The sequence below is a fragment of the Dendrobates tinctorius genome, unplaced genomic scaffold (assembly GCF_039654945.1).
Source record: "Dendrobates tinctorius isolate UK_male_01 unplaced genomic scaffold, ASM3965494v1 ptg000136l, whole genome shotgun sequence".
In the NCBI taxonomy this organism is placed as follows: domain Eukaryota; kingdom Metazoa; phylum Chordata; class Amphibia; order Anura; family Dendrobatidae; genus Dendrobates; species Dendrobates tinctorius.
The window spans coordinates 1,495,329-1,639,507 of NW_027361804.1; positions in this window are offsets into that span (position 1 = coordinate 1,495,329).

A 144,179-nucleotide genomic window follows, 5' to 3' on the forward strand; every position below is an offset into this window, starting at 1 on the left:
TCTTCCATCTCTGGTGATACTCGTCCTGATGATGGAGATACAATGTTACATCCAGATCTTCCATCTCTGGTGATACTCGTCCTGATGGTGGAGATACAATGTTACATCCAGATCTTCCATCTCTGGTGATACTCGTCCTGATGGTGGAGATACAATGTTACATCTGGATCCTCCATCTCTGGTGATAATCGTCCTGATGGTGGAGATACAATGTTACATCCAGATCTTCCATCTCTGGTGATACTCGTCCTGATGATGGAGATACAATGTTACATCCGTATCCTCCATCTCTGGTGATAATTGTCCTGATGGTGGAGATACAATGTTACATCTGGATCCTCCATCTCTGGTGATAATTGTCCTGATGATGGAGATACAATGTTACATCTGGATCTTCCTTCTCTGGTGATAATCGCCCTGATGGTGGAGATACAATGTTACATCTGGATCCTCCATCTCTGGTGATACTCGCCCTGATGGTGGAGATACAATGTTACATCTGGATCCTCCATCTCTGGTGATACTCGTCCTGATGGTGGAGATACAATGTTACATCCGGATCTTCCATCTCTGGTGATAATCGCCCTGATGATGGAGATACAATGTTACATCCGGATCTTCCATCTCTGGTGATAATCGCCCTGATGGTGGAGATACAATGTTACATCCAGATCTTCCATCTCTGGTGATAATCGTCCTGATGATGGAGATACAATGTTACATCCAGATCTTCCATCTCTGGTGATAATCGTCCTGATGATGGAGATACAATGTTACATCCGGATCTTCCATCTCTGGTGATAATCGTCCTGATGGTGGAGATACAATGTTACATCCGGATCCTCCATCTCTGGTGATACTCGTCCTGATGATGGAGATACAATGTTACATCCGGATCTTCCATCTCTGGTGATAATCGTCCTGATGGTGGAGATACAATGTTACATCTGGATCTTCCATCTCTGGTGATAATCGTCCTGATGATGGAGATACAATGTTACATCTGGATCTTCCATCTCTGGTGATACTCGTCCTAATGATGGAGATACAATGTTACATCTGGATCTTCCATCTCTGGTGATAATCGTCCTGATGATGGAGATACAATGTTACATCCGGATCTTCCATCTCTGGTGATAATCGTCCTGATGATGGAGATACAATGTTACATCCGGATCTTCCATCTCTGGTGATAATCGTCCTGATGATGGAGATACAATGTTACATCCGGATCCTCCATCTCTGGTGATACTCGTCCTGATGATGGAGATACAATGTTACATCCGGATCTTCCATCTCTGGTGATAATCGTCCTGATGGTGGAGATACAATGTTACATCTGGATCTTCCATCTCTGGTGATAATCGTCCTGATGATGGAGATACAATGTTACATCTGGATCTTCCATCTCTGGTGATACTCGTCCTAATGATGGAGATACAATGTTACATCTGGATCTTCCATCTCTGGTGATAATCGTCCTGATGATGGAGATACAATGTTACATCTGGATCTTCCATCTCTGGTGATACTCGTCCTGATGATGGAGATACAATGTTACATCTGGATCTTCCATCTCTGGTGATAATCGTCCTGATGGTGGAGATACAATGTTACATCCGTATCTTCCATCTCTGGTGATAATCGTCCTGATGGTGGAGATACAATGTTACATCCGGATCTTCCATCTCTGGTGATAATCGTCCTGATGATGGAGATACAATGTTACATCCGGATCTTCCATCTCTGGTGATAATCGTCCTGATGGTGGAGATACAATGTTACATCCGGATCTTCCATCTCTGGTGATAATCGTCCTGATGATGGAGATACAATGTTACATCCGGATCTTCCATCTCTGGTGATAATCGTCCTGATGGTGGAGATACAATGTTACATCCGGATCTTCCATCTCTGGTGATAATCGTCCTGATGATGGAGATGCAATGTTACATCCGGATCTTCCATCTCTGGTGATAATCGTCCTGATGGTGGAGATACAATGTTACATCCGGATCTTCCATCTCTGGTGATAATCGTCCTGATGGTGGAGATACAATGTTACATCCGTATCTTCCATCTCTGGTGATAATCGCCCTGATGATGGAGATACAATGTTACATCCAGATCTTCCATCTCTGGTGATAATAGTCCTGATGGTGGAGATACAATGTTACATCCGGATCTTCCATCTCTGGTGATAATCGCCCTGATGATGGAGATACAATGTTACATCCGGATCTTCCATCTCTGGTGATAATCGTCCTGATGATGGAGATACAATGTTACATCCGGATCTTCCATCTCTGGTGATAATCGCCCTGATGATGGAGATACAATGTTACATCCGGATCTTCCATCTCTGGTGATAATAGTCCTGATGGTGGAGATACAATGTTACATCCGGATCTTCCATCTCTGGTGATAATAGTCCTGATGGTGGAGATACAATGTTACATCCGGATCTTCCATCTCTGGTGATAATCGCCCTGATGATGGAGATACAATGTTACATCTGGATCTTCCATCTCTGGTGATAATCGTCCTGATGGTGGAGATACAATGTTACATCCGGATCTTCCATCTCTGGTGATAATCGTCCTGATGATGGAGATACAATGTTACATCCGGATCTTCCATCTCTGGTGATAATCGCCCTGATGATGGAGATACAATGTTACATCCAGATCTTCCATCTTTGGTGATAATCGTCCTGATGGTGGAGATATAATGTTACATCCGGATCTTCCATCTCTGGTGATAATCGTCCTGATGATGGAGATACAATGTTACATCCGGATCTTCCATCTCTGGTGATACTCGTCCTGATGGTGGAGATACAATGTTACATCCGGATCCTCCATCTCTGGTGATAATTGTCCTGATGATGGAGATACAATGTTACATCTGGATCTTCCATCTCTGGTGATAATCGTCCTGATGATGGAGATACAATGTTACATCTGGATCTTCCATCTCTGGTGATAATCGCCCTGATGATGGAGATACAATGTTACATCTGGATCTTCCATCTCTGGTGATAATCGTCCTGATGGTGGAGATACAATGTTACATCCAGATCTTCCATCTCTGGTGATAATCGTACTGATGATGGAGATACAATGTTACATCTGGATCTTCCATCTCTGGTGATAATCGTCCTGATGGTGGAGATACAATGTTACATCCAGATCTTCCATCTCTGGTGATAATCGTCCTGATGATGGAGATACAATGTTACATCCGGATCTTCCATCTCTGGTGATAATCGTCCTGATGGTGGAGATACAATGTTACATCCGGATCTTCCATCTCTGGTGATAATCGTCCTGATGGTGGAGATACAATGTTACATCCAGATCTTCCATCTCTGGTGATAATCGTCCTGATGATGGAGATACAATGTTACATCTGGATCTTCCATCTCTGGTGATAATCGCCCTGATGATGGAGATACAATGTTACATCTGGATCTTCCATCTCTGGTGATAATCGTCCTGATGGTGGAGATACAATGTTACATCCAGATCTTCCATCTCTGGTGATAATCGTCCTGATGATGGAGATACAATGTTACATCTGGATCTTCCATCTCTGGTGATAATCGCCCTGATGATGGAGATACAATGTTACATCCAGATCTTCCATCTCTGGTGATAATCGTCCTGATGGTGGAGATACAATGTTACATCCAGATCTTCCATCTCTGGTGATAATCGTCCTGATGGTGGAGATACAATGTTACATCTGGATCTTCCATCTCTGGTGATAATAGTCCTGATGATGGAGATACAATGTTACATCTGGATCTTCCATCTCTGGTGATAATCGCCCTGATGATGGAGATACAATGTTACATCTGGATCTTCCATCTCTGGTGATAATCGTCCTGATGGTGGAGATACAATGTTACATCCAGATCTTCCATCTCTGGTGATAATCGTCCTGATGATGGAGATACAATGTTACATCCGGATCTTCCATCTCTGGTGATAATCGTCCTGATGGTGGAGATACAATGTTACATCCGGATCTTCCATCTCTGGTGATAATCGTCCTGATGGTGGAGATACAATGTTACATCCAGATCTTCCATCTCTGGTGATAATCGTCCTGATGATGGAGATACAATGTTACATCCGGATCCTCCATCTCTGGTGATAATCGTCCTGATGATGGAGATACAATGTTACATCCGGATCCTCCATCTCTGGTGATAATCGTCCTGATGGTGGAGATTCAATTTTACATCCGGATCTTCCATCTCTGGTGATAATCGTCCTGATGATGGAGATACAATGTTACATCCGGATCGTCCATCTCTGGTGATAATAGTCCTGATGATGGAGATACAATGTTACATCCGGATCGTTCATCTCTGGTGATAATCGTCCTGATGATGGAGATACAATGTTACATCCGGATCGTCCATCTCTGGTGATAATAGTCCTGATGATGGAGATACAATGTTACATCCGGATCTTCCATCTCTGGTGATAATCGTCCTGATGATGGAGATACAATGTTACATCCGGATCTTCCATCTCTGGTGATAATTGTCCTGATGATGGAGATACAATGTTACATCTGGATCCTCCATCTCTGGTGATAATCGTCCTGATGATGGAGATACAATGTTACATCCGGATCTTCCATCTCTGGTGATAATCGTCCTGATGGTGGAGATACAATGTTACATCTAGATCTTCCATCTCTGGTGATAATCGTCCTGATGGTGGAGATACAATGTTACATCCGGATCCTCCATCTCTGGTGATACTCGTCCTGATGATGGAGATACAATGTTACATCCGGATCTTCCATCTCTGGTGATAATCGCCCTGATGATGGAGATACAATGCTACATCCGGATCTTCCATCTTTGGTGATAATCGTCCTGATGGTGGAGATACAATGTTACATCCGGATCTTCCATCTCTGGTGATACTCGTCCTGATGGTGGAGATACAATGTTACATCCGGATCTTCCATCTCTGGTGATAATCGCCCTGATGATGGAGATACAATTTTACATCTGGATCTTCCATCTCTGGTGATAATCGTCCTGATGACGGAGATACAATGTTACATCCGGATCTTCCATCTCTGGTGATAATCGTCCTGATGGTGGAGATACAATGTTACATCCGGATCTTCCTTCTCTGGTGATAATCGCCCTGATGGTGGAGATACAATGTTACATCCAGATCTTCCTTCTCCGGTGATAATCGCCCTGATGGTGGAGATACAATGTTACATCCGGATCTTCCATCTCTGGTGATAATCGCCCTGATGGTGGAGATACAATGTTACATCCAGATCTTCCATCTCTGGTGATAATCGCCCTGATGGTGGAGATACAATGTTACATCCGGATCTTCCTTCTCCGGTGATAATCGCCCTGATGGTGGAGATACAATGTTACATCCAGATCTTCCATCTCTGGTGATAATCGTCCTGATGGTGGAGATACAATGTTACATCCGGATCTTCCATCTCTGGTGATAATCGTCCTGATGATGGAGATACAATGTTACATCCGGATCCTCCATCTCTGGTGATAATCGTCCTGATGATGGAGATACAATGTTACATCCAGATCTTCCATCTCTGGTGATAATCGTCCTGATGATGGAGATACAATGTTACATCCGGATCTTCCATCTCTGGTGATAATCATCCTGATGATGGAGATGCAATGTTACATCCGGATCTTCCATCTCTGGTGATAATCGTCTTGATGGTGGAGATACAATGTTACATCCGGATCTTCCATCTCTGGTGATAATCATCCTGATGATGGAGATGCAATGTTACATCCGGATCTTCCATCTCTGGTGATAATCGTCTTGATGGTGGAGATACAATGTTACATCCGGATCTTCCATCTCTGGTGATAATCGTCCTGATGATGGAGATACAATGTTACATCTGGATCCTCCATCTCTGGTGATAATCGTCCTGATGATGGAGATGCAATGTTACATCCGGATCTTCCATCTCTGGTGATAATCGTCCTGATGGTGGAGATACAATGTTACATCCGGATCTTCCATCTCTGGTGATAATCATCCTGATGATGGAGATGCAATGTTACATCCGGATCTTCCATCTCTGGTGATACTCGTCCTGATGGTGGAGATACAATGTTACATCCGGATCTTCCATCTCTGGTGATAATAGTCCTGATGATGGAGATACAATGTTACATCTGGATCCTCCATCTCTGGTGATAATTGTCCTGATGATGGAGATACAATGTTACATCCGGATCTTCCATCTCTGGTGATAATCGTCCTGATGATGGAGATACAATGTTACATCTGGATCCTCCATCTCTGGTGATAATCGTCCTGATGATGGAGATACAATGTTACATCCGGATCTTCCATCTCTGGTGATAATCGTCCTGATGGTGGAGATACAATGTTACATCCGGATCCTCCATCTCTGGTGATAATTGTCCTGATGATGGAGATACAATGTTACATCCGGATCTTCCATCTCTGGTGATAATCGTCCTGATGATGGAGATACAATGTTACATCTGGATCCTCCATCTCTGGTGATAATCGTCCTGATGATGGAGATACAATGTTACATCCGGATCTTCCATCTCTGGTGATAATCGTCCTGATGGTGGAGATACAATGTTACATCCGGATCCTCCATCTCTGGTGATAATTGTCCTGATGATGGAGATACAATGTTACATCCGGATCTTCCATCTCTGGTGATAATCGTCCTGATGGTGGAGATACAATGTTACATCTGGATCCTCCATCTCTGGTGATAATCGTCCTGATGGTGGAGATACAATGTTACATCTGGATCTTCCTTCTCCGGTGATAATCGCCCTGATGGTGGAGATACAATGTTACATCCGGATCTTCCATCTCTGGTGATAATAGTCCTGATGGTGGAGATACAATGTTACATCCAGATCTTCCATCTCTGGTGATAATCGTCCTGATGATGGAGATACAATGTTACATCCAGATCTTCCATCTCTGGTGATAATAGTCCTGATGGTGGAGATACAATGTTACATCCGGATCCTCCATCTCTGGTGATAATAGTCCTGATGATGGAGATACAATGTTACATCTGGATCTTCCATCTCTGGTGATAATCGTCCTGATGGTGAAGATACAATGTTACATCTGGATCTTCCATCTCTGGTGATAATCGTCCTGATGATGGAGATACAATGTTACATCTGGATCTTCCATCTCTGGTGATAATCGTCCTGATGATGGAGATACAATGTTACATCTGGATCTTCCATCTCTGGTGATAATCGTCCTGATGATGGAGATACAATGTTACATCTGGATCTTCCATCTCTGGTGATAATCGTCCTGATGGTGAAGATACAATGTTACATCTGGATCTTCCATCTCTGGTGATAATCGTCCTGATGGTGGAGATACAATGTTACATCCAGATCTTCCATCTCTGGTGATAATCGTCCTGATGATGGAGATGCAATGTTACATCTGGATCCTACATCTCTGGTGATAATCGTCCTGATGGTGGAGATACAATGTTACATCTGGATCTTCCTTCTCCGGTGATAATCGCCCTGATGGTGGAGATACAATGTTACATCCGGATCTTCCATCTCTGGTGATAATCGTCCTGTTGGTGGAGATACAATGTTACATCCGGATCTTCCATCTCTGGTGATAATCTTCCTGATGATGGAGATACAATGTTACATCCGGATCTTCCATCTCTGGTGATAATCGTCCTGATGGTGGAGATACAATGTTACATCCGGATCTTCCATCTCTGGTGATAATCGTCCTGATGGTGGAGAAACAATGTTACATCCGGATCTTCCTTCTCTGGTGATAATCGTCCTGATGGTGGAGAAACAATGTTACATCCGGATCTTCCATCTCTGGTGATAATCGTCCTGATGGTGGAGATACAATGTTACATCCGGATCTTCCATCTCTGGTGATAATCGTCCTGATGGTGGAGAAACAATGTTACATCCGGATCTTCCTTCTCTGGTGATAATCGTCCTGATGGTGGAGATACAATGTTACATCCGGATCTTCCATCTCTGGTGATAATCGTCCTGATGGTGGAGATACAATGTTACATCCGGATCTTCCATCTCTGGTGATACTCGTCCTGATGGTGGAGAAACAATGTTACGTCCGGATCTTCCTTCTCTCGTGATAATCGTCCTGATGTTGGAGATACAATGTTAGATCTGGATCTTCCATCTCTGGTGATAATCGCCCTGATGATGGAGATACAATGTTACATCCGGATCCTCCATCTCTGGTGATAATCGTCCTGATGATGGAGATACAATGTTATATCCGGATCTTCCATCTCTGGTGATAATCGTCCTGATGGTGGAGATACCATGTTACATCTGGATCTTCCATCTCTGGTGATAATCGTCCTGATGATGGAGATACAATGTTACATCCGGATCCTCCATCTCTGGTGATAATCGTCCTGATGATGGAGATACAATGTTACATCTGGATCTTCCATCTCTGGTGATAATCGTCCTGATGATGGAGATACAATGTTACATCTGGATCTTCCATCTCTGGTGATAATCGTCCTGATGATGGAGATACAATGTTACATCTGGATCTTCCATCTCTGGTGATAATCGTCCTGATGGTGGAGATACCATGTTACATCTGGATCTTCCATCTCTGGTGATAATCGTCCTGATGATGGAGATACAATGTTACATCTGGATCTTCCATCTCTGGTGATAATCGTCCTGATGATGGAGATACAATGTTACATCCGGATCCTCCATCTCTGGTGATAATCGTCCTGATGGTGGAGATACCATGTTACATCTGGATCTTCCATCTCTGGTGATAATCGTCCTGATGATGGAGATACAATGTTACATCTGGATCTTCCATCTCTGGTGATAATCGTCCTGATGATGGAGATACAATGTTACATCTGGATCTTCCATCTCCGGTGATAATCGTCCTGATGATGGAGATACAATGTTACATCCGGATCCTCCATCTCTGGTGATAATCGTCCTGATGGTGGAGATACCATGTTACATCTGGATCTTCCATCTCTGGTGATAATCGTCCTGATGATGGAGATACAATGTTACATCCGGATCCTCCATCTCTGGTGATAATCGTCCTGATGATGGAGATACAATGTTACATCTGGATCTTCCATCTCTGGTGATAATCGTCCTGATGATGGAGATACAATGTTACATCTGGATCTTCCATCTCTGGTGATAATCGTCCTGATGATGGAGATACAATGTTACATCTGGATCTTCCATCTCCGGTGATAATCGTCCTGATGGTGGAGATACCATGTTACATCTGGATCTTCCATCTCTGGTGATAATCGTCCTGATGATGGAGATACAATGTTACATCTGGATCTTCCATCTCTGGTGATAATCGTCCTGATGATGGAGATACAATGTTACATCCGGATCCTCCATCTCTGGTGATAATCGTCCTGATGGTGGAGATACCATGTTTCATCTGGATCTTCCATCTCTGGTGATAATCGTCCTGATGATGGAGATACAATGTTACATCTGGATCTTCCATCTCTGGTGATAATCGTCCTGATGATGGAGATACAATGTTACATCTGGATCTTCCATCTCCGGTGATAATCGTCCTGATGATGGAGATACAATGTTACATCCGGATCTTCCATCTCTGGTGATAATCGTCCTGATGGTGGAGATACCATGTTACATCTGGATCTTCCATCTCTGGTGATAATCGTCCTGATGATGGAGATACAATGTTACATCCGGATCTTCCATCTCTGGTGATAATCGTCCTGATGGTGGAGATACAATGTTACATCCGGATCTTCCATCTCTGGTGATAATCGTCCTGATGATGGAGATACAATGTTACATCCGGATCTTCCATCTCTGGTGATACTCGCCCTGATGGTGGAGATACAATGTTACATCCGGATCCTCCATCTCTGGTGATAATCGTCCTGATGATGGAGATACAATGTTACATCCGGATCTTCCATCTCTGGTGATAATCGTCCTGATGGTGGAGATACAATGTTACATCCGGATCTTCCATCTCTGGTGATAATCGCCCTGATGATGGAGATACAATGTTACATCTGGATCCTCCATCTCTGGTGATAATCGTCCTGATGGTGGAGATACAATGTTACATCCGGATCTTCCATCTCTGGTGATAATCGTCCTGATGATGGAGATACAATGTTACATCCGGATCCTCCATCTCTGGTGATAATCGCCCTGATGATGGAGATACAATGTTACATCCGGATCTTCCATCTCTGGTGATAATCGTCCTGATGGTGGAGATACAATGTTACATCCGCATCTTCCTTCTCTGGTGATAATCGTCCTGATGGTGGAGATACAATGTTACATCCGGATCTTCCATCTCTGGTGATAATCGTCCTGATGATGGAGATACAATGTTACATCCGGATCCTCCATCTCTGGTGATAATCGTCCTGATGGTGGAGATACAATGTTACATCCGGATCTTCCATCTCTGGTGATAATCGTCCTGATGATGGAGATACAATGTTACATCCGGATCCTCCATCTCTGGTGATAATCGTCCTGATGATGGAGATACAATGTTACGTCCGGATCTTCCATCTCTGGTGATAATCGTCCTGATGGTGGAGATACAATGTTACATCCGGATCTTCCATCTCTGGTGATAATCGTCCTGATGGTGGAGATACAATGATACATCCGGATCTTCCATCTCTGGTGATAATCGTCCTGATGGTGGAGATACAATGTTACATCCGGATCTTCCATCTCTGGTGATAATCGTCCTGATGGTGGAGATACAATGTTACATCCGGATCTTCCATCTCTGGTGATACTCGTCCTGATGGTGGAGATACAATGTTACATCCGGATCTTCCATCTCTGGTGATAATCGTCCTGATGGTGGAGATACAATGTTACATCCGGATCTTCCATCTCTGGTGATAATCGTCCTGATGGTGGAGATACAATGATACATCCGGATCTTCCATCTCTTGTGATAATCGTCCTGATGATGGAGATGCAATGTTACATCCGGATCTTCCATCTCTGGTGATAATCGTCCTGATGGTGGAGATACAATATTACATCCGGATCTTCCATCTCTGGTGATAATCGTCCTGATGATGGAGATACAATGTTACATCCGGATCTTCCATCTCTGGTGATAATCGCCCTGATGATGGAGATACAATGTTACATCCGGATCTTCCATCTCTGGTGATAATCGTCCTGATGATGGAGATACAATGTTACATCCGGATCTTCCATCTCTGGTGATAATCGTCCTGATGGTGGAGATACAATGTTACATCCGGATCTTCCATCTCTGGTGATAATCGCCCTGATGATGGAGATACAATGTTACATCCGGATCTTCCATCTCTGGTGATAATCGTCCTGATGGTGGAGATACAATATTACATCCGGATCTTCCATCTCTGGTGATAATCGTCCTGATGATGGAGATACAATGTTACATCCGGATCTTCCATCTCTGGTGATAATCGCCCTGATGATGGAGATACAATGTTACATCCGGATCTTCCATCTCTGGTGATAATCGTCCTGATGATGGAGATACAATGTTACATCCGGATCTTCCATCTCTGGTGATAATCGTCCTGATGGTGGAGATACAATGTTACATCCGGATCTTCCATCTCTGGTGATAATCGCCCTGATGATGGAGATACAATGTTACATCCGGATCTTCCATCTCTGGTGATAATCGCCCTGATGATGGAGATACAATGTTACATCCGGATCTTCCATCTCTGGTGATAATCGCCCTGATGGTGGAGATACAATGTTACATCCAGATCTTCCATCTTTGGTGATAATCGTCCTGATGGTGGAGATACAATGTTACATCCGGATCTTCCATCTCTGGTGATAATCGTCCTGATGATGGAGATACAATGTTACATCCAGATCTTCCATCTCTGGTGATAATCGTCCTGATGATGGAGATACAATGTTACGTCCGGATCTTCCATCTCTGGTGATAATCGCCCTGATGATGGAGATACAATGTTGCATCCGGATCTTCCATCTCTGGTGATAATCGTCCTGATGATGGAGATACAATGTTACATCCGGATCTTCCATCTCTGGTGATACTCGTCCTGATGGTGGAGATACAATGTTACATCCGGATCCTCCATCTCTGGTGATAATTGTCCTGATGATGGAGATACAATGTTACATCTGGATCCTCTATCTCTGGTGATAATCGTCCTGATGATGGAGATACAATGTTACATCCGGATCTTCCATCTCTGGTGATAATCGTCCTGATGATGGAGATACAATGTTACATCCAGATCTTCCATCTCTGGTGATAATTGTCCTGATGATGGAGATACAATGTTACATCCGGATCTTCCATCTCTGGTGATAATCGCCCTGATGATGGAGATACAATGTTGCATCCGGATCTTCCATCTCTGGTGATAATCGTCCTGATGATGGAGATACAATGTTACATCTGGATCTTCCATCTCTGGTGATAATCGCCCTGATGATGGAGATACAATGTTACATCCGGATCTTCCATCTCTGGTGATAATCGTCCTGATGGTGGAGATACAATGTTATATCCAGATCTTCCATCTCTGGTGATAATCGTCCTGATGATGGAGATACAATGTTACATCCGGATCTTCCATCTCTGGTGATAATCGTCCTGATGGTGGAGATACAATGTTACATCTGGATCCTCCATCTCTGGTGATAATCGTCCTGATGGTGGAGATACAATGTTACATCCGGATCTTCCATCTCTGGTGATAATCGTCCTGATGATGGAGATACAATGTTACATCCAGATCTTCCATCTCTGGTGATAATCGTCCTGATGATGGAGATACAATGTTACATCTGGATCTTCCATCTCTGGTGATAATCGTCCTGATGGTGGAGATACAATGTTACATCCGGATCTTCCATCTCTGGTGATAATCGTCCTGATGATGGAGATACAATGTTACATCTGGATCTTCCATCTCTGGTGATACTCGTCCTGATGGTGGAGATACAATGTTACATCCGGATCTTCCATCTCTGGTGATAATCGTCCTGATGATGGAGATACAATGTTACATCTGGATTTTACATCTTTGAAAACACTTTTAAGTATTTTTTTCTCACTTTTTTCCCATTTCCTTGAAAGTTTTGTATCTCTTTCCTCCGTTGCTCTGACTTGGGGAATACTTATGAAGAAGTTTTCCACTTTCCCTGCGGCAGAATCGTGGATTTGAGCAACCGGGAGGATTTCAATTTATTACGGCGGAACGTTCATCTTCCATTAGTGGAAGTGTAATAGACTGGGAGGAATGGGTCAGCGGCCTTCCATTTAATGATATATCTGGAGCCAATATACATTTTCGCGGCGGTATTCCTGCACACAGAATAAATGGCTGATCTTTGCACAATAACAGCTGATTTCTATTTATCAAGCTATAAAGGTCGCGCTTTTCGATGGCGGGGCCACCCCGCACTATTGATAATTTTATGCATAAACAAATGGCAAATTTCTGCTACATAAATATGCATTAGCAATTATCCCATCCCCAGGCGTCACTTGATGCATGCAAATGTTCTCCCCCCGGGGGACGCAGCCTTTTGTTGCAAACCCTGAGAATTCATACAAAACGGGAACAATGAAATTATAAAAAAAAATTGTCCAATCTATGAGAACGAGGCAAATATGAAACTAATGACGACAAGTTGAAGTGCCGGCCAGTGCAGTGACATGTAGAGTATGGGGGACCACCAAGGATACAGAGGTCCCCCCTGGAGAGATGGCCTCATATCCGGCCCAACAACCTCTGCGCATGGCAAAGAGGCTGCAAAATACTGGGGGGCAACTCAACAGTGACTCCTGCAGGTCACCCCCAGTACTGCACATGAGAGAAAGCTACAAAACTTCCCATGGATTGTTCTAAGACCAAGAGTTCTAGAAAGACGATTGTGATTTACAGAAGACATTCCCTTTTCTAGCATGTGTTCTCTGTGGTGGTGCTGCTGTGGCGGCTCTGAAATGAGTCTATTTCTTCCTGGTTTGAGGAGAACGACAGAGCGTGTGTGTCCTCCAGCATTTATCTCCTTTGGTGGTGGTGACTGAGCATGTGTGTCCTCCAGCACAAGGCTCATTAGGTGGAGGGGACTGAGCATGCATATCCTCCAGATCTTGGCTTATTAGGTGGAGTGGACTGAGCATGTGAATCCGGCAGCACTCAGCTCATTATGTGGAGGTGGCTGAGCGTGTGTGTCTTCCAGCACTCGGCTCATTAGGTGGAGGTAACTGAGCGTGTGTGTCCTCCGGTACTCGGCTCATTAGGTGGAGGGGACTGAGCATGCATATCCTCCAGATCTTGGCTTATTAGGTGGAGTGGACAGAGCGTGTGAATCCGGCAGCACTCAGCTCATTAGGTGGAGGTGGCTGAGCGTGTGTGTCTTCCAGCACTCGGCTCATTAGGTGGAGGTAACTGAGCGTGTGTGTCCTCCGGTACTCGGCTCACTAGGTGGAGGTGACTGAGCGTGCGTCCTCCAGATCTTGACTTATAAGGGGGGTGACTGAGCATGTTTATCTGCCAGCAGTAGGCTCATTAGGTGGAGGTGTGGCGCCCCTGAGGCTCAGTCGGCACAGAGGTACTGCGCCTTCTCCTAAGGTGTAGTGCCCCACCATCCAGGTAAGGTGGGAACTCCCTGCCACACTCCACCACCTGCATCCCACACACAGGATAGTTCAGTAGGTCCACCTAGCAGCTTCAGGCTGGGGGTAGCAGAGCACCCTTCGTGGAACCCTGCTTCGTAACACCAGATGTGCTGGGAGGTGGGTGGAGTTAGTGTAAAAGAGGGGGAAAGTGAAGAATTGTAGGTCAGTCTGACAGAAGGTCTGTCTGGGGTGAGTCCCAGAGAAGTTCAGTTCTGAAGTTAGTTTTGAGTTCAGTTTGAGTTTAGTTTAGAAAGAGTGCTGCAGCTGCACACAACAGCAACCGATTCGCGAGCCAGGACTCTGAGAGGAGTCCCCGATAGAGGCTACAGCTGTCTGTCATACAAGTAAGGTTCTTGGAACATCTGACAGGAGGAATTCCAGAGAACTATGGAACTGGAGCTCTTCACATTAAAAGGTGCAATAGAGGAGTCGTTCAGGAAAGGCACATGTTGGTGGACTGTTGGAGAGGAGAACCCTGACTTGCCCGGGAGGTTGATTGAGTCTCTACCCCGGAGGACATGGCATGGAGGCGGGCACCAGTGGGTACCACGAACTGTGAGTAAAGCTTTGAAACTGCAAGCCCTGGTGTCCTCCATTCATTTGCCGCTAACACCTTCAGCACCGCTACACCTGGGTACCAGCCTCCATACCATTCTGCGCCTCTCCTCATCCATTGCACCTACACTGCCCTGGGACTACAGCTCCACCTGTGGGGAGCTATACCATCTTTGCTGCACAACACTATGAGTCCCAGCGGGTCTGCATGCAGCGTTGGCTTACCATCTCCCTTGCCAAACACCACGGGTGGCGTCACGAACTATTCAAATAAACTTTAACACCATTAACATCACCGCCATTGATATTGGGCGCCCAGGCCACGGACCGGGTCACTGCTGCTGTGACACATTCCCCCTGACACCAGCCCGGTACCAGGTACCCTGCTGCCCTGGGTGTGAGGGTGACCCAATTTTGGCGTCACGAGCAGGATGACGAGACCCGATGCCATCGGGTTCTGTGCACCTGAAATTTGTGAGACTTTGTGCTTTTGAAAATGTGCAGAAGACCTGATTTAATAGACTGTAAAATGGACATTAGAAATGGCTGCTGGCATGGAGAAGAAGGGCGTGAAGAGATGGGAGGTCCTAGGAAAAGACCGCAAAGAGTATTGGGCCTTCCCTGCCTGAATTACGATGTGACAGCGACATGGCCCACCCCCCAAGGGGTTCGTATACTGGCTTGGTATGGAGGTGCTGGAAGAAGACGCCGCCCCTGGAAGGAGGGGCAGAAGAAGCCAGTGGCGGGAAAGGGGCCGAGGCAGGAAGAAGAACGCGAGAATGCCATTTTGGAGAGTGAGGGAAGGAGGCCTGCAGAGCGCGGGAAAACGGATCTCCCTGTCTGCATTGTGATTGCTATAAGTGTGTGCTAGAAGTGTGAAGATTAATTTAAGAATTAAAACCAGAAGGATGAATACAGACTGTGCCCTGCTACCTGCCACCATCGCACTCTAACAAGCATCTCTATTCTTCCGACAGGTATGTCCATCGACCCAGCTCTCCTGCTCTCCTGCTGTCTGTCTATGAAGGACACACAGTGCGTCACCCAGCTTTGCACATAGACTTGCCTCTGCACCTAGCATTCACATGGTATGTCCATCCACCCAGCTCTCCTGCTCTCCTGCTGTCTGTCTATGAAGGACACACAGTGCGTCACCCAGCTTTGCACATAGACTTGCCTCTGCACCTAGCATTCACATGGTATGTCCATCCACCCAGCTCTCCTGCTCTCCTGCTGTCTGTCTATGAAGGACACACAGTACGTCACCCAGCTTTGCACATAGACTTGCCTCTGCACCTAGCATTCACATGGTATGCCTTTCAGCTAACCCCAGCTTACCCCAGTGTTATTTATGACCTTGTTTACTCTGGCTTGATCATATACATCTGGTCCACTCTTAATTGTCTGGCCAAGATGAGCAGAGACCACTCCTCTCTGCTTCACACCTGACTGCACTTAGTTGTACATATATTGCAGAGCACAAGTCTGCATAGACTTCAGTCTGCATTGTGATTGCTATAAGTGTGTGCTAGAAGTGTGAAGATTAATTTAAGAATTAAAACCAGAGTTGAACCAGAAGGGAACTGAAGGTAACTGGACACAGTCACTGGAAACAATGTTTCTGTTTGTTTTCACTTTCACCCCAATAATCCTTCACTTTCTGCTAATTCCCCTAATCCCTACTCCTAGTAAGGAACTGTTCATCTCTTCTTCAATCCTCCCCATCCACCTCACCTCCGCCTCAAAACTGTTCCTTAACATACAATCCTCTGTCTCCAAACACAGACAGCCCCCTCATGCCCTCTCCTGCTCCCACCTGCTAACACTTTCTCTGCTCCTTCTCACTGCTGGTGATATCTCTCCAAATCCTGGTCCTCCTCACCACATTCCCACAGTCATTTCTACCTCCCATCCACACTCTATCACAACCTTCCGTAACCTCTCCAACCTTATACCCATTCACCCAGCCCCCGCTTCCCCAGTCCCACTAACAGGAGCTCTGTGGAACGCTCGCTCTGTCTGCAACAAGCTTTCCTACATCCATGATCTTTTTGTTACTACCAAACTCTCCTTCCTCGCCATCACCGAAACCTGGCTCACCCCTTCTGACACAGCCTCTCCTGCTGCACTTTCGTATGGCGGCTTCCACCTTTCTCACACCCCCCGCCCCAGCAGCAAACATGGTGGAGGAGTTGGTTTTCTCCTGTCAGATACCTGCTCCTTCACCCCAATCCCACTGCCACCCTCTGTTACCCTCCCTTCCTTTGAGGTGCACTCTGTGCGCATCTACTCCCCCTCCAACCTCCAACTGGCTGTCATCTACCGCCCCCCAGGGCCAGCCACCACCTTCTTTGACCACTTCACCACCTGGTTACTTCATTTCCTTTCCGCGGACATCCCTACTATCATCATGGGCAACTTCAACATCCCCATTGACACTTCCCTCTCAGCTGCCACTAAACTTCTATCTCTCACTTCCTCCTTCGGCCTCACTCAATGGTCTTCTACAGCCACCCACAAAGATGGCCACACACTGGACCTCATCTTCACCCGCCTCTGCTCCCTATCTAACCTCTCTAACTCACCTCTTCCTCTCTCTGACCACAACCTGCTCACATTCTCTTCCCTCTTCACTCCATGTCTACAATCCCCACCCCACAAACTTTCACACCCTCGCAGGAATCTTAAACACCTTGACCTACACTCATTCTCCGAATCCCTCCTCCCTCTTACAGATATAAGTTCCTTACACAATGCGGATGACGCTGCCGCTCTATATAACACCACAATAGCTGTAGCTTTGGAATCCGCTGCCCCACTTACACATACCAAAACTCGCAAAATCAACAGACAGCCCTGGCACACCAGCCTGACCAAAGAGCTGAGGCGAGCTTCCAGGGCTGCTGAGCGCAGATGGAAAAGATCCCACTCCAACGAGCATTTCATCGCATTCAAACAGTCCCTCACTACTTTGAAGACCACACTCGCCACAGCTAAACAAACCTACTTCTCATCTCTCATATCCTCCCTGTCTCACAACCCTAAACAGTTATTCAACACCTTCAATTCTCTCCTCCGCCCCCCAGCACCTCCTCCCTCCCCACTCATCTCAGCTGAAGACTTTGCCTCATTTTTCAAGCAGAAAATTGATAACATCAGGGACAGTTTTGGTCAACAACCCCCAGAGCCCTTCCTCCCGACTTCCCAGCCCTCCACCTTCAAAACCAACTTCTCCACCATTACAGAAGATCGACTCTCCACTCTACTCTCAAGATCACATCTCACCACCTGTGCACTCGACCCGATCCCATCCCACTTCATCCCAAACCTCACCACAGTCTTCATCCCAACCCTAACCCATCTCTTCAACCTATCACTAACAACTGGTGTTTTCCCCTCAAGCTTTAAACATGCCTCCATCACACCTATCCTCAAAAAGCCCTCTCTCGACCCATCCTCTGTATCTAGCTATAGCGCCCTATATCACTTCTCCCATACGCCTCCAAGCTACTGGAACAACACGTCTACCTTGAACTGTCCTCCCATCTCTCTTCTTGCTCCCTCTTCGACCGCTTACAATCTGGCTTCCGGTCACACCACTCCACTGAAACTGCCCTTACTAAGGTCACCAATGACCTCTTAACTGCCAAGAGCAAGCGACACTACTCTGTCCTCCTCCTCCTGGACCTGTCGGCTGCCTTTGACACAGTGGACCATTCCCTATTATTACAGACCCTCTCATCCCTCGGCATCACAGACTTGGCCCTCTCCTGGATCTCATCATACCTAACAGACCGGACATTCAGCGTCTCCCACTCACACACCACCTCCTCACCTCGCCCCCTATCTGTCGGAGTCCCACAAGGTTCAGTCCTAGGGCCCCTGCTGTTCTCTATTTACACCTTTGGCCTGGGACAGCTCATAGAATCTCATGGCTTTCAGTATCATCTTTATGCTGATGACACACAGATCTACATCTCTGGACCAGATATCACCTCCCTACTAACCAGAATCCCTCAATGTCTGTCCACTATTTCATCCTTCTTCTCCACTAGATATCTGAAACTCAACATGGACAAAACAGAATTCATCATCTTTCCCCCATCTCACGTGACCCCCCCTACGAACCTATCAATTACAGTAAATGACTGCCCACTCTCCCCAGTCCCACAAGCTCGCTGCCTCGGAGTAATCCTTGATGCTGATCTCTCCTTCAAACCACATATCCAAACCCTTTCCACTTCCTGCCGACTTCAACTCAAAAATATTTCACGCATCCGTTCATTCCTCACCCAAGAATCTGCAAAAACCCTAGTCCAAGCCCTCATCATCTCTCGCCTTGACTATTGCAACCTCATGCTCTGCGGCCTCCCCTCAAACACTCTCGCACCCCTCCAATCTATTCTAAACTCTGCTGCCCGACTAATCCACCTGTCCCCCCGCTATTCCCCAGCTTCTCCCCTCTGTCAATCCCTTCACTGGCTCCCAATTGCCCAGAGACTCCATTACAAAACCCTAACCATGACATACAAAGCCATCCACAACTTGTCTCCTCCATACATCTGTGACCTCGTCTCCCGGTACTTTCCTGCACGCAACCTCCGATCCTCACAAGATCTCCTTCTCTACTCCCCTCTTATCTCCTCTTCCCACAATCGCATACAAGATTTCTCTCGCGCATCACCCCTACTCTGGAACTCTCTACCACAACATATCAGACTCTCACCTACCATCGAAACCTTCAAAAAGAGCCTGAAGACCCACCTCTTCCGACAAGCCTATAACCTGCAGTAACCACCGATCGACCAAACCGCTGCACGACCAGCTCTACCCTCGCCTACTGTATTATCACCCATCCCTTGAAGATTGTGAGCCCTCGCGGGCAGGGTCCTCTCTCCTCCTGTACCAGTTATGACTTGTATTGTTTAAGATTATTGTACTTGTTTTTATGTATACCCCCCTCACATGTAAAGCGCCATGGAATAAATGGCGCTATAACAATAAATAATAATAATAATAATAATAATCTCCCTGGCGCCATGGCTGACGGCTCCAACCCGATCTCCGGAATGAACCGCAAGCAATTAGAAGATGAAATCACCGAATTGACCACCCGTCTGCAGCTGAGGAAGGAAGCCTTAGAGAGGCTGAGATGGCAGCGCGCCCCGGCGGGGCCTACACCAGCGGTACCCTCTCCATCGGTACCCACCGCTACCGCACCAGACTGTCCCCGGGCAGCGCTGATCTATACTTCTACCCTAACCGTACGGCTGAGTGCCGCCTGCCCAAAGGAGTTACCGGAGGACCCGGGAGTGGAATCGGAGCTCCCGCCCGAACCTGACGCGGCTGCGCAGGTCCCCGCAGAGACCCCTGCAGATCCGGAGCCACCATCCGCTCCATCACCACCTGCACCGGAGCAGAGGCCGCACCGCCAGGAGGCCCCAGGTATTTCGGATGTCCCTCCACCTGGGGTGTACCGCAGTTGCAGCGGCTGGGCAGGTCGTCCTGGATCTGGTCTGGGACCGGGATGCTAGTGCCGTGGGTGAGAGCAGGTCCCGGGAAGTGCGGGAGGAAGAAGAGAACTGGGCAGGGTGCCGGGCCACCATCCGACAGCTGGCAGCGGAATACCGGGAGAGAGAGCAGAGAAAGAAGGCTGTGTTGGGCCCGTATCTGGCCCGGAAGGAGAGGGCCCGTGCTGGCCATTACGGACCCCGGGATGCACTTGGCTGGGGGCAGGTTCTGAACGTGAACCAAGAGAAGGGGTTTGGGTTCATTGCAGACCCCAAAAGAACCAGCGACCTGTTCTTTAACCGGCGGGACGTGGAGCCCCAGCTGAGGAGGGGACCACAAGTAGAAAATTTACAGTAAATCTCATTGCCCAGGAGGGTTTGTTTGCACCAGTTGTGCTTTGTTGTTTTGCTATCATGTTTTGTTTTTTCTGGTAGCACTTTTGTTGCCTAGTTTTTTCAATGGCAGCATTTTCACAATTTGAACTAGCGATCATGAACTTGGAGTGATCCAAAAACTCTTACTTGTAAATAGTTGCACCTCTTTTGGTGCCCTCTCTTGGTTTTGCATTTGGAGACTCTTTGGGAAGATGATGTTTTTGCATGGACACTTTTTGAAGATGATGTCTACCTCAAAGGACACTGCAAGAGATCTCGGCTGGGAGCGGTGTCCAGCACCTTACAAGAATAACTGTTGAATGTTTTACTGTGAAGTATTTGATAATGTGTTTTATGAGTATTAGTAACTGAGAAATGGCTTTTATAGAAGAATAAGTAATGTCTGATATAGAGATGAGTGATATGAATAAAGAATTGAAAGTAGACAGGTGACGGACAAGGTACTTGCGGTCAGTGTCTTGCATCTAGAAGAGACAGTGAAAGTAGAAAAATAAATGTGTACTAGAGAAGGAAAATGAGAGAAAATGTGTTACAGAGAATAGCACTTTGAATTGAGAATTGCACTTAGAATTAAAAATTTTAGATAGAATTTAAGATAGAATTGTTTGTAACGTTCAAGATGAGTACCTCCTATAGTAGGAAGATTAGCATAAGTAAAGTTTGTTATGCATTATAACATTTTTGTATGTGTCTTTGCTGTCTACTTTGTTGTCTGGCAGCCCGCGGACATGCTGTGTTTAATGGGGGGGTATGTGGCGCCCCTGAGGCTCAGTCGCCACAGAGGTACTGCACCTTCTCCTGAGGTGTAGTGCCCCACCAACTAGGTAAGTTGGGAACTCCTTTCCACACTCCAACACCTGCATCCCACACACAGGATAGTTCAGTAGGTCCGCCTAGCAGCTTCAGGCTGGGGGTAGCAGAGCACCCTTCATGGAACCCTGCTTCGTAACACAAGATGTGCTGGGAGGTGGGTGGAGTTAGTATAAAAGAGGGGGAAAGTGAAGAATTGTAGGTCAGTCTGACAGAAGGTCAGTCTGGGGTGAGTCCCAGAGAAGTTCAGTTCTGAAGTTAGTTTTGAGTTCAGTTTGAGTTTAGTTTAGAAAGAGTGCTGCAGCTGCCTCAGTGATCTGAGCCAGCTGGCACGGGAAAGAGAAGAGAAGGAGAAAGACGTAGAACTGCAACCTAAGCTTCCATAAGAGAGAGAAGAACAGCGCGTAACGAAGGAGTAGGAGAACAGAGAGGAGTTGTGGGTTGGAAGAGGAACCCTGCCTATAGGTTCTCAGCGCAAGGTCGGGGCCTGGTCCCCAAGGTTGTATGGACACTTATGGTTCTGCAGCAGACACCGGTGGAGTAGTTGGCTGTAAATGCACTACTCCCATCCAAGACTTGGGACACAACAGCAACCGATTCGCGAGCCAGGACTCTGAGAAGAGTCCCCGATAGAGGCTACAGCTGTCTGTCATACAAGTGAGGTTCTAGGAACATCTGACAGGAGGAATTCCAGAGAACTACGGTACTGGAGTTCTTCACACTAAAAGGCGCAATAGAGGAGTCGCTCAGGAAAGGCACATGTTGGTGGACTGTTGGAGAGGAGAACCCTGACTTGCCCGGGAGGTTGATTGAGTCTCTACCCCGGAGGACATGGCATGGAGGCAGGCACCAGTGGGTACCACGAACTGTGAGTAAAGCTTTGAAACTGCAAGCCCTGGTGTCCTCCATTCATTTGCCGCTAACACCTTCAGCACCGCTACACCTGGGTTCCAGCCTCCATACCATTCTGCGCCTCTCCTCATCCATTGCACCTACACTGCCCTGGGACTACAGCTCCACCTGTGGGGAGCTTTACCATCTTTGCTGCACCACACCATCAGTCCCAGCGGGTCTGCATGCAGCGTTGGCTTACCATCTCCCTTGCCAAACACCACGGGTGGCGTCACGAACTATTCAAATAAACTTTAACACCATTAACATCACCGCCATTGACAATCGGCACCCAGGGCCATGGACCGGGTCACTGCTGCTGTGACACATTCCCCCTGACACCAGCCCGGTACCGGGTACCCCACTGCCCTGGGTGTGAGGGCGACCCAGAGGTGACTGAGCATGTGTGTCATCCAGCACTTCTCTCATTGGGTGGAGGTAACTGAGCATGTGTATCTACCAGCACTCCGCTCAGAAGGTGGAGGTGACTGAGCATGTGTGTTCTCCAGCAATCGGCTCATTAGGTGGAGGTGACTGAGCATGTGTGTCCTCCAGCACTTGGCTCATTGGGTGGAGGTGACTGAGCATGTGTATCTTCCAGCACTCTGCTCAGTAGGTGTAGGTGACTGAGCATGTGTGTTCTCCTGCAATCGGCTCATTAGGTGGAGGTGGGAAGCTGAGCTCACATTCCCTAGTAACACCCAGGCCTGATTACTGCCACACCTGGTCTCAATCAAGAAATCAGTTAAATAGGAATTGCATGACAAAGTGAAGTAGACCAAAAGATCCTCAAAAGTTAGATACCATACTGCGATCCAAAGAAATTCTCAAACTAATGAGAAACAAAGTAATTGAGATCTATCAGTCTGGAAAAGGTTATAAAGCCATTTCTAAAGCCTTGGGACTCCAGCCAATCACAGTGAGAGCCATTATCCACAAATGGCGAAAACATGGGACATTGGTAAACCTTCCCAGGAGCGGCCGGCCGACCAAAATTACCCCAAGAGTGCAGAAACAATGTCACGATACGTGACTGGCCCTGCGTGACGCGACTCGATGACCGATCGGTCACCAAACAACAAGACAAACAAGGGGACACTATTCCAACTGTGGGCCCTATACGGCTTCTTTCAAACCGTCGCTGAGCAGGATACCTTGTCCCTCACTTACCCTGCACCTATCCCTCACTAGGGAATTGGTAAGTGTGGATACTGGTCCCACTGCTGCACTAATAAAACACCAAGGGGAGATACAACAGACATGGTAAGACAAACAACACTTAGCTTTCTCTGCTGCCAATGCACCGTGCAGCAGAGTAAGGCTCCTGAACTCAGCTTTCAGTAGAATCACCACTGCTCCAGAAAGCTCCTCTCTTCAGCAGAACCACCACTGCTCCTGATAAGCTGAACCACCACTGCACCAGGTAGCTCCAGTCTTCACCACGGTTGGTATCCAAAAAGGACCTGTCATAACCAACAGTCAGCTGATGCACCAGGTGACCTTATATAGGAAGGTGGGAGTGGTCACCACCAGCAGACTAACTAAACATATAGTAACACCAGCGGCCATGGGGAAGGGGGAGGGGACTGACATTAACCCCCGATGGCCAGAAAGGAAAAAAAGTTTATATTTGAGAAGCCCAAATGGGCACAGATCCAAAAATGGATTGTGACAAACGACTTATCCAGGAGGTCACAAAAGGCCCCACAACAACATCAAAAGAACTGCAGGCCACACTTTCCTCAGTTAAGGTCGGTGTTCATGACTCAACCACAAGAAAGAGACTGGGCAAAAATGGCTGACATGGCAGAGCTACAAGATGAAAACCATTGCTGAGCAATAAAAGCATAAAGGCTCTTCTCAGTTTTGCTGGAAAACATCTTGAAGATCCCCAAGACTTTTGGGAGAATACTCTGTGGACTGACGAGACAAAAGTACAACATTTTGGAAGGTGTCTGTCCCATTACATCTGGCGTAGAAGTAACAGCATTTCAGGAAGGGAGCATCATACCAACAGTAAAATAGGGTGGTGGTAGTGTGATGATCTGCAGATGTTTTGCTGCTTCAGGATCTGGAAGACTTGCTGTGGTAAATGAAACCATGAATTTTGCTGTCTACCAAAAAATCCTGAAGGAGAATGTCCGGCTGTCTGGTCGTCATGACCTCAAGCTGAAGTGCACTTGCGTTATGCAGCAGGACAGTGATCCAAAACACACCAGCAAGTCCACCTCTGAATGGCTTAAGAATAAGATGGAGCAGGGTGTAGATTGTGCTGGGGATGGAGCAGGGTGTAGATTGCACTGGAGACAGATGGAGCAGGGTGTAGATTGTGCTGGGGATGGAGCAGGGTGTAGATTGCGCTGGAGACAGATGGAGCAGGGTGTAGATTGTGCTGGGGATGGAGCAGGGTGTAGATTGTGCTGGGGACGGACAGAGCAGGGTGTAGATTGTGCTGGGGATGGAGCAGGGTGTAGATTGTACTGGGGATGGAGCAGGGTGTAGATTGTGCTGGGGACGGAGCAGGGTGTAGATTGTGCTGGGGACGGAGCAGGGTGTAGATTGTGCTGGGGATGGAGCAGGGTGTAGATTGTGCTGGGGACGGAGCAGGTTGTAGATTGTGCTGGGGACGGAGCAGGGTGTAGATTGTGCTGGAGACAGATGGAGCAGGGTGTAGATTGTGCTGGGGATGGAGCAGGGTGTAGATTGTGCTGGGGACGGACAGAGCAGGGTGTAGATTGTGCTGGGGATGGAGCAGGGTGTAGATTGTGCTGGGGATGGAGCAGGGTGTAGATTGTACTAGGGATGGAGCAGGGTGTAGATTGTGCTGGGGACGGAGCAGGGTGTAGAATGTGCTGGGGATGGAGCAGGGTGTAGATTGTGCTGGGGACGGAGCAGGGTGTAGAATGTGCTGGGGATGGAGCAGGGTGTAGATTGTACTGGGGATGGAGCAGGGTGTAGATTGTGCTGGGGATGGAGCAGGGTGTAGATTGTGCTGGGGACGGAGCAGGGTGTAGATTGTGCTGGGGACGGAGCAGGGTGTAGATTGTGCTGGGGACGGAGCAGGGTGTAGATTGTGCTGGGGATGGAGCAGGGTGCAGTTTGTGCTGGGGATGGAGCAGGGTGCAGTTTGTGCTGGGGATGGAGCAGGGTGTAGATTGTGCTGGGGATGGAGCAGGGTGTAGATTGTGCTGGGGATGGAGCAGGGTGTAGATTGTGCTGGGGACGGAGCAGGGTGTAGATTGTGCTGGGGATGGAGCAGGGTGTAGATTGCGCTGGAGACAGATGGAGCAGGGTGTAGATTGTGCTGGGGATGGAGCAGGGTGTAGATTGTGCTGGGGATGGACAGAGCAGGGTGTAGATTGTGCTGGGGATGGAGCAGGGTGTAGATTGTACTGGGGATGGAGCAGGGTGTAGATTGTGCTGGGGACGGATGGAGCAGGGTGTAGATTGTGCTGGGGACGGACAGAGCAGGGTGTAGATTGTGCTGGGGATGGAGCAGGGTGTAGATTGTGCTGGGGACGGAGCAGGGTGTAGATTGTGCTGGGGACGGAGCAGGGTGTAGATTGTGCTGGGGACGGAGCAGGGTGTAGATTGTGCTGGGGATGGAGCAGGGTGCAGTTTGTGCTGGGGATGGAGCAGGGTGTAGATTGTGCTGGGGATGGAGCAGGGTGTAGATTGTGCTGGGGATGGAGCAGGTGTAGATTGTGCTGGGGACGGAGCAGGGTGTAGATTGTGCTGGGGATGGAGCAGGGTGTAGATTGCGCTGGAGACAGATGGAGCAGGGTGTAGATTGTGCTGGGGATGGAGCAGGGTGTAGATTGTGCTGGGGACAGACAGAGCAGGGTGTAGATTGTGCTGGGGATGGAGCAGGGTGTAGATTGTACTGGGGATGGAGCAGGGTGTAGATTGTGCTGGGGACGGAGCAGGGTGTAGATTGTGCTGGGGATGGAGCAGGGTGTAGATTGTGCTGGGGACGGAGCAGGGTGTATATTGTGCTGGGGACGGAGCAGGGTGTAGATTGTGCTGGAGACAGATGGAGCAGGGTGTAGATTGTGCTGGGGATGGAGCAGGGTGTAGATTGTGCTGGGGACGGACAGAGCAGGGTGTAGATTGTGCTCGGGATGGAGCAGGGTGTAGATTGTACTGGTGATGGAGCAGGGTGTAGATTGTGCTGGGGATGGAGCAGGGTGTAGATTGTGCTGGGGACGGAGCAGGGTGTAGATTGTGCTGGGGATGGAGCAGGGTGTAGATTGTGCTGGGGACGGGCAGAGCAGGGTGTAGATTGTGCTGGGGATGGAGCAGGGTGTAGATTGTGCTGGGGACGGACGGAGCAGGGTGTAGATTGTGCTGGGGATGGAGCAGGGTGTAGATTGTGCTGGGGACGGAGCAGGGTGTAGATTGTGCTGGGGACGGAGCAGGGTGTAGATTGTGCTGGGGACGGACAGAGCAGGGTGTAGATTGTGCTCGGGATGGAGCAGGGTGTAGATTGTACTGGGGATGGAGCAGGGTGTAGATTGTGCTGGGGACGGAGCAGGGTGCAGTTTGTGCTGGGGATGGAGCAGGGTGTAGATTGTGCTGGGGATGGAGCAGGGTGTAGATTGTGCTGGGGATGGAGCAGGGTGTAGATTGTGCTGGGGATGGAGCAGGGTGTAGATTGTGCTGGGGACGGAGCAGGGTGTAGATTGTGCTGGGGATGGAGCAGGGTGTAGATTGTGCTGGGAACGGATGGAGCAGGGTGTAGATTGTGCTGGGGACGGATGGAGCAGGGTGTAGATTGTGCTGGGGACGGATGGAGCAGGGTGTAGATTGTGCTGGGGACGGATTGAGCAGGGTGTAGATTGTGCTGGGGACGGATTGAGCAGGGTGTAGATTGTGCTGGGGACGGATGGATCAGGGTGTAGATTGTGCTGGGGACGGATGGAGCAGGGTGTAGATTGTGCTGGGGACAGATGGAGCAGGGTGTAGATTGTGCTGGGGATGGAGCAGGGTGTAGATTTTGCTGGACGCTGCGGGTACCACTTGTTGCAGACTGAATTGAGCCCATGAAGTGCCAGGATTGACTACAGCCCTGTTCCTCATCCTGGTGAGGGGCCTTCGGTGTGACAAGTGGCTGTAAATAGGGTGTAAATGACTGGGTTTCTGAACTCTGGGGGTTTGTGATCCTGGAAGTGGTCACACACAGGTGGCGTCACGAACTATCACATAAACTATATCACGAACCACCATTGATTTGGGCGCCCAGGGCCACGGACCGGGTCACCGCTGCTGTGACAGATCCCACCGACACCGGCCCGGTACCGAGTACCCCACGAGCAGCATGACGAGACCCGATGCCATCGGGTTCTGTGCACCTGAAATTTGTGAGACTTTGAACTTTTGAAAATGTGCAGAAGACCCAATTTAATAGACTGTAAAATGGACATTAGAAATGGCCGCTGGGGCGGAGAAGAAGGGCGTGAAGAGATGGGAGGTCCTAGGAAAAGACCGCGAAGAGTATTAGGCCTTCCCTTCCTGAATTACTATGTGACCGATGCATGGCCCACCCCCCCGAGGGGTTCATATACTGGCTTGGTATGGAGGCGCTGGAAGAAGACGCTGCCCCTGGAAGGAGGGGCAGAAGAAGCCAGTGGGGGAAAGGGGCCGAGGCAGGAAGAAGAACGCTTGAACGCCATTTTGGAGAGTAAGGGAAGGAGGCCTGTGGAGCGCGGGGAAACGGATCTCCCCAGCGCCATGGCTGAAGGCTCCGACCCAATCTCAGAGATGAACCGCCAGCAGCGGGAAGAAGAAATAGTCGAGCTGACCACCCGGCTGCAGCTGAGACAGGAGGCCTTGGAGAGGCTGAACCGGCAGCGTGCCCAGGAGGGGCCTATGCCTACGGTACCCGCTTCACCGGTACCTGCTGCTGCTGCACCAGACTGTCCTCAGGCAGCGCCCGTCCATATTTCCAAGCTGTCCATACAGCTGGTAGCGGCCCGCTCGGAGGAGTCCCCGGAGACCACGGGAGCCGAAGCCGCGCTATTGCCTGGACCTGATGCGGCTGTGCAGGTCCCACCGGAGACCCCTGAGGACCCGGAACCATCACCCGATTCCCCACCGCCGCCACCCAGACCAGCCATTCCTGTGGATATCCCAGCAGTGGCCCACCACTTCAAGCCTGCACAGGAGCCGGAACACCACCAGGAGGCCCCAGGTAGGACTGCAGCCCTGAACCTGGGAAGGCCCTGGGTTGTACGCCAGTAGTAGCGGCAGGGCAGGTTGTGCTGGACCTTGTCTGGGACCGGGATGCTAGTCCCGTGGGTGAGAGCAGGTCCCGGGAAGAACGGGAGGAAGAAGAGAACTGGGCCAGCTGTCAGGCCACCATCCGGCAGCTGGCAGCAGAATATCGGGAGAGGGAGCAGAGAAAGATGGCTGTGCTGGGCCCGGATCTGGCCCAGAAGGAGAGGGCCCGTGCAGGCCATTACGGGCCCCGGGATGCACTCGGCTGGGGGCAAGTTTTGAACGTGAACCAGGAGAAGGGTTTCGGGTTCATTGCAGACCCCAAAAGAATCAGTGAACTTTTCTTCAACCGGCGGGACGTGGAGCCCCATCTGAGGAAGGGGCATCCTGCTAGGAATCTGCAACCTGGGGAGTACGTAACATTCACCCGGCATAAAGGACTCAGGGGGTGGTATGTCCTAAATATCCGCCATATCCCGGAGGAGCTTCTGGAGAGATACAAGTTGAAGCGACCCGCTGCACCTCCACCCGCAGTCGCCACACCTGCTCCTAGAAAACCGGCTGCCCTTGCGTCAGCTCCAGCCCGGCAGCCTAAACCAAAGGTCCCCAACTTGACACCTTGGGAAGAGGAATACTTAAAGATGGCCAATGAGTACCTCGCACCTGGTAGCAGTTCCAGTTCGGCTTCCAGAACCCCAGGAGGGGATCAGCAATAAGGATTTACAAATCTCGTTACCCAGGAGGGTTTGTTTGCACCGTTGTGCCTGTTTATATTTTTGTTGTTATCATGTTTTTCTGGTAGCACTTTTGTTGCCTAGTTTTTGATTGGCAGCGTTCTTCAATTTTGAACTACCGTGATCATAAACTTGGAGTGTGTCACAAACTCTCTTGTAAATAGTTTGCACCTCTTTAGGTGCTTTCTCTTGGTTTTACATAAAAGACACTTTGCGAAGATGGTGTTTTACATAAAGACACTTTGCGAAGATAATGTTTTGGATGAACACTTTGCGAAGATTATGTCTACCTCAAAGGACACTGCAAGAAATCCCGGCTGGGAGCGGTGTCAAACACTTACAAGAATAATTGTTGAATGTTTTACTGTGAAGTATTTGATAATGTGTTTTATAAGAGTACTAGTAGCTGAGAAATGGCTTTTAGATAGAGTGAGAAATGTTTTGATACAGAATTAAGAATAAAGAATTGAAAGTAGACAGGTGACGGACCAGCTACTTGCAGTCAGCGTCTTGCGTCTAGAAGAGAGTAAAATGATAAAGAAACGTGTACTAGGGAAGGAAAGCGGAATAATACTGAAGTGATAGTGAGTCACAGATAATGGCACTTAGAATGAAAAATTGCACTTTTTGACTTGAACCTTAGATAGCTAAATAGGAATTGTTTGTAATGTTCAAGAATACGTACCTCCTATAGTAGGAAGTTTAGTATATGAATTGTTTATGCAGCATTACAAAAATTTCTGTATGTTCCGGTACTGTCAACTTTGTTGTCTTGCAGCCCGCGGACATGCTATGTTTAACGGAGGGGGTATGTGGCGCCCCTGAGGCTCAGTCGCCACAGAGGTACTGCACCTTCTCCTAAGGTGTAGTGCCCCACCAACTAGGTAAGTTGGGAGCTCCTTTCCACACTCCAACACTCGCACCCCACACAACAGGGTAGTTCTGCACAACCACATTGCGGCTCAGTGCTTAGAGAGTAGCAGAGCACCTCTGGTGGTTCCCTGCATGGAACACTGGATGTGCTGGGAGGTGGGTGGAGTTGAGATCCATATAAAAGGTTTGGAAGGTTTAGAATTACAGGTCAGTCTGACGGGAGGTCAGGTGGGAGGACAGTCAGTCAGGAGAGTCTGAGGACGGGTCCGAGGAGACGGACCGGGTCACCGCTGCTGTGACACATCCCACCGACACCGGCCCGGTACCGAGTACCCCACAGCCCTGGGAGGGCGACCCACTTGCACATGTCCCAGTCCCTCCGCTGCGGTCGCTTATCTATGATATTATAAGCCGAGTTGGGGGTGCAGAAACTAGGGCTCCACAGATATCACATAAATCGTGTCAATGTGACAAAGAACAAACAAGTCACGGAGCTGCGGAGATTACTGATACGCCCATTAAGTGCCGGAACACTTAAACACCACAATGTAACTAAGTCAATCAATTCTGTGAAATCAACCTGTCCAGTTATGATACAACAATGATTGTGAAACAATTCCTTCTGCTGTTGTGCAAATGGAACAGACAACAGGTAGAAATTATAGGGAATTAGCAAGACACATATAACGGAGTGGTTCTGCAGGGGTGACCACAGACCATTTCTCTGTTCTCATCCTTTTTGGCTGTGGCTTTGGTCACTTTTGCATTTTGTCATTGCTCTCCCCCTAGAGGTACTGTATAGTAGCATGAGGTGGTGTCTATAACTCACAGAAGTTGCTCAAGTAGTGCAGCTCATACAGGATGGCACATCAATGCGAGCAGTGGCAAGAAGGGTAGCTTTGTCTGTCAGCACAGTATCCAGAGCATGGAGCACATACCAGGAGACATGGAGGTGGCCATAGGAGGGCAACAACACAGCAGCAGGATCGCTACCTCCTCTTTTGTGCAAGGAGGGACAGGAGGAGCAGTGCCAGAGTACTGCAAAATGACCTCCAGCAGGCCAGTAACATCCATGTGTCTGCTCACACTGTCAACAGACCATGACGGTGGTGTGAGGACCCGACGTCTACAAGTGGGTGTTGTGCTTACAGCCGAACACCATGCAGGGTGATTGGCATTTGCCAGAAAACACCAAGATTGGCAGGTTCGACACTGGCGCCCTGTGCTATTCACGGATGAGAGCAGGTTCACACTGAGCATATGTGACAGACGTGACAGAGCCTGGAGACGCCGTGGAGAACGTTCTGCTGCCTCCAACATCCTCCAGCATGAAAGGTTTGGCAGTGGCTCAGTAATTGTGTGGGGTGGCATTTCTTTGGATGGCCACACAGCCCTCCATGTGCTCGCCAGAGGTAGCCTGACTGCCATTAGGTACCGAGATGAGATTCTCAAACTCATTGTGAGACCATATGCTGGCGCGGTTGGCCCGGGTTCCTTCTGATAGATGATAATGCTAGGTCTCATGTGGCTGGAGTGTGTCAGTAGTTCCTGCAAGATGAAGGCATTGAAGCTATGGACTGGCCCGCCCGTTCCCCAGACTTGAATCCAATCAAGCACATCTGGGATATCATGTCTCGCTCCATCCACCAACGTCACGTTGCACCACAGACTGTCCAGGAGTCGGCGGATGCTTTAGTCCAGGTCTGGGAGGAGATCCCTCAGGAGACCATCCGCTGCCTCATCAGGAGCATGCCCAGGCATTGTAGGGAGGTCATACAGGCACGTGGAGGCCACACACAATACTGAGCATCTTTTCCTTGTCTTGAGGCATTTCCACTGACGTTGGAACAGCCTGTAATTTGCTTTTCCACTATGATTTTGAGTATCATTCCCTTCCAGACCTTGTGATTCACATTGATCATTTGTATGTTTTATTTCTCTCAGCACTTTTTACTATGTAATGAATGATGATTTGTACCTGGAATATCTCATGCAGTGATATCTAAGATGTGGGATTTTACTGTTCCCTTTATTTTTTGAGCACTGTATAAGAGTAGAATTGTGATTGCAGCTCTTCATGGAACCAGAGAACACGACAAGATCTAAGGGCAGAATTGTCATTGCAGCTTTTCATGGAACCAGAGAACACGACAAGATCTAAGGGCAGAATTGTGATTGCAGCTCTTCATGGAACCAGAGAACACGGCAAGATCTAAGGGCAGAATTGTGATTGCAGCTCTTCATGGAACAAGAGAACACGACAAGATCTAAGGGCAGAATTGTGATTGCAGCTCTTCATGGAACCAGAGAACACAACAAGATCTAAGGGCAGAATTGTGATTGCAGCTCTTCATGGAACCAGAGAACACGACAAGATCTAAGGGCAGAATTCTGATTGCAGCTCTGAGTATAAGAAGACACAAGGATCAACATTTGCTTAATTGCTCATTATCATTATTTTACCTGGGTTTTAATTGGTCGCCACCAAAGAGTTTTCTGTACAAAGGGTTAATCTCTGCACGAAAGTGACGATAGAAGTTGCATTTTGTGTTTGTTCCCAACAATTACGGGTGAGACGTGAAGTTTGAGGGTGTATTGTAATCAGACTGCTGAAGCCGAACATCAATTAAGAAAATGTAATTAAAACCGTGGATGAAAGGACGTGTGTGGCTCGGTCGCACCTCGACGCGCGCTCTCCGGAGACTTCAGTCACGCCTGGAACACGATCCGGAGCGTTATTAATCATTTGCACCTCTGCTTTATAAAGAACAGGAATCCATTGTATTATTAACTAGCAATTTACATCTCCAGGAAGGTGCGGTGACAGGTCCGGGCGCATTCAGTCCTCTGCCCGGTCACTGGTGAGATAACGGCGTAAACGGCACCGATAACGGGGGGCCTAAATATAAACCACGGCAGTGGGGAGAGGGATAATCAGATTCAGGGGCTGCGGTTTACACAATAATAAAAGTCTGGGTCACTGCTCAAGGAGAAAGGGCAAATGCATTGTGAAGCCCCCCAAATCCTGACCCTCCCCATTACACTCCAGTCACTCCCGAAGCTGTACAATTCTTCTGGCTGCCACTTGACATCTGTCAGCAGTGTGCGGGCAGGCTCATCTTTAGCAGCACGCAGGACAGGCTGGGGCATTGCTTCATGGGAGACTTGTTCTGGGGGGCACATGAATTGAAAACAGGGCATAATCAGAAGACAAGGGGCAGTATAGCAAAAGTCCAAATCAATGCAGCTGAAGGGGCCCCATGTCTGGGCCTATTGTAGTGCACATGCCCTGCAGAGCATAGACATATACTGGGGGTCTGTGGACACAATGTAACAGGGAATGATATGTTGTTCTGTCCCCATCACTTTGCTGTAAGTGGAGGGGCCCTGATCACGGGGCCACAGTCTATAGCATAGGGCCACGGTCTGAGCCTCCATATACTGGGGGTCTATGGATACAGTGTTGCAGCTAATGATTCATTTTCTGGCCCTGTCACTGCTGTAGGTGGGGGGGCCCTGATCACGGGGCCACAGTCTATAGCATAGGGCCACGGTCTGAGCCGCCATATACTGGGGGTCTATGGATACAGTGTTGCAGGGAATGATACATTTTCTGTCCCCATCACTTTGCTGTAGGTGGGGGGGCCCTGATCACGGGGCCACAGTCTATAGCATAGGGCCACAGTCTGAGCCGCCATATACTGGGGGTCTATGGATACAGTGTTGCAGGGAATGATTCATTTTCTGGCCCTGTCACTGCTGTAGGTGGAGGGGCCCTGATCACGGGGCCGCAGTCCATAGCATAGGGCCAATGTCTGAGCCGGCATTCTCTTTGGATACAATGTTGCCAGACTTGATCCATTTTCGGTCCCAATCTATTGGGCAGCACTGATCATTTGCCACTTTGTGTCACTTTCCTCAATGTGTCAGTGATTCTCCAGGTGCAAAGTGCAATCAGCAGCGTCCCACAGTCCCGACCCGTGGGGTCAAACCACTTGTGTTAGTGAATGAGGCCCATTGTACGAGGAGGGCGACTTTTAACCAGCAATTAGCATCAAAAGCTCACAGCTAATAAGAGAGCTGACAGTGGAGGGACCCCCCACCGCGACAGCCACGGACGGAGCGCAGCCATAGCGGCATGTCGGATGGCCACAACCCTTACGAATATGAGACAGTCGTGTTCTCTACAGTGCCCAGATAAAGATCACCATACAGTGTCCACAAAAAGAACGGCATACAGTGCCCAGATAAAGATTACCTTACAGTGCCCAGATAAAGAACACTATACAGTGCCCAGATAAATAATGCCATACAGTGCCCAAATAAAGAGAACCATACAGTGCTCATACAAATAGTATCATACAGTGCCTAGATAAAGAATGTCAAACAGTGTCCATAGAAAGAACGGCGTACAGTGCCCAGATATAGAGCGCCATAAAGTGCCTAGATAAGAATGCCATACAATGCCCAGATAAAGAGCATCATACAGTGTCCAGATAAAGAATACCACACAGTGCCCAGATAATGAACACTATACAATACCGAGATGAAAAACACAATACAGTACAGTGTCCAGATAAAGAATGTCATACACTGCCCAGATAAAGAGCATCATACAGTGCCCAGATAGAGAATGCCATACAGTGTCCAAAAAAGAACGCAATACAGTACCTAGATAAAGAATGTCAAACATTGTCCACAAAAAGAACGCCGTACAGTGCCCAGATATAGAGCGCCATAAAGTGCCTAGATAAGAATGCCATACAATGCCCAGGTAAAGAGCGCCATACAGTTCACAGATAAAGAATGCCATACAATACCCAGATGAAAAACACCATACAGTACCCAGATAAAGACCGCCATACAGTGCCTAGATAAAGAACACTATACAATACCCAGATGAACACCATACAGTGCCCAGATAAAGAGTGCCATATTGTGTTCAGATTAAGACCCTCATACAATGTCCAGATAAAAAAATCCATAAAGTGCCCAGATAAAGAGCGCCATACAGTGCTCAGATAAAGAGCATCATACAGTGCCCAGATAAATATCAGAATATGATCCCCAGGTAGATAGTACATGACAGTGGCGAGTGCCTTAGGCTGGTTTCACACTAGCGTTCAGGAGGGCTGCGGATGGCTGCGGATGGCAGCCACTTCCTCCTTTCCTTCCTCCGTGAAGCTCCGCCTACCGCCGGATGCGTCTAGCGGTTCCCTGCGTAGATACATAGTATCCATCCCCCAGGTAGTGCCAAATAGTATGTGCAGTGCCAGTATGACTGTAGGGAAGGTGACCTGACGGACGGACGGACTAGTCTGAAGAAGAAGGAAAGGGATGCACAGTGTAGGTAGGAGACAGTGATTACAGTGGGGAAACAGCGAGGAAAGTGTAGTGGACGTGCAGTACCTTGGGAGGACAGTAGATGGCAGGGAGGAGTGTGAGCAAAGGACTTTACAGCAGCTTAGGGCTTTAGAAACCGTTGGTCATGGGGGGCGTGGTGACAGTTAGAGTGACAGTTTCAAGGAACCGGGGGAGTTATAAATACTGAGGGAGGGTTCCAGAAGATTCCAGTCCCCAGGGGGAGCTCAGGTGACAGGAGGACTACGCCAGTCTGTGCGCTGTGAGGAGACTCCAGACCAGGGGGACTGAGGAGAGAGGACGTCAGGGGGGTGGTCCTGACAGGAAAGGACCGCAGTTGAGACGAGGTACTGGGTGTAAGACACCGTATGTGACACGACGACTGAGCAGTAGAAGCGCTGTTGGTTAATGGGCCTAAGGCGGCCACAGTGACGGAACTGTCAGGAGCGTCGACAGTAAAGGAGGGGACGGTGTGTGCAGACACGTCTCCAGTGTACGGTGTGAGAAGCGGCTCTGGAAACGGAGGGCCGCGAGGTGTGCCGTCAGTCGGACGGCAAGTGAAGAAATAAACTTGGACCTGTTGCACCCAGAATCTGCCTCCATCGTGTCTCTGTTGTCATCTCTGCGCGGTATAAAAGTAGGACCACCCCCCCAGCTGGCCCGACCCCCCACCACAGACCCTACATTTGGCGTAGTCGGCAGGATCGCCGCCGCTAATACCTCATCTTCTGCGGCAGACCTGCCTCAAAGAATGGAAAAGGACTTGGACTACTCTGTTTGGATTACAATTACCTGTGGATTACAAATTACCTACCTGTGGAATACAAATGGGAAGCGCTGTGGCGGATCTGTGTGGCCAGCAGAGGATCCGGGGCGGTACCAGGTACTGTGCAGTATGGCGGTGTTGCTTCAGCGCAGAGGAGAGGTCCGGGTGTTTGCAGCCGTGTTGAATGGACTGGGACCCCCTCCAACGTACCCCAAAAGGAAGCAGTATGTGCCTGGAAATCGACGCTTCCATATATTGGACCCTGACAGGATGGTGGAGAGGCCTGCCGACACCTCACCTCACAGAGGGAGTGGCACAGAAGAAAAACTTGGCTGCGGCTGTCTGATGCCATTCGAGTGCTGCCCAACGGACGGTATGAGACTCTGCAGGTGTCGGGGCATCGGCCGCCTAGAGTGGCAGTGGCGGCAGGGGATGGAGCTGTGCCAGAAGTCGCCCTCAGAGCCACGGGAGAGCAGCGGGATGCTGAGCTGGGGAGCGGAGCCTGAGCGGAGTCAGCGAGAACGGCCGCCACCAATACCAGCAGAGGACTTCTCAGCGGAGCCCCCGAGTTTAGGGGAAAAACCCGCGGGACAGTGGAGCGAGGGACGGAGGCTGCGGGTGAAGCTGCGTATTGATGTGATGGAGGCCACAGCGCCGGGGAAGGTGAGAGTACCCCCGGCACCACCAGTGCCTCCGCCAGCGGCCCTCATCATTCCGCCGCAGCACGCTGCCCCCTGCACACTGGAAGGCCTTGGTACATCGGGCCCGGTGGTGTATGCAGAGTTGAGCGAGGCCCCTGCTCAAGTCCCAGAGGTACCCCGCCTGGAGCCGCCAGTGTGGAAGTCATCCAAAGAAGACGCTGTTGCGTTCCCCCTGCTGATAGCAGCTGCGTCGTTGGAACCGGCCGTTACTCCGGCTCCATTGGAAGTAGTGGATGCAGCCTGTCCTGAGGCCGCGGTTATGCCACTGCTGGAGTCGACTGCAGCTGACTTAGTGGGCCCTGTGATTCCAGCCTCCGAGGACCCGTTTGTCCCCATTTGCCACCTGGCCCCAGCGGCTGTTGAGCCGCAGGAATCATCGGCCGCCTCTGATCCACGCCCTTCCTCGGTTAAGTCCCGCCCACCGGACTCCAGGGCTCGTGCCGGACCCTCTGTTTGGGTCGCAGGAGTTATAGAGAAGAAGAGGGCCAGGGGGCAGGAAGTCTGGAACCTGCTCCATGAGAGGGGAGAGGCTGGCATGGCGGCTGCACAACCCCGGGACGGCTCGTTTATACTAACTTGCAGAAAGGGACACTTCTTGCATTCTGGGAGTTCCACGGTTGTGGGGTCCCTTACTACTGACCACCGGAAGGAGGACTGAACTGTCAGGAGTTCGTTGCACCGTTGTGCAGATTATTAGGACAGTTGCATTTAGGAAAAAAATGTTTTTGTTGTTGTTTAACTGATGCAATTATTTTCTCTCTCTCTTTCTTTCTTCTTTCTATGTTCTTTATATACGAAAATATGTTTACCTGACAGAACGGGGATACGGAAAAGTGGAGGAGTGTCCAGGTCCAAGGAAGGGGGGGAGGAAGAAAGAGGAAATGCAATGTTATGTTATATTTTGGTTTTAAAAGCAAGAGAAAATGAAAAAAAAAATTATAAAAAATGGGGTACTTGTGCTATTATAAAGTTGTTTGATGTATGATATGCAAAGTAAAATGCAACAGGTCCGGGTAAGGGAAGGTCTGCGGGACCAAAGGAAAGTGTGAGATCCGGTAGGGATCTAAGAGTTGAGGAGGTCTGGGAGACCAGGACGCCGACCATGACATGTTATTGAAAGAAAGGAAAATGAGTTGGAAGACGTGAGGAAGACAGCCGTCCTAGGTCAGGTCCCCAACACCACGGACACCCCTGAAGGAGGAAGGCGGGCACTGGTAATGATCTGGAAGGTAAGAGACCTCGATCATGGCGTACCGAATAGTGGAAGGTGACAGTAGGGGAGAGTAGGGGAAGGTACACGCCATAGAGAGAATATGGGTGTACCTAGCCCAATGTGAAAGATGTTGTCATGTGGCGTGCGCGCTGGTGAGTAGCAGTAGGCTGCTCAGAGCATAGTGCTCCCAGTATGGTTCGGCCCCGCAGATAGTGGGTTTGGCTCAACAGCTGGTCCGACAACAGGATGTAGGTGTAGCTTCAGAACGACGAAGGCAGGGATGATTGTCGAGGACGACAATGGACAAAGGAAGGGGGAGTGTAGGGAAGGTGACCTGACGGACGGACGGACTAGTCTGAAGAAGAAGGAAAGGGATGCACAGTGTAGGTAGGTGTCAGTTATTACAGTGGGGAAACAGCTAGGAAAGTGTAGTGGACCTTGGGTGGACATTAGATGGCAGGGAGGAGTGTGAGCAAAGGACTTGACAGCAGCTTAGGGCTTTAGAAACCGTTGGTCATGGGGGGCGTGGTGACAGTTAGAGTGACAGTTTCAAGGAACCGGGAGAGTTATAAATACTGAGGGAGGGTTCCAGAAGGTTCCAGTCCCCAGGGGGAGCTCAGGTGACAGGATGACTGCGCCAGTCTGTGCGCTCTGAGGAGAATCCGACCAAGGGGACTGAGGAGAGGAAACGTCAGGGGGGTGGTCCTGACAGGAAAGGACCGCAGTTGAGACGAGGTACTGGGTGTAAGACACCATATGTGACACGACGACTGAGCAGTAGAAGCGCTGTTGGTTAATGGGCCTAAGGCGGCCACAGTGACGGAACTGTCAGGAGCGTCGACAGTAAAGGAGGGGACAGTGTGTGCAGACACGTCTCCAGTGTACGGTGTGAGAAGCGGCTCTGGAAACGGAGGGCCGCGAGGTGTGCCGTCAGTCGGACGGCAAGTGAAGAAATAAACTTGGACCTGTTGCACCCAGAATTTGCCTCCATCGTGTCTCTGTTGTCATCTCTGCGCGGTATAAAAGTAGGACCACCCCCCCCCAGCTCGGCACCCCACCACCGACACTACATGACTAACACCAGAATGAACCTTCTTCAGATGCCGAGCAGTGCCGGGTCCTATAAGAAGTCACCGCCATGATGACGTCCCTGTGTGGGCTGGCGTCACTTTGTGCCCACACTGAGCCTATGTATCTATACAGTGAGGTCGACCGTCCAGAGGTGAATATGTTACACATCAGAATCCGGTCACATTCTGCTGAGAAGCGAAACGCGTCAGTATATGACTATTGTGTTCACGAGAAGGGTCTCTCCAGCGCAGCCGTCACCTGCTGTGATAGTCGGGAGACCCTGGCGGAAGTCGCAGTTCATCTGTCAGCTTGAGGAGTTGTAGTCAAATATTCTTCATGTTTTCAGACTCATTTCCTATTTTTCTGTTGCAGCGTTTGCCAAATGCGCTCTTCACGAGACACTGGAAAGTGAAGCGCAATCCAAATTCTCAGTGGCGCTCGCCCAAGTCCGACATCTGCGAGGAACAGGTCCTGGATTTTAGGATTTCTCCTGCACAGACTGTGAGCAATAAGTGATTGCGCCCAAGGCCGGCTCTAGACAAAGTGGGGCCCTGGGCAAAAGTTTAAAGTGGGACCCCAAATGCTGACATATTGCTCCATGACACGCAGACACTGAGGTTACATTTATATGCGATGACTTCTTGCCCTTAAATAAGCGCATTATTATTATTACTATTATTTATTGTTAGCGCACCATTGATTCCCGTGCTGTACGTGAGATGGTTACATATAGGATACAAATATAAAGTATGGTGAAAAAACTAACAATGACAGCCGGGCACAGAGGGGAGAGGGTCCTGCCCCCGCAGGCTTATAGTCTACAGGATTAGGAGGAAGGAGACACTAGGTCAGGGGGTTGCAGCAGCTCCGGTGGTGGTGAGGAGGCAGCTCTGGTGGTGGTGATAAGGCAGCTCTGGTGGAGGTGAAGTGGCAGCTTCTGTGGCAGCTCTGGTGGTGGTGCAGTGGCAGCTCTAGTGGTGGTGAGGCGGCAGCTCTGGTGGTGGTGAGGTGTCAACTCCGAAGGTGATGAGATGGCAGCTGCAGTGGTAGTGAGGTGGTAGCTCTGGTGGTTGTGCGGTGGCAGCTCTTGGGTTGGTGAGGCGGCAGCTCTGGTGGAGGTACAGTGGCAGCTCTAGTGGTGATGAGGTGGCAGCTCCTGTGGAGGTGAGGTGGCTGCTCTGGTGGTGGTGTAGTGGCAGCTCTAGTGGTGGTAAGGCAGCAGCTCTGGTGGTGGTGAGGTGTCAACTCCGGAGGTGATGAGATGGCAGCTCCAGTGGTAGTGAGGTGGTAGCTCTGGTGTTGGAGAGGCAGCAGCTCTGGTGGTGAGGTGTCAGCGCCGGAGGTGATGAGATGGCAGCTCTTGTGTTGGTGAGGCGGCAGCTCTGGTGGTGAGGTGTCAGCGCCGGAGGTGATGACATGGCAGATCCAGTGGTGGTGAAGTGGTAGTGTGGCGCCCCAAGAAGTATGGTCGCCACAATGGCATTACCTTCCTCCAGGGAGGGTGATGTCATGCTTGGAAGCAATGAAGGGTCTCTCTAACAGTTAATAATTTCCATGCAACACAGTTCCCAGTCCAGACCAGCAGAGGGAGCTCTGAACCAGAATTGGGGGAGGAGTGCTCTCTGAGGGCCAGGAGGGGAAATGGTCAGTTAGTGTGAGGAGGGAACAAGTGTAGACGTGTGGAGAGAAGCTGGAGGTTGAGCTGAGGAAAAAGAGCTCCCTCCCAGTGAGAGCGCATGATCTGGAGTCTGGTCTCCACGGTTGTATGGATACTGACGGTCCTGCAACAGAAACCAGAGGAATAGGAAGCTGTAAATGCTCTGTTCCCAACTAAGATTCGGAGGCACAACAGCGACGGGTGAGCCAAGAGAGATAGAAGGCTACAGCTGTCTGCCATACGAGGTAGTTCTAAGAGAAGATAAGAAGGAGGAACTTCAGTGTAACACAGTACTGCATGTACCTCAAGCCAGTGCTAGGAAGGAGACTACACAACCCATCTCATAGATCCCTGTGTTATGAAAGAGTCACCGTAGGAGGCAGACACAAAAATAGAAACTACGTCCAGAAAACCAGAGAAGTTGGCAACTATCAGATTGCAGACCCCTGAACCTATCAACACAACTAGCAGTAGCCGTGGGGGGTTCCTACGGTGCCCTAGACCCCTCGATCACAGCCGGAGAGCTAAATAGCCTAAAGACAGAAAAGGAAATCTAAACTGCCCCAGAGGAGACCCCTAAGTAAAAGGCAGCCCCCAACATATAATGACGGTGAAGCAAGATGAAAAAACACTCACACAGACAGAAAGATAGGCTGAGCAAATGATGGGGCCCAAACTAACTAAACAGGACAGGAAAGGAAGGTTGCTGTCTGCAATCTGCCAAAACCCTATCAAAGACATAAGCCAACAGGCTGATATGGAAAAAGACCCTGAAGCAGCTAGGCTTCAAAAGCTATATCAGCACTCAGGTACTTTCTGAAGACAGAGCTAAAGGAATTCAGCTCACCACAGCAGGAATGGCAGAAATCCAGAAAAACAAAGCAAAACAAAGTCAAAGCACAAATGCAAAAGGCAGAGCAGAAAACTTAGCTTTAGAAGAACAGGAATTCAGACTGGTCTCCAAGGATCCCACAGAGAAATCACCCGCAGGGCAGAAGGGTGTCGGCGGCCTTATATCCAGTCAGTCACTCCACTCAGCCAGTCATCATCATTAGGCTCAGGTGCTTGATAATCAGGCTCACTACCTTTCTTTACCAGAAGAGGGAGGGCATCAGTAGTGAAGGGGAAAATGAACTCACAACATCCCTGAGTTGCTTCCAGGCTAGCCTGCTCCTGTGCCATCTGTAATCAGGACCCTGGACTGCACTTACAAGTAAAGGTACAGAAACTACATTCCGCTGTGTCCTTGCCTCCTTCCTGCAGCATCCTCAGCACTGCTACATCTCTGTGCCAGACACTGCACCCTCTTCCTAACCCGTTATCTATACTGCCCTGGGACTACAGCCCTGTCTGTGGAGGGCTACAACATCATAGCTGCACTACACCATCAGTCCCAGAGGATCTGTCTGCAGCGTCGGCTTAACACCTCCCTTGCCGAACACCACAGGTGACGTCACGAATCACTTATAAACTTTATTTCCAACTCAACCCCTTTTACATGGGCGCCCAGGGCCACAGACCGGGTCACCACTGCTGTGACATTCCCCTCTGAAGGACCGGCCCGGTACCGAGTACCCCACAGCCCTGGGAGGGCGACCCATTTTGGCTTCACGAACAGGATTACGGAGCCCGGTATCCCCGGGTCCTGTGTGCCAGGAACTGTTGTGTGCTATAGACTGTGTGCGGAATTGGCGCCATTGCCGCCATTATCCCGCTGATTGCTGCGCGCGGGAAGAAAAGGGGGCAGGCCTTCATGGGCGTAGCCTGCCACAGAGCGTGAAGAAGTGAAGTGATGCGCGGGAAGGGGAGGAGCTGAGACCTACAGCCGGTAAGCCGCTCAACCCCCGGGCCCTGGCAACCATTAACTAAGGGGAAGGAGAATGTCTCAGGCAAGCGCTGATGCAGCGGCGAACGCCACCGCCAGCCCCTCAGCGCCGCAAGATGCAGTGCCGAACGTGGCTGCGGCTCCAGTAGCACCCACTGCAGCGGTCCCCATAATGCCGCTGTCTATGCCCTACATACCGGGAGCGGCCTGGCTACCGCAGTACTCGGGTGAGTCCCATACCCTGAGTGAATTTAAAGAGAGACTTTGCAGTTTGTTTAAGGTGTATCCGTATCCTCTCTCTGAAAGCCAGAAGGTGAATATCCTGATTGGGCAGTTAACAGGTGCAGCACAGAGAGAAGTGAAAACCTGGCAGGACACTGACAAAGAGACTGTTAAAAAGATCCTGGCTAAGCTAAGGAGCACCTTTGACACCCGCCCTGCAGCTGAAATCAAGATGAGGGTCTTTGGATGTAAACAGAAAGTGCAGGACAGTATAAGGGACTATGCTCTTAACCTGCAGGAGGCGCTGCGAGCCGTCAAGCAAATTGATCCTGACAGTGTGAAAGAAGAAGATAAACTGTTAAAGGAGCAGTTTATTGAAGGACTCCTGTCCAGTACCCACAGAGCGCAGCTGCGCATCATAGCCCTACAAGACCCTGACCTGGACTTTGCTGATTTCAAGGACAGCGCTATTCAGGTGCTGCAGGAATCAACTGTCAGCCGTCCAGCGCCCCCTAGGCGCCCAGCGATCACCTACCACCAGGAAGCAACGTCTTTCCCTTCCATCCCTGTGGAGGCTGATGCACAGACTCTGGATAAAGATCCAACAGAAGAGCTGCGTCTTCAGGTCCAGGAGTTGACCAAAGTTATGGCTGCACTTACTAAAACTGTGCAGTCCCTGCAGGTGTCCTCCAAAGACAAGATCCAGCTTGCTTCCAGTCCAGAGGACGTCCCGTGACTCCGGAGGAGGAGAACCCCACCACTCCGAGGGAGGAACAACGACTGCTATGACCAGGACGGACGTCCCCTCTGTCGTCGCTGCTACAAGGCAGGTCATCTTGCAAGATTTTGTCCTTTAAACGAGCAACCCCTGGGGCAGAGGGCCAACCCCCAGGAGTAGGACCACAAGGCCCAAGGAGCTGGAGAGCCAAGTATGTTGGAGGGAGACCAAACCTTCCTGTGGTGATTGACAGCATCCCCATGAACGCTTTGCTGGACACTGGCTACCAGGTGACCACTATGCCCTATATCCTCTACAAGCGGTATTGGGCTGACTCTGAACTCACCCGAGGCCCAACTGATGAACTGACAGTAGTTGCCAGTAATGGTCAGTCTTTACCACAAGTGGGATGTAAAGAAATTACTGTTAAAGTGGGGCTGTTAGAGCTAAAGTCTCAAGGTTTAATAGTTGTGGATATTAATCGATGTGAATGTAATCCCATGATGACTCTTGGTACAAATGTAATTGAAAACTGTCTCTCCGAGGTTATTGTCTTGTTGCAACAGGTGGCTGAGACTGCTGGTTCTGGAGAACGAGTCCTGCTGGAAAGACAACAGGTAGAACTCTCTGGCGGAGAAAATGGCAGTGTCAGAGTGAGTTATCCCTTCCCCATTGCAATACCCCCCAGATGTGAAATGCTGATTTGGTGTCGGGCAGCTATAGGTCTTAGAGGGAGAGATTACCAGGCATTGGTAGGATCAGTATACTCCGATAGCAGGCCAACTGTCCTGACAGCCAGAGGGGTGGTGGATGTACGTAAAGGGAGAGTACCTGTACGCCTTTGGAATTGTGGGGAGGAGGAGGCCACAATACCTCGGTACGCCACAGTTGCTAAGCTGCTCACTGTTAATAACAACTCCTTGCAGGCAGCAGAGCCCTTGGCTTCATCCGATCAGGTGGAGGACAATGGCTCTGTAAAGCAGCTGGAGGAGTGGTGCCAGCAACTGCAGGTGGGGACTGACTCTACACCCTCATATCAAAAAAATGGGGTTCACAGAGTGACACAAGAGTATGAGCGGGTATTCAGCAAACACCCTCTAGATTTTGGGAAGGCAAAAGGGGTTCAACATCATATCCCCACTGGAGATCATCCACCCATAAAAGAAAGGTACCGGCCTATCCCCCCAACACAATACCAATGTGCAAAAGGGATGTTGAGAGAGATGAAGGAAGCTGGGGTGATCAGAGACAGTTGTAGCCCCTGGGCAGCTCCAATAGTTTTTGTAAAGAAAAAGGATGGTACCATGAGAATGTGTGTGGATTACAGGAAAATTAACAGCATTACACATAAAGATGCCTACCCATTACCCAGAATTGAGGAATCATTAGCTGCACTTAAAACTGCTAACTACTTTTCCACCTTGGATCTCACTAGTGGGTATTGGCAGGTTCCCGTGGCAGAGGCAGACAAGGAGAAAACAGCATTTACCACCCCAATGGGTCCCTGTGAGTTCAACTACATGCCATTCAGGCTCTGCACTGCCCCTGGAACATTTCAACGGCTGATAGAGTGCTGCCTGGGACACATGAACTTTGAGACGGTCCTGTTGTACCTTGATGATGTCATTGTTTTCTCCAAGACTTATGAAGACCATCTGGAGCACCTGGCTGAGGTGTTTGAAGCCTTGTCCAACTTTGGCCTGAAGGTGAAGCCTTCCAAATGCCACCTCCTGAAGCCCAAGGTACAGTACCTCGGTCATGTAGTGAGTGCAGAAGGTGTGGCACCAGATCCTGACAAAGTCACAGTCATCCGGGACTGGCCGAAGCCCAGCAACCTCCATGAAGTACGCCAATTCCTCGGGTTGGTAGGCTACTACCGAAGGTTCATCAAATTCTTCACGGAAACAGCCACTGCAAAATCTTCTGGTGGGGCAGTCCAAGAAAGCCAAACAGAAAAGTTCCACCATTGAATGGACTGAGGAGCTGAAGAGGTCCTTCACCCGGCTGATGATGGCTCTCACGGGAGATGAAGTTCTGACCTACCCAGATTATGACAAACCCTTTGTGTTGTATACTGATGCCAGCAACGTTGAACTGGGAGCAGTACTGTCACAGGTACAGAATGGCAAAGAAACATTGATCTCCTACGCCAGCAGGAAGCTGCGCCTCACTGAAAGGAACCCTGACAACTACAGTTCTTTCAAGCTGGAGTTCCTCGCCATAGTCTGGGCTGTGACTGAAAGATTCAATCATTACCTAGCTTCAGCCAAGTTTACCATCTTCACGGACAACAACCCGTTGACTCACCTGGAAACTGCAAAACTAGGTGCACTGGAGCAGCGATGGATGGCTCGGTTGTCTAACTATAAATTTACCATCAAGTACCGAGCGGGGCACAAGAATGCCAATGCTGATGCGCTGTCAAGAATGCCTAATCTGCCAGATGCAGGAGAAGACCCTGAGGCTCTTGAAGAGATAGAGTTACCTCCCTTCCACCGGCCACTTGCGGCCCAACGTGCCCAAGGAGTGAGAAACAGAAGGTCTGGCTTGAAAGAGGCCACACTAAATCCATTGCCCCATCATGATTGAGCAGAAACGCAGGATAGTGACCCCGCAGTCTGCCTGGTGAAGGAGCTACTGTCACAAGCTGACTCACGCCCAGAGTCGAATGCTCCTGAAGAAACCCAGCAGTTGTGGAAGGAGAGAGGCCGGCTGTTCATCTATGAAGGAAAGCTGTGTCGGAGGAGTATGAATGCCCGCACTCATGAGCTGGTCTGGCAGGTAGTAGTCCCAAAGAGGGAGGCATCAATGGTCTTGGAAGCATACCACAATGGAGCTGGACACTTTGGATGGAAGAAATTGGAAGCATTGCTCCGGGAGAGATTCTACTGGGCTGGTATGAGGAAAGCCATTGAAAAGTGGTGCAGAGAGTGTGGCCAATGTAACCTGCGCAGAAAGGATCGAAACAGCCAGAGAGGTCCTCTGCAGCCAATAGTGACCGAGCAGCCACTCGATTTGGTTGCCCTGGACCATGTGAAGTTGGTCCCAAGCCAATCAGGCTATATCTATGCTCTTACCATTGTGGACCACTACTCAAGATTCCTGGTAGTTGTGCCTGTCAAAGATCAAACAGCCAGGACAGCAGCCAGAGCATTCCAACAGCACACATGGCTATCCTGAGCAAGTGCTTACAGATCAAGGTCAAGCCGCCATCTTGGCAGCACAAGCATAAAAATCCTGAGAAGCCGCCACCTCAGCAGCACAAGCACAAAAATCCTAAGAAGCCGTCACCTCGGCAGCACAAGCACAAAAATCCTGAGAAGCCGCCACCTCAGCAGCACAAGCACAAAAATTCTGAGAAGTCGCCACCTCAGCAGCACAAGCACAAAAATCCTGAGAAGCCGCCACCTCAGCAGCTCAAGCACAAAAATCCTGAGAAGCCGCCACCACCTCGGCAGCACACGCACAAAAATCCTGAGAAGCCGCCATCTCATTAGCACAAGCACAAAAATCCTGAGATGCCGTCACCTCAGCAGCACAAGCACAAAAATCCTGAGAAGCTGCCACCTCGGCAGCACAAGCACAAAAATCCTGAGAAGCCACCACCTCGGCAGCACAAGTACAAAAATTCTGCGAAGCCGCCATCTCAGCAGCACAAGCACAAAAATCCTAAGAAGCCGTCACCTTGGTAGCACAAGCACAAAATTCCTGAGAAGCCACCATCTCGGCAGCGCAAGCACAAAAATCCTGAGAAGCCGCCATCTCAGCAGCACAAGCACAAAAATCCTGAGAAGCCGCTACCTTGGCAGCACAAGCACAAAAATCCTGAGAAGCTGCCACCTCGGCAGCACAAGCACAAAAATCCTGACAAGCCATCACCTCGGCAGCACAAGCACAAAAATCCTGAGAAGCCGCCATCTCGACAGCACAAGCACAAAAATCCTGAGAAGCCACCACCTCAGCAGCACAAGCACAAAAATCCTGAGAAGCCGCCATCTTGGCAGCACAAGCATAAAAATCCTGAGAAGCCACCACCTCGGCAGCACAAGTACAAAAACCCTGTGAAGCCGCCACCTCGGCAGCACACGCACAAAAATCCTGAGAAGCCGTCATCTCGGCAGCACAAGCACAAAAATCCTGAGACGCCACCACCTCGGCAGCACAAGCACAAACCTCTCTATTATCCTGATAGGAAAGTACGGTAGATTGTGAGCCCCGATGGGAACAGTGATCATGATATTTGTACATCGCTGCTGAATATGATGGAGCTATATAAGTGAGGAGAATAAACAAATACAATGTATCAGAGCCGGTACGTGGATGATTCTGGGGCAGCTCGTCTCACAGACGCCATTCCACACCGAATACAACTGTGACAAACACTCGGACTAGATGGGGATTATTTTTTCCTCTGCACTTGGACATTAGTGTTTTCTCTTCCAGCAAGCAGAGATCTTACCAATGGCAAAATCCTGGACGGCACAGTCAGTTATAGAGAAAATCTCCGTGGTGACACATCCCTTTTACTATCCGTGGCCGCACCACGTCCTATATTCCTCACCATATTACGCCGCCTTGTTTCCGGTGCTGGCGGTATAATGATGGCGCCTTCGCTCGTATTGAACCTTCTTGACCCATTAAAGGTAAACCCCACAGACTGGTCCTAATCGCGGCACGGACGGCCATTGTTGCGGCGCATTGTCTGACAGTAATAATGGCGTCATGATGCCGCGGTGATAATTGCGCTGATACAGAGTCGGTTTTGATTTTTTTTCTTCTCTTTTTTTCTTACATCTTTTCCCACAAGTTCAGCAGAGACAGAAGAGCATTAAAAGGAATCACTAATCTCAGAGGTGGTCGGGACTTGAGAGGCCATTGTCAGCGTGGCAAGGAAGATTACTTCTATTCTCGGCTATTGTGCGGCGTTACAGAAAAGAAAGCGCATTGTTCCCCCGCCGATGCAATCTGAGGCGACGTCAATGATCTTGAAATGGCCCCGAATCTCCCCTCCCCCACCGCGGCCTCACACGTCCATCTCCGCTGCTCGCTGACCTTATGTGCCATTGTCGTACATTAGACGAGCAGCAAAACTATCATTAAGGTCAGAGGAGCAGCATTAACGCTGACGCTGAGTGCAGCGCGCCGCCCGAGGCGCCACCACGAGTGGGACAATGTGAGAGTCGGTGTATCATCCCTGCTTCACGTATCGCCAGTTATTAAGAATCACACGAACCCTGTGATTCCGCGGCAGACACTCAGGTCACACGGCAGATCCCGCTACCGTATACTGGGGGCAACGAGTGGGGGGCAGAGGGTAGCACAGCGAGAAGCTCTCCAAAACCCACCGGTTGTGAAGACAGAGAGTGTCTGCTGCGGAAAGTCCGAAAAAGACCTCTTTGTGAACACGTTCTCACAATCCAGGAGTGAGGCCCATGGAGTGCTCGCTCTGCTGCACTGCTCCCACAATCCAGGAGTGAGGCCCATGGAGTGCTCGCTCTGCTGCACTGCTCCCACAATCCAGGAGTGAGGCCCATGGAGCGCTCGCTCTGCTGCACTGCTCCCACAATCCAGGAGTGAGGCCCATGGAGCGCTCGCTCTGCAGCACTGCTCCCACAATCCAGGAGTGAGGCCCATGGAGCGCTCGCTCTGCTGCACTGCTCCCACAATCCAGGAGTGAGGCCCATGGAGCGCTCGCTCTGCTGCACTGCTCCCACAATCCAGGAGTGAGGCCCATGGAGCGCTCGCTCTGCAGCACTGCTCCCACAATCCAGGAGTGAGACACATGGAGTGCTCGCTCTGCTGCACTGCTCCCACAATCCAGGAGTGAGGCCCATGGAGTGCTTGCTCTGCAGCACTGCTCCCACAATCCAGGAGTGAGGCCCATGGAGTGCTCGCTCTGCTGCACTGCTCCCACAATCCAGGAGTGAGGCCCATGGAGCGCTCACTCTGCTGCACTGCTCCCACAATCCAGGATTGAGGCCCATGGAGCGCTCGCTCTGCAGCACTGCTCCCACAATCCAGGAGTGAGACACATGGAGTGCTCGCTCTGCTGCACTGCTCCCACAATCCAGGAGTGAGGCCCATGGAGTGCTTGCTCTGCAGCACTGCTCCCACAATCTAGGAGTGAGGCCCATTGAGCGCTGGCTCTGCTGCACTGCTCCCACAATCCAGGAGTGAGGCCCATGGAGCGCTTGCTCTGCTGCACTGCTCCCACTATCAAGGAGTGAGGCCCACGGAGTGCTCGCTCTGCTGCACTGCTCCCACAATCCAGGAGTGAGACCCATGGAGTGCTCGCTCTGCTGCACTGCTCCCACAATCTAGGATTGAGGCCCATGGAGCGCTGGCCCTGCTGCACTGCTCCCACAATCCAGAAGTGAGGCCCATGGAGCGCTCGCTCTGCAGCACTGCTCCCACAATCCAGGAGTGAGGCCCATGGAGTGCTCGCTCTGCTGCACTGCTCCCACAATCCAGGAGTGAGAACCATGGAGCGCTCGCTCTGCTGCACTGCTCCCATAATCCAGGAGTAAGGCCAATGGAGCGCTTGCTCTGCAGCACTGCTCCCACAGTCTAGGAGTGAGGCCCATGGAGCGCTGGCTCTGCTGCACTGCTCCCAGAATCCAGGAGTGAGGCCCATGGAGCGCTTGCTCTGCAGCACTGCTCCCACAATCCAGGCGTGAGACCCATGGAGCACTCGCTCTGCTGCACTGCTCCCACAATCCAGGAGTGAGGCCCATGGAGCGCTCGCTCTGCTGCACTGCTCCCACAATCCAGGAGTGAGACCCATGGAGCGCTCGCTCTGCATCACTGCTCCCACAATCCAGGAGTAAGGCCCATGGAGCGCTCGCTCTGCAGCACTGCTCCCACAATCCAGGAGTGAGGCCCATGGAGTGCTCGCTCTGCTGCACTGCTCCCACAATCCAGGAGTGAGACCCATGGAGTGCTCGCTCTGCAGCACTGCTCCCACAATCCATGAGTGAGGCCTATGGAGCGCTGGCTCTGCTGCACTGCTCCCCCCAATCCAGGAGTGAGGCCCAGGGAGTGCTCGCTCTGCTGCACTGCTCCCACAATCCAGGAGTGAGGCCCATGGAGCGCTCGCTCCCCAGCACTGCTCCCACAATCCAGGAGTGAGACCCATGGAGCGCTCGCTCTGCAGCACTGCTCCCACAATCCAGGAGTGAGGCCCATGGAGCGCTCGCTCTGCTGCACTGCTCCCACAATCCATGAGTGAGACCCATGGAGTGCTCGCTCTGCTGCACTGCTCCCACAATCCAGGAGTGAGACACATGGAGTGCTCGCTCTGCTGCACTGCTCCCACAATCCAGGAGTGAGGCCCATGGAGTGCTTGCTCTGCAGCACTGCTCCCACAATCTAGGAGTGAGGCCCATTGAGCGCTGGCTCTGCTGCACTGCTCCCACAATCCAGGAGTGAGGCCCATGGAGCGCTCGCTCTGCTGCACTGCTCCCACAATCCAGAAGTGAGGCCCCTGGAGCGCTCGCTCTGCAGCACTGCTCCCACAATCCAGGAGTGAGGCCCATGGAGCGCTGGCTCTGCTGCACTGCTCCCACAATCCAGGAGTGAGGCCCATGGAGAGATGGCTCTGCAGCACTGCTCCCACAATCCAGGAGTGAGGCCCATGGAGCACTCGCTCTGCTGCACTGCTCCCACAATCCAGGAGTGAGGCCCACGGAGCACTCGCTCTGCTGCACTGCTCCCACAATCCAGGAGTGAGGCCCACAGAGCACTCGCTCTACAGCACTGCTCCCACAATCCAGGAGTGAGACACATGGAGCGCTCGCTCTGCAGCACTGCTCTCACAATCGTAGCGCCCCTGAGGCTTCAGTCGCCACAGAGGTACTGCACCTTCTCTTAAGGTGTAATGCCCCACCATCCAGGTAAGGTGGGAACTCCTGACCACGCTCCACACCTGCAACCCACACACAAGATAGTTCAGCAGGGACCCATCCATGCTTTATGCTGGAAAGGTCATAGGGTGCCTTTTGTGGTCCCTGGCTTCGTAACACGAGAGGTGCTGGGGAGGCGGGTGGAGTTAGATATAAAAGAGAGGGAAGGTGTAGGATTTCAAGTCAGTCAGTCTGACAGAAGGTCATTCTGGGGTGAGTCCCAGAGGGAGAGCAGGCTGACAGCAGGTCAGCCTGAGAGGAGCTCAAGGCGGAGGAAGGCAGTCAGTCAGGAGAGGCTGAGGACTGGTCTTAGTGGAACGAGCTCCTCAGGAAAGGAAGAGAAGGAGAAAGAGACGTAGACTGAAGACTACAGATTCCATAAGAGAGAGATAGAACAGATCGGAACGAAGGAGAATAGAAGGACGGTGGGAAGCAGGTTGAGAAAGAGAGAGAACCCTTCCAGTCCAGAGAGCGCAAAGGCCGGGGCCCGGTCCCCGAGGTTGATTGGATCTTTATGTCCGGGAACAGACACCGGAGGAGTAGTGAGCCGCTAACGCCTTGCTCCCATCATAGACTTGGGACACAACAGCAACTGAATAGAGAGCCAGGACGCAGAGAGGAGTCCCCGAGCAGGCTACAGATGTCTGTCATACAAGTAAAGACTAGGAACACCTAGAGAGAGGCATTCCAGGGAAACTAAGTACTGGAGTGCTTCGCACCTAAAGGCGCATTGGAGGAGTCGTTCAGGAAGGTACATGTTGGCGGAGTGTAGAAGGGAGAGTCCTATCCTGCCTGGAGGTTGGCTGGAGCCCTGACCTGGAGAACACAGTACGGAGGCAGGCAGTTGTGTGAACTGCAAGCAGTGAGTAAAGCTTTGGAACCGCACACCCTGGTATCCTCCAGTTATTCCAGCGCCGCTACACCTGAGCACCCGCCTCCATACCATTCTGCGCCTCTCCTCATCCATTGCACCTACACTGCCCTGGGACTACAGCTCCACCTGTGGGGAGCTATACCATCTCTGCTGCACCACACCATCAGTCCCAGCGGATCTGCATGCAGCATTGGCCTACCACCTTACTTGCCAAACACCACGGGTGGCGTCACGAACTTTATATTACAACCAAACACCACCGCCATTGACATTGGGCACCCAGGGCCACGGACCGGGTCACCGCTGCTGTGACACATTCCCGCCTCGACACCGGCCCGGTACCGAGTACCCCGCTGCCCTGGGTGAAGCCCGCGGGGGCGTCCCACTCTCACAATCCAGGAGTGAGACACATGGAGCGCTCGCTCTGCAGCACTGCTCCCACAATCCAGGAGTGAGGCCTATGGAGCGCACGCTCTGCAGCACTGCTCCCACAATCCAGGAGTGAGGCCCATGGAGCGCTCGCTCTGCATCACTGCTCCCACAATCCAGGAGTGAGACCCATGGAGCGCTCGCTCTGCAGCACTGCTCCCACAATCCAGGATTGAGGCCCATGGAGCGCTGGCTCTGCTGCACTGCTCCCCCAATCCAGGAGTGAAGCCCAGGGAGTGCTCGCTCTGCTGCACTGCTCCCCAATCCAGGAGTGAGGCCCAGGGAGTGCTCGCTCTGCTGCACTACTCCCCCAATCCAGGAGTGAAGCCCAGGGAGTGCTCGCTCTGCTGCACTGCTCCCCCAATCCAGGAGTGAGGCCCATGGAGTGCTCGCTCTGCAGCACTGCTCCCACAATCCAGGAGTGAGACACATGGAGCGCTCACTCTGCAGCACTGCTCCCACAATCCAGGAGTGAGGCCCACGGAGCACTCACTCTGCTGCACTGCTCCCACAATCCAGGAGTGAGGCCTATGGAGCGCTTGCTCTGCTGCACTGCTCCTACAATCCAGGAGTGAGGCCCACGGAACACTCGCTCTGCTGCACTGATCCCACAATCCAGGAGTGAGACACATGGAGCGCTTGCTCTTTAGCACTGCTCTCACAATCCAGGATTGAGACACATGGAGCACTCGTTCTGCAGCACTGCTCCCACAATCCAGCAGTGAGGCCCATGGAGCGCTCGCTCTGCTGCACTGCTCCCACAATCCAGGAGTGAGGCCCATGGAGCGCTCGCTCTGCAGCACTGCTCCCACAATCCAGGAGTGAGGCCCCTGGAGCGCTCGCTCTGCAGCACTGCTCCCACAATCCAGGAGTGAGGCCCATGGAGCGCTGGCTCTGCAGCACTGCTCCCACAATCCAGGAGTGAGGCCCATGGAGCGCTGGCTCTGCAGAACTGCTCCCACAATCCAGGAGTGAGGCCCATGGAGCGCTGGCTCTGCAGCACTGCTCCCACAATCCAGGAGTGAGGCCCATGGAGTGCTGGCTCTGCTGCACTGCTCCCACATTCCAAGAGTGAGGCCCATGGAGCGCTGGCTCTGCAGCACTGCTCCCACAATCCAGGAGTGAGGCCCATGGAGCGCTGGCTCTGCTGCACTGCTCCCACATTCCAGGAGTGAAGCCCATGGAGTGCTCACAGAATTGGCAGTATTACAAGAGCTCATTGGACACTATATAACAGTATTATGTGGTCAGTATATGGCAGTATTACAGGAGCTCATTCGATAATATTTAACAGTACTATGTGGTCAGTATATGGCGGTATTACAGCAACTCATTGGGCAATATAACAGTATTATGAGGTCAGTATATGTAGGTATTACAGGAGTTTATTGGGCACTATATAGCAGTGTTATGTGGTCAGTATATAGCAGTATTATAGGAGCTCAAAGGAAACTATATAACAGTATTATGTGGTAAGTATATGGCAGTATTATAGAAGCACATTGGGCACTATGTAACAGTATTATGTGTTCAGTATATGGCGATATTACAGGAACTCATTGGGCACTATATAACAGTATTATGAGGTCAGTATATGTAGGTATTACAGGAGTTTATTGGGCACTATATAGCAGTGTTATGTGGTCAGTATATAGCAGTATTATAGGAGCTCAAAGGAAACTATATAACAGTATTATGTGGTAAGTATATGGCAGTATTATAGAAGCACATTGGGCACTATGTAACAGTATTATGTGTTCAGTATATGGCGATATTACAGGAACTCATTGGGCACTATATAACAGTATTATGTGGTCAGTATATGGCGGTATTACACAAGCTCATTGGTCACTATATAACAGTACTATGTTGTCAGTATATGGAGGTATGGTCTTGACAGTATATGGTTTTATCACGTTGGCTGAAGTTTAGGATGTTCAGGAGTGTGACAACCCCTGTGCAGTTGTACTGTCACCACTTAGATGTCAGATTCAGATAATAAACTATTTAGGGTAGAATATAACGATGATGATGGATAGTGTTGGGGATATACTCCGAGGTGGGCTCAGCACAGACACCCCCTTGTTCTGCCCCTTTCCCTCCTTTGATCTGATTGGACGCTGACTCTCCTTATAATAACTGTTCTTGGCCCCGGAGGGTGCAGGGCCCCAATATAACAATTATCAGCCGGTCTCTCTGGAGATGCCATCTACACTCGCTCCCAAATTCCCAGATTCACAGTCATCTGTTTCCCAACACAAGAGAGGAGACGGCAAACCCGAGTGTTCGGGGGTCATCGCTGAGAACGCACAGGCGGATAAAAATATCCCAACATGCGGGCGCCATCTGCCACCTTGTTTACACGCCGCAGCTGGCACACAAACCCAAGAATATGTTTGGGGTGCTCAGTTAGTGCGAGGTGCTTTCGAGAATAATTGGTAATGGAAGCTCCTGCCAAAAACGTTGCCCTAGATATGAAGGCGTCGCGGTGAAATTGTTACAACATTGCAAACATTTTTCTTTGTGGGATGGAGATGAGCGCGGGGTTCTCATTATACAGTGCAGCGTCAGGACCCGCCAATAATTAACCATCGGCAATGAGATCCACATAGCGACAGACGGTATGGGGAGCAGCAGTCCGCGCGGGGGTCTCACCCCAAAACAGGCATCAGATCCATACAGGATGCACAGACATATATAGGACAGTAATACAGTAATGGCCCCTATACCACCATACATATGAGGGCAGCAGAAATCAGATCCATACAGGACACACAGACACATATAGGACAGTAATGGTCCCTATACCACCCAATATATGGGGGCAGCAGTCATCAGATCCATACAGGACACACAGACACATATAGGACAGTAATGGTCCCTATACCACCCTATATATGGGGGCAGTAGTCATCAGATCCATACAGGACACACAGACACATATAGGACAGTAATGGTCCCTATACCACCCAATATATGGGGGCAGTAGTCATCAGATCCATACAGGACACACAGACACATATAGGACAGTAATGGTCCCTATACCACCCTATATATGGGGGCAGTAGTCATCAGATCCATACAGGACACACGGACACATATAGGTCAGTAATGACCCCTATACCACCCAATATATGGGGCAGCAGTCATCAGATCCATACAGGACGCACAGACATATATAGGTCAGTAATGACCCCTATACCACCCAATATATGGGGGCAGCAGTCATCAGATCCATACAGGACACACGGACACATATAGGTCAGTAATGACCCCTATACCACCCAATATATGGGGCAGTAGTCATCAGATCCATACAGGACGCACAGACATATATAGGTCAGTAATGACCCCTATACCACCCAATATATGGGGGCAGCAGTCATCAGATCCATACAGGACACATAGACATATATAGGACAGTAATGGCCCCTATACCACCCTATATATGGGGGCAGTAGTCATCAGATCTATACAGGACACACAGACACATATAGGACAGTAATGGCCCCTATACCACCCAATATATGGGGCAGCAGTCATCAGATCCATACAGGACACACGGACACATATAGGACAGTAATGGCCCCTATACCACCCTATATATGGGGGCAGTAGTCATCAGATCCATACAGGACGCACAGACATATATAGGTCAGTAATGACCCCTATACCACCCAATATATGGGGCAGCAGTCATCAGATCCATACAGGACACATAGACATATATAGGACAGTAATGGCCCCTATACCACCCTATATATGGGGGCAGTAGTCATCAGATCTATACAGGACACACAGACACATATAGGACAGTAATGGCCCCTATACCACCCAATATATGGGGCAGCAGTCATCAGATCCATACAGGACACACGGACACATATAGGACAGTAATGGCCCCTATACCACCCTATGTATGGGGGCAGCAGTCATCAGATCTATACAGGACACACAGACATGTGTAGGACAGTAATGGCCCCTATACCACCCTATATATGGGGGCAGTAGTCATCAGATCTATACAGGACACACAGACACATATAGGACAGTAATGGCCCCTATACCACCCAATATATGGGGCAGCAGTCATCAGATCCATACAGGACACACGGACACATATAGGACAGTAATGGTCCCTATACCACCCTATATATGGGGGCAGTAGTCATCAGATCTATACAGGACACACAGACACATATAGGACAGTAATGGCCCCTATACCACCCTATATATGGGGGCAGTAGTCATCAGATCTATACAGGACACACAGACACATATAGGACAGTAATGGCCCCTATACCACCCTATATATGGGGGCAGTAGTCATCCGATCTATACAGGACACACAGACACATATAGGACAGTAATGGCCCCTATACCACCCAATATATGGGGCAGCAGTCATCAGATCCATACAGGACACACGGACACATATAGGACAGTAATGGTCCCTATACCACCCTATATATGGGGGCAGTAGTCATCAGATCCATACAGGACGCACAGACATATATAGGTCAGTAATGACCCCTATACCACCCAATATATGGGGCAGCAGTCATCAGATCCATACAGGACACATAGACATATATAGGACAGTAATGGCCCCTATACCACCCTATATATGGGGGCAGTAGTCATCAGATCTATACAGGACACACAGACACATATAGGACAGTAATGGCCCCTATACCACCCAATATATGGGGCAGCAGTCATCAGATCCATACAGGACACACGGACACATATAGGACAGTAATGGCCCCTATACCACCCTATATATGGGGGCAGCAGTCATCAGATCTATACAGGACACACAGACATGTGTAGGACAGTAATGGCCCTTATACCACCCAATATATGGGGCAGCAGTCATCATATCCATACAGGACACACAGACATATATAGGACAGTAATGGCCCCTATACCACCCAATATATGGGGGCAGCAGTCATCAGATCCATACAGGACACACAAACATATATAGGACAGTAATGGCCCCTATACCACCCAATATATGGGGGCAGCAGTCATCAGATCTATACAGGACACACGGACACATATAGGACAGTAATGGCCCCTATACCACCCTATATATGGGGGCGGCAGTCATCAGATCCATACAGGACACACAGACACATATAGGACAGTAATGGCCCCTACACCACCCTATATATGGGGCAGCAGTCATCAGATCCATACAGGACACACAGACACATATAGGACAGGAATGGCCCCTATACCACCCAATATATGGGTGCAGCAGTCATCAGATCCATACAGGATGCATGGACACATAAAGGACAGTAATGGCCCCTATACCACCCAATATATGGGGGCAGTAGTCATCAGATCCATATAGGATGCACAGACATATACAGGTCAGTAATGGCCCCTATACCACCCAATATATGGGGCAGCAATCATCAGATCCATACAGGACGCACAGACATATATAGGTCAGTAATGGCCCCTATACCACCCAATATATGGGGGAAGCAGTCATCAGATCCATACAGGACACATATAGGACAGTAATGGCCCCTATACCACCCTATATATGGGGGCGGCAGTCATCAGATCCATACAGGACACACAGACACATATAGGACAGTAATGGCCCCTACACCACCCTATATATGGGGCAGCAGTCATCAGATCCATACAGGACACACGGACACATATAGGACAGTAATGGCCCCTATACCACCCAATATATGGGAGCAGCAGTCATCAGATCTATACAGGACGCACAGACACATATAGGACAGTAATGGCCCCTATACCACCCTATATATGGGGGCAGCAGTCATCAGATCCATACAGGACACACGGACACATATAGGACAGTAATGGCCCCTATACCACCCAATATATGGGGCAGCAGTCATCAGATCCATACAGGACACACGGACACATATAGGACAGTAATGGCCCCTATACCACCCAATATATGGGGGCGGCAGTCATCAGAACCATACAGGACACACGGACACATATAGGACAGTAATGGCCCCTATACCACCCAATATATGGAAGCAGCAGTCATCAGATCTATACAGGATGCACGGACACATATAGGACAGTAATGGCCCCTATACCACCCTATATATGGGGGCAGTAGTCATCAGATCCATACAGGATGCACAGACATATATAGGTCAGTAATGGCCCCTATACCACCCAATATATGGGAGCAGCAGTCATCAGATCTATACAGGACGCACGGACACATTTAGGACAGTAATGGCCCCTATACCACCCAATATATGGGGCAGCAGTCATCAGATCCATACAGGACGCACGGACACATATAGGACAGTAATGGCCCCTATACCACCCAATATATGGGAGCATCAGTCATCAGATCTATACAGGACGCACGGACACATATAGGACAGTAATGGCCCCTATACCACCCAATATATGGGGCAGCAGTCATCAGATCCATACAGGTCACACATACACATATAGGACAGCAATGGTCCCTATACCACCCAATATATGGGGGCAGCAGTCATCAGATCCATACAGGATGCACAAACACATATAGGACAGTAATGGCCCCTATACCACCACATATATGGGGGCAGCAGTCATCAGATCCATACAGGACACACATACACATATAGGACAGCAATGGTCCCTATACCACCCAATATATGGGGGCAGCAGTCATCAGATCCATACAGGATGCACAAACACATATAGGACAGTAATGGCCCCTATACCACCACATATATGGGGGCAGCAGTCATCAGATCCATACAGGACACACGGACACATATAGGACAGTAATGGCCCCTATACCACCCAATATATGGGGCAGCAGTCATCAGATCCATACAGGATGCATGGACACATATAGGACAGTAATGGCCCCTATACCACCCAATATATGGGGGCAGCAGTCATCAGATCTATACAGGACACACGGACACATATAGGACAGTAATGGCCCCTATACCACCCAATATATGGGGCAGCAGTCATCAGATCTATACAGGACGCACGGACACATATAGGACAGTAATGGCCCCTATACCACCCAATATATGGGGGCAGCAGTCATCAGATCTATACAGGACACACGGACACATATAGGACAGTAATGGCCCCTATACCACCCAATATATGGGGGCAGCAGTCATCAGATCCATACAGGACACACAGACACATATAGGACAGTAATGGTCCCTATACCACCCAATATATGGGGGCAGCAGTCATCAGATCCATACAGGACACACAGACATATATAGGACAGCAATGGCCCCTATACCACCCAATATATGGGGCAGCAGTCATCAGATCCATACAGGACACACGGACACATATAGGACAGTAATGGCCCCTATACCACCACATATATGGGGCAGCAGTCATCAGATCCATACAGGACACACGGACACATATAGGACAGTAATGGCCCCTATACCACCCAATATATGGGGGCAGCAGTCATCAGATCCATACAGGACACACAGACACATATAGGACAGTAATGGCCCCTATACCACCCAATATATGGGGGCAGCAGTCATCAGATCCATACAGGACACACAGACACATATAGGACAGTAATGGTCCCTATACCACCCAATATATGGGGGCAGCAGTCATCAGATCCATACAGGACACACAGACACATATAGGACAGTAATGGTCCCTATACCACCCAATATATGGGGGCAGCAGTCATCAGATCCATACAGGACACACGGACACATATAGGACAGTAATGGCCCCTATACCACCCAATATATGGGGCAGCAGTCATCAGATCCATACAGGACACACGGACACATATAGGACAGTAATGGCCCCTATACCACCACATATATGGGGCAGCAGTCATCAGATCCATACAGGACACACGGACACATATAGGACAGTAATGGCCCCTATACCACCCAATATATGGGGGCAGCAGTCATCAGATCCATACAGGACACACAGACACATATAGGACAGTAATGGCCCCTATACCACCCAATATATGGGGGCAGCAGTCATCAGATCCATACAGGACACACAGACACATATAGGACAGTAATGGTCCCTATACCACCCAATATATGGGGCAGCAGTCATCAGATCCATACAGGACACACAGACACATATAGGACAGCAATGGCCCCTATACCACCCAATATATGGGGGCAGCAGTCATCAGATCCATACAGGACACACAGACACATATAGGACAGTAATGGTCCCTATACCACCCAATATATGGGGCAGCAGTCATCAGATCCATACAGGACGCACAGACACATATAGGACAGTGATGGCCTCTATACTCCCCATTATGAGACACTCCGGAGTCCCCTCCATTGCTAGTAAATGAAGCTTGATTGCGAATAATGGCCATTTCTGCAGTTTCCTGATAGAGTTTGTGTTTCAGCGACCTCCCTTCCATTTTCAGGATCTCTGCTTGCTGCCACTGACTGGAAACATTCAGTGGTTAAATCCAGAAGCTGAGAAGCCATCTCATCTTAGAGCCACCTCTAAGGACAGCGGCGAACCTTCCCCTGACTCCACCAGAACTGAACCAATGAGTGGAGACTGCTCCATGGAGAATGCTCATATTATAGCGGCGAGTGACCTTTAAGGACAGTGAACGCCACCTCTGTGTCAGGAGTCCATTTCTCCGTTGTCGACTTGATGCCCTTAGGGAGATCTGGTAATGGTGTGGCGAATATGGTGAACCTTGAGATAAACCGCCGGTAATATCCCACAATTCCAAGAAATGCCATCACTTGCTTCATGGAAAGTGGTGGCAGACACTTCTGAATCGCCTTGATCCTGTTTATTTGCGGCGTTGTTTTCGCCTCTCCTGATGACGTAGCCTATGTACCTGGCTTCTTCTACCTTATGGCATCCTTTTCTGGATTTAAGGTGACCCCAGCTTTTCTCAACGCATTCAGGATTGCCTGTACCTTTGGCAGATGACTACTCCAGTCAGGGCTGAAGACCATGATGCATTCTAGGTAGGCCGCGGCATACTACTTCTGTGAAGCCAAGATCTGATCCATCGCTGTAAAATGTTAAGTAAAGTATGATGTTTCTGGAACATTCTAGAATCTCCCATTTCACTCTGAGGAGAAAATCACCTTGTCACACAGCTGCAGCCCCCACCCTTTTGTTTCTCCCTCCTTAGCAGCTGTGTGTGTGTGCTGGTCTGCCTGCATCTGAAATAGGACACTGTCCATTTCCTGGGGAGCTAGGAATGTTAATTAAGCTGAGTGGAGAGCGTGTCTTTTGTTCTTAAAACCATGGGCTTGAATTCAGCTATGGGAAGTATTAAAACAAGTCATATTGCAAAAACCATACACCGCAGAGAAATAATAATCACATTTCTGCGAAAGGCACAAAACCAGCTTTTCTTCCCCTAGTTTTCACGGCTCTAACCCCTCCAGAAACTGAGATATGGATTGCTCCCAAATGGAATGTCTTAATTATGGCATGTGTGATGATGTTTGATTGTATTCGATAAACTACAACCAATGAGGCCCTCGGAGAGTTTATACGAGCGTCCCTCGTTAAGATATGGTTATTATACATTTCTTAGTTAAATGGCAACTTGGAGAAAGGGGGACTGAACTTCTGCAGACTGCCCCTTTCGTGATGTAACCGACCCTAGGCTATAAGGTACCCCTCCCTTACAGTGCTTCAGTTGAGCTGGAGTTTTGATGCTGAAAAGGCGTGCAGATGTCCTGGGATGTGTGGCTGCTGCCCATCCCCCTTGCCACACATGGTCTGCCTAATACCAACTAAGCACATGTAAGTGTTAATCTCTGTTTTCTTAATCCTTGTTCATTTTATATATTTGCATTGTACATATTTAATGTCTCAACTTTATAACAACTTTTATCTGTGTAATCACTGCCCACATTTTGGGAATAAATGATAAAATCTATTAGTTTGTCTCCATGCTCTAAGAAACTAACTATGCACCATTTTTAGATAATTATGCTACTGTTTGGGTTGGCTTCGAACCCCTCCATTAAGTCTATAACTTAAGTGGAGAAACCAGGAGCTGGTGGCAGCGTGGTGTGTGCGGTTGGTTAGGCTGGTTGGCAGTACGGAAGGGTCTTATACTGCTGAATAAGGGGGGGCTGCGGCCACAGCATTGATAATTCCCTTACTACAGTAGTCTAATTGCCCGTGCACAACAAGCAGCCCATCCGGTGACTAATTATCCTAGGTGCAGTTCCCTGACTGACCTGAGGGTAAGGGGGGCGCCGGAGAGCTGTGAGTTCCAAAGTGGAACTGAGAAAGTGGGATATACATAAATCCTCACAGTTCTTGGAAGGTTGCTAGCAGTGCCAGTGATGGGATAACTAAGAAAAGCCCCACTGTGCCTGTGATAGCTGTGTGCCGGCAGTGCGTCGCTTCCCTCCGTCCGCTGACATACCCGTGCCAGTGGTGGGATCGTGGCATATTGGTGGCACAGGGCATGCTGGGTGTTCTTTCGTCACAATTTGGTGGCAGCGGTGGGTTATACATAAATCCCTGCAGTTCTTGGAAGGTTGTTAGCAGTGGTGGGGCATCCAAAAATACCCCCCCTGCGGTAAATTGTTAGAGCGAGATTAGCTTGCTGTATATTTTTGTCACATGGTACCAGTGGCGGGATAACTAAGATAAGCCCCCACTGTGCCTGTGATAGCCGTGTGATGGCAGTGCGTCGCATCACTCCGTCCGCTGACATACCCGTGCCAGTGGTGGGATCGTGGCATATTGGTGGCACCGGCCGTGCTGGGTGTTCTTTCATCACAAATTGGTGGCAGCGGTGGGATCATGACATATTGGTGGCACAGGGCGTGCTTTGCGCTGCTGTCGTCACAATTGCCCTCTGGAAGGTGGCTGGGGCCCTCTGCAGACCAAAGGTCATCCTGGTGTATCTGTTTTAAGTTGGCGTACTTCCAGGCATCTTGTAAGGCCAAGTCATAATAAGGCTTCTGGGGATCGCCAGTCAGCTAGGGGGCTAGCACCTCCGCCCTCTGTTCTGGGGGCAGCCGCTCCTGCTCTGCAACCCATTCAAAAACAGTCAAAATTTCCTCTACATCATCACCCAGCATCATTTTCTACATTGCTCATCTTACCACCTTCCAGACGTATGTGTCATCACCTGCATGTGGGAACGTGGCGTTTTCTCTGCTGCGGATATCTCCCTCCAGGAGTTCCATCGACTTTGCTGCTGTTGGATCTGCTGCATCAGGAGTTTGTTAGTCTCCTGCTGCGCCTGCTGTTTCTCCAGATACTTCTGCTGCTCTCGATGCTGCTGGTGTTGCTGCTGTTGGCTTAGGATCAGGTGCTCGATCAGCTCCTCCATTTTCTCTGATCGTTGTTCCGTCCCTGTAGCCGCCTTCACTGATGACATGCAGTTTCTCCACAGTAGTCACACCCGCTTCCTGGGGATCTTGCCCACACTTGTAGCACCACCACTCAGCTGCTTTCAGTGGTAGGCACTGGAACGCTTCTTGGGTAAGTCACCTATTGGCTTATTATGGACAGCATAAACCATAGCAGAGTTTAACAAAATAACCATGGCCTTTCTGGAATAACAGCAAAAAGAAAGATAAATCCCTGCAAGCTCCTTATCTCTGAGGGGTTCCCCGCTCACACCACCATATCTCCTGGAGCCACGCCTGGAGACTTTCCCCTCCAAACACACAACACAGAGGAAAAAAACAGTGGCTGCACATTTACCTCCCCAGCCACATACCTGAGGTGGAGAAATGGTGAGTAGGCGCCCACTCACCTCTCACCTACTCCCCAAAACCCTTGTAATGGCTAGTTAACCCCTACAGCACATAGTATGCTGGAGAGAAACATATGGGTTTCACATCATGGAAGAAAGCAGCCACATACTGCTACAGTGACCCTGTCACATGATGTACAGCTGGTATAACCTGGGCATCTCCTGTATATAATTATATATGTACAGCTGGTATAACCTGGGCATCTCCTGTATATAATTATATATGTACAGCTGGTATAACCTGGGCATCTCCTGTATATAATTATATATGTACAGCTGGTATAACCTGGGCATCTCCTGTATATAATTATATATGTACAGCTGGTATAACCTGGGCATCTCCTGTATATAATTATATATGTACAGCTGGTATAACCTGGGCATCTCCTGTATATAATTATATATGTACAGCTGGTATAACCTGGGCATCTCCTGTATATAATTATATATGTACAGCTGGTATAACCTGGGCATCTCCTGTATATAATTATATATGTACAGCTGGTATAACCTGGGCATCTCCTGTATATAATTATATATGTACAGCTGGTATAACCTGGGCATCTCCTGTATATAATTATATATGTACAGCTGGTATAACCTGGGCATCTCCTGTATATAATTATATATGTACAGCTGGTATAACCTGGACATCTCCTGTATATAATTATATATGTGCAGCCGGTATAACCTGGGTATTTCCTGTATATAATTATATATGTACAGCTGGTATAACCTGGGCATCTCCTGTATATAATTATATATGTACAGCCGGTATAACCTGGACATCTCCTGTATATAATTATATATGTACAGCCGGTATAACCTGGGCATCTCCTCTATATATAATTATATATGTACAGCTGGTATAACCTGGGCATCTCCTGTATATAATTATATATGTACAGCCGGTATAACCTGGGCATCTCCTGTATATAATTATATATGTACAGCTGGTATAACCTGGACATCTCCTGTATATAATTATATATGTGCAGCCGGTATAACCTGGGTATTTCCTGTATATAATTATATATGTACAGCTGGTATAACCTGGGCATCTCCTGTATATAATTATATATGTACAGCTGGTATAACCTGGACATCTCCTGTATATAATTATATATGTACAGCCGGTATAACCTGGGCATCTCCTCTATATATAATTATATATGTACAGCTGGTATAACCTGGGCATCTCCTGTATATAATTATATATGTACAGCTGGTATAACCTGGACATCTCCTGTATATAATTATATATGTACAGCTGATATAATCTGGGCATCTCCTGTATATAATTATATATGTACAGCTGGTATAACCCGGACATCTCCTGTATATAATTATATATGTACAGCTGGTATAACCTGGGCATCTCCTGTATATAATTATATATGTACAGCCGGTATAACCTGGACATCTCCTGTATATAATTATATATGTACAGCCGGTATAACCTGGACATCTCCTGTATATAATTATATATGTACAGCCGGTATAACCTGGGCATCTCCTGTATATATAATTATATATGTACAGCTGGTATAACCTGGACATCTCCTGTATATAATTATATATGTACAGCCGGTATAACCTGGGCATCTCCTGTATATAATTATATATGTACAGCTGGTATAACCTGGGCATCTCCTGTATATATAATTATATATGTACAGCTGGTATAACCTGTGCATCTCCTGTATATAATTATATATGTACAGCCGGTATAACCTGGGCATCTCCTGTATATAATTATATATGTACAGCCGGTATAACCTGGGCATCTCCTGTATATAATTATATATGTACAGCCGATATAAACTGGGCATCCTGTATATAATTATATATGTACAGCCGGTATAACCTGGGCATCTCCTGTATATAATTATATATGTACAGCTGGTATAACCTGGGCATCTCCTGTATGTAATTATATATGTACAGCCGGTATATCCTGGGCATCTCTTGTATATAATTATATATGTACAGCCGGTATAACCTGGGCATTTCCTGTATATAATTATATATGTACAGCCGGTATAACCTGGGCATCTCCTGTATATAATTATATATGTACAGCTGGTATAACCTGGGCATCTCCTGTATGTAATTATATATGTACAGCCGGTATAACCTGGGCATCTCCTGTATATAATTATATATGTACAGCTGGTATAACCTGGGCATCTCCTGTATATAATTATATATGTACAGCTGGTATAACCTGGGCACCTCCTGTATGTAATTATATATGTACAGCCGGTATAACCTGGGCATCTCCTGTATATAATTATATATGTACAGCCGGTATAACCTGGGCATCTCCTGTATATAATTATATATTTACAGCTGGTATAACCTGGGCATCTCCTGTATATAATTATATATGTACAGCTGGTATAGCCTGGACATCTCCTGTATATAATTATACATGTACAGCTGATATAATCTGGGCATCTCCTGTATATAATTATATATGTACAGCTGGTATAACCTGGGCATCTCCTGTATATAATTATATATGTACAGCTGGTATAACCTGGACATCTCCTGTATATAATTATATATGTACAGCCGGTATAACCTGGGCATCTCCTGTATATAATTATATATGTACAGCTGGTATAACCTGGGCATCTCCTGTATATAATTATATATGTACAGCTGGTATAACCTGGACATCTCCTGTATATAATTATATATGTACAGCCGGTATAACCTGGGCATCTCCTGTATATAATTATATATGTACAGCTGGTATAACCTGGGCATCTCCTGTATATATAATTATATATGTACAGCTGGTATAACCTAGGCATCTCCTGTATATAATTATATATGTACAGCCGGTATAACCTGGGCATCTCCTGTATATAATTATATATGTACAGCCGATATAACCTGGGCATCTCCTGTGTATAATCATATATGTACAGCCGATATAACCTGGGCATCTCCTGTATATAATGATATATGTACAGCCGGTATAACCTGGGCATCTCCTGTATATAATTATTTATGTACAGCCGATATAACCTGGGCATCTCCTGTATATAATCATATATGTACAGCCGATATAACCTGGGCATCTCCTGTATATAATGATATATGTACAGCCGGTATAACCTGGGCATCTCCTGTATATAATTATTTATGTACAGCTGATATAACCTGGGCATCTCCTGTATATAATTACAGTCATATGTAAAAGTTTGGGCACCCCTATTAATGTTAACCTTTTTTCTTTATAACAATTTTTGTTTTTGCAACAGGTATTTCAGTTTCATATGAAACAGTGACACCATCTGCAGCAAGATGATGCTGCAGGTCTTTGGAGGTGGTCTGTGGATTGTCCTTGACTGTTCTCACCATTCTTCTTCTCTGCCTTTCTGATATTTTTCTTGGCCTGCCACTTCTGGGCTTAACAAGAACTGTACCTGTGTTATTCCATTTCCTTACTATGTTCCTCACAGTGGAAACTGACAGGTTAAATCTCTGAGACAACTTTTTGTGTCCTTCCCCTGAAAAGCTATGTTGAATAATCTTTGTTTTCAGATCATTTGAGAGTTGTTTTGAGGAGCCCATGATGCCACTCTTCATAGGAGAACTACTTGCAAGTGGCCACCTTAAATACCTTTTCTCATGATTTGATACACCTGGCTATGGAGTTCAAAGCTCAATGAGGTTACAAAACCAATTTAGTGCTTCAGGAAGTCAGTAAAAAGTAGTTAGGAGTGTTCAAATCAAGAAAATGATAAGGGTGCTCATACTTTTGCACCGGTCAAATTTTGTTTAAATGCAGATTGCACATTTTCTGTTAGTACAATAAACCTCATTTGAATCCAGAAATATAACTGAGTCCATCAGTTATTACATATATGAAACTGAAATAGCTGTTGCAAAAACCAAAATTGTTATAAAGAAAAAAGGTTAACATTAATAGGGGTGCCCAAACTTTTACATATGACTGTATATACAGTGGGGAAAAAAGTATTTAGTCAGTCAGCAATAGTGCAAGTTCCACCACTTAAAAAGATGAGAGGCGTCTGTAATTTACATCATAGGTAGACCTCAACTATGGGAGACAAACTGAGAAAAAAAAATCCAGAAAATCACATTGTCTGTTTTTTTTTCATTTTATTTGCATATTATGGTGGAAAATAAGTATTTGGTCAGAAACAAAATTTCATCTCAATACTTTGTGATATATCCTTTGTTGGCAATGACAGAGGTCAAACGTTTTCTGTAAGTCTTCACAAGGTTGCCACACACTGTTGTTGGTATGTTGGCCCATTCCTCCATGCAGATCTCCTCTAGAGCAGTGATGTTTTTGGCTTTTCGCTTGGCAACACGGACTTTCAACTCCCTCCAAAGGTTTTCTATAGGGTTGAGATCTGGAGACTGGCTAGGCCACTCCAGGACCTTGAAATGCTTCTTACGAAGCCACTCCTTCGTTGCCCTGGCGGTGTGCTTTGGATCATTGTCATGTTGAAAGACCCAGCCACGTTTCATCTTCAATACCCTTGCTGATGGAAGGAGGTTTGCACTCAAAATCTCACGATACATGGCCCCATTCATTCTTTCATGTACCCGGATCAGTCGTCCTGGCCCCTTTGCAGAGAAACAGCCCCAAAGCATGATGTTTCCACCACCATGCTTTACAGTAGGTATGGTGTTTGATGGATGCAACTCAGTATTCTTTTTCCTCCAAACACGACAAGTTGTGTTTCTACCAAACAGTTCCAGTTTGGTTTCATCAGACCATAGGACATTCTCCCAAAACTCCTCTGGATCATCCAAATGCTCTCTAGCAAACTTCAGACGGGCCTGGACATGTACAGGCTTAAGCAGTGGGACACGTCTGGCACTGCAGGATCTGAGTCCATGGTGGCGTAGTGTGTTACTTATGGTAGGCCTTGTTACATTGGTCCCAGCTCTCTGCAGTTCATTCACTAGGTCCCCCGCGTGGTTCTGGGATTTTTGCTCACCGTTCTTGTGATCATTCTGACCCCACGGGGTGGGATTTTGCGTGGAGCACCAGATCGAGGGAGATTATCAGTGGTCTTGTATGTCTTCCATTTTCTAATTATTGCTCCCACAGTTGATTTCTTCACTCCAAGCTGGTTGGCTATTGCAGATTCAGTCTTCCCAGCCTGGTGCAGGGCTACAATTTTGTTTCTGGTGTCCTTTGACAGCTCTTTGGTCTTCACCATAGTGGAGTTTGGAGTCAGACTGTTTGAGGGTGTGCACAGGTGTCTTTTTAAACTGATAACAAGTTTAAACAGGTGCCATTACTACAGGTAATGAGTGGAGGAAAGAGGAGACTCTTAAAGAAGAAGTTACAGGTCTGTGAGAGCCAGAAATCTTGATTGCTTGTTTCTGACCAAATACTTATTTTCCACCATAATATGCAAATAAAATGAAAAAAAAAACAGACAATGTGATTTTCTGGATTTTTTTTTCTCAGTTTGTCTCCCATAGTTGAGGTCTACCTATGATGTAAATTACAGACGCCTCTCATCTTTTTAAGTGGTGGAACTTGCACTATTGCTGACTGACTAAATACTTTTTTTCCCCACTGTATGTACAGCTGGTATAACCCGGACATCTCCTGTATATAATTATATATGTACAGCTGGTATAACCTGGGCATCTCCTGTATATAATTATATATGTACAGCTGGTATAACCTGGGCATCTCCTGTATATAATTATATATGTACAGCTGGTATAACCTGGGTATCTCCTGTATATAATTATATATGTACAGCCGGTATAACCTGGGCATCTCCTGTATATAATTATATATGTACAGCCGGTATAACCTGGGCATCTCCTGTATATAATTATATATGTACAGCCGGTATAACCTGGGCATCTCCTGTATATAATTATATATGTACAGCTGGTATAACCTGGGCATCTCCTGTATATAATTATATATGTACAGCCGGTATAACCTGGGCATCTCCTGTATATAATTATATATGTACAGCCGGTATAACCTGGGCATCTCCTGTATATAATTATATATGTACAGCCGGTATAACCTGGGCATCTCCTGTATATAATTATATATGTACAGCCGGTATAACCTGGGCATCTCCTGTATATAATTATACATGTACAGCTGGTATAACCTGGGCATCTCCTGTATATAATTATACATGTACAGCTGGTATAACCTGGGCATCTCCTGTATATAATTATACATGTACAGCTGGTATAACCTGGGCATCTCCTGTATATAATTATATATGTACAGCTGGTATAACCTGGGCATCATCTGTATATAATTATATATGTACAGCTGGTGTAACCTGTGTATCTCCTGTATATAATTATATATGTACAGCTGGTATAACCTGGGCATCTCTTGTATATAATTATACATGTACAGCTGGTATAACCCGGGCATCTCCTGTATATAATTATATATGTAAAACCTGGGCATCTCCTGTATATAATTATATATGTACAGCCGGTATAACCTGTGTATCTCCTGTATATAATTATATATGTACATCCTGTATAACCTGGGCATTTCCTGTATATAATTATATATGTACAGCTGGTATAACCTGGGCATCTCCTGTATATAATGATATATGTACAGCTGGTATAACCTGGGCATCTCCTGTATATAATGATATATGTACAGCTGGTATAACCCGGGCATCTCCTGTATATAATTATATATGTACAGCCGGTATAACCTGGGCATCTCCTGTATATAATTATATATGTACAGCTGGTATAACCTGGGCATCTCCTGTATATAATTATATATGTACAGCTGGTATAACCTGGGCATCTCCTGTATATAATTATATATGTACAGCTGGTATAACCTGGGCATCTCCTGTATATAATTATATATGTACAGCTGGTATAACCTGGGCATCTCCTGTGTATAATTATATATGTACAGCTGGTATAACCTGGGCATCTCCTGTATATAATTATATATGTACAGCCGATATAACCTGGGCATCTCCTGTATATAATTGTATATGTACAGCCGATATAATCTGGGCATCTCCTGTATATAATGATATATGTACAGCCGGTATAACCTGGGCATCTCCTGTATATAATTATATATGTACAGCCTGTATAACCTGGGCATCTCCTGTATATAATTATATATGTACAGCCGATATAACCTGGGCATCTCCTCTATATAATTATATAAGTACAGCTGGTATAACCTGGGTATCTCCTGTATATAATTATATATGTACAGCTGGTATAACCAGGGCATCTCCTGTATATAATTATATATGTACAGCCGGTATAACCTGGGCATCTCCTGTATATAATTATGTATGTACAGCTGGTATAACCTGGGCATCTCCTGTGTATAATTATATATGTACAGCTGGTATAACCTGGGCATCTCCTGTATATAATTATATATGTACAGCCGATATAACCTGGGCATCTCCTGTATATAATTGTATATGTACAGCCGATATAACCTGGGCATCTCCTGTATATAATGATATATGTACAGCCGGTATAACCTGGGCATCTCCTGTATATAATTATATATGTACAGCCTGTATAACCTGGGCATCTCCTGTATATAATTATATATGTACAGCCGATATAACCTGGGCATCTCCTGTATATAATTATATAAGTACAGCTGGTATAACCTGGGTATCTCCTGTATATAATTATATATGTACAGCTGGTATAACCAGGGCATCTCCTGTATATAATTATATATGTACAGCCGGTATAACCTGGGTATCTCCTGTATATAATTATATATGTACAGCCGGTATAACCTGGGCATCTCCTGTATATAATTATATATGTACAGCCGGTATAACCTGGGCATCTCCTGTATATAATTATATATGCACAGCTGGTAAAACCTGGGCATCTCCTGTATATAATTATATATGTACAGCTGGTATAACCTGGGCATCTCCTGTATATAATTATATATGTACAGCTGGTATAACCTGGGCATCTCCTGTATATAATTATACATGTACAGCTGGTATAACCTGGGCATCTCCTGTATATAATTATACATGTACAGCTGGTATAACCTGGGCATCTCCTGTATATAATTATATATGTACAGCTGGTATAACCTGGGCATCTCCTGTATATAATTATATATGTACAGCCGGTATAACCTGGGCATCTCCTGTATATAATTATATATGTACAGCTGGTATAACCTGGGCATCTCCTTTATATAATTATATATGTACAGCTGGTATAACCTGGGCATCTCCTGTATATAATTATATATGTACAGCCGGTATAACCTGGGCATTTCCTGTATATAATTATATATGTACAGCCGGTATAACCTGGGCATCTCCTGTATATAATTATATATGTACAGCCGGTATAACCTGGGCGTCTCCTGTGTATAATTATACATGTACAGCTGGTATAACCTGGACATCTCCTGTATATAATTATATATGTACAGCCGGTATAACCTGGGCATCTCCTGTATATAATTTTATATGTACAGCCGGTATAACCTGGGCGTCTCCTGTATATAATTATATATGTACAGCCGGTATAACCTGGGCGTCTCCTGTGTATAATTATACATGTACAGCTGGTATAACCTGGGCATTTCCTGTATATAATTATACATGTACAGCCGGTATAACCTGGGCATCTCCTGTATATAATTATATATGTACAGCCGGTATAACCTGGGCGTCTCCTGTATATAATTATACATGTACAGCCGGTATAACCTGGGCATCTCCTGTATATAATTATACATGTACAGCCGGTATAACCTGGGCATCTCCTGTATATAATTATATATGTACAGCCGGTATAACCTGGGCGTCTCCTGTATATAATTATACATGTACAGCCGGTATAACCTGGGCATCTCCTGTATATAATTATATATGTACAGCCGGTATAACCTGGGCGTCTCCTGTATATAATTATACATGTACAGCCGGTATAACCTGGGCATCTCCTGTATATAATTATATATGTACAGCTGGTATAACCTGGGCATCTCCTGTATATAATTATATATGTACAGCCGGTATAACCTGGGCATCTCCTGTATATAATTATATATGTACAGCCGGTATAACCTGGGCATCTCCTGTATATAATTATACATGTACAGCCGGTATAACCTGGGCATCTCCTGACATGTAAGTCTCTGGGTGTACAATATAAATATGATGTTGTGCGGTCGAGCGTCTGATTGTCACAGATACCCTGTAAGGCTGTTTGCCAACATAAGCGTTTTTTAATCGTTTTTACAGACAAAACCGCCTACAAGAAGCCTCCCATTCATTTTAATAAATTCCGCAATTTTTGTGCACATTGATGCGTTTTTCTACGTGAAAAAAACGCATCGGGGTAAATCACACAGCATGCTCATTAATTTCGCAGAAAAATCCGCATTTCTAACTATATTCTATGAGCAGGAGGATGCTGCTGTGAAAAACTCGTGAAAAATCGCACAAAAATCACTCAAAAAATGCGCAAAAAGCCGCGCGTTTCTCCTGGGAAGGAGTCCGCTTTTTCCTGCATGGTGGGCACACAGCCTGACGCTGCAGCATCGGGGGTTGTAGATGATGATTCCATTCACACGATGAGGGAGAAGATATCCGCCAAGTTTTCTGGATAAAGTGAGGATGTTTTTCCGGTTGTGTGAACGCCGCCTTATTTTCTCGGTTTCGTTCTCTCGGCTGCCTCGTGACTTCGCTGGGGTCCTGGCGGTGGGATCACGTGTAGCGCCCCCTTCTGGCTGCTCGCATGCGGCGCCGTGTCTCTTGGCGGTTATTAGCCGTACTGACAGGTTGACAAGCTGAGACGCGGGCGAGGCGATTATTCTCGGGATGGTGATGCGCATTCATCTCTCCCGTCAAACACTGATATTCTGGAGATTTTTCACTCCACTTGTCAGCCGCTCACATTGTGTCCCACGTCCTGGAGCGACGCGTTTCACTGAGGAGTGAACGTGAGTCATCATTAGGAACACACGGGTCAGTTGTCAGGCGGCGCTGCCTTGTCTTATCATCTCCCCAGGGCTTCATTCACACACGGCATTTACACACAAAGCAGGAGACAGAAGGAAGAATCTGATCCGCGAGCATAAGAAGCAGGGACAAATAAAGCGTCTTAGAAAAGTCTTCACACCCCGTGAACTTTTCCACATTTTTTTCATGTTTTCTCTGGCACAAACTAATAAGTATTAGTGACGTGTAAATGAAATGATACTGGGTGTACTAACTATTATACAGATATAAATCTGAACATTATGACATTGTGCATTAGTATTCAACCCCTGAGTAAGTTCTTTGGAGGACCACCTCTTGCTGCAGTTACTGCTTCAGTCTTTTGGGGTCTGTCTCTCCACCTTTCTCTGCAGTTTTTTGGGGTCTGTCTCTCCAGCTTTTTCTGCAGTCTTTTGGGGTCTGTCTCTCCACCTTTCTCTGCAGTCTTTGGGGTCTGTCTCTCCAGCTTTCTCTGCAGTCTTTTGGGGTCTGTCTCTCCAGCTTTCTCTGCAGTCTTTTGGGGTCTGTCTCTCCAGCTTTCTCTGCAGTCTTTGGGGGTCTGTCTCTCCAGCATTCTCTGCAGTCTTTGGGGGTCTGTCTCTTCAACATTCTCTGCAGTCTTTGAGATCTGTCTTTCACACCTTTCTCTGCAGTCTTTTGGGGTCTGTCTCTCCAGGTTTTTCTGCAGTCTTTTGGGGTCTGTCTCTCCAGCATTCTCTGCAGTCTTTGGGGGTCTGTCGCTCCAGCATTCTCTGCAATCTTTTAGGGTCTGTCTCTCCAGCTTTCTCTGTAGTCTTTTGGGGTCTGTCTCTCCAGCTTTCTCTGCAGTCTTTTTGGGTCTGTCTCTCCAGCTTTTTCTGCAGTCTTTTGGGGTCTGTCTCTCCACCTTTCTCTGCAGTCTTCGGGGTCTGTCTCTCCAGCTTTCTCTGCAGTCTTTTTGGGTCTGTCTCTCCAGCTTTTTCTGCAGTCTTTTGGGGTCTGTCTCTCCACCTTTCTCTGCAGTCTTTGGGGTCTGTCTCTCGAGCTTTCTCTGCAGTCTTTGGGGGTCTGTCTCTCCAGCGTTCTCTGCAATCTTTTGGGGTCTGTCTCTCCAGCTTTCTCTGTAGTCTTTTGGGGTCTGTCTCTCCACCTTTCTCTGCAGTCTTTTGGGGTCTGTCTCTCTCCAGCATTCTCTGCAGTCTTTGGGGGTCTGTCTCTCCAGCGTTCTCTGCAATCTTTTGGGGTCTGTCTCTCCAGCTTTCTCTGTAGTCTTTTGGGGTCTGTCTCTCCAGCTTTCTCTGCAGTCTTTTGGGGTCTGTCTCTCCAGCTTTTTCTGCAGTCTTTTGGGGTCTGTCTCCCCGCCTTTCTCTGCAGTCTTTGGGGTCTGTCTCTCCTTTCTCTGCAGTCTTTTGCGGTCTGTCTCTCCAGCTTTCTCTGCAGTCTTTTGGGGTCTGTCTCTCCAGCTTTGCACATGTAGAGGTGACATTTTCCCCTTCTTTTCACCTTCTTTTCCCCCTCGCTCTCGCACAGTGACATTGGATGGAGACGTCTCTGATCAGTAATTTTCACGTCTTGTCACAGATTCTCTGAGATTTGGGTCTGGACGGTGACTGCGCGGCTCACACACAGGAATGTGCTCTGATATAAACCCTCCATTGTGGCTCTGGCAGGATGTTGAGAGTCATTGTCCTGCTGGAAGGTGAACCTACGCTCCAGTCTCACGTCTTCTGCAGCTACTTACAGGTTTTCCTTCAGGATTTCCCTGTATTTGGTTCCATTCATCTTCCCATCAAATCTGAGCAGCTTTCCTGCCCCTGCTGAAGAAAAGCCTCCCCACAGCAGGATGCTGCCACCATGTTTGATGGTGGGGATAGTGTTTTCAAGGTGATGTGAGGTGTAGGTTTTTCCCCACACATAGCGCTTTGTATTTATCCCAAAAAGTTCTCCTTTGGTCTCATCTGAGCACAGACTCTTCTTCCACATGCCATGTAAGTGACACATCGAGCATGTGGAAGAAGGGTCTCTGCTCAGATGAGACCAAAGGAGAACTTTTTGGAGGTATACTGGTTGTATACTGTATATAGGTAAACGGGTTATATATGGGGTATACTGGTTATGTATAGAGGTATACAGGCTATATACAGTTGTGGCCAAAAGTATTGACACCCCTGCAATTCTGTCAGATAATACTCAGTTTCTTCCTGAAAATGATTGCAAACACAAATTCTTTGGTATTATTATCTTCATTTAATTTGTCTTAAATGAAAAAACACAAAAGAGAATGAAGCAAAAAGCAAAACATTGATCATTTCACACAAAACTCCAAAAATGGGCCGGACAAAAGTATTGGCACCCTCAGCCTAATACTTGGTTGCACAACCTTTAGCCAAAATAACTGCGCCCAACCGCTTCCGGTAACCATCAATGAGTTTCTTACAATGCTCTGCTGGAATTTTAGACCATTCTTCTTTGGCAAACTGCTCCAGGTGCCTGATATATGAAGGGTGCCTTCTCCAAACTGCCATTTTTAGATCTCTCCACAGGTGTTCTATGGGATTCAGGTCTGGACTCATTGCTGGCCACCTTAGAAGTCTCCAGTGCTTTCTCTCAAACCATTTTCTAGTGCTTTTTGAAGTGTGTTTTGGGTCATTGTCCTGCTGGAAGACCCATGACCTCTGAGGGAGACCCAGCTTTCTCACACTGGGCCCTACCTTATGCTGCAAAATTTGTTGGTAGTCTTCTGACTTCATAATGCCATGCACACGGTCAAGCAGTCCAGTGCCAGAGGCAGCAAAGCAACCCCAAAACATCAGGGAACCTCCGCCATGTTTGACTGTAGGGACCGTGTTCTTTTCTTTGAATGCCTCTTTTTCCTCCTGTAAACTCTATGTTGATGCCTTTGCCCAAAAAGCTCTACTTTTGTCTCATCTGACCAGAGAACATTCTTCCAAAATGTTTTAGGCTTTTTCAGGTAAGTTTTGGCAAACTCCAGCCTGGCTTTTTTATGTCTCGGGGTAAGAAGTGGGGTCTTCCTGGGTCTCCTACCATACAGTCCCTTTTCATTCAGACGCCGACGGATAGTACGGGTTGACACTGTTGTACCCTCGGACTGCAGGGCAGCTTGAACTTGTTTGGATGTTAGTGGAGGTTCTTTATCCAACATCCGCACAATCTTGTGTTGAAATCTCTTGTCACTTTTTCTTTTCCGTCCACATCTAGGGAGGTTAGCCACAGTGCCATGGGCTTTACACTTCCTGATGAAACTGCACACGGTAGACACAGGAACATTCAGGTCTTTGGAGATGGACTTGTAGCCTTGAGATTGCTCATGCTTCCTCACAATTTGGTTTCTCAAGTCCTCAGACAGTTCTTTGGTCTTCTTTCTTTTCTCCATGCTCAATGTGGTACACACAAGGACACAGGACAGAGGTGGAGTCAACTTTAATCCATGTCACCTGGCTGCAAGTGTGATTTAGTTATTGCCAACACCTGTTAGGTGCCACAGGTAAGTTACAGGTGCTGCTAATTACACAAATTAGAGAAGCATCACAGGATTTTTCCAACAGTGCCAATACTTTTGTCCACCCTCTTTGTTATGTTTGGTGTGGAATTATATCCAATTTGGCTTTAGGACAATTCTTTTTGTGTTTTTTCATTTAAGACAAATTAATTGAAGATAATAACAAAGAATTTGTGTTTGCAATCATTTTCAGGAAGAAACTGAGTATTATCTGACAGAATTGCAGGGGTGTCAATACTTTTGGCCACAACTGTATGGAGGTATACAGGTTATATATGGGGCATATGGATTATATGTGGGGGTATACTGGTTAGGTATAGAGGTATATGGGCTATATATGGGGTATACGGGTTATATGTGGGATATATGGGTTATATATGGGGGTATACTGGTTATAAGTAGGGGTATACGGGTTATATGTGGGGATATTCGGTTTATATATGGGGTATACTGGTTATATATGGGGGTATACGGGTTATATATGGGGGTATATGGGTTATATATGGGGCATATGGATTATATGTGGGGGTATACTGGTTAGGTATAGAGGTGTATGGGCTATATATGGGGTATACGGGTTATATGTGGGATATATGGGTTATATATGGGGGTATATGGGTTATATATGGGGGTATATGGGTTATATATGGGGGTATATGGGTTATATATGGGGTGTTTGGGTTATATATTGGGGTATTCAGGTTATATATGGGGTATACAGATTATATATGGGGGTATATGGGTTATCTATGGGGTGTTTGGGTTATATATGGGGGTATTTGTGTTATATATGGGTATACGGATTATATACGGGGGTATACGGGTTATAAATTGGGGTATACAGGTTATATATGGGGGTATAGGGGTTATATATGGGGTGTTTGGGTTATATATGGGGGTATTCGGGTTATATTGTATATGGGGGTATACGGGTGTAGGGGAGTGAAGTAAGACATCTCCTTTAATGTCACCTCCCTTTAAGAAGTGCTAATGCATATATGTAATTATTCTTGGTACTGCTACACTTGTAGTGTATTACCATTGTTTGCTTTATTGGTACTGCCACATCATATATGTGTTACCATGCTGTAAGATTATAATATAACTAGATGGTGGCACGATTCTAACGCATCGGGTATTCTAGAATATGTATGGAGTTTATTTTTGAAGATTTAATAATAATGCAATAATGCACCCCCCAATCCTGATATGCATGCTACCCCTCAACCCCCTATCCTGGTATGCATGGTCCCCTGACCCCTCAATCCTGGAATGCATGGTCCCCTCACCCCCCAATCCTGATATGCATGCTACCCCTCAACCCCCTATCCTGGTATGCATGGTCCCCTGACCCCCCAATCCTGATATGCATGGTCCCCTCACCCCCCTTTTGTGGTATTCATGGTCCCCTCACCCCCCAGTCTTGGTATGCATGGTCCCCTCACCCCCAATCCTGATATGCATGGTCTCCTCACCCCCCTTTCCTGGTATGCATGGTCCCCTCACCCCCCAATCCTGGTATGCATGGTCCCCTCACCCCTCAATCCTGGTATGCATGGTCCCCTCACCCCCCAATCCTGGTATGCATGGTCCCCTCAACCCCCTATCCTGGTATGCATGGTCCCCTCACCCCCCAATCCTGGAATACATGGTCCCCTCACCCCCCAATCCGGGTATGCATGGTCCCCTCACCCCCAATCCTGATATGCATGGTCCCCTCAACCCCCTATCCTGGTATGCATGGTCCCCTCACCCCCCAATCCTGGAATACATGGTCCCCTCACCCCCCAATCCGGGTATGCATGGTCCCCTCACCCCCAAATCCCGGTATGCATGGTCCCCTCACCCCCCTTTCCTGGTATTCATGGTCCCCTCACCCCCTATCCTAGTATGCATGGTCCTCTCACCCCCCAATCCTGATATGCATGGTCCCCTCACCCCCCAATCCTGGTATGCATGGTCCCCTCACCCCCTATCCTGGTATGCATGGTCCCCTCACCCCCCAGTCCTGGTATGCATGGTCCCCTCACCCCCAATCCTAGTATGCATAGTCCTCTCACCCCCCAATCCTGATATGCATGGTCCCCTCACCCCCCTTTCCTGGTATGCATGGTCCCCTCACCCCCCTTTTTTGGCATGCATGGTCCCCTCACCCCCCTATCCTGGTATGCATGGTCCCCTCACCCCCCTTTTTTGGTATGCATGGTCCCCTCACCCCCCCAATCCTAGTATGCATGGTCCCTCTGTCCGCGACCAATCAGCAACGCAGCCCTGTAGCCGCAACCAATCACTGCTGCGGCCCTGTACAGAAATAATATTAAAAAATTTTAAAAAGTTATTCTCACCTTCCGACGGCCTCCTGTCTTCTTTCCACGCGCCCGGCCTCGCGTTCCCAGTAATGCTTTGTGGCTTAGACCACTGATGAAGAAGACAGGAGGCCGTCGAAAGGTGAGAATAACTTTTTTTTATTTTAATTCTCTTCTTTACAGATTAAGGCCTGCACCTGCCGCTGATTGGTGGCGGCCTGGTGGGGGCCTGGCGGCCACGACCAATCAGCGGCCCGCGATTTCGGTTACAGACACGATAAGGTGTTTATATATATATATATATAGATGTGTTGTATAATGCTCTGTATATTTATGTAGAGATTAGGGTAAGCGGTACATCCTTCAGGTTCATTAGAGGAGGGCACTATTAGTATAGAGTTCCTAGATATAGGTAAGTGCAGTTCTGTAGTGGGCCACTAGGTGGGGGCATACTAGTGAGCTTTGTAGGTATATCTTGTAGGAAGTTCATAGGGGGTTAATTGTAGGAGGAACTGCTATGGGTTAAGTAAGTGTAGGAGATAGGAACAAGGCAGAAGGGTGAGGACGCCCAAAGTGTCCACAAGGGCTCTAGGCCCAGGACGACATAGCAGCTATGAAACATTCTGTGCACGGGCACAGTCAGACGGGTGCTGGATGAGACCTAAGCACCCCGGGAGTTATGGTGATTCACAGCAGCAAGGAAAGGAGAGAATTGTGTGGTCCAAGGGTCATGCAGGGCACAGAATATTCACAATGTGGCAGATCTTAAGTAGGGCGGAAGCTTGTAAGTCCAGGGCGAAACGGATGAATGGGATCCCCTGTGACTTGAGGTCCTACAGAAGTGATGCTCCGGTAATGCCTAGGGTGCTACTACCCCATAATGTGCATGAGGACAAAGAAAGCAGGAAAGGGAAAGTGCAGGAGGAATGCTGTGTGGACTGCAATGCTACTGACGTGCCCGGGACCGATGAAGAGAAAAGTAAAATCGATTGTTCGGCATCTGAACCGGTATCTGTGTCCATTCTTTCCACCCTATGCACTGAAGCTGAGTGTACAGGAGCTGTGCCGCACTGCAGTGGAATCCTTGACAGCGAACTTGAACCTCAAACAGGTGGAAGCAGACAATTTTTCTGTGGGAGGAGGCCAGGACACCAAGGCCCTGGTGTCCTCGGCCACAACTACCATCCTGGCCTCTTCTTACACGGGTAAAAAGGATGTATTCCGGTGGGACCATATTGGGGTCGGGGGCACATCCCACTGTAGGTGACACCACGCTGGCGCCCCGGTGTCGCTCAGTCACCGCAGACACTTGATCCCATATTTGGGCACCGTTCACACTGCGGTGAGGGGTGGTTGGCTGTTATTTTTCCTAGACTCACGGCTCATTAATCTCCATGGTTGTCGGTGGCAGCGGCGCTACGTCCTGGTTAGTGTTTCTTCTCTGCTTATACATAATCCGCTCTTCATGCACTCAGATACTTCTAGAAGAAACATGATACATGAATGTTAGCACATTGCTGAGGTCGTGCTCTGCGGCTGTCAGCGTGGTGTCAGTGCGCTGCCGCCGTCTACATAAAGCAATAAGCGGTCAGTGCTCACAGGTCAGGTGTGTGATGGAGGTGGACGGACATGGGCCACTCCTGATCAGTCCTGTGTGATCCCATCATACACTGGGGGTGCAGAGGGGCTGCTGTACCTAATATATACACCTGGGTGGACTATGGCGTCTGTAAAGCGCTGCTGCAGTCATCGAACTATATAAGCGAGAAAAGAAACAAGTATATAATGCCACACAAACCTACCGGCCTGTGTGTGCAACTGTGTGTATATGACTGTGTGTATGACACTGTGTGTGTGACTGTGTGTGTGTGACTGTATGACATTGTGTGTGTGTGATTCTGTGTGTGACTATGTGTGTGACTGTGTGTGTATGACTGTGAGTGTGTGTGACTGTGTGTGTGAGTGTGACTGTGTGTGTGACTGTGTGTGTGTGACTGTATGACATTGTGTGTGTGTGTGATTGTGTGTGTGACTGTGTGTGTATGACTGTGAGTGTGTGTGACTGTGTGTGTGACTGTGTATGACTGTGTGTGTGACTATGTGCGTGTGACGGTGTGTGTATGACTGTGTGTATGACACTGTGTGTGTGACTATGTGTGTGACTGTGTGTGTATGACTGTGTGTGTGACTGTGTGTGTATGACTGTGTGTATGATTGTGTGTGTGACCATGAGTGTGACTGTGTGTATGACACTGTGTGTATAGCTAGATCTTGTGTGTTGTGTACAGCTGTATCTCTCTCTAGTTGTGTTGTAGACACTTCTATCTTTTTAGTTGTGTCTGTCTTTCTTGTTTCCTATCATTATATTTTGTTCTTGTCTTTCTTCAGTTCCGCCTCTGCGCTTGTTTCTGTGTCTGTGTATAGTTATATTTTGTGTGTTACTTTGTCTCTAGTTTTGTATTGGGGACACTTCTATCTTTTTGGTTCTGTCGTTCCTTCTTTATGCCTATAGTTATATTTTGTGCTTGTCTTTCTTCAGTTCCGCCTCTGCGCTTGTTTCTGTGTCTGTGTATAGTTATATTTTGTGTGTTACTTTGTCTCTAGTTTTGTATTGGGGACACTTCTATCTTTTTGGTTCTGTCGTTCCTTCTTTATGCCTATAGTTATATTTTGTGCTTGTCTTTCTTCAGTTCCGCCTCTGCGCTTGTTTCTGTGTCTGTGTATAGTTATATTTTGTGTGTTACTTTGTCTCTAGTTTTGTATTGGGGACACTTCTATCTTTTTGGTTCTGTCATTCCTTCTTTATGCCTATAGTTATATTTTGTGCTTGTCTGTCTTGAGTTTTGCCTCTGCGCTTGTTTCTGTGTCTGTGTATAGTTATATTTTGTGCTTGTCTTTCTTGAGTTTTGCTTCTGCGCTTGTTTCTGTGTCTGTGTATAGATATATTTTGTTCTTGTCTTTCTTCAGTTCCGCCTCTGCGCTTGTTTCTGTGTCTGTGTATAGTTATATTTTGTGTGTTACTTTGTCTCTAGTTTTGTATTGGGGACACTTCTATCTTTTTGGTTCTGTCGTTTTTTCTTTATGCCTATAGTTATATTTTGTGCTTGTCTGTCTTGAGTTTTGCCTCTGCGCTTGTTTCTGTGTCTGTGTATAGTTATATTTTGAGCTTGTCTTTCTTCAGTTCCGCCTCTGCGCTTGTTTCTGTGTCTGTGTATAGTTATATTTTGTGTATTACTTTGTCTCTAGCTTTGCGTTGGGGACACTTCTATCTTTTTGGTTCTGTCGTTCCTTCTTTATGCCTATAGTTATATTTTGTGCTTGTCTGTCTTGAGTTTTGCCTCTGCGCTTGTTTCTGTGTCTGTGTATAGTTATATTTTGAGCTTGTCTTTGTTCAGTTCCGCCTCTGCGCTTGTTTCTGTGTATGTGTATAGTTATATTTTGTTCTTGTCTTTCTTCATTTCAGCGTCTGCGCTTGTTTCTGTGTCTGTGTATAGTTATATTTTGTGTGTTACTTTGTCTCTAGCTTTGCGTTGGGGACACTTCTATCTTTTTGGTTCTGTCATTCCTTCTTTATGCCTATAGTTATATTTTGTGCTTGTCTGTCTTGAGTTTTGCCTCTGCGCTTGTTTCTGTGTCTGTGTATAGTTATATTTTCTTGAGTTTTGCGTCTGTGCTTGCTTCTGTTTGCCGACCACATTGCTGAATATTCATTTGCAGGAAGATGATGATGGGTGACGCTCCAGAGCCGTCGTTAGTGATAATTCATTCATTCCACTTTGTACCTATTTTCGCGGCAGGTGGAAATGTCGCACCTCAAACACCGGAGAAGACAATTCACAAACTGTGAGTCTGTTCAGAGCCCCAATAAAAGATCAGAACGCCCCAAAATTTGTCATATGTGTATCTGGGTGACATCTCCTTCCCCTCAGCTGCCATCACTCCCATGATACAGAATGTATGTGACGATATAAGGCCATCATGTACAGCACTGTCAGTATCTGGGAAAGCTGGGTGACTACCTGTGATCGCAGTGCTGTTAGTCGTCACACAGCTTTTCCTGTGATGTTTTGTTCTGTTGGGGGAACCACTGCGATATCCTTTTCTGTAATTAATTTGCCGCCTCTCTGTGTCCTTCGCTTTATGATTTTACGGGTTCGGTGTCAGTTTCCACTGCAGCTCTAGTATTGTGTTCATGAAGTGGTGAGCTCAGGATGAGCACAGGTCCTTCAACTACAGAAAGCATCAGATGAATCCATTTCTTACAATGTTACGGAGTCTCCAGAGCGAAGCAGCTATAATCCCAGTAATGATGCAGCGATTACACAGAATTGCTCGGATGCTGCGCAGGACGGCATCTCTGGGACACCGCAAATCCGGCCATTGTAGTCACCAATCTGGGGAAGTGAAATCAGGCATGAAAATCTTTACTGCACGAGAAATAACGTGCAAACAGGCGGCGGCGAGAAAATGACATTGTATTGATCAGTCCCACCTCAGCGATCTGAGCAAAGAGAAATGACAGACATCAGGGTATAAAACGGGAAAAGTAGTCACCGCGGCCGTGAAGACGCACGCTAAATGGACTCTGCTACGTAAAAAGACAGCACGGCGGTGACAGATGGAAGATCAAAAGCTGCAAGAACAGGAGATATGAGAACGATTATAACAGGAGACAGCAAGGAAATAACAGGACAGGTTGTCCGGGTGTGAGTGCAGTGTCCTGCCCCTGTGCACTGGCTGCGTGCGGTCTCCTGCCCCTATGCACTGGCTGCGTGCGGTCTCCTGCCCCTGTGCACTGGCTGCGTGCGGTCTCCTGCCCCTATGCACTGGCTGCGTGGGGTCTCCTGCCCCTGTGCACTGGCTGCGTGCGGTCTTCTGCCCCTGTGCACTGGCTGCGTGTGGTCTCCTGCCCCTGTGCACTGGCTGCGTGCGGTCTCCTGCCCCTATGCACTGGCTGCGTGCGGTCTCCTGCCCCTGTGCACTAGCTGCGTGCGGTCTTCTGCCCCTGTGCACTGGCTGCGTGTGGTCTCCTGCTTCTTTTCACTGGCTGCGTGCGCTCTCCTGCCCCTGTGCACTGGCTGCGTGCTTTCTCCTGCCCCTGTGCACTGGCTGCGTGCGGTCTCCTGCCCCTATGCACTGGCTGCGTGCGGTCTCCTGCCCCTGTGCACTAGCTGCGTGCGGTCTTCTGCCCCTGTGCACTGGCTGCGTGCGGTCTCCTGCCCCTGTGCACTGGCTGCGTGCGGTCTCCTGCCCCTATGCACTGGCTGCGTGCGGTCTCCTGCCCCTGTGCACTGGCTGCGTGTGGTCTCCTGCTTCTTTTCACTGGCTGCGTGCGCTCTCCTGCCCCTGTGCACTGGCTGCGTGTGGTCTCCTGCTTCTTTTCACTGGCTGCGTGCGCTCTCCTGCCCCTGTGCACTGGCTGCGTGCGGTCTCCTGCCCCTGTGCACTGGCTGCGTGTGGTCTCCTGCTTCTTTTCACTGGCTGTATGCGGTCTCCTGCCCCTGCGCACTGGCTGCGTGTGGTCTCCTGCTCCTTTGCACTGGCTGCGTGCAGTCTCCTGCCCCTGTGCACTGGCTGTGTGTGGTCTCCTGCCCCTATGCACTGGCTGCATGCGGTCTCCTGCCCCTATGCACTGGCTGTGTGCGGTCTCCTGCCCCTGTGCACTGGCTGCGTGCGGTCTTCTGCCCCTGTGCACTGGCTGCGTGCGGTCTCCTGCCCCTGTGCACTGGCTGCGTGCGGTCTCCTGCCCCTATGCACTGGCTGCGTGCGGTCTCCTGCCCCTGTGCACTAGCTGCGTGTGGTCTTCTGCCCCTGTGCACTGGCTGCGTGCGGTCTCCTGCCCCTGTGCACTGGCTGCGTGCGGTCTCCTGCCCCTATGCACTGGCTGCGTGCGGTCTCCTGCCCCTGTGCACTGGCTGCGTGTGGTCTCCTGCTTCTTTTCACTGGCTGCGTGCGCTCTCCTGCCCCTGTGCACTGGCTGCGTGCGGTCTCCTGCCCCTGTGCACTGGCTGCGTGTGGTCTCCTGCTTCTTTTCACTGGCTGTATGCGGTCACCTGCCCCTGCGCACTGGCTGCGTGTGTCTCCTGCTCCTTTGCACTGGCTGCGTGCAGTCTCCTGCCCCTGTGCACTGGCTGCGTGTGGTCTCCTGCTCCTTTGCACTGGCTGCGTGCAGTCTCCTGCTCCTTTGCACTGGCTGCGTGCGGTCTCCTGCTCCTTTGCACTGGCTGCGTGCGGTCTCCTGCCTCTGTGCACTGGCTGTATGCGGTCTCCTGCTCCTTTGCACTGCCTGCGTGCGGTCTCCTGCCCCTGTGCACTGGCTGTATGCGGTCTCCTGCCCCTGTGTTCCTTTTCACTGCCTGCGTGCAGTCTCCTGCTCCTGTGCACTGGCTGCGTGCGGTCTCCTGCCCCTGTGCACTGGCTGCGTGCATTCTCCCGCCCCTGTGCACTGGCTGCCCCTGTGCACTGGCTGCGTGCGGTCTCCTGCCCCTGTGCACCGGCTGCGTGCGGTCTCCTGCCCCTGTGCACTGGCTGGTGCAGTCTCCTGCCCCTGTGCACTGGCTGCGTGCGGTCTCCTGCTTCTTTTCACTGGCTGTATGCGGTCTCCCGACCCTGTGCACTGGCTGCGTGTGGTCTCCTGCTCCTTTGCACTGGCTGCGTGCGGTCTCCTGCTCCTTTGCACTGGCTGCATGCGGTCTCCTGCTCCTTTGCACTGGCTGCGTGCAGTCTCCTGCCTCTGTGCACTGGCTGTATGCGGTCTCCCGACCCTGTGCGGTACTCACGACACCGGTACCCGCCGCTGCTGCAACGGATCTTTTCTTGGCAGACCCCACGGAGCTTGGAGCTGCTGCCATGCTACCAGCAGCGTACTCTGCCCCTTCTTTGCCGCTGATACCGGAGGAGTTGTACACAGCCCAGGGAGCTGAAGCGGAGGAAGAGGAGCCCCTGCTCGGACCTGGCGCGGCTGCGCAGGTCCCGCCAGCCGCCCCCGCTGAACCAGAGCTGCTTTTGCTGCTATTGGCTCCACCGCCATCCCCGATATCTCACCGGGCAGCGCCCGCTACACCCGTACCTACACCGGAGCAGAGACCGCGCCGCCGGGAACTCCCAGGTATATACCCTGGCCTTCCGTTGATGGGGAGGAGGAGGAGGACCATGCTGCTAGGGGTACGGCTAGAGCCGGCATGCCCGATCTGACATCTACAGGCCAGAGGTTCAGTGGGGCCACCAACTGCTTGGTGGCCCCACTGAACTATCCAGTGTGTGGAATGCAGGTGTGGAGCGTGGTCAGGAGTTCCCACCTTACCTGGATGGTGGGGCACTACACCTTAGGAGAAGGTGCAGTACTTCTGTGGCGACTGAAGCCTCAGGGGCGCCACACTTACATTGGCTGCCCATTCATTATAGGATCCAATTCAAAGTACTTGTTCTCACCCACAAAGCTCTCCACAGTGCGGCACTCCCCTACATCTCCTCCCTCCTCCCTCCTCCTCCCGACTCCAAGACTTCTCCCGCGCTGCGCCAACCCTCTGGAATGCTCTACCCCAGACATCAGGACTAACCACAATTTGCATAGTTTCAGGCACTCCCTCAAAACAGAGCGGCCTATCACGATCACTAATCACAGTCATTCTCTGTGTAAGTGTGCGTGTGTAGCCCATTCACTATCTCCATCCATCCCTCACTCCCCCAAGATGGCTGAACCTTCATTGTAAATACATCATTGTATATACACCCCTGTCCTCTGTATCTCCCCCCACCTCATTGTAGAGTGTAAGCTCTCACCAGCAGGGGCGGCTGACTGTGCTTTAATCATTATATTGTTAACGTTGTTACTTTTGATTGTTGTGTTTGAAACTGTTAAACTGTAAAGCGCTGCGGAATATGTTGGCGCTATATAAATATATAAATTATTATTATTATTCTGTGCAGCCTGTTTCTTCTGAGCAGTCACTGTGTGCAGCCTGTTTCTTCTGTGCAGTCACTGTGTGCAGCCTGTTTCTTCTGTGCAGTCACTGTGTGCAGCCTGTTTCTCCTGTGCAGTCACTGTGTGCAGCCTGTTTCTCCTGTGCAGTCACTGTGTGCAGCCTGTTTCTTCTGTGCAGTCACTGTGTGCAGCCTGTTTCTCCTGTGCAGTCACTGTGTGCAGCCTGTTTCTCCTGTGCAGTCACTGTGTGCAGCCTGTTTCTTCTGTGCAGTCACTGTGTGCATCCTGTTTCTTCTGTGCTGTCACTGTGTGCAGCCTGTTTCTTCTGAGCAGTCACTGTGTGCAGCCTGTTTCTTCTGTGCAGTCACTGTGTGCAGCCTGTTTCTTCTGTGCAGTCACTGTGTGCAGCCTGTTTCTTCTGTGCTGTCACTGTGTGCAGCCTGTTTCTTCTGTACAGTCACTGTGTGCAGCAAGTTTCTTCTATGCAGTCACTGTGTGCAGCCTGTTTCTTCTGTGCAGTCACTGTGTGCAGCCTGTTTCTTCTGAACAGTCACTGTGTGCAGCCTGTTTCTTCTGTGCAGTCACTGTGTGCAGCCTGTTTCTCCTGTGCAGTCACTGTGCGCAGCCTGTTTCTTCTGTACAGTCACTGTGTGCAGCCTGTTTCTCCTGTGCAGTCACTGTGTGCAGCCTGTTTCTCCTGTGCAGTCACTGTGTGCAGCCTGTTTCTTCTGTGCAGTCACTGTGTGCAACCTGTTTCTTCTGTGCAGTCACTGTGTGCAGCCTGTTTCTTCTGTGCAGTCACTGTGTGCAGCCTGTTTCTTCTGTGCAGTCACTTTGTGCATCCTGTTTCTTCTGAACAGTCACTGTGTGCAGACTCTTCCTTCTCCTGTGCAGTCACTGTGTGCAGACTCTTCCTTCTCCTGTGCAGTCACTCTGTGCAGACTCTTCCTTCTCCTGTGCAGTCACTCTGTGCAGACTCTTCCTTCTCCTGTGCAGTCACTCTGTGCAGACTCTTCCTTCTCCTGTGCAGTCACTCTGTGCAGACTCTTCCTTCTCCTGTGCAGTCACTCTGTGCAGACTCTTCTCCTGTGCAGTCACTCTGTGCAGACTCTTCCTTCTGTGCAGTCACTCTGTGCAGACTCTTCCTTCTCCTGTGCAGTCACTGTGTGCAGACTCTTCCTTCTCCTGTGCAGTCACTCTGCGCAGACTCTTCCTTCTCCTGTGCAGTCACTCTGTGCAGACTCTTCCTTCTCCTGTGCAGACTCTTTCTTCTCCTGTGCAGTCACTCTGTGCAGACTCTTCTTTCTGTGCAGTCACTCTGTGCAGACTCTTTCTTCTCCTGTGCAGTCACTGTGTGCAGACTCTTCCTTCTCCTGTGCAGTCACTGTGTGCAGACTCTTCCTTCTCCTGTGCAGTCACTGTGTGCAGACTCTTCCTTCTCCTGTGCAGTCACTCTGTGCAGACTCTTCCTTCTCCTGTGCAGTCACTCTGTGCAGACTCTTCCTTCTCCTGTGCAGTCACTCTGCGCAGACTCTTCCTTCTCCTGTGCAGTCACTCTGTGTAGACTCTTCCTTCTCCTGTGCAGTCACTCTGTGCAGACTCTTCCTTCTCCTGTGCAGTCACTGTGTGCAGACTCTTCCTTCTCCTGTGCAGTCACTGTGTGCAGACTCTTCCTTCTCCTGTGCAGTCACTCTGTGCAGACTCTTCCTTCTCCTGTGCAGTCACTCTGCGCAGACTCTTCCTTCTCCTGTGCAGTCACTCTGTGTAGACTCTTCCTTCTCCTGTGCAGTCACTCTGTGCAGACTCTTCCTTCTCCTGTGCAGTCACTCTGTGCAGACTCTTCCTTCTCCTGTGCAGTCACTCTGTGTAGACTCTTCCTTCTCCTGTGCAGTCACTCTGTGCAGACTCTTCCTTCTCCTGTGCAGTCACTGTGTGCAGACTCTTCCTTCTCCTGTGCAGTCACTCTGTGTAGACTCTTCCTTCTCCTGTGCAGTCACTCTGTGCAGACTCTTCCTTCTCCTGTGCAGTCACTCTGTGCAGACTCTTCCTTCTCCTGTGCAGTCACTCTGTGTAGACTCTTCCTTCTCCTGTGCAGTCACTCTGTGCAGACTCTTCCTTCTCCTGTGCAGTCACTCTGTGTAGACTCTTCTTTCTCCTGTGCAGTCACTCTGTGTAGACTCTTCCTTCTCCTGTGCAGTCACTCTGTGCAGACTCTTCCTTCTCCTGTGCAGTCACTCTGTGTAGACTCTTCCTTCTCCTGTGCAGTCACTCTGTGTAGACTCTTCCTTCTCCTGTGCAGTCACTCTGTGCAGACTCTTCCTTCTCCTGTGCAGTCACTCTGTGCAGACTCTTCCTTCTCCTGTGCAGTCACTGTGTGCAGACTCTTCCTTCTCCTGTGCAGTCACTCTGTGTAGACTCTTCCTTCTCCTGTGCAGTCACTCTGTGCAGACTCTTCCTTCTCCTGTGCAGTCACTCTGTGCAGACTCTTCCTTCTCCTGTGCAGTCACTCTGTGCAGACTCTTCCTTCTCCTGTGCAGTCACTCTGTGCAGACTCTTCCTTCTCCTGTGCAGTCACTCTGTGTAGACTCTTCCTTCTCCTGTGCAGTCACTCTGTGCAGACTCTTCCTTCTCCTGTGCAGTCACTCTGTGTAGACTCTTCTTTCTCCTGTGCAGTCACTCTGTGCAGACTCTTCCTTTTCCTGTGCAGTCACTCTGTGTAGACTCTTCCTTCTCCTGTGCAGTCACTCTGTGCAGACTCTTCCTTCTCCTGTGCAGTCACTCTGTGCAGACTCTTCCTTCTCCTGTGCAGTCTCTTTCTCAGCTATTTCTGCACTCTTCCCCTAATTTGGAGTGGAGCTGTCTGCTTCTCCCCTTGTCAGCCATGCTATCTCTCCGACTCCTTTCACCGGTCACTCAGAGATTCCTTTCACTCACAGCCGTAGGATCCATCAGTGATCTCTTAAACCTGTTTCTCTCCAGCTGTTGCAAAACTGCAACTTCCATCATGCACTGACCTTCTCCAGATTGGAGACCACTGCACATGGCAGCAGAGCACTGATCCAGTAGGGGGCAACAGAGAGATGTCAGGTGCTGCAGCTCTGGATGTGACTAGAGCAGAAAGCAGGATGTAACTCTGGATAGGTAGAACAGACGTGCGATGCGGATGTCGATAAGTAGCGGCATTTTGCAGTGTTGCACATCAGCTTGGCGAGCGCAGAACCGCTGTTATTAATGGGCGGATGATGGATCTCCTTCCGCTTGGCTCCTATTCTGAGCGGTGATATTTTAATCTGCGCCAATGAATGCGCCGTGTGACAGATCGCCCAGGAATCGTGTAAATACGCAGAAGTGGCTTCTGACATCTCCCATTTTAAAGCTTTTTTATTGTAGTCTCAGTATAAACAGTGCACAGCTGTGTTATAGTAACCACTGAGAGCCACGCTCCGTCCCCCGCTCTAAAAGAGACAGTGACACTCACAACACAGAGCACGCTACTGACAACCATCATCAAACAGAAAAAAATGGGATCGCTGGCTGACAACCTCTGAAGTGAGCAGTATTGGTTGTCACAGAGATGTAGAGTGCCCCATGAGTAGTGTCAGACGTAGAGTGCCCCATGAGCAGTGTCAGACGTAGAGTGCCCCATGAGCAGTGTCAGACGTAGAGTGCCCCATAAGCAGTGTCAGACGTAGAGCGCCCCATGAGCAGTGTCAGACGTAGAGTGCCCCATGAGCAGTATCAGATGTAGAGTGCCCCATGAGCAGTGTCAGATGTAGCGTGCCCCATGAGCAGTGTCAGACGTAGAGTGCCCCATGAGCAGTGTCAGATGTAGAGTGCCCCATGAGCAGTGTCAGATGTAAAATTCCCCATGAGCAGTGTCAGATGTAGAGTGCCCCATGAGCAGTGTCAGATGTAGAGTGCCCCATGAGCAGTGTCAGATGTAGAGTGCCCCATGAGCAGTGTCAGATATAGAGTGCCCCATGAGCAGTGTCAGATATAGAGTGCCCCATGAGCAGTGTCAGATGTAGCGTGCACCATGAGCAGTGTCAGATGTAGAGTGCCCCATGAGCAGTGTCAGATGTAGAGTGCCCTATGAGCAGTGTCAGATGTAGCGTGCCCCATGAGCAGTGTCAGATGTAGAGTGCCCCATGAGCAGTGTCAGATATAGAGTGCCCCATGAGCAGTGTCAGATGTAGCGTGCCCCATGAGCAGTGTCAGATGTAGCGTGCACCATGAGCAGTGTCAGATGTAGCGTGCCCCATGAGCAGTGTCAGATGTAACGTGCCCCATGAGCAGTGTCAGATGTAGCGTGCACCATGAGCAGTGTCAGATGTAGAGTGCGCATGAGCAGTGTCAGATGTAGCATGCCCCATGAGCAGTGTCAGATGTAGCATGCCCCATGAGCAGTATCAGATGTAGAGTGCCCCATGAGCAGTATCAGATGTAGAGTGCCCCATGAGCAGTGTCAGATGTAGAGTGCCCCATTAGCAGTGTCAAATGTAGAGTGCCCCATGAGCAGTGTCAGATGTAGATTGCCCCATGAGCAGTGTTAGATATAGAGTGCCCCATGAGCAGTGTCAGATGTAAAGTGCCCCATGAACAGTGTCAGGTGTAGAATGCCCCTGAGCAGTGTCAGATGTAGAGTGCCCCCATGAGCAGCGTCAGATGTAGAGTGCCCCATGAACAGTGTCAGATGTAGAGTGCCCCATGAACAGTGTCAGATGTAGAGTGCCCCCATGAGCAATGTCAGATGTAGAGTGCCCCATGAACAGTGTCAGGTGTAGAGTGCCCCATGAGCAGTGTCAGATGTAGAGTGCCCCCATGAAAAATGTCAGATGTAAAGTGCCCCATGAGCAGTGTCACATGTAGAGTGCCCCATGAGCAGTGTCAGATGTAGAGTGCCCCATGAGCAGTGTCAGATGTAGAGTGCCCCATGAACAGTGTCAGGTGTAGAGTGCCCCATGAGCAGTGTCAGATGTAGAGTGCCCCCATGATGAGCAGTGTCAGATGTAGAGTGCCCCCATGATGAGCAGTGTCAGATGTAGAGTGCCCTATGAGCAGTGTCAGATGTAGTGCCCTATGAGCAGTGTTAGATTTAGAGTGCCTCATGAGCAGTGTCAGATGTAGAGTTCCCCATGAGCAGTGTCAGATGTAGCGTGCCCCATGAGCAGTGTCAGATGTAGAGTACCCTAAGAGCAGAGTCAGATGTAGAGTGCCCTATGAGCAGTGTCAGATGTAGAGTGCCCTATGAGCAGTGTCAGATGCAGAGTGCCCTATGAGCAGTGTCAGATGTAGAGTGCCCTATGAGCAGTGTCAGATGTAGTGCCCTATGAGCAGTGTCAGATGTAGAGTGCCCTATGAGCAGTGTCAGATGTAGAGTGCCCTATGAGCAGTGTCAGATGCAGAGTGCCCTATGAGCAGTGTCAGATGTAGTGCCCTATGAGCAGTGTCAGACGTAGAGTTCCCCATGAGCAGTGTCAGATGTAGAGTGCCCCATGAGCAGTGTCAGATGTAGAGTGCCCCATGAGCAGTGTCAGATGTAGCGTGCCCCATGAGCAGTGTCAGACGTAGAGTGCCCCATGAACAGTGTCAGATGTAAAGTGCCCCATGAGCAGTGTCAGATGTAGAGTGCCCCATGAGCAGTGTCAGATGTAGAGTGCCCCATGAGCAGTGTCAGATGTAGAGTGCCCCATGAGCAGTGTCAAATATAGAGTTCCCCATGAGCAGTGTCAGATGTAGAGTGCCCTATGAGCAGTGTCAGATGTAGTGTCCTATGAGCAGTGTCAGATGTAGAGTGCCCCATGAGCAGTGTCAAATATAGAGTGCCCCATGAGCAGTGTCAGATGTAAAGTGCCCCATGAGCAGTGTCAGATGTAGAGTGCCCCATGAGCAGTGTCAGATGTAGAGTGCCCCATGAGCAGTGTCAGATGTAGAGTGCCCCATGAGCAGTGTCAAATATAGTGCCCCATGAGCAGTGTCAGATGTAGCGTGCATCATGAGCAGTGTCAGATGTAGAGTGCCCCATGAGCAGTGTCAGATATAGGGTGCCCCATGAGCAGTGTCAGATGTAGCGTGCCCCATGAGCAGTGTCAGATGTAGAGTGCCCCATGAGCAGTGTCAGATGTAGAGTGCCCCATGAGCAGTGTCAGATGTAGAGTGCCCCATGAGCAGTGTCAGATATAGAGTGCCCCATGAGCATTGTCAGATATAGAGTGCCCCATGAGCAGTGTCAGATGTAGCGTGCACCATGAGCAGTGTCAGATGTAGAGTGCCCAATGAGCAGTGTCAGATGTAGAGTGCCCCATGAGCAGTGTCAGATGTAGAGTGCCCCATGAGCAGTGTCAGATATAGAGTGCCCCATGAGCAGTGTCAGATGTAGCGTGCCCCATGAGCAGTGTCAGATGTAGCGTGCCCCATGAGCAGTGTCAGATGTAGCGTGCACCATGAGCAGTGTCAGATGTAGAGTACCCATGAGCAGTGTCAGATATAGAGTGCCCTATGAGCAGTGTCAGATGTAGCATGCCCCATGAGCAGTGTCAGATGTAGCATGCCCCATGAGCAGTGTCAGATGTAGAGTGCCCCATGAGCAGTATCAGATGTAGAGTGCCCCATGAGCAGTGTCAGATGTAGAGTGCCCCATTAGCAGTGTCAAATGTAGAGTGCCCAATGAGCAGTGTCAGATGTAGATTGCCCCATGAGCAGTGTTAGATATAGAGTGCCCCATGAGCAGTGTCAGATGTAAAGTGCCCCATGAACAGTGTCAGGTGTAGAATGCCCCTGAGCAGTGTCAGATGTAGAGTGCCCCCATGAGCAATGTCAGATATAGAGTGCCCTATGAGCAGTGTCAGATGTAGAGTGCCCTATGAGCAGTGTCAGATGCAGAGTGCCCTATGAGCAGTGTCAGGTGTAGAGTGCCCTATGAGCAGTGTCAGATGTAGAGTGCCCCATGAGCAGTGTCAGATGTAGTGCCCTATGAGCAGTGTCAGATGTAGAGTGCCCTATGAGCAGTGTCAGATGTAGTGCCCTATGAGCAGTGTTAGATGTAGAGTGCCCCTTGAGCAGTGTCAGATGTAGAGTGCCCCATGAACAGTGTCAGGTGTAGAGTGCCCCATGAGCAGTGTCAGATGTAGAGTGCCCCCATGAGCAATGTCAGATGTAGAGTGCCACATGAGCAGTGTCAGATGTAGAGTGCCCCATGAGCAGTATCAGATGTAGAGTGCCCCATGAGCAGTGTCATTTGTAGAGTGCCCCATGAACAGTGTCAGGTGTAGAGTGCCCCATGAGCAGTGTCAGATGTAGAGTGCCCCCATGATGAGCAGTGTCAGATGTAGTGCCCTATGAGCAGTGTCAGATGTAGAGTGCCCTATGAGCAGTGTCAGATGTAGTGCCCTATGAGCAGTGTTAGATGTAGAGTGCCTCATGAGCAGTGTCAGATGTAGAGTTCCCCATGAGCAGTGTCAGATGTAGCGTGCCCCATGAGCTGTGTCAGATGTAGAGTGCCCTAAGAGCAGTGTCAGATGTAGAGTGCCCTATGAGCAGTGTCAGATGTAGAGTGCCCTATGAGCAGTGTCAGATGTAGAGTGCCCTATGAGCAGTGTCAGATGTAGAGTGCCCTATGAGCAGTGTCACATGTAGAGTGCCCTATGAGCAGTGTCAGATGCAGAGTGCCCTATGAGCAGTGTCAGATGTAGTGCCCTATGAGCAGTGTCAGATGTAGAGTGCCCTATGAGCAGTGTCAGATGTAGTGCCCTATGAGCAGTGTTAGATGTAGAGTGCCCCATGAGCAGTGTCAGATGTAGAGTGCCCTGTTATGATTAGGTAACTGAGGAGGATAACAGGGAAATAGGCTAGGCAACCAGATAACCAGATAGGTTGGTAACTTAGCGGATTGCAACACCCTAAACTGCCAACACAACTAGAATTAGCTGTGGGATGTACCTACGATGCCCTAGATGCCTCTGCACAGCCAAAGAATTAACTAAGCCTAAAGAGAGAAATGGGGAAGCTAATCTGCCCCTGAGTAGAACCCCAAAGGAATAGGTAGCCCCCAAACATATATGGCCGGTGAGACAAGATGAAGCACAAAACTCAGGCAGAAAATAGAGTAATCAAATGATGGGGCCCAAACTGTCTAGATAGAACAGGACAGGAAAGGATAATGTCTGCAATCACGCAAAAAACCCTAAGAAAAAATCCAATACGTCTGATATGCAAAAATACTGAGGCCACACGACCTCTCCCCCACTAAATCAGAACTCTGGTGTGAACTGGACGCTAAACAAAAGATACTGATATTACAGGGGACTAGCAATACTGAACAGACTGACATAAGCTGTGGCATATGGAACACAGTCCAGCACAGGTCCCAGCAGGGAACAAGGCTGAACTCACACCAGCAAGGCAGAAATCAGAGAAAAGCCAAAAATGGATCAAATGCAAAAAGATTCCAGCAGACAAATAACGTATCTGAAAGATGCAGGACAAAGCAGGAGGCAAGCAGACTTCCAAAATGCTCAGGAAGAAAACCAAATCATCGGCAACAACTGAGGGAAGCTTGCTCACTTAAATCTCTCCAGTCTGTAACACCTGACCTCCAATCATCCTCCTCAGGTGATTGACTTCTGTCAGCCAGACCAGCTCCATTACCAGCAGCAACCGCCAGAGGGAGCCCAAACTCAGAAGCCAGGTCAAAAGTGTTCATAACAGTGCCCCATGAGCAGTGTCAGATGTAGAGTGCCCCCATGAGCAGTGACAGATGTAGAATGCCCTATGAGCAGTGTCAGAGGTAGAGTGCCCCATGAACAGTTGTAGTGTCCCCACAGTTTTATACTTTTGGTATTGAAAACTGTAAATGAAAATCAATGACTCTACTAAGTCATGAGGCCACGCAGATATGACATATCGTATCCAAAAACTCTCCAGCCGATCAATAAATGGGAGATGTCACTTTAAATGGATTCAGATTCATTGTTCAATCAATATTTTAAGTGTCAAAGAAAAGAGAGTGAAGAGAAGAAGAGAGGAGAGAGGAGAAAAGAAGAGAAGAGATGATAGAAGAGAAGTGGGAAGAGGAAGAGATGAGAGAAGAAAGGAGAGAAGAAAAGAGAATAGAAAAGAGGATAAGGAAGAGGAGAGGAGAAACAAAGATAGAAGAGAAGAGAGGATAAGAGAATGAGGAAAGAAGAGAGGAAAGGAGAAGATAGGAGAATAGGAAGAGAGGAGAGGAGAACACGAAAGGAAAGGAGAAAAGAGGAGACGAGAGGTAAAAGAGAAGGGAGAGGAGGATAAAGGAGAGGAGAGTGACTAAAATCAGTTACTCCCTGCTAGGAGACGCATCTGCCTCAGGAGCTCCAGGAGGAGGACCACAGTCAGCCTCTCTTCTCCCTAGGGGGAGGCTGGCATTGCTTCCCAGGATTCTGTTCCCCGGTCTATGATGGCAGGGGACGGGGAGCAGCAGCAACCGGCTCAAGAGGGAATGAGGAGATCAGAACAGGTGAGGAAGATTATACCCACCTTCTCCATCCCCGAGGCGGCCCATAGTCGGCCCACAGAGGGAGGCAGGGGCACCCTAGGCCCCATTAAGAGACTTGAAAGGGAGGACCAGGCGGACGCCAAGTCTTCCCAGGATCCTTCATCTGGTGACAGTCTGGATGAGGGAGATGGGGAGCGGTCACAGGAAAAGAAAAAGGGTAACAGGAAAACAACCAAGGATAAGAGGGGTCCAGGTCTTGTGCCTCCTCCCTGGAGTGCGACCCCTCTGATTCTCTAGCTCTGATCCAGGTGCCATTGGAAGGTCCAGCCAACACCCCTCTGGTGGATCTCTCCAACCGGTTCGGGGCCCTCCAGGACTCCCCTGCAGAGGGGGAGGACGGGAGCCCGGAGCCGGAGGTTGTGGACAGGGTTGTTTGGGCTCAGGAGGTCGCTGAGTCTTCTTCTCAGGGAGCAAATAAAGGGCTCTCCGGGGGGAGGACTACCTCAGGACCACCAGACAAGGGCCAGAGTGTATGTAAGGAGAGAATGGATGAGTCTGTGTGTCTTAAACACACTAAAAGGTCGTCATTGTCGGAGGAAGAGGGTGAAGCTGTTGGGGGTGGGAAGAAAAAGGCTATCTAAGGCTACTTTCACACTAGCGTTTTTTTGCACTGCGTGCGCAGTCCAAGCGCATACAAAAAATGCATCAAGCGTTTTGCATGTGTTTGCTTATTTTATGCGCATGCATTTTAACCAGTTTGTAGCCATTTTGACTCTTAAAACGCATGCGACTTTAAACGCTGATGTGCGCATGTCCATGCGCACGTCTGCGTTCCCATAGACTGCAATGTGATATTTTTTGTCGCATTCCGTGCGCACGCGTGCGCAGGTGGTTTTTTTTAGACAGGTCAGACGGACCAAAAATGCAACAGGTTGTGTCCAGCGCGCCTGGGTGCACACCACAAAAAAACGCATGCACACAAAAACGCATACAAACGCGTTCAAACGCTAGACAATGTGCCCCCATGTTAAAGATAGGGGATCAGGACGCATGCGCATGTACGCGCACGATGCGCTGCGTTAAAAAACGCTAGTGTGAAACCAGCCTAATTCAATCAATCATGATGGCGGCACCCACACCGTTGACGCTGGCAACCATTAATGTTGCCAGCATAAAGTCAGAAGCGGCAAGGTACACGGCCCTTCATTTTCTCGGCCAACTTGATGCCAACATTTTGTTTTTGCAGGAGACCAGGTTGACTGACCTATCATCCATGCATAAAGCAAGGCGGGAGTGGAGGCATGGGCCCTCCTACTGGTCTCTTGTGGCCGTGCCGTATAGCGGGGTGGCGGTCATTTTTAAGACCACAGCGGGTGAATGCAGACGAGTAATTGAATTAGAAATGGGGAGATGCTTGATCCTAGATGTCTCCATGGGGGGACAGGAGCTTCGGCTCATTAACATCTACGGTCCCCAATCCAAGTGGGACCGCAAATGTCTCTTCATGAAGATCAAACCTTTCTTATTTTCGAGTCGGCAGGTGGTCTTTGGAGGGGATTTCAACAACGTCACGAGACCCTGTGATAGAGGAGGTTCTGGGGACCGGCTGGCTTACGATTGCGTTGCGCTAAACAGGATAGTAAGTGAGGCACGCCTAGTGGATGTCCACATCCGGAACAACACAGGCAGCACGGGATTCACCTTTTTTAGAGGTAGTCAGTGCAGGTCTAGGATAGATAGGTTTTATTTGAAGGAGGAGGCCGTCTCCTCGCCGTTGTCGGTTGTGGAGGTGGAGTTCTCCGACCACTGTTTGATTATGTTTTCTCTGAACGTTACAGAGACTCCTAGGATGGGAAGAGGTTATTGGAAGCTGAATTCATCACTCCTTGAGGAAGAAGCTGTAAGACGGTCCTTTGAGGATTTTCTTCAGAGCCAGGTACCGCTGCTGGGCCTAAGTAACACTAAGTCAGAGTGGTGGGAGATGTTCAAACATCGGGTGGCGAAATTCTTCCGGCAACTCTCGAACATCAGAAGCCTGAACAGGGATCGCCTGTATCAGAGCCTGAGGAGGAGACTCGAGCATCTTGTCTCGACTGGAGGTAGCCGTGAGGAGATCTCCGGTGTGAAGTCCTTGCTGAAGAGGTGTCAGTATGATAGGCACGCATCTTTGGTTTTTGAGAGGGACTACGGGAAGTACTACTAGCCCGACACTTACAGAAGCTGCAAGATGTCAGTGAATAGTAAGATAGTGACGGGGATGATAGACAGTACGGGATCCCTGAGGAGGTCCAGATCAGGGATCTTGGAGGTCGTCAGTTCATACTACTCGCACCTCTTGGGAAGGAGAGATCTGGATCGTGACAGGATGTCGGCTTTCCTGGCTGGAGCTGTTCCTGAGCCAGGGGCTGACCTCTCACTGGCCGTTTTGGCAGAAGCGATCAAAGAAGAGGAAGTGAGACTGGCGATCGATGGGCTCAGGCCCAAAAAAATTGCAGGGTCTGGATGGCTTAACATTCGAGTTCCTTAGGACCTTTAGGGACTCCTTGGTTCCCCTCTTAACTCAGGTGTTTAATGAGTGTCTCTCCTCGGGCACTCTGCCGAGATCATTAAGGAGGTCAGCTTTGATCATTTTGTCAAAGGGTAAGGATCCGTCACGCATTGAGAATTGGCGTCCAATAGCACTTCTCAATGTGGACAGGAAGGTTTTGACTAAGATACTTTTCAACAGGCTGGTGAAGTTTGCACCTCGGCTCCTTTCGCAGACTCAGAACTGTTGCGTTCCTGGCTGTAGCACTTCCAGTGCTGTTCTTGGTGTCTGAGAGGCCGTGGAGCAAGGCAGGGCGGGCCTTTGGAAGGGGTTCCTGCTAACCCTGGGTCCGCTTTCATCAGGTCGACCACGAGTACCTCTGGTCCACTCTTTTGAGGTATGGCTGGTCTGGGGGGTTCATGGACTGGCTTAAGATCTTGTACGCAGGGGCTGAGACTTTGCACACCACATGGACGTCTCCCGGCTTATGTTACCCCGGTTCTGAAAATGATGCGCCGGTGGGGTCTGGGAATGTGGGAAGTGAGGTCCCTCCTGAGGAAATTCCTTGACATGCAGGTCTTGCTTTCGCATTTTCAGAGTCCATTGGTCCTCAAGGACTGCCCAAGTCGGGATCTAGAGGTTGGGTTGAGTTTGTTAAATTCTAATAGGATCCCCAAGAAGTACTGGGACTTGACTTGGCGCTGCTTCCAAGGTAAGTTGTATGTGAGGGACAATCTGAAGTACAGGAGCTCCGAGGACAGGAATTGCCCCCGTGAGGCTTGTGCCAACATGCTGGAAAGCATGGAGCACTTCCTTCTTCATTGTCCCTTTAATGCAGAGGTGTACAACAGGGTGGGAGCTTCCATTGGTTGGCCGCGGCTGGCTACTCTGTCCTATGCCGAGTGGGCCTATGGAGCGTTCAGAGACCTCGGGAGAAGGGACTGAGTCACTTTATTTATAGTCAGCGCAGTGGTCAGGTACTTCACGTGGAACGCACGAGTTTTAGTTTCGACGCAGAGTAAAATCCTCTGTGTAGACGAAGTTTATAGCAGCATCCTAGGTGCCCTGGTGAAGGTCCGTTCTCTGGAGTATGAAAGACTGGGTGCCCGGAGGGCGGCCCATCTCTGGAGGGGTTTCTCCTTCGGGGTGCCTTAGTCCGTTAGTACTCCTATATCCTGGTGGTGGGCTGATGCCTTTTCACTCTAGAGCTTTGTTTTGAATTTCAGTCTCCTGAATAGAAGGTTTGCAAGCATCGAACTTGAGCTATTGTATTTAGGTTTTGTTGTCGTGTGAATGTGGGGGTGTAAGGGGGAGGCTGTGAGGTGAGGCGGTGGGACCAGTGGGTATTAGTTGTGTTTTGGTGTCATGTATAATATTCGGGTTAGTGTAATGTTTATATTGTATATAGGACGGTGAATGTAGTTGGGGTTGTGTATAATACTATGAATGAAGCTGGGCCGGGGGTTTTCTCATGATTTTATGCTATTTATTATTTTAGGGGGGTACTCGTGTAGTTATGGTTATTTGTTATTTCTTCCCTTTTTAGTTTTGTTTTCTTTATTTTATTAGAAATTGTCTTTCTTTTTTCCCTGATTAGTAGGTCATGAACTTTCCCCATTTTGTTTCCATTTCTGGATTATTTTTGTGTTTTGTGTCTGATTTTGTCGTCTTGTTGTCTGATTGGAGTTTTGCTCTTATGTTTTGTTCTTTTGGGGTTTATCTTGTCTCTTAGTTATGTCATGTGAAGTACTCCCTGTTATCAGCCATTACGGTATGAATTCCCCCTTTCCTCTGGGTTCGCTGTCTGTTTTGCAGGTATCTGGGATGATTGCGTGTCTTGGCGGCACAGAACTGCGGCGCCTCTTCACCTGCTTCGGCGGCGGCTTTGCCGGTTAGCCGTATTTCAGGCAGGATTGTTCCGGATGACGGGTTCCTGAGATTCCGCTTGGGCTGATCATCCTGGTGTGATTTCAGGCGTTTGGTTGACATGTCCGCCTGTCGTCTCCTCTCCGTCCGGTAAGGCTTTCCTGGAGCTGCGCCAGTGAGACGACTCGGGATCGTGGCCACCGCACGTTTATCTCGGCTCATCACTCGGGGAATCACTGACGGTTTGTTCTCGGTGATATTCCTCGTTGGCGATGACGAGCGGCCGGGTTTCTTCCGTCAGGAGTTTCCGTCTGTCTTTACTGCATTCCACTCATGAACCTAGAAGCGCAGGATGAGCAGAGCTGCATGTCGCTTCCAATGGGGGAACCTGGACTATAGGATCCGTGTGGATACCATTCCCCCGTCCGCGACATTCAGGCAATCAGCCGCTCGGCACTCGGGAGCCTTCCTCCGGGCAGACCTGGGATGTGGCCTACTTTCAGACCGGAGAGACCGTCGCGTTTCGTTACCTTCGTGTTTCTACTGATTGTTTAATCCCTGGACGTGCAGAAACATCGAAATGTAATTAGGGATATTTGTTCCCATCTGTTCTGTGCTCCACAAAGACGAAACACATAAACAGTGTCAGCGGAGTGCCCCCGTAACTGTGCCAGCGGAGAGCGCTCTAACAATGCACGCAGAGTGCCCCCATAACTGTGCCAGCGGCGTGCGCTCTAACAATGCTGTGCCACCGGAGTGCGCTCTATCAATCCAAGCAGAGTGCCCCCGTAACTGTGCCAGCGGAGTGCACTCTATCAGTCCAAACAGAGTGCCCCCATAACTGTGCCAGCGGCGTGTGCTCTAACAATGCTGTGCCAGCGGCGTGCGCTCTATCAATCCAAACAGAGTGCCCCCGTAACTGTGCCAGCGGAGTGCGCTCTGTCAGTCCAAACAGAGTGCCCCCGTAACTGTGCCAGCGGCGTGCGCTCTATCAATCCAAACAGAGTGCCCCCATAACTGTGCCAGCGGCGTGTGCTCTAACAATGCTGTGCCACCGGAGTGCGCTCTATCAATCCAAACAGAGTGCCCCCGTAACTGTGCCAGCGGAGTGCGCTCTGTCAGTCCAAACAGAGTGCCCCCGTAACTGTGCCAGCGGCGTGCGCTCTATCAATCCAAACAGAGTGCCCCCATAACTGTGCCAGCGGCGTGTGCTCTAACAATGCTGTGCCACCGGAGTGCGCTCTATCAATCCAAACAGAGTGCCCCCGTAACTGTGCCAGCGGAGTGTGCTCTGTCAGTCCAAACAGAGTGCCCCCGTAACTGTGCCAGCGGCGTGCGCGCTAACAATGCACGCAGAGTGCCCCCATAACTGTGCCAGTGGAGTGCGATCTAACAATGCTGTGCCACCGGAGTGCGCTCTATCAATCCAAGCAGAGTGCCCCCGTAACTGTGCCAGTGGAGTGCGCTCTAACAATGCTGTGCCAGCGGCGTGCGCTCTATCAATCCAAACAGAGTGCCCCCGTAACTGTGCCAGCGGCGTGTGCTCTAACAATGCTGTGCCACCGGAGTGCGCTCTATCAATCCAAACAGAGTGCCCCCATAACTGTGCCAGCGGCGTGTGCTCTAACAATGCTGTGCCACCGGAGTGCGCTCTATCAATCCAAACAGAGTGCCCCCGTAACTGTGCCAGCGGAGTGCGCTCTGTCAGTCCAAACAGAGTGCCCCCGTAACTGTGCCAGCGGCGTGCGCTCTATCAATCCAAACAGAGTGCCCCCATAACTGTGCCAGCGGCGTGTGCTCTAACAATGCTGTGCCACCGGAGTGTGCTCTATCAATCCAAACAGAGTGCCCCCGTAACTGTGCCAGCGGAGTGTGCTCTGTCAGTCCAAACAGAGTGCCCCCGTAACTGTGCCAGCGGCGTGCGCTCTAACAATGCACGCAGAGTGCCCCCATAACTGTGCCAGTGGAGTGCGATCTAACAATGCTGTGCCACCGGAATGCGCTCTATCAATCCAAGCAGAGTGCCCCCGTAACTGTGCCAGCGGAGTGCGCTCTATCAGTCCAAACAGAGTGCCCCCGTAACTGTGCCAGCGGCGTGCGCTCTATCAATCCAAACAGAGTGCCCCCATAACTGTGCCAGCGGAGTGCGCTCTAACAATGCACACAGAGTGCCCCCCGTAACTGTGCCAGCGGAGTGCGCTCTAACAATGCACACAGAGTGCCCCCATAACTGTGCCAGCGGAGTGCGCTCTAACAATGCACGCAGAGTGCCCCCATAACTGTGCCAGCGGTGTGTGCTCTAACAATGCTGTGCCACCGGAGTGCGCTCTATCAATCCAAACAGAGTTCCCCCGTAACTGTGCCAGTGGAGTGCGCTCTAACAATGCTGTGCCAGCGGCGTGCGCTCTATCAATCCAAACAGAGTGCCCCCGTAACTGTGCCAGCGGCGTGTGCTCTAACAATGCTGTGCCACCGGAGTGCGCTCTATCAATCCAAACAGAGTGCCCCCATAACTGTGCCAGCGGCGTGTGCTCTAACAATGCTGTGCCACCGGAGTGCGCTCTATCAATCCAAACAGAGTGCCCCCGTAACTGTGCCAGCGGAGTGCGCTCTGTCAGTCCAAACAGAGTGCCCCCGTATCTGTGCCAGCGGCGTGCGCTCTAACAATGCACGCAGAGTGCCCCCATAACTGTGCCAGTGGAGTGCGATCTAACAATGCTGTGCCACCGGAGTGCGCTCTATCAATCCAAGCAGAGTGCCCCCGTAACTGTGCCAGCGGAGTGCGCTCTATCAGTCCAAACAGAGTGCCCCTGTAACTGTGCCAGCGGCGTGCGCTCTAACAATGCACGCAGAGTGCCCCCATAACTGTGCCAGCGGCGTGCGCTCTAACAATGCTGTGCCACCGGAGTGCGCTCTATCAATCCAAGCAGAGTGCCCCCGTAACTGTGCCAGCGGAGTGCACTCTATCAGTCCAAACAGAGTGCCCCCATAACTGTGCCAGCGGCGTGTGCTCTAACAATGCTGTGCCAGCGGCGTGCGCTCTATCAATCCAAACAGAGTGCCCCCGTAACTGTGCCAGCGGCGTGTGCTCTAACAATGCTGTGCCACCGGAGTGCGCTCTATCAATCCAAACAGAGTGCCCCCGTAACTGTGCCAGCGGCGTGTGCTCTAACAATGCTGTGCCACCGGAGTGCGCTCTATCAATCCAAACAGAGTGCCCCCGTAACTGTGCCAGCGGAGTGTGCTCTGTCAGTCCAAACAGAGTGCCCCCGTAACTGTGCCAGCGGCGTGCGCTCTATCAATCCAAACAGAGTGCCCCCATAACTGTGCCAGCGGCGTGTGCTCTAACAATGCTGTGCCACCGGAGTGCGCTCTATCAATCCAAACAGAGTGCCCCCGTAACTGTGCCAGCGGAGTGTGCTCTGTCAGTCCAAACAGAGTGCCCCCGTAACTGTGCCAGCGGCGTGCGCTCTAACAATGCACGCAGAGTGCCCCCATAACTGTGCCAGTGGAGTGCGATCTAACAATGCTGTGCCACCGGAGTGCGCTCTATCAATCCAAGCAGAGTGCCCCCGTAACTGTGCCAGTGGAGTGCGCTCTAACAATGCTGTGCCAGCGGCGTGCGCTCTATCAATCCAAACAGAGTGCCCCCGTAACTGTGCCAGCGGCGTGTGCTCTAACAATGCTGTGCCACCGGAGTGCGCTCTATCAATCCAAACAGAGTGCCCCCGTAACTGTGCCAGCGGAGTGCGCTCTGTCAGTCCAAACAGAGTGCCCCCGTATCTGTGCCAGCGGCGTGCGCTCTAACAATGCACGCAGAGTGCCCCCATAACTGTGCCAGTGGAGTGCGATCTAACAATGCTGTGCCACCGGAGTGCGCTCTATCAATCCAAGCAGAGTGCCCCCGTAACTGTGCCAGCGGAGTGCGCTCTATCAGTCCAAACAGAGTGCCCCTGTAACTGTGCCAGCGGCGTGCGCTCTAACAATGCACGCAGAGTGCCCCCATAATTGTGCCAGCGGCGTGCGCTCTAACAATGCACGCAGAGTGCCCCCATAACTGTGCCAGCGGCGTGCGCTCTAACAATGCTGTGCCACCGGAGTGCGCTCTATCAATCCAAGCAGAGTGCCCCCGTAACTGTGCCAGCGGAGTGCACTCTATCAGTCCAAACAGAGTGCCCCCATAACTGTGCCAGCGGCGTGTGCTCTAACAATGCTGTGCCAGCGGCGTGCGCTCTATCAATCCAAACAGAGTGCCCCCGTAACTGTGCCAGCGGTGTGTGCTCTAACAATGCTGTGCCACCGGAGTGCGCTCTATCAATCCAAACAGAGTGCCCCCGTAACTGTGCCAGCGGAGTGCGCTCTGTCAGTCCAAACAGAGTGCCCCCGTAACTGTGCCAGCGGCGTGCGCTCTATCAATCCAAACAGAGTGCCCCCATAACTGTGCCAGCGGCGTGTGCTCTAACAATGCTGTGCCACCGGAGTGCGCTCTATCAATCCAAACAGAGTGCCCCCGTAACTGTGCCAGCGGAGTGTGCTCTGTCAGTCCAAACAGAGTGCCCCCGTAACTGTGCCAGCGGCGTGCGCTCTAACAATGCACGCAGAGTGCCCCCATAACTGTGCCAGTGGAGTGCGATCTAACAATGCTGTGCCACCGGAGTGCGCTCTATCAATCCAAGCAGAGTGCCCCCGTAACTGTGCCAGCGGAGTGCGCTCTATCAGTCCAAACAGAGTGCCCCCGTAACTGTGCCAGCGGCGTGCGCTCTAACAATGCACGCAGAGTGCCCCCATAACTGTGCCAGCGGAGTGCGCTCTAACAATGCACGCAGAGTGCCCCCATAACTGTGCCAGTGGAGTGCGATCTAACAATGCTGTGCCACCGGAGTGCGTTCTATCAATCCACGCAGAGTGCCCCCATAATTGTGCCAGCGGCGTGCGCTCTAACAATGCACGCAGAGTGCCCCCATAACTGTGCCAGCGGCGTGCGCTCTAACAATGCACGCAGAGTGCCCCCATAACTGTGCCAGTGGAGTGCGATCTAACAATGCTGTGCCACCGGAGTGCGTTCTATCAATCCACGCAGAGTGCCCCCATAATTGTGCCAGCGGCGTGCGCTCTAACAATGCACGCAGAGTGCCCCCATAACTGTGCCAGCAGCGTGCGCTCTAACAATGCACGCAGAGTGCCCCCATAACTGTGCCAGTGGAGTGCGATCTAACAATGCTGTGCCACCGGAGTGCGTTCTATCAATCCACGCAGAGTGCCCTCATAACTGTGCCAGCGGAGTGCGCTCTAACAATGCACACAGAGTGCCCCCATAACTGTGCCAGCGGCGTGCGCTCTAACAATGCACACAGAGTGCCCTCATAACTGTGCCAGCGGCGTGCGCTCTAACAATGCACGCAGAGTGCCCCCATAACTGTGCCAGTGGAGTGCGATCTAACAATGCTGTGCCACCGAAGTGCGTTCTATCAATCCACGCAGAGTGCCCTCATAACTGTGCCACCGGAGTGCGCTCTAACACTGCACGCAGGGTTCCCCCCATAACTGTGCCAGGAGAGTTACCTCTAACAATGCACGCAGCGTGCCCCAAATAACATAGATACCTGCAACAGTACCAATAGCCTGTTCCCTCATAAGCAATATTGGTAGAGCACTCCTTCATAAACAGTACCAATAGAGCGCTTTCTTATAAGCACTACTATTAGAATGCTCCCTTATAGACAATAGCAGCAGAGCGCTCCCTCACAGATAGTATCTGTAGAGTGTCCCCATATAAACAAAGTGCGCTTCCATAAAGCAGCATTAGTAGAGTGCTCCCTCATAAAGAGTAGCAGGAGTGTAGGCAGTAACCTCCCTCCTGATCAGGACTAGTAGTGTGCTCAGTCGTAGACAGTACCGTGCTCCCTAATAAGCCGCAGCAGTAGAGTGCTCCCTCATAAAGAGTAGCAGGAGAGTAGGCAGTAACCTCCCTCGTGATCAGGACTAGTAGTGTGCTCAGTCGTAGACAGTACCGTGCTCCCTAATAAGCCGCAGCAGTAGAGTGCTCCCTCATAAAGAGTAGCAGGAGAGTAGGCAGTAACCTCCCTCCTGATCAGGACTAGTAGTGTGCTCAGTCGTAGACAGTACCGTGCTCCCTAATAAGCCGCAGCAGTAGAGTGCTCCCTCATAAAGAGTAGCAGGAGAGTAGGCAGTAACCTCCCTCGTGATCAGGACTAGTAGTGTGCTCAGTCGTAGACAGTACCGTGCTCCCTAACAAGCCGCAGCAGTAGAGTGCTCCCTCATAAAGAGTAGCAGGAGAGTAGGCAGTAACCTCCCTCCTGATCAGGACTAGTAGTGTGCTCAGTCGTAGACAGTACCGTGCTCCCTAACAAGCAGCAGCAGTAGAGTGCTCCCTCATAAAGAGTAGCAGGAGAGTAGGCAGTAACCTCCCTCCTGATCAGGACTAGTAGTGTGCTCAGTCGTAGACAGTACCGTGCTCCCTAATAAGCCGCAGCAGTAGAGCGCTCCCTCATAAACAGTAAAGCGCCAGCTCTTAACCCTGCTGTCCGGATCGCATTTATTATATACTTGTACTGTCTCGCTTCAATATGACCCGACCTATTAAGATGGATTTTAGCTACTGTGTTTTATTTGAATACCTATTTCATTATTAAACTGTATGTGAACATGGCTGATCATAAAGGAATGAAAACTGAAGCTGACGTCAGGACACAGTAACTAAAAAATGGCTTTACACCATGCAATCTAAAGAACAGAACTGAATAAACATAGCTTATATGCTACACAGATGTGTCCTCACAGCTCGGTGTCCTGTCTCACAGAAGTGAAAGAACAGTGGAGCCGCCACCCACTGAACAATGAGATGAAGCACACAGCAAAACAAATACATGTAGCTGTCAGAAAAAATGAGTTAATGTTATCGGGTCATATTGACCCGAACAGTATAAGTGGAACAATCAGCGCGTAGCAAAAAGTAGACAAAAAAAACAACACTCATAGTAAGAACCCCGCAAATGAGGAAAAGTCAATTAATCACAAGTTTCAGATCCGCATAATAAAAAATCTGCAGGGTCTCAGATTTCATTTCAGGTCATATTGACCCGAGCAGAACAGCAGGGTTAAACAGTACCACTAGAGTGACCCTCATAAAGAGAATCAGTGGAGTGCTCTGTCATAAACAGTGGCATCAGAGTGACCCCTCTTAAACAGTATCAGTAGAGTGCTCCCTCATACACAGTAGCAGTAGAGTGCTCCCTCATAAACAGTATCATTAGAGTGCTCCCTCATACACAGTAGCAGTAGAGTGCTCCCTCATACACAGTAGCAGTAGAGTGCTCCCTCATACACAGTAGCAGTAGACTACTCCCTCATAAACAGTATCAGTAGAGTACTCCCCCATAAACAGTATCAGTAGAGTGCTCCCTCATAAACAGTATCATTAGAGTGCTCCCTCATACACAGTAGCAGTAGAGTACTCCCTCATACACAGTATCAGTAGAGTGCTCCCTCATACACAGTAGCAGTAGAGTGCTCCCTCATACACAGTAGCAGTAGAGTGCTCCCTCATACACAGTAGCAGTAGAGTGCTCCCTCATACACAGTAGCAGTAGAGTGCTCCCTCATACACAGTAGCAGTAGAGTGCTCCCTCATACACAGTAGCAGTAGACTACTCCCTCATAAACAGTATCAGTAGAGTACTCCCCCATAAACAGTATCATTAGAGTGCTCCCTCATACACAGTAGCAGTAGAGTACTCCCTCATAAACAGTATCAGTAGAGTATTCCCTCATAAACAGTATCAGTAGAGTACTCCCCCATAAACAGTATCATTAGAGTGCTCCCTCATTCACAGTAGCAGTAGAGTACTCCCTCATAAACAGTATCAGTAGAGTGCTCCCTCATACACAGTAGCAGTAGAGTACTCCCTCATAAACAGTATCAGTAGAGTGCTCCCTCATACACAGTATCAGTAGAGTACTCCCTCATACACAGTATCAGTAGAGTGCTCCCTCATACACAGTAGCAGTAGAGTGCTCTCTCTTAAATGGTACCAATGGAATTTTCCCTCATACAGAGTGCTGTCTCTTATACAGTAGTAGTAAAGTGCTCTGTCATATAGAGTAGAGTGTTTCCTCTTAAACAGTATTAATAGATTACTCTCTGCTATGCAGTACTAATAGAGTGCTCCCCCATAAACTGCATCAATAGAATGCCCCTTCATAAGCAACAGCAATAGAGTTCTCCCCATAGATACTATCAATAAAGTGTTCACAAAGACCATTAGTAGAGTGCTCTCTTATAGATAGTACCAGTAGCGTGCTCTCTCTCTCTCATATGTATTAATAGAGTGCTCTCTCATTAACAACTCCTGTAGCATGCAGTCTCATAAATAGCGTTAATAGAGTGTTTCCCTCATAGATAGCACCAGTAGAGTGCCCCATGATAAACAGTATTAGTAGAGTGCTTCTCTCATAGATTACACCCGTAGAATGGTGCACGCATAGATAGTACAAGTAGACTGCTTTTTCATAAACTATATTAATAGAATGCTTCCACATAAATAGGACCAGCATCATGCTCTCTGAACAATAGTAATACAATGCTCCCCTCACTTTTATCCTGTCATATTACATGACTCGTTAAAGGGTTGATTGTGACTTGTAGGATCGCTGCAACCAACAGGTGGCGCTATAGAGTTCAAGTCCTCTTTTACTCTGAGGAGGCAATTTGCATATCCCTCATAGGTAGTACCTAGTGCTCCTTCATAAATAGTATTAATAGAGTGCTTCCCTTATAGATAGTACCAGCAGAGTGCTCACTCATACAGTATTAATATAGTGCTTCCCTTATAGAAAATGCCAGTAGAGTGCTCACTCATAAACAGTATTAATAGAGTGCTTCCCTTATAGATAGTACAAGTAGAGTGCTCACTCATAAACAGTATTAATAGAGTGCTTCCCTTATAAATAATACAGTAGACTGCTCACTCATGAACATTAATAGACTTCTTCCCTTATATATAATACCAATAGAGTGCTCACTTATAAACAGTATTAATAGAGTGCCTCCCTTATAGATAATACTAGAATGCCCACTCACTACCAGTAGAGATGATACAATTCTGCCTTCCTACAGTCACCCCTAGTGGGCGCTCTCCTATATAGTGCAGCTGCCATTGCAGGATACATATGCAGCTCCCTTCCGCTTGTGTAGGAGAGGTTGTGTGAGAGACCCTCTTAATTCTAGGGACCCTTGGACAAGTTGGCGGATTCACCCAGAGTAGTATGCAGATGACCTGCTGCTTCTGTCACCAACCGAGAAAGGCCTCCAAGACACCTGAAAATCTTAGAGAAATTCAGCTCCACCTGGGCTCTACCGGTCAACCTAAAGAAAACCAACATCATGGTGTTCCAGAAGAGAAAGAGAAAATCAGACCAGCACCCTTCATTTATCCTCAACAACTGCGCCCTTACAGGAACGGACAAATATACCTACCTGGGCCTAGAGATTCACCGGTCAGGGAGCTTCAAACAAGCCATAGAGACCCTGAAAGACAAAGCATGCAAAACCTTCTATGCCATCCGAAGGAAACTCAACCATCTGAAGCCACCAGTGTGGGTCTGGTTAAAAATCTTCGACTCTATCATCGCCCCAATCCTCCTGTATGGCAGCGAAGTCTGGGGTCCTCACACCTACCCAGACTGGTCAAGGTGGGATTCCAGCCCAACAGAAATATTCCACCTGGAATTCTGCAAGCACCTTCTCCAAGTCCATCGGAGCACCTCCAACAGTGCTTGCCGGGCCGAGCTGGGCAGATTCCCTCTACACCTAGCGACCCTGAAGAGGGCACTGTCCTTCCAGGCTCACCTACGTAGGAGCAATCCAAGCTCCCATCACCATAAAGCCCTGACACATGTAGGGGAAACAGAAAAACCAGGACCCTCGGAACAGCCCACCCAAACCCAACCTGACCAGAACACCAATCACAGCAACCTGACAAAAGCCGGAATCAGGAAGATGGTAGACGAAGGCCAGGAGAGGTACGTAAGTGACTGGAAGAACAACATCATCAGCTCACAGAAACTGACCATGTACCAGAGTCTACAGAGAGACTACAGACTGGCGCCATACCTGGAGAAACTCCCGGACCCCAGAGACCGCAAGATCCTGAGCCGGTATAGACTCAGTGCCCACAGTCTGGCCATCGAGGTCGTCCGACACAGGCAGAGCTACAAGCCCAGGGAGGAAAGACTGTTCCAACACTGTGACCAGGAGGCCCTGGAGGATGAGACCCACTTCCTGCTACACTACCCCAAATACTCAGCAGTGAGGGACACTCACTTCAGGAGACTCTCACATCTCTTCCCGGATTTCATCACCATGAAGGAGGAAGAGAAAACATATATCCTGCTGGGGGAAGAAGAGAGAGCAGTGGAGATAGCAGTGCGGTATGTGAGCGAATGCCATAGACTGCAAGAAAGAGAACTATGATATGCCATGGACTTCTATGGCCCCCATCCTGGATCTGCCCCATCCACCTTCCCTACGCCATGGACTTCTATAGCCCCCATCCTGGATATGCCCCAATCCCCCCATCCACCTTCCCTATGCCATGGACTTCTATAGCCTCATCCTGGATCTGCCCCCATCCCCCCATCCACCTTCCCTATGCCATGGACTTCTATAGCCTCATCCTGGATCTGCCCCCATCCCCCCATCCACCTTCCCTATGCCATGGACTTCTATGGCCCCCACCCTGGATCTGCCCCCATCCTCCCATCCACCTTCCCTATGCCATGAACTTCTATAGCCCCATCCTGGATCTGCCCCCTTCCACCTTTCCTACAGCCCCTTCCCAACATCCCTACAGTCCCTATCCCTATTCCCTTCTGTACACCTGCTTTGGCAAAACTAATGTGTATTTAGTCCTGCCAATAAAGCTTCTTTGAATTTGAGAGCAGAGTCCGCCATCAATGCGTCTGATGGCCGGGCCTGCCCCAGTTTCTTCCGTGGACGGTGATATAGGTCTGCACCGTCTCAGGACTCTGTTACTTATCGGAGTATTGGCGCGGCCCCGGCAGGGTCAGGTTCGTTATTTGCTGTATTCTTGGTTGCTGTGGCCCGGTCACGCTCCCCCGGTTCTCTACTTGGCCAGGCAGCCCATGTAAATGGTGTTTATGATCAGAAGTCATGCTCCGTGTGACTGGAACACGCAGAAACCGATGTTGTTGTCACTTTGGATTAAGCTTTCCTTTTAGCGAGTGAGACAACTGGAGCGGGGCTGAGAGTGGCCCATGAAATATTCAGCTGCATTCATTTAAGGCTGTCTTCCCTCTATTGTTCCTGACGGCAGGACAGATTAACCCTTGGCGTTGCCAGCAGAGATTCGTGTAGAGTTGGCTGACGAGACGCCGCCACGTCGATGAGATACAATCAGACAACAGTTTAAGGCCTGAGCGGAGAGATTGGGGGGAAATGTTGTAAAATTACCAAATTTAAGAACAAAAGAAAAAGAAAACATAAAAACTGGGTCACGAGATCGAACGGAAATGCAATGAGACCTAAGAACGTGGAAATGATGGACGAGCGGATTCTACAGCATTCACAATGTCTCCATGATTAGCATTACACCCTGTGAGGAGCTGACCTTCTTCTAAGCCTCCTGGACCAATGGACGTAGAGCGGAGTCCATGGCTCTAAGAGATGCAGACTTTTTCCAGCACGGAGCACCGCTTACCTCAAACTTGGGTTTTATTGGAGGTTGACTTGCTCGTCAAGTGCACTAATTTCACCTCGAAAGTGTTCAACCTCAGGAATCAATGTTTCCATTCAGTGATAGTAAGCAGAGGAAGACGTGCGGGCTTGATCTTATAAGGTAAAGGATTAACTGAAAAAAAACCCTATTAAAATATAACTTTTATTAAGTACGAAAATAACAATATAAAATTGCACAGATGTCCCCTATTATAAAGCCTAGTAAAAAACGGGCTATTGCATTGCTGGAAAGAGATAAGGTACAACAGTCAAACCAAATCTAACCAGCTGAATCTGCCAATCCAATCATGTGTTCGGAAAAACCTGAATCATAGCAGTTAAAAACTGCACAATACTATTATAGCCCAAAAACCTCAAAAAACGGAAAAAAAAAGGGGGAAATGGACATAAAGAAGATGTATAAAAATTGAGAATACGTGCTACCACCTGATAACAATTTCACTCAGCCGATGTGAAGAAAAGAGTGACCTGGCCCTATACAAAATGACTATCTGAACACCTACCTAGGTGCGGAGGTTAGCACCCTAAGAAATACGAGAATGGCGCCCCCGCTCGTGCGATGGCTATCCCTAATCTCCTATATCATCCTATAAGACGACAGATTAGAAACAGAGGGCCAGACGGCCTGTATCCGTTTGCTTAGAATATCTTCATGAATGCAGTAAAGTAGATTTATACAATCATATATGCATGTGAGGAAAGGTAGAAAGTCCAGACAGTCTGAATAGAGGCATAACACTCACACACAGTAGAACCAGTTACATATAAATTTGTAGCAAATTATGCCCTTTCCCAAAACCACTATGTTATTTATATAAAGTATATATAAAAATTATCACATCAAGTACCCAGATAAAAAACTGCCTATTAGACACAATGATGAATCGATGGTAGGTAAACAGGAACGGCTTATCTGATAACACATTGTCAGAAATCATGAAAGCAAACAAAGACACCACTGAATGTACCAGATTTTCAAATCTCAGTGTAAATTAGTAGGGGTGCTACAGCCACTCCAGATATCAGATATATATCGTACCCCTAGTATTCATCACCAGTATTCAATATTCATCAGGAGAGATGCATATTGGTCAGAGCGGTCTGGCAGTGGCGACTAATCCAATTGATGAACCCGCAGTAGGGGGAAACGCGATGAAGGAGTACATATTCACAGAGAAGTATTGTGTTTTTGGGGGGTTTTTTTCCCATGAATGGGCCTATTGTTGTCAATATCTGGTGATTTAAACTAGGGGTACGATATATATCTGATATCTGGAGTGGCTGTAGCACCCCTACTAGTTTACACTGAGACTTGAAAATCTGGTACATTCAGTGGTGTCTTTGTTTTCTTTCATGATTTCTGACAATGTGTTATCAGATAAGCCATTCCTGTTTACCTACCATTGATTCATCATTGTGTCTAATGGGCAGTTTTTTATCTGGGTACTTGATGTGATAATTTTTATATATACTTCATATACATAACAGTGGTTTTGAGAAAGGGCATAATTTGCTACAAATTTATATGTGACTGGTTCTACTGTGTGTGAGTGATATGCATCTATTCAGACTGTCTGGACTTTCTACCTTTCCTCACATGCCTATATGATTGTATAAATCTACTTTACTGCATTCATGAAGATATTCTAAACAAATGGATACAGGCCGTCTGGCCCTCTGCTTCTAATCTGTCGTCTTATAGGATGATATAGGAGATTAGGGATAGCCATCGCACGAGCGGGGGCGCCACTCTCGTATTTCTTAGGGTGCCAACCTCCGCACCTAGGTAGGTGTTTAGATAGTCATTTTGTATAGGGCCAGGTCACTCTTTTCTTCACATCGGCTGAGTGAAATTGTTATCAGATGGTAGCACGTATTATCAATTTTTATACATCTTCTTTATGTCCATTTCCCCTTTTTTTCTGTTTTTTGAGTTTTTGGGCTATAATAGTATTGTGCAGTTTTTAACTGCTATGATTCAGGTTTTTCTGACCACATGATTGGATTGGCAGATTCAGCTGGTTAGATTTGGTTTGACTGTTATACCTTCTCTTTCCAGCAATACAATAGCCCGTTTTTTACTAGGCTTTATAATAGGGGACATCTGTGCAATTTTATATTGTTATTTTTGTACTTAATAAAAATTATATTTTAATAGGGTTTTTTCAGTTAGTCGGTTATAGGTAACCCTTGTTTACATTATACTTGTTAGTTGGTACATAAAGGTAAAGGTAAAAGCAATCGTTCCATTACTCTTGTTAGTGTCTCAGAGGCCCCAATTGAGCCATTGTTTCATGTGAGACTGTACATTGACTTTTGTCGCTTGTTAATTTGTGAATGTCTGCTGATTACGTATTGCATCATCCCACTGCAGTTTACTAACCTACACAACTTAGGATGAAATCAGATTATGTCAGCAATCGAACAATGAGGGATCACCTCCCCCCACCTTCCTCCAATCTTGTGGAAAAATGTCCTTAATGGGAGCTGTGGATATAAAAAGTCTCTGGCTCCCCCTGAAAACAGACCATCTTTAGGAACAGCCCAAGGATCCATGGCTCTATCTGGTGGAATACAGGTCTGCTCCTCTGCCCATCACTGAACCCACAAAGACATTTGGAGAACCTTGGTTGGGACTTTGCGGTTGTCGGTTGGAACTGGGTAAATGTGCTACAGTCATGATATCTATCGTCTGGATGTGAGGAATTATCTTAAGGACTGTTGGAGCAGTTGACATATGCTACAGTTGTGGTATGGAGCTTGGACTGTGACTACAGACTATACTGGCAGGAGATACAAAAGGTGTGGGTCAACCAAAAGTTAGGAGACAGTGGGTATCGCTTGGTACAGGGGCAATGGACCTATTAGCCCCAGGATGGGATCTTGTGGACTGGGGACATTGCATTGTGACCATCTACCTGGAAATGTAAGACCATGGATGTAGATTATTACAACTCACAACCTCAGATCTTCAAACAACACATATCTGCCTGCCACAGGTGATCCCATAACTGTCTGCCTCAGGTGCCCCATAACTATCTGCCCCAGGTGCCCCATAAATAGCTGCCACAGGTGCCCCGTAACTACTTTTCCCAGGCGATCCCATAATTACCTTCCCCAGGTGCCCTATAACTGCCTGCCACAAGTACCCCATAGCTGCATGTCCCAGGTGCCAAATGACTGCCTGCCACAGGTGCCCCGTAACTGCCTGCCCCAGGTGCCCCATAACTACCTGCACCAGATGTCCCATAACTACCTGACCCTGGTACCCCATAACTGCCTACCCAAGGTGTCCCATAATTGCCTTCCCCAGGTGCCCCACAACTGTCTGCCCCAGGTACCCCATAACTGCCCACCCCAGGTGCCCCATAAATACCTGCCCCTAGGTGCCCCATAACTACCTGCCCCTAGGTGCCCCATAACTACTTTTCCCAGGTGATCCCATAATTGCCTTCCCCAGGTGCCCCATAACTGCCTGCCCCAGGTACCCCATAACTGCTTGTCCCAGGTGCCCCATAACTACCTGCCTCAAGTGTCCCATAACTGCCTGACCCAAGAGTCCCGTAACTGCCTGTCCCAGGTGCCCCATAGCTACCTGCTCCTGCTGCCCCCATAATTAACTGACTTAGTTAACCCATAACTACCTGACCAGGTGCCCAATAACTGCCTGCCCCAGGTGCCCCATAACTGCCTGCTCCAGGTGAGCCCATAACTGCCAGCCCCAGGTACCCCATAACTACCTGCCCCAGGTGCCCCATAACTGCCTGCCCCAGGTGCCCCATAGCTACCTGCCCCTGCTGCCCCCATAATTAACTGACTTAGCTAACCCATAACTACCTGACAAGGTGCCCAATAGCTGCCCACCCCAGGTGCCCCATAACTACCTGCTCCAGGTGCCCCATAACTGCCCGCCCCCGGTGCCCCATAACTGCCCACCCCAGGTGCCCCATAACTACCTGCCCCAGGTGCCCCAGAACTACAGGCCCCAGGTGCCCCATAACTGCCTGCCCCAGGTGACCCATAACTACCTGTCCCTGGTACCCCATAACTGCCTACCCAAGGTGCCCCATAATTGCCTTCCCCAGGTGCCCCACAACTGTCTGCCCCAGGTACCCCATAACTGCCCACCCCAGGTGCCCCATAAATACCTGCCCCTAGGTGCCCCATAACTACCTGCCCCTAGGTGCCCCATAACTACTTTTCCCAGGTGATCCCATAATTGCCTTCCCCAGGTGCCCCATAACTGCCTGCCCCAGGTACCCCATAACTGCCTGTCCCAGGTGCCCCATAACTACCTGCCTCAAGTGTCCCATAACTGCCTGACCCAGGAGTCCCGTAACTGCCTGTCCCAGGTGCCCCATAACTACCTGCCTCAAGTGTCCCATAACTGCCTGACCCAGGAGTCCCGTAACTGCCTGTCCCAGGTGCCCCATAGCTACCTGCTCCTGCTGCCCCCATAAGTAAATGACTTAGTTAACCCATAACTACCTGACCAGGTGCCCCATAACTGCCTGCTCCAGGTGAGCCCATAACTGCCAGCCCCAGGTGCCCCATAACTGCCTGCCCCAGGTGCCCCATAACTACCTGCCCCAGGTGACCCATAACTACCTGCTCCAGGTGCCCCATAACTGCCCACCCCAGGTGCCCCATAACTGCCTGTCCCAGGTGCCCCATAACTACCTGCCCCAGGTGCCCCATAATATCTTGCCACAAGTGACCTTTGCACTATTCGCATTTACAGTTTCCATTGTTGCCACATTCCGCGCTGTTGCTACATTGTGGGAGAATGAGCGTCACTTCACACAATGTGACATTTGGACAATGTTTTAGGAGTTGGGTTAAAAGTGAAACATCCATAAAGTTGATAAAAAGTAACATCTTGTTTCAAAAACCATGAAGGGGGGACGGGTGAGTGTGAATGTGGGGGGCGGACCCCAATATCCCGGCCGGTTGTTTGTAGGGAGCAGTAATGAATGGATGACACAGATCTCAGGTTTTGTGTAATGAGCTATGTAAATGCCTCCTTCCTCACTGTATAATGGATATCCTGCAGGTGCCGGGGCCCAGGATCAGCTCGCTCGCTGACAGTTCACAGTTTGAGCTCGTACTCAATTCAGATGTTAATTTTGTAGAATTGCTCCCTTTCAGTTTTCCTGAAAAATTCAGATCCACTTTCAGAATTCAGATCTGTGTCCCCTGGAGAAGCTTCGTCACCCCAAATGGCTTCCATAAAGAGCCGCATTCTTCTGGGGCCCTCAGCCTAGATGATAACCAGCAGGGGGACACTTCATACAAGGAAAGCTGCTCAGCTTTTAGAAAACAAAATCTCCTTAGGTAAATCCTGACATTGAGAAGGACAGGAGATCACAAAGTGTCTTCTCGGGCCTGATGAAAAGCTTCGGATGACCCTGATGACCCTGGAGACACTGGAGACCCTGGAGACATTGGGATAGTGTAGACACTGGAGACCCTGGATACAATGAAGACACTGGAGACCCTGGAGACACTGGAGACCCTGGATACAATGAAGACCCTGGAGACACTGAAGACATTGGAGACACTGAAGACACTGGAGACACTGAAGAGATTGGAGACCCTGGTGACATTGGAGACCCTGGAGACATTGCAGACCCTGGAGAACCTGGAGACCCTGGAGACATTGGAGACCCTGACCACACGGGAGACCCTGGAGACACTGGAGACCCTGAAGACACTGGAGACATTGGAAACCCTGAAGACCCTGGAGATGCTTTTATGACACTATCAATGTTGCCAGATTTGTGCATTTTCTGGTCAGATTTTAGTTTTGTGATCACTTTCGCAGTTATGGTTCCTCTCGGATCCATCCGTACAATGAAGAAGTTGTCATGTCGACGGCTTGGAAATAATTAGACGAATGTTAGGAAAGTGAGGAGAGCATGGAGACTCTGACATTGGAGACGTGCAGGTGGTTCACTTCATCACTCGTTGGGGAAGGGCTAGACAACATCTTATCGTACTATCGATACCGTTCACAGCTGAGGCTTTGCTACAATTGTATATAGTCCAGACTGCGAGATAAACAGCTGGATACATATTACCTGCACCATACATTGGCACAGGGGGAATGGTGACAACCAGGTGACATATTTCCAGGAGGAATAACAGAGGAATGAGACAATGTATCTTTGTAATAAAAGTTGTGGTGAATCAGCAAAGTCCTGTGTCCCAGGACGGATCGGGGCGAGAATTGACTGACTTTCCTATGCAGATTATCGGACCGTTTTGCTTTCTTGAGTCTTTTCCCGTTTAATTAAAGCATTCTGGATTTTACGAGGCGTCTTAATGATGGCCATTAGAGTGGCAGAGATATGGCGGCATTTTATGTCAGCATTTAGCGTATGACCTTGTGGCCCAGTGAGTTGTGTCTGAGCGGCCGCTCCGGAGACCATGAACAGACGTTACCGTGGGCCCCGGCTCGCTGGGCCAGCGGGCTAATGTCTTGCGGGCGCGGGGAGTTCAGCTGCCCTTCTGTTCCATTCTCCTTAATAGCCAAGTGATAAAGCAGATTCAGCAGTCGGACGCAGAGCTGACCATCTGCCCGTCTCCTCCTGGCAGGCGAGGAGGGCACACTGCTCCTTGCTGCCAAAGGCCCAAATACCGAGGGCAAAGTCACCGAAAATCAGGGATGATTGACAAACGCATCTCACAGAGCAGAGGAGGCAAATCATACAGGGAGCATAGAAGGCTGGAGCTGTATATAGGGGATCTAGTGTAGTACTGTATTATATAGGGGTATATGAGTATGTATTATATAGGGGGTATATAGGAGTCCTGCATTATATAAGGGATCTAAGTGTGTATTATATAGGGGGTATATAGGAGTCCTGTATTATACAGGGGGTATATGAGTATGTATTATATAGGGGGTATATAGGAGTCTGTAATATATAAGGCATAGAGGTGTATTATATAGAGTAGTACTGCATTATATACGGGGTATAAGAGTATGTATTATATAGGGGGTATATGGGGTCCTGGATTATATAAGGGATATAGGTGTGTATTATATGGGGGTATATAGGAGTCCTGTATTATATAGGTGTGTATTATATAGGGGATAAAAATATTACTGTATTATATAGGGGGTATAAGGGTCCTGGATTATATAAGGGGTATAGGTGTGTATTATATGGGGGTATATAGGAGTCCTGTATTATATAGGTGTGTATTATATAGGGGATAAAAATATTACTGTATTATATAGGGGGTATAAGGGTCCTGGATTATATAAGGGGTATAGGAGCCCAGTATTACATAGGGGTATAGGAGCCCTGGATTATATAGTGGCTATAGAAGCCCTGTTTAATAAAGGGGTTATAGGAGCCCAGTATTATATATGAGATATAGGAGCCCTGGATTATATAAAGGTATATAGGAGCACTGAGTTAAATTAAATAAAGGGATATAGGATCCCTGTATCATATAGGGGACATAGGATCCCTGTATTACATAGGGGTAGAATCATAGAATGGTAGAATTGGATGGGACCTCCTGGGCCATCTGGTCCAACCCCCTGCTCAAAGCAGGATTCGCTAAATCATCCCAGACAGATGTCTGTCCAGCCTCTTTTTGAAGACTTCCATTGAAGGAGAACTCACCACCTCTCGTGGCAACTTGTTCAACTCATTGATCACTCTGTCAAAAAGTTTTTTCTAATATCTAATCTGTGTCTCCTCCCATTCAGTTTCATCCCATTGCTTCTAGTCTTTCCTTGTACAAATGAGAATAAAGATGATCCTTCTACAATGTGACAGCCCTTGAGATATTTGTAGACAGCTATTAAGTCTCCTCTCAGTCTTCTCTTCTGCAGCTAAACATTCCCAGATCCTGCAACCTTTCCTCATAAGACAGGGTTTGCAGACGGTCACCATTCTGGTCGCTCTTTTCTGAACTTGCTCCAGTTTGTTGATGTCTTTTTTAAAATGTGGCGCCCAAAACTGGACACAATATTCCAGATGAGGTCTGATCAAAGAGGAGTAGAGGGAAATAATGACTTCACGTGATCTAGACTGTATGCTTCTGTTAATACATCCTAGAATTGCATTTGCCTTTTTTGCTGCTGCATCACACTGTTGACTCATATTCAGTCTGTGATCTATTAGTATACCCAAGTCTTTCACATGTGCTGTTGCTTAGCCCTATTCCTCCCATTCTGTATATGCTTTTTTCATTTTTATTGCCCAGATGTAGTACTTTGCATTTTTCCCTGTTAAAAACCATTCTGTTAGTTGCTGCCCACTTCTCCAGTTTATTTATATCTCTTTGAATCCTCTCTCTCTCTTCTCTAGTATTAGCTATCACTCCTAGCTTTGTGTCATCAGCAAATTTAATCAGTTTACCCTCAATTCCTTCATCTAAATCGTTGATAAAGATGAAACACAAAAAGAAAGCACAGAATAACAAAAGTGCAAAAATACCCACACATTGCACATTTGTTATTCTGTGCTTTCTTTTTGTGTTTCAGTCAGTGGGTGGTGTGAACACTGTCCGACCGACTTGTTCCCATTTGTGCATGTCACATGTGTTTTTAATCGTTGATAAAGACGTTGAACAATACAGGGCCCAGGACAGAGCCCTGTGGTACCCCACTTGAGACATTCTTCCAACTGGATGTGCAGCCATTTACGACCACTCTTTGGGTCCGATCACTAAGCCAGTTATGAATCCACCTAACAGTTGCCTTGTCCATTCCATACTTAGTCATTTTTTCAATAAGGATTGTATGAGATACTTTGTCAAATGCTTTGCTGAAGTCAAGATATACTATATCTACAGCATTTCCTTGATCCACCCAATCAGTGATTCCGTCATAGAAGGAAATTAAGTTAGTCTGACATGACTTATTAGTTACAAACCCATGCTGACTCTGTTTAATCACTTCATTCTTATCCAGGTACTGACATACATGTTGTTTAATAATTTGTTCAAATATCTTTCCTGTTACAGAAGTCAGACTCACCGGCCTATAGTTGCCTGGGTCCACCTTCTTCCCCTTTTTGAAGATAGAAACAACATTTGCTCTTCTCCAGTCTTCTGGCACTTCTCCTGTTCTCCAAGAATTTTGAAAGATTATGGAGAGGGGTTCAAAAATTTCTTCTGCTATCTCCTTCAGTAATCTGGGGTGTAATTCATCTGGTCCTGGAGACTTGAATTCATTTAGGTTAGCTAAGTGTTTCCTCACTATCTTTCTGTTTATAGATATCCTGGATTCTTCTATTCCCTTAATAGGACAGTGAAGAACAGTTGATGTTACATTTCCTTTCTGAGAGAAAACAGATGCAAAATAGGAATTTAAAAGTTCGGCCTTCTCAACATCCTGTCTTACCATTTCATCATTTTCATCCTGTAAAAATCCTATAGCATCTTTGACGTTTCTTTTACTTTTGACATATTCCCAAAATCCTTTATTATTGCTTTTGACATCTCTTGCAAGTCTCAATTCATTGTCAGCTTTAGCTAATCTGATTTGTGCCCTGCAGGTTCTGCAGACAGCATTATATTCTTCTTTAGATATGCCTCCCTCTTTCCATTTTATAAACATTTTTTTTCTTCCTTTTTAGCATGTGCTTAAGTTCTGTGTTCATCCATCCTGGCTTCCTTAAATGCTTCCTATTCTTCCCTCTTTTCGGAATTGTTAACAATTGTGCTTTGAGAATTTCATTTTTTCAAGATTTCCCATCCTTCCTGGACATTTTTGTCTTTAAGGATATCCAGCCATTGGATCCCTCCAATTCTCTTTCTGAATCCCTTAAAATCTGCCTTTCTGAAATCTAACCTTGACGTCTGAGTCTTCACAGGTCTTCCTCCTCTATTTATCCAAAATTCTAAAATAGCATGGTCGCTACCTCCTAGGGTCCCAGCCACTTTTACCTCCTCCACCATTTCCTCCCTGTTTATAAGGATTAGATCCAAGGTAGCAGTTCCCCTTGTTTTCTCCCCTACCTTTTGGAAGATAAAGTTGTCAGCAAGAGAGGATAAGAATTTCCTTGACCTGTTAGTTTTGCCTGAGAGAGATTCCCAACAAATGTCTGGATAGTTGAAATCTCCCATGACAACTATGTCATATTTTTTGGAGAACTTGGCCATTTGATGCATAAAGAGTTCATCCATATCTTCAGCTTGCACAGGCGGCCTGTAGTAAATGCCTACAATGGTGTCCTTTCCATTGTTCTTTCCTTGTATTCTTACCCAAACAGTCTCCACAGAACTCCCAGTCTCTGAAGCTTGGATCTCTGTGCAGATATACGCGTTTCTAACATACAATGCGACACCTCCTCCTCGTTTATCAAGTCTGTTTCTTGCAAATAAGTTGTATCCTTCTAGTCTTGTATTCCAATCATGTGTATTGTCCCACCAAGTTTCAGTGATTCCAATGACATCATATTTCTTTTCCTGTGTTAGTAGTTCCAATTCTCCTTGTTTGTTGCCCATGCTTTGTGCATTAGTATAGAAACATTTTAGTTTGTGATTGGTTTCTCTTTCTCCAATATTTTTATTAATTAGATTCTTTTGTCTTTGTTCTTCCTTTCCACTTCTAATAGCAGAGTTCTCAATAGCATTTGTCAGGTGTATGGCTTTTTCTGGTCTTTTGCTTCCCTTCCCATGTTGTTCTAGTTTATAATAGGAGCCCTGGATCATATGGGGGAATCTATGTGCCCTGTATTATATAGGGAATATAGGAGCCCTGTATTATATTGGGGGTATAGGAGCCCTGCATTACATAGAGGTATAGGAGCTCTGGGTTATATAGGGGGTATAGGAGCCCAGTATTACATAGCGGATGTGGAGCCCTGTATTATACAGGGAATTTATCCCAACAGTGAAACATGGCAATGTATTAACATAGTATTTAGTGAAGGGAGACTTTAAGTCCATCTAGTTCACCCCGTAGCCTAACATGTTAATCCAGAGAAAGGCAAAAAAAAACCCATGTGGCAATCAGTAAGCTTCACATTGGGGAAAAAAATCCTTCGCGACTCCACATACGGCAATCAGACTAGCTCCCTGGATCAACGCAATATTAAGGAAACTAGTGTATATACCCTGTAATATTATACTTTTCAAGAAAGGCATCCAGTCCCTTCTTATATTTTAGTAGAGGTGGCAGCATCATGCTACGGGGGTGTTTTCCAGCTGCAGGGACAGGACGACTGGTTGCCATTGAAGGAAACATGAATGTGGCCAAGTACAGAGATATCCTGGATGAAAACCTCTTCCAGAGTGCTCTGGACCTCAGACTTGGCCGAAGGTTCACCTTCCAACAAGACAATGGCCCTAATCACACAGCTAAAATAACAAAGGAGCGGCTTCAGAACAACTCTGTGACCATTCCTGACTGGCCCAGCCAGAGCCCTGACCTAAACCCAATGGAGCATCTCTGGAGAGACCTGAAAATGGCTGTCCACCAACGTTCACCATCCAACCTGACGGAACTGGAGAGGATCTGCAAGGAAGAATGGCCGAGGATCCCCAAATCCAGGGGTGAGAAACTTGTGGCATCATTCCCAAGAAGACTCATGGCTGCACTAGCTCAAAAGGTGCTTCTCCTCCATACTGAGCAAAGGGGCTGAATACTTATGAACATGGGAGATTTCAGTTTTTCTTTAATAAATTTGAAAAAATTCTACATTTCTGTTTTTTCCGTCAGGATGGGGGGCAGAGTGCACATTAATGAGGAAAAATGAACTTTATAGAATTTACCAAATGGCTGCAATGAAACAAAGAGTGAAGAAAAGGGGTGTGAAGACTTTCTGCACCCACTGTATATCTCCATGCTGGTTTGGTTTATCCATGGGTGTCAGTAAGTAAAAAGCAGCAGAATTATGACTGCAGCTCTGGATGTGACTGGATATCAGCAGATGAATTGTCCATCTCCCGAGTGTCCCCAGCTCCGGCCGCCATCACTCTGTGTTATGTCACATGGTGATTGGAAGGATTTTTATTAGTCTTTATTGCTTTTTTTTTCCTACTTGCAGTTAACCCTTCGGTGGCCACTTTGGTCAGAGTCGGATAAATCCTGAGACATGCGGGTAGATGTGAGCTGGTGGCGTACCTGCTATTTCAGGCTGCATTCCTCTGTGACAAAGTCTTTATTACCAGCTGGAATTGCCGCTATGAGTTCTGCTCCGGGAGCACAGCAGTCTGCATTTACTCAAGGCCGAAATAGCCGCCGTTGCCATGGTTACTTGACAACGCTTCAGGTCTTGAATTAGTACTTGAGAGAACGCCTTATGTCAGTTGTTCTAACTTGATATATATTATCTACATGACAAATACCGATACAATGTTACCCCCGGAACAATGCGCCTCCCATTGTTTGTGCGCGCTGCGCTTCAAAATCCACAATTGTACTTTTGTTGATGATAATGAAAAGAAAACACATATTAGCAAAAGGCAAATAGTGATTTAAAGCAAGTGGGAAACATCTGGGTTTAACTGTTTACAAACCCGAAAGAAACACCAGGAAACTGCGCAGCCTTCGCGGCAGTGATCGCTGCTCTGTGGACCTGAATTCAGCTCGATCAGTGCAATGTAACTTATTGCTGGTTGAGGAAGACTTTGCATCACTTGGTAACAAATTGGAAATGTCCTACAATATTAGGAACGCCCCGTGGTGCCATATGGTGATTAAGATGAAGCTTTATTTTCCTGGCGCACCGATCTATAGGTCCTGAGAACCCTGAAAGTTGTGACGAGCATAATAGTCTCTACTGAGCCAAGTAGAGGGGACCGCAATGGGTGCAAACCACATGCGTGATGCTTCTCATAAGGACGGTTCAAGTCTGTATTTAGTAATGTTTAATACTTTTGTTGGGTTCCTGCTCTATTGCCTTATGTGAGGTTTGCAGCTTTCTATTTATTCTAAGTTGAGAACTCTACATCATTCCTGATCCCATACAGCAGAAAATAAGCCGGGTAAACATGCAGAATCTTAAAATGTATCTCTAAGGGATGCTGTGAGCTCCCTCTATTGGTGGCTACAGGTAGAATGTATAATGTATCTGTATGGGAGCTGTATACACTGTGTGCTATGATCTCCCCCTAGTGGTGACTGCAGGTAGAATGTATAATGTATCTGTATGGGAGCTGTATACACTGTGTGCTGTGAGCTCCCCCTAGTGGTGACTGCAAGTATAATGTATCTCTATGGGAGCTGTATAAACTGTGTGCTGTGAGCTCCTCCTAGCGGTGACTGCAGTAAGAATGTATAATGTACCTCTATGGGAGCTGTATACACTGTGTGCTGTGAGCTCCTCCTAGTGGTGATTGCAGGTATAATGTATCTCTATGGGAGCTGTATACACTGTGTACTGTTAGCTCCCCCTAGTGGTGACCGCAGGTAGAATGTATAATGTATCTCTATCGGCGCTGTATACACTGTGTGCTGTGAGCTCCCCCTAGTGGTGACTGCAGGTAGAATGTATATTGTATCTCTATGGGAGCTGAATACACTGTGTGCTGTGAGCTTCCCCTAGTGGTGACTGCAGGTACAATATATAATGTATCTCTATGGGAGCTGTATACACTGTGTGGTGTGAGCTCCTCCTAGTGGTGACTGCAGGTAGAATGTATAATGCATCTCTATGGGAGCTGTATACACTGTGTGCAGTGAGCTCCCCCTAGTGGTGTCTGCAGGTAGAATGTATAATGTATCTCTATGGGAGCTGTATACACTTTGTGCTGTGAGCTCCTCCTAGTGGTGACTGCAGGTAGAATGTATAATGTATCTCTAAGGGAGCTGTATACACTGTGTGCTGTGAGCTCCTCCTAGTGGTGACTGCAGGTAGAATGTATAATGTATCTCTAAGGGAGCTGTATACACTGTGTGAAGTGAGATCCCCCTAGTGGTGACTGCAGGTAGAATGTATAATGTATCTCTATGGGAGCTGTATACACTGTGTGCTGTGAGCTCCTCCTAGTGGTGATTGCAGGTATAATGTATCTCTATGGGAGCTGTATACACTGTGTACTGTTAGCTCCCCCTAGTGGTGACCGCAGGTAGAATGTATAATGTATCTCTATCGGCGCTGTATACACTGTGTGCTGTGAGCTCCCCTTAGTGGTGACTGCAGGTAGAATGTATATTGTATCTCTATGGGAGCTGTATACACTGTGTGGTGTGAGCTCCTCCTAGTGGTGACTGCAGGTAGAATGTATAATGCATCTCTATGGGAGCTGTATACACTGTGTGCAGTGAGTTCCCCCTAGTGGTGTCTGCAGGTAGAATGTATAATGTATCTCTATGGGAGCTGTATACACTTTGTGCTGTGAGCTCCTCCTAGTGGTGACTGCAGGTAGAATGTATAATGTATCTCTAAGGGAGCTGTATACACTGTGTGCTGTGAGCTCCTCCTAGTGGTGACTGCAGGTAGAATGTATAATGTATCTCTAAGGGAGCTGTATACACTTTGTGCTGTGAGATCCCCCTAGTGGTGACTGCAGGTAGAATGTATAATGTATCTCTATGGGAGCTGTATACCCTGTGTGCTGTGAGCTCCTCCTAGTGGTGAATGCAGGTAGAATGTATAATGTATCTCTAAGAGAGCTGTATACACTGTGTGAAGTGAGCTCCCCCTAGTGGTGTCTGCAGGTAGAATGTATAATGTATCTCTATGGGAGCTGTATACACTGTGTGCTGTGAGCTCCTCCTAGTGGTGACTGCAGTTAGAATGTTTAATGTATCTGTATGGGAGCTGTATACACTGTGTGCTGTGAGCTCCTCCTAGTGGTGACTGCAGGTAGAATGTATTATATATCTCTATGGGAGCTGTATGCACTGTGTGCTGTGAGCTCCTCCTAGTGGTGACTGCATGTAGAATGTATAATGTATCTGTATGGGAACTGTATACACTGTGTGCTGTGTGCTCCTCCTAGTGGTGACTGGAGGTAGAATGTATAATGTATCTCTATGGGAGCTGTATACTCTGTGTGCTGTGAGCTCCCCCTAGTGGTGACTGCAGGTAGAATGTATAATGTATCTGTATGGGAGCTGTATACACTGTGTGCTGTGAGCTCCTCCTAGTGGTGACTGCAGGTAGAATGTATAATGTATCTCTATGGGAGCTGTATACACTGTGTGCTGTGAGCTACCCCTAGTGGTGACGGCAGGTAGAATGTATAATGTATCTCTATGGGAGCTGTATACACTGTGTGCTGTGAGCTCCTCCTAGTGGTGACTGCAGGTAGAATGTATAATGTATCTGTATGGGAGCTGTATACACTGTGTGCTGTGACCTCCTCCTAGTGGTGACTGCAGGTAGAATGTATAATGTATCTGTATGTGAGCTGTATACACTGTGTGCTGTGAGCTCCCCCTAGTGGTGACTGCAGGTGGAGTGTATAATGTATCTCTATGGGAGCTGTATACACTGTGTGCTGTGAGCTCCTCCTAATGGTGACTGCAGGTAGAATGTATAATGTATCTCTATGGGAGCTGTATACACTGTGTTGTGTGAGCTCCCCCTAGTGGTGACTGCAGGTAGAATGTATAATGTATCTGTATGGGAGCTGTATACACTGTGTGCTGTGAGCTCCTCCTAGTGGTGACTGCAGGTAGAATGTATAATGTATCTGTATGGGAGCTGTATACACTGTGTGCTGTGAGCTCCTCCTAGTGGTGACTGCAGGTAGAATGTATTATATATCTCTATGGGAGCTGTATGCACTGTGTGCTGTGAACTCCTCCTACTGGTGACTGCAGGTAGAATGTATAATGTATCTGTATGGGAGCTGTATACATTGTGTGCTGTGAGCTCCTCCTAGAGGTGACTGCAGGTAGAATGTATAATGTATCTCTATGGGAGCCGTATGCACTGTGTGCTGTGAGCTCCTCCTAGTGGTGACTGCAGGTAGAATGTATAATGTATCTGTATGGGAACTGTATACACTGTGTGCTGTGAGCTCCTCCTAGTGGTGACTGCAGGTAGAATGTATAATGTATCTCTATGGGAGCTGTATACACTGTGTGCTGTGAGCTTCCCCTAGTGGTGACTGCAGGTAGAATGTATAACGTATCTCTATGGGAGCTGTATGCACTGTGTGCTGTGAGCTCCCCCTAGTGGTGACTGCAGGTAGAATGTATAATGTATCTCTAAGGGAGCTGTATACACTGTGTGCTGTGAGCTCCTCCTAGTGGTGACTGCAGGTAGAATGTATAATGTATCTGTATGGGAGCTGTATACACTGTGTGCTGTGAGCTCCTCCTAGTGGTGACTGCAGGTAGAATGTATTATATATCTCTATGGGAGCTGTATGCACTGTGTGCTGTGAGCTCCTCCTAGTGGTGACTGCAGGTAGAATGTATTATATATCTCTATGGGAGCTGTATGCACTGTGTGCTGTGAGCTCCTCCTAGTGGTGACTGCAGGTAGAATGTATAATGTATCTGTATGGGAGCTGTATACATTGTGTGCTGTGAGCTCCTCCTAGAGGTGACTGCAGGTAGAATGTATAATGTATCTCTATGGGAGCTGTATGCACTGTGTGCTGTGAGCTCCTCCTAGTGGTGACTGCAGGTAGAATGTATAATGTATCTGTATGGGAACTGTATACACTGTGTGCTGTGAGCTCCTCCTAGTGGTGACTGCAGGTAGAATGTATAATGTATCTGTATGGGAGCTGTATACACTGTGTGCTGTGAGCTCCCCCTAGTGGTGACTGCAGGTAGAGTGTATAATGTATCTCTATGGGAGCTGTATACACTGTGTGCTGTGAGCTCCCCCTAATGGTGACTGCAGGTAGAATGTATAATGTATCTCTCTGGGAGCTGTATACACTGTGTTGTGTGAGCTCCCCCTAGTGGTGACTGCAGGTAGAATGTATAATGTATCTCTAAGGGAGCTGTATACACTGTGTGCTGTGAGCTCCTCCTAGTGGTGACTGCAGGTAGAATGTATAATGTAGCTGTATGGGAGCTGTATACACTGTGTGCTGTGAGCTCCTCCTAGTGGTGACTGCAGGTAGAATGTATTATATATCTCTATGGGAGCTGTATGCACTGTGTGCTGTGAGCTCCTCCTAGTGGTGACTGCAGGTAGAATGTATAATGTATCTGTATGGGAGCTGTATACATTGTGTGCTGTGAGCTCCTCCTAGAGGTGACTGCAGGTAGAATGTATAATGTATCTCTATGGGAGCTGTATGCACTGTGTGCTGTGAGCTCCTCCTAGTGGTGACTGCAGGTAGAATGTATAATGTATCTGTATGGGAGCTGTATACACTGTGTGCTGTGAGCTCCTCCTAGTGGTGACTGCAGGTAGAATGTATAATGTATCTGTATGGGAGCTGTATACACTGTGTGCTGTGAGCTCCTCCTAGTGGTGACTGCAGGTAGAATGTATAATGTATCTGTATGGGAGCTGTATACACTGTGTGCTGTGAGCTCCTCCTAGTGGTGACTGCAGGTAGAATGTATTATATATCTCTATGGGAGCTGTATGCACTGTGTGCTGTGAGCTCCTCCTAGTGGTGACTGCAGGTAGAATGTATAATGTATCTGTATGGGAGCTGTACACACTGTGATCCTGGAGTTGTTGGGGTATCGTGTCATCTGCTTTCCTGATTTTGGCTTATTGCTGTGTCCTGTGTCGTGCATGAGACATAACGCTCTGTGTCTGTTTTGCCAGTTCTTCTTTGTTGCAGTGACCATTGCATTGTTAGACTGGAGGCTTCACTGTGCAGGTCTATAGGGGGCGCTCTGCAGTCTCCCGTCAGCTCCCTTGTACCCCTGTGTCCTCTCGCTCGCAGATCTGCGCCCCACATAACAGGGTAATAACGGCTTTTCCCCCGTGCAGCGTTTTTGCAGAGTGACATCTATATTCAGTTCTTTACATCACTAGTTCGGGGCTGATAAGAAGCAGCAGATATGTAATAAATAGCATTATGTAAGACGCCCACACGCACCTGTCGCCATCACCGCCTGCCAGAGACGAGCAGCCGCACCGTTATTTACAGAGCGAGACGGGCAAGCCGAGAAATAACGCAGCAGAAGGAGGAAACTTTCCCGGCTGCTTCCTGGGGAGTTCGGGCGAATCTCACGATCAGGGGGCACCGGAGCCACGTGCTGCGATGTCGGATTGAGGCGATCATGTCTGTGCCAGAAATAGCGAAATATCACTCCAAGGATTGCTACAAATACTCTGCCATGTCTGATAATAAGTGATGTCATCAGGAGAGTGCGGTGATGTCATCAGGAGAGTGCAGTGATGTCATCAGGAGAGCGCGGTGATGTTACCAGGAGAGTGCGGTAATGTCACCAGGAGAGTGCAGTGATGTCATCAGGAGAGTGCGGTGATGTCACCAGGAGAGTGCAGTGATGTCATCAGGAGAGTGCGGTAATGTCACCAGGAGAGTGCAGTGATGTCATCAGGAGAGTGCGGTGATGTCACCAGGAGAGTGCGGTGATGTCATCAGGAGAGTGCGGTGATGTCATCAGGAGAGTGCGGTGATGTCACCAGGAGAGTGCGGTGATGTCATCAGGAGAGTGCGGTGATGTCACCAGGAGAGTGCGGTGATGTCATCAGGAGAGTGCGGTGATGTCACCAGGAGAGTGCGGTGATGTCATCAGGAGAGTGCGGCGATGTCACCAGGAGAGTGCGGTGATGTCATTAGGAGAGTGCGGTGATGTCATCAGGAGAGTGCGGTGATGTCATCAGGAGAGTGCGGTGATGTCATTAGGAGAAAGCGGTGATGTCACCAGGAGAGTGCGGTGATGTCATCAGGAGAGTGCGGTGATGTCACCAGGAGAGTGCGATGAAGTCATTAGGGTGAGAGCGGTGATGTCATCAGGAGAGTGCAGTGATGTCACCAGGAGAGTGCGGTGATGTCATCAAGGTGAGTGTGGTGATGTCATCAGGGTGAGTGCGGTGATGTCATCAGGGTGAGAGCGGTGATGTCACCAGGAGAGTGCGGTGATGTCATCAGGAGAGTGCGGTGATGTCACCAGGAGAGTGCAGTAATGTCATCAGGAGAGTGCGGTGATGTCACCAGGAGAGTGCGGTGATGTCATCAGGAGAGTGCAGTGATGTCATCAGGAGAGTGCGGTGATGTCACCAGGAGAGTGCAGTGATGTCATCAGGAGAGTGCGGTGATGTCACCAGGAGAGTGCGGTGATGTCATTAGGAGAGTGCGGTGATGTCACCAGGAGAGTGCGGTGATGTCATCAGGAGAGTGCGGTGATGTCACCAGGAGAGTGCGATGAAGTCATTAGGGTGAGAGCGGTGATGTCATCAGGAGAGTGCAGTGATGTCATCAGGAAAGTGCGGTGATGTCATCAGGAGAGTGCGGTGATGTCATCAAGGTTAGTGTGGTGATGTCATCAGGGTGAGTGCGGTGATGTCATCAGGGTGAGAGCGGTGATGTCACCAGGAGAGTGCGGTGATGTCATCAGGAGAGTGCGGTGATGTCACCCGGAGAGTGCGGTAATGTCATCAGGAGAGTGCGGTGATGTCACCAGGAGAGTGCGGTGATGTCATCAGGAGAGTGCGGTGATGTCATCAGGAGAGTGCGGTGATGTCATCAGGGTGAGTGTGGTGATGTCATCAGGGTGAGTGCAGTGATGTCACCAGGAGAGTGTGGTGATGTCACCAGGAGAGTGCGGTGTTGACATCAGGAGAGTGCGGTGATGTCATTAGGGTGAGAGCGGTGATGTCACCAGGAGAGTGCGGTGATGTCGCCAGGAGAGTGTGATGATGTCACCAGGAGAGTGCGGTGATGTCATCAGGAGAGTGCGGTGATGTCATTAGGGTGAGAGTGGTGATGTCATCAGGTGAGTGCAGTGATGTCACCAGGAGAGTGCGGTGATGTCATCAGGAGAGCGCGGTGATGTCATTAGGGTGAGAGCGGTGATGTCACTAGGAGAGTGCGCTGATGTCACCAGGAGAGTGCAGTGATGTCACCAGGAGAGTGCGGTGATGTCATCAGGAGAGTGCGGTGATGTCACCCGGAGAGTGCGGTAATGTCATCAGGAGAGTGCGGTGATGTCACCAGGAGAGTGCGGTGATGTCATCAGGAGAGTGCGGTGATGTCATCAGGAGAGTGCGGTGATGTCATCAGGGTGAGTGTGGTGATGTCATCAGGGTGAGTGCAGTGATGTCACCAGGAGAGTGTGGTGATGTCACCAGGAGAGTGCGGTGTTGACATCAGGAGAGTGCGGTGATGTCATTAGGGTGAGAGCGGTGATGTCACCAGGAGAGTGCGGTGATGTCGCCAGGAGAGTGTGATGATGTCACCAGGAGAGTGCGGTGATGTCATCAGGAGAGTGCGGTGATGTCATTAGGGTGAGAGTGGTGATGTCATCAGGTGAGTGCAGTGATGTCACCAGGAGAGTGCGGTGATGTCATCAGGAGAGCGCGGTGATGTCATTAGGGTGAGAGCGGTGATGTCACTAGGAGAGTGCGCTGATGTCACCAGGAGAGTGCAGTGATGTTATCAGGAGAGTGCGGTGATGTCACCAGGAGAATGCAGTGATGTCATCAGGAGAGTGCGGTGATGTCACCAGGAAAGTGCGGTGATGTCATCAGGGTGAGTGTGGTGATGTCACCAGGGTGAGAGCGGTGATGTCACCAGGAGAGTGCGGTGATGTCAGCAGGAGAGTGCGGTTATGTCATCAGGAGAGTGCAGTTATGTCATCAGGAGAGTGCAGTGATGTCAGCAGGAGAGTGCGGTTATGTCATCAGGAGAGTGCGGTGATGTCATCAGGAGAGTGCGGTGATGTCACCAGGGTGAGAGCGGTAATGTCATCAGGAGAGTGCGGTGATGTCATCAGGGTGAGTGCGGTGATGTCATCAGGAGAGTGCAGTGATGTCATCAGGAAAGTGCGGTGATGTCATCAGGAGAGTGCGGTGATGTCATCAGGAGAGTGCGGTGATGTCATCAGGAAAGTGCGGTGATGTCATCAGGAGAGTGCGGTGATGTCACCAGGGTGAGAGCGATAATGTCATCAGGAGAGTGCGGTGATGTCATCAGGAGAGTGCAGTGATGTCATCAGGAGAGTGCAGTGATGTCATCAGGAAAGTGCGGTGATGTCATCAGGAGAGTGCGGTGATGTCATCAGGAGAGTGCAGTGATGTCATCAGGCGAGTGCAGTGATGTCATCAGGAAAGTGCAGTGATGTCATCAGGAAAGTGCGGTGATGTCATCAGGAGAGTGTGGTGATGTCACCAGGGTGAGAGCGGTGATGTCATCAGGAGAGTGCGGTGATGTCATCAGGAGAGTGCGGTTATGTCATCAGGAGAGTGCAGTTATGTCATCAGGAGAGTGCAGTGATGTCATCAGGAGAGTGCGGTTATGTCATCAGGAGAGTGCAGTTATGTCATCAGGAGAGTGTAGTGATGTCATCAGGAGAGTGTGGTGATGTCATCAGGAGAGTGCAGTGATGTCATCAGGGTGAGAGCAGTTATATCATCAGGAGAGTGCGGTGATGTCATCAGGAGACTGCGGTGATGTCACCAGGGTGAGAGCAGTAATGTCATCAGGGTGAGTGCGGTGATGTCATCAGGAGAGTGCAGTGATGTCATCAGGAGAGTGCAGTGATGTCATCAGGAGAGTGCGGTGATGTCATCAGGAAAGTGCGGTGATGTCATCAGGAGAGTGCGGTGATGTCACCAGGAGAGTGTGGTGATGTCACCAGGAGAGTGCGGTGATGTCATCAGGAGAGTGCGGTGATGTCATTAGGGTGAGTGCGGTGATGTCATCAGGAGAGTGCGGTGATGTCACCAGGAGAGTGTGGTGATGTCACCAGGAGAGTGCGGTGATGTCATCAGGAGAGTGCGGTGATGTCATCAGGGTGAGTGCGGTGATGTCATCAGGAGAGTGCAGTGATGTCATCAGGAGAGTGCAGTGATGTCATCAGGAGAGTGCGGTGATGTCATCAGGAGAGTGCGGTGATGTCACCAGGGTGAGAGCGGTAATGTCATCAGGAGAGTGCGGTGATGTCATCAGGAGAGTGCGGTGATGTCATCAGGGTGAGTGCGGTGATGTCATCAGGAGAGTGCGGTGATGTCATCAGGAGAGTGCACTGATGTCATCAGGAAAGTGTGGTGATGTCATCAGGAGAGTGCGGTGATGTCATCAGGAGAGTGCAGTGATGTCATCAGAAGAGTGCAGTGATGTCATCAGGAAAGTGCGGTGATGTCATCAGGAAAGTGCGGTGATGTCATCAGGAGAGTGCGGTGATGTCACCAGGGTGAGAGCGGTGATGTCATCAGGAGAGTGCGGTGATGTCATCAGGAAAGTGCGGTGATGTCATCAGGAAAGTGCGGTGATGTCATCAGGAGAGTGCGGTGATGTCACCAGGGTGAGAGCGGTGATGTCATCAGGAGAGTGCGGTGATGTCATCAGGAGACTGTGATGATGTCATCAGGAGAGTGCGGTGATGTCATCAGGAGAGTGTGGTGATGTCATCAGGAGAGTGCGGTGACGTCACCAGGGTGAGAGTGGTAATGTCATCAGGAGACTGAGGTGATGTCACCAGGGTGAGAGCGGTAATGTCATCAGGAGAGTGCGGTGATGTTATCAGGAGAGTGCGGTGATGTCATCAGGGTGAGAGCAGTGATGTCATCAGGAGAGTGTGGTGATGTCATCAGGAGAGTGCGGTGATGTCATCAGGAGAGTGCGGTGATGTCATCAGGAGACTGTGATGATGTCATCAGGAGAGTGCGGTGATGTCATCAGGAGACTGTGATGATGTCATCAGGAGACTGTGATGATGTCATCAGGAGAGTGCGGTGATGTTATCAGGAGACTGTGATGATGTTATCAGGAGAGTGCGGTGATGTCTTCTGGCGAGTACAGTGATGTCACCAGGGTGAGAGCGGTGATGTCATCAGGAGAGTGTGGTGATGTCACCAGGGTGAGAGTGGTGATGTCATCAGGAGAGTGTGGTGATGTCATCAGGAGAGTGCAGTGATGTCATCAGGAGAGTGCAGTGATGTCATCAGGCGAGTGCGGTGATGTCACTGTCCCAGTAGTGATGTCACTGACCGGATCGCTGTGATGTCATGCACTGAGCCCGGGGGAGCTGGGCCAGACCCTTCTTCTTCTTCCTTTCCCAGTTGCAGTTGTTCCCAATGAACCGTTGCACTGAGGGATAATTCGTGGTGATTGAGGGTCCCGAGCTGTCGGCCATTCACTTTAGCAGCTGTGGGTTCGCCTCCTCGCGCTGTCCTCGCGGCCCCATGTGCTTCCCATCTTCTACTCCTCGGTGTCTTGTTATAAAATTGCGCAACTTGTTTTGTTATCCTGCAAAAATAAAAAAAAGTGACGCCAGATGAAAGGATCGAGCCGGAGCCCACGACATTTTACGACAGGATGTTCCACATCACGAGGGGATAAAAGCGAAATGCGGGAGTTTTACAGAGCAGCATATAAAAAATCCCCCTCCGAGTAACTCTGTCCAGATACCTGAAGAATGAGGCCACATCTGCCAGCGATGACCCCACCGCCGCCGCCGCGACGGCACCACAGCGCGCTGTGAAACCCATGGAAAGCCCCCGGACCCCTCATCACTGTGTATAAGGTCCTGCAATCCGGCAGAGAGGTGCGGGCGCGGATACGAGGTCACCCCATAATCAGAGCAGCCCCATTCTCGCTGCACGCCCCACGATCGCGGCCGCTCGCCCCTCCATGGCTCCTCTTCTGCCCCTTCCCCGGCGATGATCTCCATATCTGCACTATTGTAGCGGAAGGATAAGGGCTCTGATTGTTTCCCGCATCCTATAAATGGCGCTGCGCCGTTATTTACTGCAGAGTGTTGGCTGCTTGGGAGAATTTCCATAAAGGTTTTGTTTCCTTCGCTTCGATCCTTTGTGCCGGCGATGTATAGGAACCTGACATTGAATTGTTTACACCACAGACAAAAAGCCTTAAGTATCGACGGAGCGGCGAGGAAAAAAAACGCTCTAAAAGCGTCGGGATCTGCGGTCCCACTCACTGACATTTACTGCAGCCGCCGGAGAGTGCATTTCATCTCGTTAAATATCTTTCCATTTACAGGTGTTTACAGCTTGTTTTTCTCTGCTTTTTACAATGGAGGTTGAACGCGCGTCGAGGAGCAAGAACAAGGACACGAAACACAAAGAATCCGGCGGTGGGAAGGTGATCCGGGTCTATCAGCTTCTCCGAGGAGCGCGGAGCAGCGGCGTGGCAGATCGGGGCTCAGTCACCGAACGGCATAAAGTGCCAGCTACAGTTTTATTCTGGTTCTGTCTGTTTTAACCCCTGATGTGATTTATTTTTTTCTTTTACGACTTTCGGATCGTTTTCCATCCCTTTTGGGTGTTAATTTGACCCCTAAAATTCTTCCATATCAGTTTTATGGTTTGTGGCGATATTAATTATGTTTAGAATGTTTAAGGATGTTTTTAATAAATAGGGAAAAGGATTTTTTTATGGAGGGGGGAAGGGTTGGTTGGAATTTTTTTTTTTATCTGTTAAAGACTTATAGAAACAGCGCCACATCCGTTCACAGGTTGTGCCTGGTATTGCAACGAGCTAACAGAGTTGCAATACCAGACGCGACCTACAGGCAAGTATGGCGCTGTTTCTGGAAGAAAGCAGCCATGTTTTATCTCTCCCTTTAAATGCGAAGCCTTTTTAATTTAACCCCTTATTTCCTGGAATCATCTCCAGCCGTTCTCGCCCCATAACAATATCTGTCGGTGACTCTGATTGTTTTTCCTCGGTGAATTGCGATCAAACAGCGACGACTTCCGTAAAGCAAACACAGCGCGGCGCTCTGAGGCCTCCGCCGCTCTTAGACACCACGAAAATTACTATTTACACTTGAAAAGTGACTTCGGTAAAGTTCAGCTCCGTGCCGACAAGACGGATACTTCACTTCACTCCCCGGAATTATCTTCCCATAAACAGAGAAAAAAGACAAAGGACAAGAAACGGGAGATGGAAACATAATGACAGGAATCGGCTGATCCCTCGCCTCTCGCAGCGACGCGCGTCCGTAATCAATGCCGAGCAAGTGACATTTCACAGTCAAATCAAATTAGATGGTAATGAAAGGTGAATCAGAGGTCCGGTAGAAAAAACGCCGTCTTTTACCGCCGAGGTCATTGTCATGGCGACCGGCGAATGCCAAGTAAAAGCCGTCGTCAGGTCTCGCTGCGTCTGGAGAGGAGCGAAGATACAAAACACCAGCGAACGGCGCAAAGTGGTAAATATTTACACTGCGGATACAAAGTAACAAACGACACAATGTAACAAGGAGAACAATAGGTTCGGTTTGGCTCATTGTGTCATGTTGGGGCGGTTTTAGTCATCAGGGTCACAATGTAGCTTTTCTGAATGTGGGGACCATTTCTTTAACCCTTGGTGCTCTGAGCTGCGGAGATTGGCTGATGACGCGGCGCTCCGATCCATCCCTGACATTGGCCCGTACAGTCTCCGGATATCTGTCACTGACAGTAATTACATGGGAGCAGTGACGGTAATTACTGCCACATTGATGTCCTGCATTGTGCCTGTGATCGGAGGAGTAGAGGGCGCCGCCGCTCCTGATTTATAGGGAATGTGACGGCTTATGATTAAGCACTTGAAGAATTAATACTGAACCGCTCTAACCAATCCATTACACTGGACCTTCTGCTCAATACAGGTCTAGTTATGGAGACACGGAAACGATCTTGACACAGTGAGTTATTCATTTAAAGGGACATTACACCCCCGGCATAGGGGGTCAAAGGCAACAAATAGTGGGTCTCTTCAAAATTTACAATGTGTATTGAGTATGAAAATCTCATAATTTATGGTCATTTTTATGGAATGATTATTTGGGGCTCTGAATGTCCCATCATCTTTTATGTCTATGGACAGACTTATGTCTGTAGTCTACATCAAGGAAAATGCTGATCTGTTAAATTGGGTTATGTAACCATCAAGATTATATGCTCATCCTAGTCCTTCAAGATGATCCTGCTTATTATGGTCCCTGAAGATGATTCAGTTTATCATGGTGCTTCAAGATGATCCTGCTTATTATGGTCCCCAAAAATGATCCAGCTCATCAAGGTCCTTCAAAATGCTCCTGCTAATTATGGTCCCTCAAGATGATCCAGCTCATTATGATCCTTTAAGATGATCTATGTCATTACGGTCACTCAAAATTATCCAGCTCATCATGGTCCCTCAGAATGATCCAGCTCATTATGGTCCCTCAAGATAATCCAGGAACAAAAACCGTTGGCACAACCCTGAAGGTTAAAGGTGGTGCCCAAGTAGGATCCCAATCCGTGAATCTGATATATGTAAGAACTTGGCACACACCAAGAGCTCTGATGCAGAAAGGTGATTTTTAATAGATAACAGTACATACATACACAGACGTTTCGGTCTAGGACCTTCGTCAATGTACGATATATTGCACTGTGAGATTCTTAGTGACTGGGCTCTGTGAAATGGATCAGTCCTATGAGGAGGCACATGTAGCCGTCCCACGTGGTAATATGCAGAGTGTGGACGCGGTATCCGCTGCGAATCCAAGGGCTGGAACATCTCAAAGGAACAATCTGATGGAATGTGAGCTGAATAGTGCAAAATGCCCCAATGACATGAGATCTTGTCATAAAAACGAACATTTAAAACAATTTGAGAAATTATTTTGACCTGGATGATTTCTTGACATGATCCATTTCTTAGTGATTTCCCATCATGTTCTAGGTGTTCATATTTCTGATAGGACCTCCTGCTGCTCAGAACATCCATATACCATCTTCAGTTCATGTTCAACTTTTATCCTATTGAGATGTCCTGCCTCTTGATGATTTCTTGACATGATCTAGTTCATGACGTTTTACATGTTCAAATTTCTGACAAGATCTCCTGGCGCGCTCATGTCATCTGTCCACCATCTTCCGTCCAAGTCCAGCTCTCATTCTAGCAAAATGTCCTGGCTCTTGATGATTTCATGACATGATAAAGTTCATGACATTTACATGTTCATATTTCTGACAAGATCTCCTGGTGCTCATCTCGTCCATCCACCATCGTCTGTCCTTATCCACCTCTCATCCTATCAAGTTGTCCTGGCTTTTGATGATTTCTTGATATGATCTGGTTCATGATGTTTACATGTTCATATTTCTGACAAGATCTCCTGGTGCTCATCTCGTCCATCCACCATTGTCTGTCCTTATCCACCTCTCATCCTATCAAGTTGTCCTGGCTTTTGATGATTTCTTGATATGATCTGGTTCATGACGTTTACATGTTCATATTTCTGACAAGATCTCCTGGTGCTCATCTCGTCCATCCACCATCGTCTGTCCTTATCCACCTCTCATCCTATCAAGTTGTCCTGGCTTTTGATGATTTCTTGATATGATCTGGTTCATGACGTTTAAATGTTCATATTTCTGACAAGATCTCCTGGCGCTCATCTCGTCCATCCACCATCGTCTGTCCTTATCCACCTCTCATCCTATCAAGTTGTCCTGGCTTTTGATGATTTCTTGATATGATCTGGTTCATGACATTTACATGTTCATATTTCTGACAAGATCTCCTGGCGCTCATCTCGTCCATCCACCATCTTCTGTCCATGTCCACCTCTCATCCTATCAAGTTGTCCTGGCTCTTGATGATTTCTTGACATGATCTGGTTCATGACGTTTACATGTTCATATGTCTTACAAGATCTCCTGGCGCTCATCTCGTCCATCCACCATCTTCTGTCCATGTCCACCTCTTGCCCATCTAGGTGGATGCAGTTTGGCGACTGCATCTCCTCAGTAATCTTGCCGTGTTTCCATCAGAGTCTCATCAGCCCCGAGAACATCACACAGAATTTCCTTATCCTACGTCTGTCTGATCTCTCCTTTAGCGCGCTTTCACTTTTAAGATCTCTCCTTTCTTATGTAAAAAAGGCAATTAGAGACGTATCTGTTTATTTTAAACAAAATGGTTGTTAATTATCATGATCAAAACCCCCCTCGCCATTGTACACATCGGCGCCCGCTTTGTTGTCGCTCTAAATTGAGTCGAGTTTGCCGAAGACTGACACGACTGCCGCACAAAGTCTGACTTCCTTTCTTTTTTTTATGTAACTTAATGAACAAACGCGTTTTTGGGTCTTTGTTCGCTTTCGGTTCAGATCTCACAATATTGAAAACATTTATTTAGATTTCTTTCTTGCCTTAATCACTTATGTCACGTTGCTATTGATTAAGAGCGTTTACTCACACCGCTTCTACTTTTTTTTTTGCTTTTTGCTTTTTTTCTGTCTTGCTATTTGATGGTTTAATTGAAGCAGCCTGCGCACGTAAACGCGGGGAGAGCGGCGCAGGTTGGCTTCTCGTATCTTATCTGTAACTTTGAAGCCGCAGAGTCTTCCATGACCGGGGAAGATGGCGCATTTGATCCTGAAGGTGATACGAAGGTCACATAGTCAAGTCTGGACAAAGCGTCCTTTAATTTTTGTTTTTTAATCTCTTTTTGAGTTTTAATTTTTTTTCTTACATTTGTTACTCCCGTTTTCATTTCATCAAACAAAATGAAAAACTCGGCGACATTTTCAAGTTCGGTCAACAAATAGGTGACGGCCTGTGTGTGATTGTAACCAAAGTAAAATGTATCATGACATTGTCAGAAGGAAAACGCTTAGATACATTCGCTGTGGATGGAGTCCATCGCACATGAGAGACTTAGATACACAAGCTTAGCAGCCAGTGTCACAAGGCGTGAAGAAAGAGTACCATGCATGTTCAGAAAGTTACCCTCCACCATGAAGTTCTGCAGCAGCTCTCCAAAAAGTGAGCAAAATTCTATAAACATACACACTCACATCCATACATTATACAGGCACTCCGGCACACAGAGGCTCACTCCACATTCACCACTAAAGCTCATCATTGTACACTCCTAACATACATGACTATATGCACAGTCCTTACTGTTACACATCTGTCCCAGGTCTGGACTGTGCTCCATACACCTTGGTCCACTAAGCTTTCTTGTGCTCCTTATCAAACTTTGCAAGTAGCCTCTCAGGTGATGAACTACCTGGGCCTATGTAAGGCTTCCAAGACACACGCCCGGGTCTTGGTATTAAGACTTTCCCATAGACTTTTAGTTTGTCGGTGCACAGTTCCTCTCTACAGACTCCAGTACGTCTCCTGGCAGCCTGTGGCTTCCTGTCTTTGAGTTACCTGTCGGCAGTTTCCAGTAATTCTTCTACTTGTCTGTGGTCCCCCAGATGTCTCCTGTCTGCCTGCAGCTTCTAGTAGTTCTCCTACTTTTAAGTGGTCTTCCGGATGTCTCTGGTTCCTGCAGCTTCCAGTAATTGTGCTACCAGTCTTCGGTCTCTTGGACATCTCCCGTTTTCCTGCAGTCTCCTGGACATCTCCTGTCTGCTTGCGGCTTCCAGTTACTCTGCTACGTGTCTGTGGTCTCCCAGACATCTGGTCATCCTGCAGCATCCAGTAATTCTGCTACCTGTCTGCAGTCTCTTGGACATCTCCTGTCTTCCTGCAGTCTCTT